The sequence below is a fragment of the Sphaerodactylus townsendi genome, linkage group LG02 (genome assembly GCF_021028975.2).
Source record: "Sphaerodactylus townsendi isolate TG3544 linkage group LG02, MPM_Stown_v2.3, whole genome shotgun sequence".
Lineage (NCBI taxonomy): Eukaryota > Metazoa > Chordata > Lepidosauria > Squamata > Sphaerodactylidae > Sphaerodactylus > Sphaerodactylus townsendi.
Window position 1 is genome coordinate 120,023,080 of NC_059426.1, and position 128,006 is coordinate 120,151,085.

General features: G+C 41.4%; 1 protein-coding gene across 3 annotated transcripts; it reads left to right on the forward strand.

Annotated features, from left to right (window-relative positions):
• Positions 1 to 2,249: 2,249 nt before the first annotated feature.
• On the forward strand, positions 2,250 to 120,331 carry SMOC1 (SPARC related modular calcium binding 1). 3 transcript variants are annotated; one of them, XM_048485792.1, is made up of 13 exons: positions 2,252 to 2,549; positions 28,389 to 28,560; positions 35,546 to 35,658; positions 42,602 to 42,701; positions 43,987 to 44,034; positions 66,163 to 66,252; positions 73,583 to 73,663; positions 89,199 to 89,391; positions 101,195 to 101,277; positions 102,961 to 103,066; positions 114,327 to 114,574; positions 116,893 to 116,943; positions 118,297 to 120,331. In XM_048485792.1, exons 1-13 carry the CDS (start codon positions 2,451 to 2,453, stop codon positions 118,311 to 118,313), a joined length of 1,401 nt encoding a protein of 466 aa, XP_048341749.1. In that variant the 5' UTR covers positions 2,252 to 2,450; the 3' UTR covers positions 118,314 to 120,331. The 3 variants fall into 3 exon arrangements, with proteins under 3 accessions (XP_048341750.1, XP_048341749.1, XP_048341752.1); XM_048485795.1 differs by having other exon boundaries at positions 2,253 to 2,549; positions 66,196 to 66,252; XM_048485793.1 differs by lacking the exons at positions 116,893 to 116,943; positions 118,297 to 120,331 and adding an exon at positions 115,134 to 115,273 and having other exon boundaries at positions 2,250 to 2,549.
• Positions 120,332 to 128,006: the final 7,675 nt, after the last annotated feature.

Sequence of the window (128,006 nt, forward strand, 5' to 3'; positions counted from 1 at the left end):
TATAAATGTTGTGATAACAGAAGTAGATTTTTTAAAGTAAGTCTTGAAAGTGGAGGAGTCCCTATAGACCTTGAATTGGTAACCCACAGCCTCTTGGTTTCCTGTCCCCATGACTTCCTTCTCCATGACTTCTACCTCCCTTTCCCTTGGGTTCCTGCATGTCATTCTAACCGCCTACTCTGCCTCTTTCCTTCAGCCCCCTTGTTACTTCTCCTGAGGGTTTCTATTCCGGGACTTCTTCCCAATCAGCTCTCTAGCCTTCAGCCTGCTTAGCTGTCTTGCCCTTCTCCCCACCTCACTGTTCCCAAGATGCTTTGTGAAATTTGAATCTCAGCTAAATGTACAAGTATTGTTTCTCACAGAAACTGGTCTGTATACCTTTTATTGCCGGCAGTATTATTCTGTGAGCAATTAGAAACTTATAATTATGGTTGTGTTTCTATTTGTTACATTTAATTTAGATAGGCATGCCATGATGACAGACAAGACGTATGTAGCTAGTTTGCCATGCAATAACAGAAAATCTGATTTTTTATTGAAACTCTAGGTTCTCCTTAGGGAGGTATGGGAGGGGAAGTAGGCACCACACTTTCTGTTGTGTCTCCACTTCAGACGTTACACAGCTGATGCAAGTCAGCCACTTGAATGAGTGTTCAATTACAAACAGCAATGACTTTCTCCCCACTACCCAGAAAACACATGCAGATTATGTGGCTCAGTAGTGAATCGGACCCTAAGTCTATCAAGGTCAGTACTGTCCTTTCTGTGTGGCAGTTGCTCTCCAAGGCCTCAGGTTGAGGCCTACCACTTGGTCCTTTTAACTCTAGATACCATGATTGAATGTGGACCCTTCTACAAGCCAAACAGATGCTCTGTCACCGCACCATGGCCCCTCCCCTGAGTCAATAATTCCACCAAAAGAAGTGTTGGTCTCCAATGAGCGTCAACACAAACTGAGTACAGAATGTGATCTTATGTATAAGCAGATTTCCCAGTCTATTCTTCCCTTCATCTCTAGGCCCGTTTTTCTCTTTTCTTTCTCTTTATTCTTTTCTATGCTCATGCTCCATTTCCTTTATGTATATCGATGGCTTACTTATTTGAGCCATCTGGATTCTTTCCTGAATTCTTTCCTTTCTCAAGGCGTATCTGATACTTGATTGGCACCTCCATACACCAGCATGCCTGCATCAGTGCACAATGGGAAAAAATACATGTGCTGAGAATCTTTCCATTAGTGTTTTTCCAGCTTGCACACTTCTCCCAGTCCATGTTTGCCACAGAGTTCTTGTCTGTAAGGTAGGTGATTTGTGGGCATTCTAGTTGATCATTTAGGAAAAAGAAACAGGATACTTTAGCAATATTTACCGTTTCCTCGAAAATAAGACATAGTAGAGGTTTTGCTGAAGTGCTAAATATAAGGCATCCCCTGAAAGTAAGACGTAGCAAAGGTTTTTTTGGAAGCATGCCCACCGAACAGAACAATAAGACATCCCCTGGAAAAATAAGACATCCCCTGAAAATAAGACAGCACATCTTTGGAAGCAAAAATTAATATAAGACACTGTCTTATTTTCGGGGAAACATGGTAGAAACCCCCCCCAATCAGTTACTGCCAATGCACATGCACTCAAGAAAGGATTAGTATCTTTTTTTTGCTACCCTGTTGGATCATTATAAAGAGGCAATGTAGTGTAGTGGTTAGGGTTAGCTTAGTATCTGGGAGATCCAGGTTTGATATCCAGCTCTGCCATGGACAGTGTCTTGGCCCAGCCAATCGCAGTCTCAGATTAACCCACCTCTCAGGGGTGTTGTGAGGCTAAAACAGAGGTGAGGAGAAGGATGTAAGTGCTCATCTGGGAGACAGGCAGAGTCTAAATGAAGTTAAAGAAATTATCCTAACTACGCTTCCTCTGAAGCGAGTGGCCGTGAATTCCGTGGGTCCCAGTTCCCAGCTTGGTGGGACATGCTCCCTCAGGATACCCTTCGATTGCCTTGACCATGGTAGTAAGCGTGTAAATGTTCTGAGCATCAGTTCCATTCAACTCAATTTGGATAAGTGAGGCAGCGGGTATTTGCTGTCATTCCCGAACGAAGCTCCGACTGTTTCCCGGTGTAGCGCTGGCTGCTCAGGGGGAGGAGGGCACACCAGGGCAAAAGGGGAAGCGAAAGCGGGAAATGTTTGGTTGGGCCCTTCACGGTAGCCCCGGCTGGCTCCGCCCCGCCCCGTCCCGCCCAGGGCCTTTATAACGGGGGATCCCGATGGCCGGGGCCGTGGCGGCGTTTAACCTGCTGCAGACAGAGGGGGCGGGCGGAGCGCTGCCAGCCGAAGACGGGCGCTCGCTCGGGGTGAGGGAACCCGCCCCTTGCTCAGCAGAAGCAGGAGCCGGCAGCCGGGGCGTCCCCTCTTCTGCCAGCCTCCTGCCTGCCCTTTTCGCCCCGCAGCCACGATGCCGGCCAGTCCGGGGGGCTCTGCGTCCTCTCGCCTGGTCTTGGCGCTGCTGGTTCTTCTGCCGCGGGTTCACAACCACCGGGCGAGCGGGCCCAGGGTGAGTGAGTGCAGCCCCCTGGCTGGGGGGACGCGGGGCTGGGAAGGAGAGCGGGCTGGAGGGGGTGCTTGAAAGCCTCCGTGGACCGCCCTGCCCGGAACTGAATCTCGCTGTCAAGGCGAAATAAAAGCTATTCCATCAGTGGCTTGGAAAGTCTGGCAACGAGCACGCGCGAGGGTTTGGGCTAACTTTTGTTTTTTGGGGTTTGCTGTTCAGCATCCTCCCCGCCCCACAGCCTGCGGTCCGGGTCTGGGCGCTGAGCGCTGAGCGAGGGCAACTCTGAGCTGTTTCGCCGCTCGAGCGAGAAGGAGCGGCTGCGGTTTTAATTGCGGTGTTTTGATCCCCGGGATCAAAAGTCGGGCTCAAAGATGCTGGCGGAGTGAAGCAATTAGCACGCGCCTGTTAATTTTACATCGGACTGCGGCTCCGCATTATTTGAGTAGATCTTTAGGACTTTCCCTTTTATGTTCCAAATGGGGATTAAATGAATCCGTTTGTTTTCAGAACACAAGCGTGACTTCGGATTTTTCCCTATAAAGGTTGAAAGTTCAGTGCCTTAAATTTTCATCCTCAAAATGTAAGAGATGGTTTAATAGGTTACCTTATTAGTATTTTGTAGTGGCTGTGGATGGTGAACCTTTAAAATTAAGATTCTGGGAGTAATCCCACTGAAAGGGTGAGGACTGGGTTCAGGGTAAATACGTGTAGGACTGAGTCGCTTGCAGGTCTGTTCCCCTGTAATATATACTTGCTTGGATTCAAGTGCAATAACAGAAAATGCAATTAATATGTAAATTTGCCTTACTAAATTAGCCTCGTGCCTATTTGACTTCAAGTCAAGACTGGCAAGTCTTCTTAGGTAAGAGTTTTTTTCTCTAAGAATAGGATGGTCAAATGTAATGTCCCAAGCCATCTTACTGAATGCTCTGACTGGAACACTGGAATGCTTATGTAATGGTCGAGAATTGCAGAGTCCAATCTGGAGACCAAGGTTTGTTTTTCTGCTCCTCCAAGTGAAGCCTGCTGAGTGACCTTAGGCTAATCACCGTTTTCTCAGAACTCTCTCAGTCCCACCTACCTCACTAGGCACCATGTATGTGTGAGAGTGAGAGAGAGAGAGTGTGTGTGTTTGGGGGGGGGGGGATGCTGAGAAAGCAATTATAAGCTGCTTTGAGACTCTTTAAAGGTAGAGGCAAGTGGGGTGTAAAAACCAACACTGCTTTTTCTGTTCATAAAAGGTTGACAAGGTCCAGCTTGATATGTAAAAATGCAGTAGATAAAGCTCCAGTGCATGTCAAATCCTTAGAAGTCAGGAATTCCATAAACAGCATAGACTGGGGGATTATTTGAGACTGTGCAAGGGGTGTCTTTCCAGAAACCTGCACTGCGTACTCAAGAGCAGTTGTTTTCAAGCTGTGCTTCAGGTAAGGTGGTGGCAGTCTATGGAGTGTTCCCATAAGCCCTGGTGGTGTGGTATCCAGGACTTTAATTATGAACATTTGAGCTGAAAAAGTCCAATGAATTCTGATGCCAGCTCCTATAAAATCCACAAGTTTGTCTATCAAACTAAATCCATGTAGACCATTTTTATATACTTGCATTTATGAGCCTCTCTAATTGCTCCCTGTACTGTATCTTTTTGGAGAATAAGAAGTACTTCAAACCCAACAAAAAGCAGCTGCTGATTTGACAGCTTTTTGCTGTACAAGTTTACAAAACTTTATGTTGAGGTACTAATCAAAGTTTCCTTTCCACACTGGCTTTTGGCAAATCCCCCACTCTTCCTTGAGGAAGATCTATGCCTTTTAAAACTCTAACTTGTTTCCCCTTTGGTGTAAAACTGAAGATTTAATGGATGTCTAACTCATAAATCCCACATCCTCCCCCTTCTCTAGTGATTTGTTTGAAAAGGATGGGTCTTTTATTTTCTGCCTAGTTTGTATCATGTTGAAACTCAAAGGGGGTTGTCCTATCTGATGCACTTCCTCTTAATCATTAAGCTCTGCCAATAAAACTGTCACTGGTAGAAAGATGCTATGCTTTATGCTACCATCCACATAACAAAACAGTATTTGAATAATTCATTGTGGTTTTAATGGTGGTTAAACCATATTTCTCATGGGTTTCACTGATTCTGTGACTAGATCTGTAATGAGAGAATTGAAACATATAGTTTGTTAAATTGTATATCCCTTTCAGGAATTGCGTCCAGAGGCGTTCCTCCCATTGGGCAAAGTGGGCAGTAGCCCAGGGCGCCACCTTGTGGGGGGCGCAAAAATTGCAGGTTCGTTGGTGGGTTTTTTGTATTTTCAATCTTTTTCCGTTTTTGGCCTGCAGAGGGCGCAGTTTTTAGGCTAGAGCAGCACCAACATTTCAAGGATTTTTCTGGAGACTCTCCTGATGATATCACCCAGGTTTGGTGAGTTTTGGTTTAGGAACTCTGAAAGGGAGTGCCCCCATTGTTTCAAATGGGAGCTAATAGGAGATGGGGGCTACACCTTTGAGGTCCATAACTTTGGACCTCCTGAACCAAACTTCACCAAACCTGGGTGGTATCATCAGTAGGGTCTCAAAAGATACTCTGAAATTTTGGTGCTGCTATCTTAATAATTGTACCCCTGACAGCAGACACTCCCTAAATTTCCCCAGATTTTCCTTTTAAATCCACCCCCTTCCTGCCAATGCTTGTTTTCTTTGGGAGAAGCAGTGGCGTAGGAGGTTAAGAGCTCGTGTATCTAATCTGGAGGAACCGGGTTTGATTCCCAGCTCTGCCGCCTGAGCTGTGGAGGCTTATCTGGGGAATTCAGATTAGCCTGTACACTCCCACACATGCCAGCTGGGTGACCTTGGGCTAGTCACAGCTTTTCGGAGCTCTCTCAGCCCCACCTACCTCACAGGGTGTTTGTTGTGAGTGGGGGAAGGGCAAGGAGCTTGTAAGCCCCTTTGAGTCTCCTGCAGGAGAGAAAGGGGAGATATAAATCCAAAATAACTCTTCTTTCTTTCTTTTATTCTCTCAATGCCTAATAAAGGTTGTTGTTATTATTATTATTAATAATAATACCAATATTAAATCCTCCCCCTTCGGCATGGATTTAAAGGGAGAATCTGAGGTCTCTAGTTTAAACATTGGAAGTGATGCTGTTTCAAGGTGGGGGATAATCTGCCCCAAAACAGCATCACTTTCAATGTTGTTTAAACTGGGGACCCCAGATTCTCCCTTTAAGGTGGATAAGGTGGATAAACCCTAGTTTAAACACCATTGAAAATGATGCTGTTTGGGGGTGGATTCCAGCATCACTTGTTTCAACTAGGGAGCCCAGATTCTCCTTTTAAGTCCACTTTAAAGGGGGAATCTGGGGTCCCCAGTTTAAATAACATTGAAAGTGATGCTGTTTCCCCCAATTGGGGGGATTGGATACAACACCATAAAATGTTTTCATAGCAGTAATAAAACCTTTTGAAAGCATTTTGAAAATGTTTACAAAAATATTTCTGCTGTGTTCAGATTTGTGAGTTGGGGCATTTTCTATAATGTGATGGTGACTTTGAAACGACCTGGTGGAAAACATCTTTGTTTGGTCACGGTGGGGGAGGGTGGCCGTCTATGGGGGGCATCAAACTGAGGTTTTGCCCAGGGCTCCAGTTTGCCTAGGTACACCACTGATTGTGTCCACTTTGTAAAGGAGTGGGAAGCATGCAACTGATTTGATCTTCCTGAAACAGAAAATGCAGAGTAGCAAAAGCTGTGCCATGCAACATGGAATCCTCAGAAGTGCATCTCTTTCATTTAGCTGAAGGACTTGCCCTTTGAACCAGATGAACATTTCATTCCTGGCTATTAAACTGTGATGGAAACTGTCCAGAGATTGGGCTGATGGAGGATGGTAGCTGAACCTATTCGGCTACTCAAATAATGGGACACTCCTCCTGATCTGAAGAAACCATAATTTACATTCTGTTGTGAATGTTTAAAAATGCTGTTTTGTTTTTCTTTATATGGTTCCGAGATTTCAAAACCAAGGTTTCAACAGGAGCAGGAGTCTAATCATTTCAGTGTTCATTTTTACCCTGGATTGCTTCTAGTAGGATTTATATAACGCCTTCTCAAACATTACTCAGCAAACACACATGGTTGAGAGTGCAGCACAAGGGTAGCCAGTACTCAGTGGTGAGATCCAAAAATTTTAATAACAGGTTCCGATGGTGGTGGGATTCAAACAGTGGCGCCACCGCACACACGCACCTCCAGTCACTATTGGGCAGGGAGGTTGCTTTAGTAACCACTTCTTGGCATTCAGAAAAAATTAGTAACCACTTCTAGAGAAGTGGTGAGAACTGGTTGGATCCCACCTCTGCCAGTACTGAAGAAGTCCATCCATGAGAGTGTAATGTTTTTGGTGTATTTACTGTGTGTTCTATAAGATGTTTGGGGTGAGGGGAGGTACAGTTTAAGGCATACTTTGTGTACTACAGTGTTCATCTTTTTGCATGAAACTTCACAAGTTTTCTTGTTAATAACATTAGTTCACTGGCTGAACTTCCTGACCCAGTGCCAGATCTATTACTTCCTCTTCTACAGTTCCAACAACCGTAATTTATTGGTAAAAGAAGGGGTGATTCCCTTTTGAACTCACATGAACCTTGAGGTACTTGAAATTCAGCAGTACTCAACCCTTTTTGCACATGTTGATGCCTGTTGTTTCTCAAGGAACGTCTGGAGCTCATTTCACCTGAGAACAGCACGGACCAGTTTACAAATGGACAAATGCTTTAGAATTGTCCACCTTATAACAATATATGCATTTAAAAAACCCCCACAGGATAGCAGTATTTGGTGCAAGCAATTACAAAGAAGGCAATTGTTTTGATCAACATGGAATGTGGGCTTAACTAGATAACGGTAAATGTATGCTGGTTAATTGGCTGGGCGATAGTGGAACATCTGGGCTTGCTGTCCCTTATCTGAAAGGTGAATAGTTCTCTGGGAGAAGAAAACAAGCATCCCTGGCTGTGTGTGTCAGTCAGGCAGGTACAATGAAAACACAATGTAATTAATCACACTTAATTCTTCCCCGGGCTTGGCTTACCTACTATATCAGATGGTTCATTTACATTTTCTTCCATGGTTTCCATCAGGCCATTTCTCTTGTTTGCATTTTCCCACAGTACAGCAAGGGCTTTTAAAGGTAATCTGAGCATAAGATGCAAGTTCAAGATAGACCACAGTGGGAGGGATAAGTGCGCTTGGCACAGTATCCATAGAGCTCTTTTGTACGCAGTGCTTATGGTGACAGTGGGCAGGAGAACAACAGCGTCTTTCCCTCTTGGCCCTTCATTGTGTCTGGCAAAATACTGTTTCCAGATATCGAAGTCCAGTGCTGCTAATAGTATCCGACTTAAATAAATGGAAACAGTTCTGGTCATAGTGCTAAGGACTGCGTAGCTACTCTTATTTGTTGACTTAGGGAATTTGTATGTAAGGCAGCTCAAAACTAAAATAATAAAACCAAGCAAGACATGAAATCACATGATAAAACAGCTGAACCAGTATAATAAATAAATAAAAGCAGGTCCATAAAAACATGCCAATTACAACAAGCCAAGACGATTAAAAGAACCTGGGCTGGGCATAAAAGCACATAAAGCAAACAGAGCAGTCTAAAATGATATTAATAAAACAAGCCCCAGGCGAAGAGTAGACTGTAAAACAGCTAAAAAGAATCCCTTAGTTACAATAAGCCTGAGTAGAATGGAATGTGTTGGCCTGGTGCCTAAAGGCAAGAAGGGGGGCCTCAAGGGGGGCATTCCAAGGGCAAAGTGCTACCACCAAAAAAGTCCTGCCTCTGCTTGTCAGCTGCTTTACCTGTGCAGTCTGAGGCACAGACAACAGGGCTTGAAAAAAGGCTCTTCACTGGCAGGCTGAAATAAGTTGGAAGGATTCTGAAAGACATTCCATCCAAATATCACATAGAGATGAAGGACTGCTGTGTAGGGCAAACACTCGTTGTAGCAGAGGGCACATATGCAATTCAGATGCAACCATGTGCAATTTACTCCAATACCTTACTCCAATATCTTGTGCTCCCTACAGAAATATAATATTTGTGTGTGTGTTTAATTGCTTCATGCCTTGCCTTTCTCTTCAAGCCGGTTACATCATTTTACGGGATAGGGATGTCTGACACCCAGTATCATCATGCCACGTTTCCACTCTGCCTGCTGAAAACCCCACCCCACATCCAACCTCTACCAGAGAAAACTCTGTCCAAGTTGCACAGTTCCAGGTTTTGTAGAAAGATCTGTCTTGTCTGCTCATGGTTTGGTTGAAATGAACAGCTTTTCAACTTAGTGCAAAAAAAAAAAGATGCAAGGCTGTTATTTTCTTCTTAGGATGGTGGTATGTTGTATTTTTTCATGTTTAGATAAAATAGAGTGGTATGTTGTATTTTTTCATGTTTAGATAAAATAGAGATATGCATGTATTAAAAATAATTATTGGTTTGCCATTTCAGTCTTTTTATTGAGGAAAAGAAAGATAAGTAGGGCCCTTTCCCCACTTACCCTTTTCTGAGGGCAATCCCCAGCGCAGCATCCCTGGGCGCTACCTGGCTATCGACTCATCACCAGCGCTCTATGCTGGGATTATCGTGCTTCCTTTGAAAGAGCCGCCAGGGAATGCCTCGCCATTGAGGGGCGCGACAGCAGCAGCGGGCTTTGCTGGCGCCGTCTGCCGTCCCCTCTCAGTGGGGAGTGCCGAGGGACCCCGCGCTACTCTCCTCGAGTAGCGCGGGGCTTAAGGTAAGTGGGGAAAGGGCCTAGGAAGGAGCTCAGGGTTCATTCAGAGAAAAAACGGGAGGACAAGGAACTGTAACGCAGACGTGTTGGAGTGGAGTGGGACTGTTCCCATAGACCACCTTGCTGTGCAGGAATGGTCGGGATGTTGGAAGCAGTCAGTGCTGATTGTGTGTGTGTGGGGAATGACAGGATTGTGACTGGGTCTGGACCTCAAGCTCAAATTGCCAGATTTAGACAGTTGTTAATTTTTGGTGCCTTATTTTGTTTTCCTTTGTTCCCTTGTTGCCTTATTATTCCTCAGGAGCTTGAGTTATTTCATAGGCTGAGCCGGGATGAAAACATCTACAACCGTGTTGAATTCAAGCTATAGAGATGCTTAATTCTGCCCCCACCCCCACCCCCAGCAGAAAAGTGCAACATTTGCCAATACATGCTATAACAGAACAAACGTTTTAAAATCTTGCTAGCTCTTTACCGGTGAGAAGCTTGGCGTATTCATTGGGATTACATTTGAATCTCTTGGAAGTGGTTGCATAAAGCAGTGTGGCTTTGGGGAATTGGTCTAGAGGGCTGTTGTGGTGAAGTCTGTTACAAACTCGTAGCTTCAGAACTGAATACTGTGTTTTGTATCTTATTTGGACATGAGAGCTCTGTGCAAATAACTGATAACAAAAGAGAGGAACAGCAGAGTCCTTGTTTCCCAGTTCTGTTGTTGGAATCTTCTGCTGCTTTATTATATCCTAACTCCTGACTTGGACTACACGATTGTTTCAAAGTTTAACATCTCAGCTGTTCAAAATCTTCCACCGTGGAATTCTCAGAACTTTAGTTCTCAGAGTTCTCAGAACTTTAGAAACTTTCCTTTAGAGCCTTGTGAAGGTTTTTTGGTTCTTTCTCCCCACATTAAGCTAGTTTAATGTCACATACCAAAATTTCTACGACTAGAGATACACAAACTAATATATAAGCACCAGTTTGCCTACATATACTTCTTGTGCTGCCATAAACAGCAGCAAATAAGTTTGTGCCTTGCAGGTATGACTTACTCTTACAACAAAACTACTGATTATTTATGATATGGGAGTGGGAGACTCCATGACTGGTGTTGGATTAGAAATACTGCAGATGATCTACTAAGAAGGTTCAGGGAAATTTTAAACATTTGGAAAGGCCAGCAGATGAATCAGGGAACATAAAACCTGTTTAATGCCTGGGACCACACTGTGTAGTATCCTGGAAGGACACTTGACTTACACTGTTATGAGCATCCTCCTTCTCCAAGCTGCGAGAAGTTCTGGGACTACAAATCAGATTTCAGTTTTCTTTAGATGAGAGTGCTAAAGACTTATGCTGTTTTTACAGGGTTTTTTGTTTGTTTCTAAAAGTGTAAGTTGAACCTGTTGGAAGCAGTAAATCCCAGTAATTGGCAAATCTTCCTTGAGTTGCTGCTTTCCCAAACATTTCACTGTCACACATCCCTTGTTTCAGTCAGTCTCTTTCTCACAAACACCATACTTCACATCTGGTTCAAATGGGTGTGCCAACTTATGCGGGGCCAACAATTCTGTGACCCTGGGAGAAATATCCCAACTGAACTGCTGCCAATCCAGGCACTACCCCCAAATCTCCGGGAATTTCCCCAGCTGAAATTGACAACCCTAGTTCAGAGCACTGGTTTCAACCCTCACCCTGTGGGTTCTGGGCATGTAAAGCCTTTTGACTCCCACTGTGGTAATATCAACCAGTCGTAACTAACAGTTTGCAACCAGTCACACCATTAGCTAAATCATGTTCTCCCAACTGCTGTAAAAATACATTAAATAAACACCTATGGCAAATTTATTGTGGCATAAATTTCCCTGGGTTTGAAAAATATGCAACAATAAATTTCACAGTCTTTAAGGCACTTTTGGGTTTTGCTGCAGGAATTAATATGGTTGTCTCTCTGGAAATTGTTACGTGAGTACAAGCCTAGTTTTCTTATTTTATTCTGTTGCTGTTAGTCCAGTAGCAAGGTTCGGGAAATTTTCTTCTCATTGAAATTGTGGGTTGCTGTAAAATATAGCAGCTACAAACACTACATACCACATCTGTCACATATTTCACTGTGGGCTCAGCTGTATCTCTCGGGCTGTATAGGAATGCTATTTATGATAATATAGAAGACTGTGACCATTTACACACTTGTAGTCTCCTTCACATTGAGCGTACGCTCCTTTCTGGTTAGATTCTCGGTTATGCACATGTTTTCCCATCTTTGGAACTGACTGCACTCTCAAAGCAGAAAATCCCCACAGTTTCTGAAAGCTGTTAAAAGTGCAACTTTTTTCTCTGGCCGTTTCCGCACGGCCAGTAGCGCGACGCTGATGACGCCGCAGAGAAATTGCGCACACGTGTGATCCTGGTAAAAAAAAAAAAAGCCGCTCACACAGACAGGCGGAAGCTGCGGGCGCCCGCAGCCCCGCAGAATGTGGACGGTTCGCGACGGAAGCGCTTCGCGGAAGCGGGCGTTCATGACGCTGGCGCCTGCGCAAGCATTACGCGAAGCCGTCGCAGGTCTCGGGACGCCATTTGTGGACGGTGCATAGCCCGGTGACATGGCTGTTCAAGCGACGAAAAGGGCCGAGGCCGACAAGGCCACATGGGGAAAAAAGAGTGGTTTTCAGCGTTTTCTGAATACACCGCTCAAGGCCGGTTTAGCTGCTTTCGCTGACGGGCGCTGACCGCGCGACTCGGCTGCGCTGCGGCGAACGCTTCTGATCGCCTGCTTTTTTCCGTTGCGACGACGTCATATTTTGCCCGTGCGGAAACGGCCTCTGTCTTTGTGGGGAAAGTGAGGAAGCTCTCTCTGTCTTAATCTCTCTTCAGGTTTTCTATTTCCCCTGCTCAGACAACAGCAGTTTCTCCCTCTTTTTGGGCCACCCTTTCTGAATCATCAAAAGGGCTTCTTCTTTTTTAAAAAAATCAGTGCTGAGGGTCTATTGCTGGAGTGATGGACCTTGTGTAAAATTGACATAATCTAGCGAAATAATGCTAGCCGAAAGATGGCAGGAAAAAAAGGTGGCAGGCAATATTCTCTGTAAGGGGAGCAACTGTGCATTCACCATTTAGGTGCTGCGCAGATAAAAACGTTGGTGCTCACACAGCTGCAACTTGTGTGGGGTGCATATTCTTCCGGGAAATCCCCCCCCCCATGAGAAGTTAGGGCAGCAAGCCTCCAGCAACAAGTGCAGCATACCAAGCCTCTCCCAGGGTGACAGGCCAGGAAGGTGGCTGGAGCAAAGAAGAGAGGGTGCATTTCACTGGGTGCTGCCAATCTGGCTGCGGGGAGATGCGTGACGCCTGGCACAGAGGCACTAGATGCAGCCTGGTGCTAGTGGGGGAAGGTGAGGCTCAGCATGGAGCAAGTGAGGTGAGGTGGGCTTGGGTGGTCCATCTACTCTTACTCGGGGAGGTGAGGAGGGTGAGAGCAGCACTGGTGAGTGGTGGTGGTGGTGGGGAGTTTTGGTTTTCCTCCATGTGGATGTAGGGGAAGGGCTGGGTGCACCTCTGCGGGGCTCTTCCTCTCCTTTTTATCTCTCTTATTCTTTCTCTCTTTCTCTCTTTCTCTCTTTCTCTCTTTCTCTCTTTTGCCAAGTGCTCCTGCAAGTCCCAATTGTTTATAATATGGCCCAGTTTAAGGTATCCTGTGGATTCTATGCCAAAAACATCTCCATTGTAAGTGTAGCTAATGAAAAAAATTCTTCACACTTTCCCCCCTTATATATCCTTGTTGTCAGAAAGACACTAGTATTAAGCTCTGGAAACTATTTGCCTAAAAAACCAACTACACTGTATTAGGACTCCACTTTCTCTTTGGCAATTCACTGGAAACCAGAGGATAGCCCAGACATTGGAACACAACAGCCGACACATCTGCCCTCCTGAAATGCTGTGTCAGAATCCTTTGATTCAAGACGTCGCCCGGAACAGACTACTAGCTGGTTCCAGCAGTCAGTTAAATTTTAGGACCTAGGAGTGGTTAGAGTTCGTTTCTCACTACCTCTAAGAATTTTATTGATATCTTTACCAGTTTTGGGACAAATTTAGGGGAATGGAACAATGTAACTATTTTTCTGCCTTCTTTGTGTCTGTCTGCTACTGGCTTGTGGTCCTTGCATCTTCGGTCCAGCGAGCTGAGAGGCTCCCCTGAGATTTCAGGGTGATCTTGGTGTGGGGAGTTGGTGGCAGAGGCCCCCAAGCAACAACCAGCTGAGGTTTTCTGAGCAGCTGGGTGAGCCTGAGTGACAACAAAGGTCTCCAGATGGTGGCATTTGAACTTGCGGCAGTGACAGCTGTGATGGCAGCCTGCTGGAAGTGAGAGTGCCAAGGCAGCATGTTTCCATCCAACACCAGAGGCTCCTAGATGGCAGTGGGGACCGGTGGCAGGGCCCCCTGCAAAATGCTCAAGGGACTCCTTTCAGCAGCTGAGGCTGGGCGTACCCCAGTAAGAACATTGGTGGCGGTGGTGGCAGCCCCCAGGTGGAGTGAGTGCCGGTGGGCAGGTGTCGAGAGAACTGGTGACCGTTGAGCCGGTCGTGGAGGAGGGGGGGAGTGAGATTCAGCAGAGTTCGGACATAGGAAGCAACCCCTGGCGAAGCAGTGACATTTATTTTCCAGACACTATGATCCACCTGGGTCAGAATCTGGTGGGCAGTGTTAACAACTGATGATCCTGACACAGAGAGTCGGCAATAACAACTATTGGAGGCCCTTCACTCCATTCTGGTGCCTCCTGAAGTTTGGGGTCACCTAAATTGACTGATTTTAGTTACTTCTCAGGTGTTGTTTATTCTATGTAATGGGGAGGTTAGTACTAAGATAGGTTAGTTAGATTGTATTGGTTTTCCTCCCGTTATGATGTTATGATGTTTAGTATTTTAAGGTAGTGAGTTGTCGTATTGCCTGTAGTTTCTTGAAGAGCTAGTGTTAGGTATAGACTGATTATGGGTTAGGCTTAGTTATTTCTAGGTTAGTCGCTAGGCTAGGTTTATTGCACTAACGCTGCTGTAAATTGTCTAGAGGGTTTTTGTCTTGGGTCATTATGTTTTTTGTAGTTCTGGGTACATAAAGGGGGAAGTCACCATCTGTTTATTCATGATGCTATTATTAGTGATTTTTTTGCTGTTTATGTTGTTGTTCACTGTCCTGAGCCCCACGGTGGAGGGTGAGATATAAATAAAATAATAAAATAAAATAAAAAATTGCCTTTTTCATTTATAACAATTTACCGAATAATATTTCTGCCTTTGTCACATTCCTGTGTCTGAGCATTGGGTATTCAAGCCTTGTCTTAAGCTATTATGAGGCTTCATAAAAATGTGAACAGAGGATATTTTTATATCAATATTTGAAATTTAATTAAAAAGTTTTCATGTCCCAAGAGTATGGTCATGTACATGGTGTCTGGGCATAACGATTAATGATATCTGTTTTTGATTCTAGAGTAGTCCCTTTAAAAAAAAACTATTTAAAAATGATGATCTTCAATAAATGATATGAATTATAGGGCAGTCCCCCTCCATAAAAAGAAAAATAGAAAAGGGGGAGCCTTCTGGTGGCGAGGAAGACTCGCACACATTTGCGGAGCAATCCTCCACCAGGAGCAAATCTCATTGACTTGGATCTAGATGGCCCAGGCTAGTGCAAGCCAGTTGGTGGAAGTCGAGGGGTTCTACGAAGAGGCAGGCAATGGCAAACCACCTCTGAACAACTCTTGCCCTGTAAATCAGCTGTGACTTGAGGGCACTTTCCTCCCCCCACTACCAAATCGGAAAATGTCCCTTTAAAGCTCAATTATTTCTATGTCTAATCCAGATGCATTCCATGTGCTAGTAACTTAATATAAAAGTTTTTTTTAATTGTGAATATGTGCTGGATAAGCTGCATGAAAGGTTGAATGCCATGAAGAAGCTGTGAATTGAGAATATTTTTCAAATCGTCAAAAGTTCTGCTTAGTAGATGGGAAGTGCCGCTCTGTGGTGGGGAAACATTAGATGGAACATTGGTAGCAGGAAACCTTCACAAATGGCTCCACAGAAAGAACAAGCAAGTGGCTGGTGGCAAAATATGGACCCTCAAATGGGGTGCCCCATTCTTTGCTAAGGAGATGGGGGCTACCCTTTTGAGGGTCCATAACTTTGGACCCCCTGAACCAAACTGCACCAAACCTGGGGGGGGGGGGGAGTTCTCATCAGGACAGTCTCCAGATGATATCCTGAAATTTTGGTGCCGATATGTCCAAAAATCCACCCTCTGCAGGAACATTCCAGAAATTTGCCCAAGAATCTTTGTTCTGCATTAAGTTTTCTGCATTGCTGTCAATGGGGGTTGCAGGCGGGGGGGGGGGGGGCACATTTCTGAAGGCATAGTCTCAAAACTTTCAGGATCTCATCAGGAGACTGCCCTAATGATACCCCCCAGGTTTGGTGCAGTTTGGTTCAGGGGGGCCAAAGTTATGGGCCCTCAAAACTGTAGCCCCATCTCCTATTAGCTCCCATTGGAAACAATGGGGGATGGGGGCACACCCTTTGGGAGTCCATAACCTTGGACTCTCTGAACCAAACCTCACCAAACTTGGGGGGTAGCATAAGGACATTCTCCTGATGATACGCTGAACATTTGGTGCCGCTAGCCTAAAAACTGCGCCCCCTTCAGGCCAAAAATGGAAAACCACTAAAAATACCCAAAAACGAACCCTGCATTTTGATGCCCCCCACAAGGTGGTGCCCTGGGCAGCTGCCCACCTTGCCCAATGGGCATTATGCCCCTGGGTCTTAGACCTATCGTCTGTGAGCAAAAGAGCCCTGCTCTAGGTTATTGCTAGACCATTTCTTATTGGCTTTGCAAAAGAAGCAAAGAATTTCATTTTGGGAGTGTATGCTATCATTTTGTCCTAGAATTCAATATGAGGGTCAAACCATACCAGGACGGATTAAAACATGCTGAACCCTGAATACTGTTTCAAGTATAAGAGCCCTATAGCATTACCCCAAAATGTGTGTTTTTAAACCAATTATATAAAACTTGAAATTTGGTATTTTTTTTGTAAATTAGAGGCTTCGCATAATATGAGGCCTTTTTTTAGCTTGTGTATAACTCTAGCTGAAACCACACATTCTTTGTGAGAATGTGCCTGCAAGGGAACAGGTTGCAGTGTTAGTCTCTTTTCCCTGAACCATTTTCCTCATTGAAATCAGAAAGTCCCTTTTCCAGCAGCTCTTGTCCCCAGTAAGGACATGAGGCAGTTATTCATGTATTCCTCCTGTTAATTTCAGCAAGACTTTAACAGTCTTGAAAATAATAGGCACAGTGCCCTACATGTTGTACTGAAATATCATCTCTGGCTTGTGCAATAGTACAAAACACAAGTGTGTTACTTTGTTGAGAATGTGCTCATATACATCACTCAATTTATTTAGATTTCTTTCCAGTCCTTTACAACAGTCTCAGGGCAGGTTACAATAAAAACCATAATAACGTCCTTTCAACACAATAATAAAATACCTATAAAATCCAATCCTAAAACCATAAAACATTATAAAAACTCCCACCCCAGCCACCCTTAAAAATGGGCAGAGTATACAGGACAACTCAAGGACCCCTCCCTCTATATTGGGGGGGCGGCGGCCGGGTGAGTGGGAATCAGCTAAATGCCCAGAAAAAGAACCTGGTCTTTGCCAGGTGCCGAAACTCCGGGAAAGTAGGAACTCTGGTATGAGGTCATTCCACAGTCCAGGGGCCACTGTTGAAAGGGCCCTCTGGGCTGCCCGCACCCCCCTCACCTCCAAAGGGGGTGGGATAGCCAGGACGGTCTCCCCCTGTGATTTCAGTGCAGGAATATATAAATGGGTGCGGTTTCTCAAGCATCCAGAAACAAAGCCATTTAGGGCTTTATAATTAGTACCAGCACTCTGAATTGGGTCCAGTAACGCATCAGAACGTGCAGACTCCTCAAAATTGGGGTGATGCGATCCTGTAAAAAGCACTTCAGCTTCCAAACCATCTTCAAAGGCAGTCCCACATATAGTACATTGCAATAATCCGAACTAGTGCTTACCAGAGCATGGATAACTGTGGCCAGGTCATCCTGGTGCTAGAAAAATCAGAGCTGGCTCACCAGTCAGAGATGTTGATGGGCCCTCCTAGTCATCATGGCCACCTGGGCTTCCAGAGACAGTGTCCCATCCAGGGTGATCCCATGATCCCACACCTGGTCCTTCTGGGATAGTACCACTCCTTACAACAACAGATGTCTTTCAATTCCCCGGACTCGGGCGCTTGGCACACAGAGCACCTCCATCTTACTGGGATTCAGTTTCAGTTTATTGACCCTCATCTAGTCCATGACTGCCACTAGGCCGCCATCCAGCACTCAGGCAGCCTAAGCTGATGCAGGTGGAACCAAGAGGAACAGCTGGGTTCATTTGCACATTGATGACAACCCATGCCATATCCTCTGATGATCTCCCCCAGCGTCTTCCTATAGATATTAAATAACATAGGAGACAGAACTGAGCCCTGAGGAATTTCACAAGAGAGCTCCCAGGGACCTAAGTGCCTGCCCCCCCTCCATCTCTACTTTCTGGAGTAGAGCACCTGCCATTAAAGTAGGTCAAGAACCATTGCATTACAGTGGACCCCAGACCCAACCCCTGCAACCATTATAGGAGATTACAGTGGTTGATAGTATTGAAGGCCAACAGGAACTACCTACCTTTGTCCCTTTCCCTTAGGAGGTCATCCACCAGGGCAACCAAGGCTGTCTCCGTCCCAAACTCCTGCCTGAACCCTGACTGACCTGGATCAAGAAAATCAGTTTCATCCAAATGTATTTACAGTTGCACCACCATCACCCACTCCAAGACCTTACCCTGAAAAGAGATATTGACTACAGGTCAATAGTTGTTAGGTCTCCTTGGTCCAGGGATGACTTCTTCAGGAGGGTGTGTACCACTGCCTCCTTCAAGGCACGAGGCACCTCCCCACTCCCTAAGGAGGCATTCAACCACCTCCTGGACCCATCCATGATGGGCAAGGATTAGCCACGATGGGCAAGGATCAAAGGGACAGGTGGTTGGCTGAAACCCTGCAAGCAACTTGTCCTCAGGTTGCAGCAATTAAAATTGATCCTATACAATCAGACCTGACGGTTCTCTGTATAGGGCCAGACACACATTGAGACAGCCCCATAGTTGTCATGGTGGCTATGAGGTCTTGCACCACTCCACACGAAGCATCCTTGGCATGGACTTTGAAGTCACCCAGGTCAATAAAGCAGGGAGCCTCCAACACCACCTCTGAGAGCCCTTCAGTCAGCACAGAAAGGGATGCTGTTGGGCAGTGGGATAAACAGTAAATCAACAGTCATCGATGATGAAGGTCTTATTCTGGGCTGACCTGGCATTCACCAACAGCACCCTCAGACTTGAGGGCTGGTCAACATGACTCCCTGAGAGCTGGGGGTGGGGAGAAATAGGAGTGATGGCTTTTAGACCCTTAATGCCCCTTCTTGGCACTCAGCTATATTGCCACTCACCATGATACTGCCTTTGGAATGGTATGATCCTATGCAATGATCCAAGATCATGCCCCCACACTCTTCCTAACCCTCTCCCCATGGCAAACAGCCACTCCCTACTCCCCCCCCCCCAAATCCCTGGGCCCCATTGCACCAGCCACTCACCACTTCCCTGGAGTGCAGAGTACCTGGCTCTCACTCAGATTTATGGGCCTCTTTGATGTTTTTGGGTAATGGGGCTGGAGATGTGACCCACTCAGGCCACTCTGTCAGGCCACTTGTGTTTTGCTTTTGTTAACATTATACGTAAACTACTGTTTACGTAGGTCTGTGGTTCATGAGCAGGAAGAGCGCGTGCATGTGTTTACAGTGCATGTCAAAGCAAAACATTCCCCTTGCAAGAGAGATCAAGAAATTTGTCTCTCCACCCAGTTCGGCTGTCCTCCCTGATCTAATTTCTGCACCCCTCAGGCTCATCCAGGAAAGCCCAACCCTGGGAAGTCAAGGTGAGGTCAAAGGCAATCCCCACGCCCCTATCCCTCCCCCCCAAATGCACCCTACCCCACTAAAACACAACAGCCCCAGCCTGCCCCTGCCCCCAAATAGCACCTGAAGGGACATCCCAATGAGTGGTGTGCTTTGGCTGCTGACTGAGGGCACTGCCTCAGCCCTTGTTCTGATTATGTGGCTGGTGCTTATTTTGTAGGGGGATGGCTACCCCCTTTTCCTTGAAGGCTTTTATAATGCCATGAGTAGACTGTGTGTAGAATTCTATTTGTTGCTGCCATAGCTTGTACCAATGTTTTCTGGAATCCTGCAGAAGTACTATATGTTCCATGAAATTAACTTTAAGTTTTGTGTAAGCAGTAGTTTACGTATAATGTTAACAAAAGCAAAACACAAGTGGCCTGACAGAACACACAAAATGAGCTTACCCATGTGCACTGCTGTGTGAATACCGAATTACATGCATAAAACAACAACTTTACAAACTTGTTCCGATTGTTTACACTTCAGAAAAAGCAAAAAGGTTTCTGTATACATCTTTCCCTGTCCCCACTCTACAGAGAATAGCATTGTTAGGTGCCCACCAAACTGAAGTGTGTGGAAAACAAACTCTTTTCCATGCTTAATCTTCCTAACAAATTTCTTGATCTCTCTTGCAAGGGGAATGTTTTGCTTTGACATGCACTGTAAACACATGCACGCGCTCTTCCTGCTCATGAACCACAGACCTAAACAAGAAAAACTGAAGGACAGCTGATGAGAGGCTTTTGGGTATAACAAGCAACAGATGAGTTTAGAAGCTAGGCTGGATTGCCTCACCGTCTGGTTTCAAGCAAAGCATTATGCATTTGACAGTTGATAATGAAAAGCACCTGACAAGGACCAAGTGGACCTTCATGAGGAGGTACCTTTTGGATAACACGTTTCTTCTCTGCTACCAAGTGTAAAAGGCCCTATTGACCTTTATAGGAGGAACAAAAGTGTACTGAAGTGTGTGTGTGTGGGCTGCATAATTAAAGGAGAAACCTACAATGACTCAGCACTGGCCAGGTAACTCAATTATTTGGAGACTTCAGTTATTCCACAAACTGATGCAAGGAAGCTATCTTCCCAAATCAAAAGGGGAGTGTAAACTGCTAATCTGCTTCTGAGCCCAATTCAGAGTTCTAATTGTCACCTTTTAAAGGCCTGTGCACAGTGGTGGAATTCAGCAGGTTGGCACCACTTTGGCAGAACCGGTTGTTAAAATGGTGCTTGTAAACAACCAATTGTAAAATTATTTGAATCCCACCACTGGAATAGGGACGTTGCTCACATTCTAGGCTACCTGTCAGCAGAGATCCTCTTCAGAGGTCTGCTTTCCTCCACTCTGTGAAGTGGGCTGGATAGCTAAGAGGGAGAGAGTCTTTGCGGTTAAGGCACTCTGGTTTCTGAATGTATTCTTTAGTACATATCTACTCAACTGGTAGAATAGAAACGTAGCACAGTGCTATGTGGGTGGGCAGAGGGGAAATAAATTTGTAGCATATTTCAAAATGGGACTCAACAAGTTATCTCTTGGTATGCATTACTTACAGTGCATGTTACAAATGTTTCTGTAGATCTTTCTTGAAAACTTGGGATATTTTTTACCTCCCTAATATGCCCTTCAATTTAAAAAGCTTTTTAAAAAGCTATTTATAAAACTGACCTTTAGAAAGCTGTTATTGAAAAAAAAAGTTTTCGGTGTAATGTTCTTTGGACCCCAGTATTTTCAGTTGTGATGCCATTTAAAACAAGTAATAGCTTTGGTAAAATTGCTGCTAGCTTATAATTATACATACATAGTACTTTTCCTCTTGCTAGTTTGGTTTTCCAGGCCTCCCAAATTATGTAGGTTAGATGGATAATATTTTCTCTCATTCAGTAGTTCAGTTTGTGTTGCTGTTCTAAAGTGAGTCCAAATCAACATCTGAGGAGCTTAGCAGTTTCTTCTAGCTGGGTCTATATACATATACAGCTGGGTCTATATACTATATACAGAGTACCGACTCTGGTACTTCTAGGGTTGCCAAATCTCCCACTGGGTTGGGAAACTTCCCACCTGCTATGTTTGTCTTATTGTTCTCCCTGTCCTATTCTTAACTATGAGTTTCCAGTACAGGAAACTTCATTGCTTCATGTTGTATAGCATTGCCAGGTATCTTGAGCCCTAAGGATAGGGAAGGAGATACATTTTTGTTCTTTCCCCTCCCCATTGTCAGAAACCACTCAAAAACTTCAGTGCCCACAAGCAGTCAAACTCAATTTCTGCCTGCTGTACAAAACAATAAATATTTCGTTGGTGGTCTCTCATGCAAAATTTAAAACATGTGCTGCACTGTTACCTTTGTGAGTTTGAGTAGGCCATGATTAGCGGGGGCGCAGCTCAGTGAACAAACTATGCAGCATTTCAAAGTATTTCCGTAACTGGTTGAGGACGTACGGATTCCTGTCTCAGGTTGTAGCATGGTTGGATCTTTTGCACTGTTGTCACACCACCCTTTGGCACCTTGAATTCAGGTGAGGTCTGCTATTTCTAAGCTGAGTCAATTACCTCACCAGGTTGTCAAATTTCACGGGCAGACCACACAGTTGCAGACAAAATAGGTTAGCTCTGAAACACAACATCTGCCACTGGGACGAGGAGAACCTTCAAGCACTTGGTGTACACACTCTTCATGCTGCATGACAGGAGAATTAGGAGAGGAAATCCCACATAGCATGGAGAAGATACTTCCAAAATTGATGAGCTGTACGCAGAATCTCAGTCCTTAATCAAAAGTCCTTTTTGCTCAACTTTAATGAATATGGGGTTTAAAAAGTGATACTTGCACAGCATGTGAAGAAGATGCAGAATAAATCTGACAAGTCTGGTCAGTGAGTGGTTTCCCATCCTGAAGAATTATTGAAGAAGGGGCTGCTGTCTGTTCTATTACTGTACCAATCCATTTTAAATAATGCCCTCCTAAACATTTCTGTTTTGCACCTTCTGGGAAATGATAGAAATTGGAGGGCTTTACTGATCTTCTCAGGCAAGTCATTCCATATGGTGGATGTCACAGCATAGCTGATGCCGAACCTTTTTGAGACCGAGTGCCCAAATTGCAACCCAAAACCCACTTATTTATCGCAAAGTGCCAACACAGCAATTTAACCCGAATACTGAGGTTTTAGTTTAGAAAAAATGGTTGGCTCAGAGGCGCATGTTACTGGGGAGTTAGCTTGTTGAAGCAACCATGCAACGCTTCAAATGGGTGGATCATGACCCTAGGAGGGTTTACTCAGCAGCAAGCCCCATTGCCAGCAACCAAGCTTACTTCCAGGTAAAGGATTGTGCCCAGGCTATCCTAGATGTGTGTGTGTGTGTGGGGGGGTGATTTTCCACCCTCCCATGATGAACTCTGTGCACGTGTGCCCACAGAAAGGGCTCTGAGTGCCACCTCTGGCACCGTGCCATAGTTTCACCATCACTGGCATAGAATGTATGGGCCATTGCCAGTCTTATCTGATGTCATTGGCAGAGTGGTGTGCACAGAAGTTTCTTGCTCAGATGAATAAAGCTCATGTGGCAGAGCATGGTAGGAGAGGTGGTTCTTTAGGTATTTAGGTCTAAGGTTATGAGGGGCTTTGTACATGATAGCCATAATCTTAGATTGAACCTGGTAACTAACCAGTAACCAATGGAGTGATTGCAGAATGTGTATTCTCTCTGAGTTTCACAGACCCCCCCCCCATTTGTCTTTCTCCATTTACAAACAAACAAAACAAAGCTACTATGCACAGAGTGCATTTTGCATGCTTCTGTTGTGTTGTATCATTTGGCTGTCAGGGTATATTTCACTCAAAATAGAGATGTCAAATTTTTATTTTACCCTTAACTGTAAGATAGTTGGTTTGTCTGTATAAGTAAATATACATGGTATTCCCTCTTCCATTTTATCCTTACAACAACTCTGTGCAGGGAGTTAGGCCAAGAGAATGTGACTGGCCAGGGCTGCCATTCCCCTGCTAGGTGCTTCCTTGCTGCCATTCAGCTGGCTGATTAGGAAAAAATGGTAGGAAATTGGGGAGTGTCAGTGCCCTAATGGGCTGAAAGCATGCTGCGGTGGGGCGGGGGGGGGGGGCGTTGCTGGGGACACTCAGGAATTTGAGCTAAACGTCATGGTTGAACACTAGAGTTTAGGCCAAATGCCAGAGTGTCCCTCAGAGGTGTTCTGTTGTCACTTCTGGATCCACAAGGAGTAACATCTGTGCAGCACTGGTGGCATCATTCTGTCACTGGCAAAGACCTTCACTAATGGTAAGTCTCCTGCTGGGTTGCCAGGCTCTTCTTGGCTACCCTATGACTGGCCAAAGATCACTTTGTGAGCTTCGAGATTTATTGGGATTTTGGTATCCCCAGTAATACCCCATAGTAGTTCTCATATTATATTCCTAACATAATGGCTGGAATGACATTAATTAATCCAAGTATGCATGTTTTTCTGCAGGGAACTTTGTGAGCAGTGATTACAGTTTAACCTAGGCTTGTACAGACTATTTAGCTATTATGTTGAGTGCAGATGGGAGCCTCCAATGATTGACCATAAAACACACTTTTTCTCTGTGGGGAGAGATCCTTCCCCTGCTAAACTCTGTAAGAGGTTCCAGCTGCTGATTAGTCTCAAGGAATCTGCTTTTTCTCACCAACATGAAAAGTCATTCCATCAGTGTTTGTTGTGTTTTGTCAGCAGCCGTGCTGAGGTGTGGAGAGACAAAGCAGATGCTCTTGAGTTGGTAAATTTAGATTTATTTCAACCTCTTTTATCTCTCCTTCATTCTTCCCAAGTCAGAGGCTGGAATTTAGCCCTGAAGGTGCTTATGAACATGCACCTGTATAAGTGCATATTTAAAACAAGGGATTTACATTTCTTGGACTGAGTTACCCTTGAAATACTTTACACCATCCAGGAATTGTGTACACATTTTTAAAATATGGACCAATATAAAATCCTGGACTAGGCTCATAATTTTCAGGTAACAAGTACTGTGCTGCCAGGATGGCAAAAATGAATGTGGGCTAATTCTTTGTTGTTGATGAGGGGATTCCCTGAAACCATCTAACTCCTTGTTCTACTTGTTTGCAGTTCTCCTTTGGCAGTACTGCCTTTTCTTAGCCCTTTTAAGTTGTTGCAGTTTGGGATGGTTAACCATGGGTTAGAGATTGCTCCATGCACAACTATTTATCAGATCTCCATTTTGTATGAACAAGGCAGTGCACTTTGGTACACACAAGGAGTATGAAATGCCAATTGAATGTATTGAGAGGACCACGCATAGCACTATGCCCTCTAACATATACCGGTAAATGGCCTGCAAAAACATTACCCACTTTTTGTTTTGCCTTGGTAGGACTGCTAACTCTTAAAATAAAACCCACTGGAGCTTGGGTGATGCTAGTCACATGAGGGTATGTCTTTTTGTGCATTTTTTCATTTATGATGACTTTATGTTTTATAATATACTTTAAACCCAATTTGATGGCGGCCTGGGGTGCCCTCAAACACAGAAAACATTCAAATATTCTAAAGGAGAAAGGAAGACATGTATGATGGTCTGCTGGAGATTCTTGAGAAGACTCTCCCTGTTTGTTCATTTAGCCACAAAAAGCATTCCTTGGAAGGCCTGATTGAGACTCCAGTAGGGTTGCCAGCTCTGGCTTGGGAAATATCTGGAGATTCTTGGGGCGGAAGGGCAGACTTTGGGGAGGAGAGGGAACTTATCAGGGATGTGATGCCAGAGGGTCCATTCTCAGAACTCTCAGAACTCTTTCAGCCCCAGTTAACTCACAAGGGGTCTGTTGTGGAAGAGGAAGGGAGAGGAGTTTGTAAGCTGCCTTGAGACTCCTTACAGGAGAGAAAGGCGGGGTATAAATCCAAACTACTCCTCCTCCTTCCTTTTACAAGATGACTTGAATCTATCTTCTGCAATGTACAAATGTTGCTGTTTCATTAGCTAGAGAGTGGTGGAAGGTAGTGTGAGTCGGATGGAAGGTGTTGGTGTTTTCAAATGGCTGGGGAGCCAGGATGGCTGTACCTCCAACTTTTTCTCTGTTTACAGGACATTGTGTCCTGAAGCTAATTCTGCAATTCAAGCAAGTTTGTAAAAAATGCTGTTTAGATCTATATCCGGCACCAATTTGTTGCCAGGTATTTTGAACCGTTTCACTTCTACGTTTCCTTTTATGTTTTTATGAGTTTCCTGGATTTATGTATATTAAAAAATAAATAAATGTCATGTACATTTTAGATTTCTACTTATAACTAGGCAAGCTTTTTTTTACAGCTGTGCTAGTCCAAAGGTATAGTTCCAAGTACTTTTTTTAATAGAACCAACTCAATGGCATGATAGTTCCTCTTCGTCACCATGGCTCATAGCCATTAATTAAGCTTATCACAAGCCTGCTGTGTGCAGGAGATCTCCCCAGCTCCCATTGCACATTGGCATGCTAGTGAGAGGGGAAAAAATGAAAAATTGCAGTCACGTGTTCCAGAATTCTTCTAGGTTATCCTTGGGAGTTGTCCAATAGGGCCCTGTCACTAGACTCAGACTGGTTGCTTCTGACTGGCAACTCTATCACTGATGACTTATCTTCCATGTCTCTATCTAACCCTTTGCTCTCTGTCTACTTTCTCTATCATGTTTCCTCTTTGTCAATGTTTTCTGAGCTGAAAACTCTGAAACTCAGAAAGGTACTCTTAAAGTCAGTGGTGGGATTCAAATAATTCAACAACCAGTTCCGGTGGTAGAATTCAAATACTTTAACAAGTGGTTGTTTACAAGCACCATTTTAACAACCGGTTCTGCCGAAGTGGTGCGAACCTGCTGAATCCTACCACTGCTTAAGGTATTCCCTTAATCATTTCCCCACTTCTGCACTTTTCCCATTTCTGTGATACACTTTTTGAGATACAGCAACCAGCACTGTACATAGTATTCCTAGCATGGGATGTTTAAAAAGCAACTGGAAAAAAAGATCAGAATTTTCTGAATACAATGCGCACAACCTTTAAAAAAAAACACAGTCCCTAAAAAAATATCTGAAACCTGGCAGATCTGTGGCATGTATGTGCTTATGGAAGCTGTAAACCCTCAGATCAAATGGGAGAGGGGGCAATTGTAACCTTATGGTCTAAGTTAGGGAAGTGTGGGCCTTGAATGTTTTTTCCCTTCTCTTGTTTGTGAAATCTGTTTCAAAGCCATTTTTCAGCATAAAGAATTTTTTTTATTGGAGCACCTTTTAACAAATCCTTGTTTTAACATGGAAAAAGCCTACCTAGTTTATTTTGTGAAGATAAGCTTCAGAAATATGTATTTCAGAATGTTAAAGACTAATCTAGCAGCTTTGTGATAAAAAACTGTGACAGATCAAGGTGATTATAATAATGAATTACGTTTGCTGTTACTGATTGTATGGTGGGAACATCATTTCCAAGCCTTATTATCTCAGTTTGTTCCCTGTGGACCATGAGGGTGGGGTGTGCATTTTTCCCCACTGGCATGTGCCATGCCATATACCTGCTCACACTTCATATGAATGCCATTCTTCTATACGCATGTTTCCATTATTGCTCTCTTTCACCTGGTGGGCTCCAAAAGACGTCATGTGGAAGCAGCGGTTGTATTTTCGGGATGCAGAAAGGAAGTGTTCTGCAATTGGATGCTGATGAGTGAGAAGGCTGTGAAGAGGTTCAGGGTAGGGTTGAAGGGCAGGGAGTTGGACTGTACCACTACTGCAGCACATTCCCGGGAACTCATCCCGCCACTTCAGAGCACGACACCAAGTACAGGGTGATCGGAGGCTGAGAGCAGTAAACTTGTCTCCACAGTAATAAATCTGATGTCCACATGCAAAACCTGACAAATGTTTAGTAGTCCAAGGTGATAGTGTGGTTTGTAATCTGTTTTGATAGTATTTGGCTGTAGTGGTGTTGTTAACGTGAGGGTGGATGGAGGAGTACTTTTCACAGCCTGTCTGTTAACTTCGGGGTGAGATTCAGCATACTTCTTTGTAGCCTGTTTGTGAACTTTGGGGTGACATGCAGCATATTTCCTCACAGCCTGTCTGTGGACTGATGGGTTTGTTTTCAAATAGGTTCACGTGCGTTGTGGAGGGCGGTGGTAGAGTGCAGTTGGTGAAGGACATGAAGCTGGTGGTGTTGAATTGTCACCCTTAGAATGTTCATCCAGCATGTCTATGGACTGAGCGGTTGGTTTGCCCTTAGAATGTTTGCACAGGTGGCCAGAGATGAGCAGTTAAAACAGTAAATGTGTAATAACTCAAGTGAAAGTGAATATTTTGGGAAATCCTTTCTTTAGTGAGCACCTGGAGTATGTAAGGAACAGGTGTGCCTGTGTGGCTTCAGTGGTTTTTGAGTTCTGTTGATGAGTCAGTCAGTGAGTCAGTGAGTGGAACTTCGCATTTATAGATATAGATTAATCTAGATCTGATGTTATCAAACTTTGTAAAACTTGACTGGATCAATTATCTATAAAACCGGCAAACTCAGTGCCACATATTGTTTCTAAAATCCTCATGTAAAATCTTGTAGTTCAATTTCAACATCCAAAATGTGAAATGTGGAATCTGGTGAGACTTTAAAAGAATGTTATTTTTGCTGCCATAAGACCCATTTAATATTGTTTGAATAAATGGTTCACCTCCTGTTGAAATTGGATCAAGTGCATTCAGAGAACGTTAGTTGGTGCTTACTGAGTTGGCCAGTAGTTGTGTGTGAGGACACCAGAATTGTTGCCTTCTAGGCTGAAAGGGCCATTGTACCATGCAAATGCAACATCATGAGAGTGGTATACAAATACAGCAAGCAAAGTGGTAAATAATGCCATTCTTTTAAATAAATACAGACATTTTTAACATAAAGCATTTTTTCTTCCTTTCTGTTCTCACCTATCTTTAGTTTTTAATAAGTGACCGTGACCGAGACCCTCAGTGTAACCTCCACTGCTCCAGATCCCAGACCAAGCCCCTCTGTGCCTCAGATGGCAGGACATATGAGTCAATGTGTGACTACCAGAGAGCAAAATGCAGGGACTCAAGTCTGAGTGTGGTTCATCGAGGCAGATGCAAAGGTAAGGAAACCATAGGTAGTTTCCCATGATATGGGGTGGAAGGGTTCAGCTTTGTTATTCCACAATAGGTTTGGGCATTAAACCAGGAAGAACCCCGGAAATATTGACTTCACTCAACTATTACTATTTAAATTCTTCAGTAAATAGATTCAGCAAGAGGTGTGTGCATATGTGTGTGAGAGTAGGGTCAGTCATTTGAGCAGTCAGGAAGATTTGAACAGTGGACCAGTCCTAAACTTTCATACAATGTTTTGTATTAGAACTACAGAAAGATCAATCAGTTTGACACTTAGGCTAATTAGTAAAACAGATTGGTTCACTCTCTTGTGCAACAATGGAATTATCTTTTAAAGGATTGTAATGAATAGTTGTAACTTTTAAAAATGTTAGCCAATGTTTCTGTCAACATAAATAAGCAGTTCTTCTCTTTGGCTTTTATCTGAGGCCATAATGCATGAACTACTTACCCCATGGCTGTCTGCTTTGCAGGGGGGTTTCCCCATGGTTTCTGTTGACACAGGGATTTTCCTGCTGCAAAGTATCCTTAGCCAACCTGATGCACTATTTTGTCCTCCCGTCACTTTCTTATTGTTTCCATGAAACCTCCATTTGGGCAGATTGCCTGCCACTTTTTTAAAAAAATCATCCTTGGTCTAGCATGATCCTTTGCTAGACCATGTCGATTTTATGTCAATTTCAGAGCCTGTTGCTTCAGTGATAGACTTTCAGCGTTAAAATTAAAAAAGAGAAAGCCCTTTTGATCATTGTGAAGTGGCCTGAAAAGCGGGAGGAATTGATGTGGTGTGGGCAGAGAAAGGCAAGGAAGAGTGAAAAAACTGGAAGAAAGGTTAACATATTCCAAACTCCTTCGCCTTCCCTGAGAAGGGAGAGAAAAAGTCACACTTTCAGAGCTTTCAGAAACCATGGGGATTCCTTTGCTTTGAAAGCAGGATGACGGCTGAAGAAGGGAAAATATGTGAGTAACAGAGAATCAAGCCCACGAGTTAAAGCCCTTAGAATGCCAGGGTCACTTTATGGTTCCAACATTTTTTAAAATAATAGAAATATGGCCTCCTCCCCCACCCCACCCATACAGTATTGTATTTTAAAATGTTTAACAAAAATGCAAGACATTAAGCCCGTATTAAAAACCAATCTAAAAACTTCATATCACTTATGCAGAGGAGTTACTGCATGGGAATATATAGAGAGTTACTGCATGGGAATATATATAGAGAGGAGATCCTTACCTGTATGAAGTAGATAGCCCCTCTTCCCCCAAAATAGACCACAGACCAAACTCTCATGTTTGGAGATTCCTGCAACTGTGTTAAGTGCCCAGAAACATGTTATGTTTCTAGCATCGTTAGCTTCTGAAGAGCCAGAAGTTAAGCAAGCTCATCTTAACAAAATGCACCACAATTAAATAAAACAGATAAACTACATATTAGTCAGTGACATTCTTGGCTTGATGGAATATTTAATGCTATAAATAGTAGTCTAATAAGCAGTCAGCAGATCACTGAGTCAACCCAAAAGGCTTTTAGTTGCAAAATACCCTAAGTTGCAAAATACCCTAAGTCTGCTAGTAAATAACATTTGTGATGCTGGGTTTCTAAAGAATGGAAAGGAATGCCTTCCTAAATAGTTTTTGTTGGGAGTTGGTCAGAATTTGCCTGAATGTCAGTGTGTCAATCTGGATGTTACTTGTACCTTTTTTCCTCCTGAAAAGCATCTTGGGGGTGGGGTGGGGGCTTAAGGGACCACCTACTGCTGTACCCCTGCCCACTTTCTGTTTTTCTATTCCAAACTTCTCAATAAATGGCTTCTGCCCTCCCATGGGGTTTAAAGTACATATTTTCCTTCTGTTAACTAATTTGAACTTTTTAGTATTCCATGCCTTGCCGCAGGCCATCTAGTGAACAGGTGAAATAGATCTCCTTGTTTAACTAAGCTATATATTATTATTCTGAATAAGACACTGACCATGGTGGTTTCTGTCCTGGTTCAGTGTTTCAACATGGTGGTCAGATGGCTGACAGGAAACTGAAGCTGAATTCAGATAAGATGGAGGCAGTGCTGACCATTGATTTAAATGGGATTGTTCTTCTGTCTGTCAGGGAATCTTGCTGGATATTAGTCATAGTTGTGAAAAAGTATTTTTAACTGGAAGCTGATTTTCTTTTTGCATACACCAAATAAATAAATACACCAATCTAACCATGCTGCCCCATGCTCCAGTAACACATGGCTAGATTTAATTAATGTGCTATATGTGGGACTGTTCTTGAAGACAATCTGGACACTGCAGGTAGTACAAAAAGCAACAGCCAATTTTTTATTAGGACCGTGTTATTTCTATTCTCAGGTCCCTTCATTGACTGCCGGTTAGTTTCTAGATTCTGATCGAGGGTTTGCTACTCACTTTTAATTTCTTCATGACCTGGGGCCCAAGTACCTAAAAGATCTGCTTTCTCTTCATATTTCTACATGACAGTTCCAATCTCCCCTGAATGTGTGATACAAGGTGGTTTTAGATTGGTTTTTAATATGCCTTTAATATGGTTTTAATATGTCTTTTAATGCATTCCATATTTTTTGTTCTAATGTTTGTTATTTTGTCTATTTGCATTGCTGCTACCAATCTTGAGTCCTGAGATGTGGTGGGTATGTAAATATTTTAAATGAATAGTTGTTCTTTTTGCATTGCAGTTTATGTAGGAATATAGTGCTTAAGACACTTCACTCTCATCTTAACTTGCTGACAGTGCAATCCTAAACCAAATTGAACCATTCTAAGCCCACTGATTTTAATGGACTTAGAAGGATGCAACTCTGCTTAGGATGACACTGTTAATTACCTGGGTGGCTCTGAGTAGTTTGATCTGAGAAGCTCTCAGAAACTAAGCAGGGTCAGTTTTGGTTAATACGTGAATGGAAGACTACAAAGGAATACCAAAGGTCGCTATGCAGAGGAAAGCAATAGAAAACCACCTCTGCTGTTGTCTTAAAAACCCTACTGGGTCACCATAAGTTGTCTGCAACTTGATGGCACTTTACACACACAGTCTATGAAAGACTAGATGAGAATCCTAAGACTCAGTATGTCAACGATTTTACCTAATATTTGTACTGGCACCTTTGATCTAGGACATGTATAAAGCAGTACAAATACAATTTGTACAGTTCAGACAGAAATGATGTTTATTAGTGAATGGAGACTTCTGTGTTTTCCTTGACATGTTCTTGCAAAGCAACAGGATCTACCCAACTGAGATATATGGTAATATATGATCTTAGGCCCTTCATGTTGACAGCTTAGAAGCTTCAGCCAATCCTAGCTTGGTGGGGTTCAGAAAGTGGCGGTAGCAGACTGTTAACTGCTCTCCCTGGCTTTTTGCCTGTGAGGTTCTGCAAAGGTCTGTCTTGTCTCCTGTGCTGTATAATATATGACTTGTGGAGGTTATTAGGAGACCTGTATTACAAAGTTTGATACATAATGTATCGCTGAAGGCTTTTGTGGCTGGATTTAACTGGTTGTTGTGGGTTTTCCGGGCTGTGTGGCCGTGGTCTGGTAGATCTTGTTCAGAACAAGATCTACCAGACTATGGCCACACAGCCTGGAAAACCCACAACAACCATTTGATGCACAACTTTATTAGTGCCTACTTCAAGATCTGACAAGAGAGACTACTGAGGCAGCAATGGTTGGGTGAGGGCAAACTCATATAAGTTTAATTCAGATAAGGAGTAGTTACTTTAAAGGATTCCGCTTATGTTGATAAAACTATGTCCCTTGCTGGAGAACTCTAATCTAGTCAAATGCAGATGCTCTAGTACAGGGGTAGGGAACCTGCGGCTCTCCAGATGTTCAGGAACTACAATTCCCATCAGCCTCTGTCAGCATGGCCAATTGGCCATGCTGGTAGGGGCTGATGGGAATTGTAGTTCCTGAACATCTGGAGAGCCGCAGGTTCCCTACCCCTGCTCTAGTAAATTCCAAACTATGCTGTTGTAATGTATTGAATGATAAACTACCTTTTAAAAAGCCTTCGACAATACCTTTTAAAAACTTCAGCTAATCCAAAATGGCGGTGCGGTTCTCGCGAGAGCACAATAACCAACCAGAAACTTGGGCTGGGGAGACATGATGACGATCTGATGTCATAACGTGAGCATGTTTTTGCGATGGGGGGGAAGGTCCTGGCCCAACACAGCACGACAACCAATCAGGAGAGACCTGCCAAACCGATCGCATGATAGTGGGGATTGTTACATTTCTTGAATCCGAGATAGGCCTAGATGTCTTCACTGGAAACATGCTGCGGTGGGGAGGTTGAAAGTTCGATGAAAAGGTGCAGTTTATTTTCAAACTTGGTTTTAGCTAGATTGAATTTCCCAGTAGAGATTCAGCCCCTAACAGAAACTATTGCTTGTAGGTTAACATCAGCACTCAAGGTCTTTCATTGGAATGACATAAAAAATGTTGTGATTATTGCAGTGGTACCTTCCATTTAGACTTCACAGAAAGGGAACATTGTACACGGATAAAAGATGAAGCTTTATGTGTGTGTAACCTCTGCTTGTGGGTTCTGTGAGGCAGAACTTGGAAGGAGTTTGCAACAACTACATTTTAAACAAAATGGTTTACTTTAACATATGACAATTATCAAACATTAACATTTAACTTAACACTCCAAGGTCAAGTTTCATTCCAAGTCCTTTTAATTACAGTCTGATCATGCCAAGTCCATTCTTCTTGCTGGTGGTTGGCTCATGAAGACTCCAGAGGCTTGGTGAACTGGATTCAAGATGATGAAGGTCCCCAAAAGAACTCTCACCATTTACATACATACACAAAAAACCTGAAACAATAAATTCTAGCATTTACAATATAGCAAAAACAAACAACTCCCTTCCCACTGGTTCCCAACAACATTGCAGTTACCTCAGGGGCGTAATGAGGCAGCCCTGGGCAAACTGTAGCCCTGGGCAAAACCTGAGTTGGATCCCCCCCCCAATGGGCAGCCACTCCACCACGACCAAATTTTTTTGCACCAGGACATTGGTGCCTGCAGGGGGTGCATTTTTAGACATATCAGCACCAAAATTTCAGCATATCATCAGGAGACTGTCCTTATGCTACTCCTCATGTTTGGTGAGGTTTGGTTCAAGGAGTCCAATGTTATGGACTCCCAAAGGGGGTGCCCCATCCCCCATTGTTTCCAATGGGAGCTAATAGGAGATGGGGGCTACAGTTTTGAGGGTCCATAACTTTGGCCTTCTTGAACCAAACTGCAATTCACAATTAAACCTTGGGGGTAAAAGCCACTTCATCTCCAAGTGGATGATACCCTGAAATTTTGGTGCCGATACATCAAAAAATGCACCCCCTGCAGGAACATCCTAGAAATTTGTCCAAGAATCTTTGTTCTGCATTGAGTTTTCTGCATTGCTGTCAATGGGGGTTGCAGGCTGTGGGGGGCACATTTCTGAAGGCACAGTCTCAAAACTTTGGTGCCGCTAGCCTAAAAACTGCGCCCCCTGCAGGCCAAAAATGGAAAACCACTAAAATACCCAAAAACGAACCCAGCATTTTGATGCCCCCCACAAGGTGATGCCCTGAGCAGCTGCCCACCTTGCCCAATGGGCATTACGCCAGTGAGTTACCTTAGACAAGGTGTTAAGGGCTTATAAAAATCAATCAAGGTCCCAACCTGGTAGCCTTGCTTCCTCCAACTTCATGAGCTTTGCAGCCTTCTGCTGCTTTCAGTCTCTACCCCTTTCTGGGTCACCCCATTCTGATCATAGGGGTTACATGTGCATCTGTAGAAGGCCAGCCACTGCAGAAAGTAACAACATACCCCTTTCTGTCCAGTAAATGAATTGAGAAAATACTGGACTTATTAAATGTCCAGGATTTTCTAATAAAAGATTCAATCAGCCACCTTGACTGAGTTTCAAACATGTGCTCTTTCTTCTTCTGCAACTTGATAAAGGAGCAACATCCCTGTTTGCTTGTTTACTACTGCAGACAGCAGGATTTGAAAAGAACCAAATCTGCCACTTTGCCACCAGTCACGACACCCCTAGAGAAACAAAACTGACTCAACTGGCAGGAAAAATGGGAGGGAAGTGTGATATTAGTAATTCTTAGCATGTCAGATGAGGTCTGGGTAGATCTTGGTTAGGACTGTCAACTGCCTGGAGGAAAATGGCTTAACAGGATTTTTTTTAAAATCATCATGCCATTTAAAGCTTCAATGGCTCATTTCTACACATAGACTGCTATTAAAAGGACCGTGCATTTTTAATCATATGTGTTGAGGGGGGGACAAATTTTTATCAAGTGTGTCTAGTATCTTCATTGAAACCATCTGGCAACCCTAAGCATCAGGTATGCTATTATATGATGGGAAAATATCCAGCATAGCAGTTATTCCAACTGTTCAGCAACACAATCGTGGATAATGTGAAATTTCTCATCCTTTTCTCTGCTGACTTGCTGAAAAATGTCACCTAGTTGTAGAAATATCAGCCCTTCTTAGCAAGGATTTGCAAACAGAGGGAAATTTTGGGCATTAATGTGAAATTAACAACATAAAATGTCATTTTAGCAGGATAGAATATTGAGCAGCCCTATATCACAAACAGTTTTTGGTCTGCTAGCAAAGGCCTATCTAGGGAAAATGTAGGCCAGTGCAAATCTGAGTTTTCTGCACCATCCCCCCCCCTTTATATGGGCAGCAGCACTCCCCCACCATGACCAAACAATTTTTTTGCACCAGTTTTTTTGCATCAGTCAGTGTACGGATCTGAGGGGAAGGAGTCACGCCCCCCATGTGATTAAATGGCTGCAACCCAGTGACATTTGACCCCATATTGTCTCCCTGGGCAGCCTTGTGATGGAATATGATAACCCTGTCTGATTTATTTTGTTGGCTACCCAGACTTAAATTGCAAGGACTATTATTTTTCTGCCTAGATACTGGTCAAAGCAAATGTCGACTAGAAAGAGCCCAAGCACTGGACCAAGCAAAGAAGCCCCAGGAAGCAGTCTTCATTCCAGAGTGCAGTGAGGATGGGTCATTTACCCAAGTAAGAGTTCTTCAATTTTTGCTTTATTTTTTCATAGGTATCTCTTGACAACATATATTAAATTGAGATCTTGGTCCTTTCTCACTTAAAGTATGCATTCTCCAGCAATGTGTATGTATTCTTCAGTAATACATGACATTTCCTTTTGTGCTCCAATGTCTTGTTTCCCAGTACAAGTTGAATTTTGAAGGGAATGGACAGATGAAGGTAAATGACTAATGAGAATTAAGTATTGAGAAATAAAATGATAATATATGCCACAGAAAAGGTGAGGGTATAATGGCATAGTTCCCATTTTATAGTAATATTTTGCTTTTATTGTTTTTACTGTTTTGATTATGATAGGTTTTTAATTATTATGTGCTTGAATTTTTGTAATTTTTTTCTGTTGTTCACCACCCTGAGCCCTTCAGGGGAGGGCAGTTTAAAAATCTAAATCTAAATAAATAACTTGTAGTGTTAATCAAAAGAGCAGGTACTTTGAAGAGTAAAGTGGGGGAGGTATCACTTTTCTAGGCACTGTGTGTGTTAAGAGCCATGAAGTTGCTTGTGACTTAAGGCAACCCTATGAAGTAATGACCTCCAAAACATCTTATCTTCAACAGTCTTGCTCAGACTGAAGACCATGGCTCCCTTTATAGTGTCAATCCGTCTCATGTTGGGTGTTCCTCTTTTCCTGCTGCCTTCAACTAATCTAGCATCCCTAACATTATTGTTTCTTCTAGTGATTCTTGTAGTTTGGTCACATTATGAAAATATGATAGCCTCAGTTTAGTCATTCTAGCTTCAAGAAGAGTTCAAGTTCTGGGTTGATTTGATCTAGGCAGTACAATAACATTAAAAGAGAGCATGTGAGGACTTGTGTTAGGAAATCCTTTTCTTCTTTCTTGCCCCTGCTTCCTTTCCTGTAGTTCCAGGCCTCAGCAAAATTGTTTTAGGCTTCCTAGACAAATCAGAATGGTAGTCAAGATCATGCAATACTCTGGCATTTTCACACTTTCTAGTTTTATTCAATCACATTTTCTTTTCTTTTTTTGTTTTCAGAAAGCTATACCTTAATTCTGAAAAATTTCAAATCCTTTCAGTTTTTAAAATCTGCACAGAGTAGGGCTCTGAAGGTTTATTAAATATATATTTATTAAGGAAAGACAGAAAAATGGGATAGAGGGTTTTTTTAAAAAAAATGACTGTGACATTCTAAGAACACATCCTATTCATTGTCTTTACTAAGTAAAATAGTAGTTCTGCATTTTCCATTAAACTCAAATCTGAAATGCACAAAAAGTACAATGTCTTATTTCTTAATCAACAATATGATGAAAAATATCTCTCTTTGTGCCAAGTCCTTCCTCTATATTTCCCCCAAAATATTTGGAGTTCAAAAATATTTCCTTTGTGCACAGATGCAAGCATAAAATTTGAGACTACCTAGGATATGGTAAGAGACAAAATAAACGGATGTTCTCTCATTCTGGTATGTAGAAATATATAGATATGCTGTAGAAATGAGGTCTCTAAACATCATAAATGACAATGTACTGGAATAGTTGGTCAGTGAGCCAGTGGGAGGGGAAGTGAGCTTGGACTTGGTTCTGAGCATCGCTTCATCACCTTGTGAGTGATGTCGAAATTGTCACACCAGTTGGGAACAGTGACCACAATGCTGTTAAGTTCAGGTCAGTGGAAAGGTACCATGAAAGTTCAAAACTGTAACTGTAATCCATACAGAAATATACCTTACAATTGTTTTTATCTAAAAATGAAATGCCCTAAGAAAAGGGAAGGGAAAAGAACCTAATTAATATAACCAGTATTGTTATATAACTAAAAATTTTGGGACAAATAATTAAATTTAATATCTTATAGACCTTATATTCTGTGTGGGCTGATGTTTCCCATTAACGCAAGCCATGAGTCTTTCACCACTGAAACTGACTCACCTGAATCTAGATAAAATATATACATAAGCTGAGTTACAGTTTAAATTTAAGATACCAAAGACCCTTTCCATAAAAGTAATTTTAAATAGCCAGTTAAAAAATACTTTGTATCTAATTACCAGTGTTTCCAGATGTGTGTAACATCAAGCAGTAATGGCAATAGCACTCTGCTTTGGTCAGCTATTATATGAAATAAAAGGATGACGCAATAACTCCCACTTGATGCATTTTACATAGAAAGGAAGAGGGAGACGGAGAGGAAAGAAAAGGGGAATAGATTTTTTATACTGCTAATCAAAAAGCCACAAGCTCAATCATACAAAGAACATCCAGTCTGCTGATTCATTCAGACCTTGAAATGCCAACATTTGTACATGGTGATTCCAAAACGCTTCTCTTTTTTATAAACATCCTCACAGTTGTGCAAGATCTTGTAAGTTCTCCACCTCCCAAAATTGTGGCTGTCTCTCAGTGTTTCCAGAGGTTAGATAGTGCTGGACATGTGGAGCATTCAGTCTCCTCAGCTTTATATAGTGTCATGCTCTGTAATTCTTATCTTGACAGGTCTGATAGTCTTTTCAACATACATCAAATTACAGGGACATTGAATAACATCAATTACTGAGGCATAGCTAGGCCAAACTGCGCCTGGGGCGAACTCTGTGTTTTTCACTCCCTATAGGCCCCACCACAACTACCGCCGCCCCCCATGCCCCCCCTCCCCACGCCAGGCTGAAAAAATCAGGCCTGTTCAGTTCAAGCTGAAAAAAGCCTTGGAGGGAAGTACACTACCCAGGAGACCTTGGGGCTCGCATGGTATCCTGGGTAGTGTAGTTCCTATCAGGGCCCTTTTCAGGCTGAACTAAGGTAAGGGTGTGTGTGGCACTGCGGGGGGGGGAGGTGTTGGGGGTGCCCCCCAGGCACTTGCCTGGTGCAATGGTCATCCCCCGCTCCCTTGTAGCTTTGCTACTGATTACCCCCCCCCCCACACACACAAATTGCAGTTGTTAAATGAGTTTATATAAAAGTCTTGGTATCCCTAGAACTCTGAAATGTTCTGTTTGTTTCTGCACATGCAAAGAAATTTTTTTGGTTCTATTTTCCCCCTCTCTGGCAGCCTTCTGCTCACTAACTGTCAGGGAGATATTTTTTTTTACTGTTTAGCTATAAAGAGAGGAGGATTTTTGCACCGTGAGATGTTAGACAAAAAGTGCCAATGTTTTATGACTGCCTGAACAGGTTTGTAGTTGGTATTATATGTAAGGGGAATTATCATTTGATCACTACTTTGGTCTTTGGGGTAAGTAGAATTGTTCTTGGTGTACAGTTGGCCCCTGAACCATATTTTAGAAGAGTAACCCCTTTCTGCAAGTTGATTCAGTTCCTCTTTAGTCTTAAAAGGTACATTTCTTCATGCAAATTAGGATAATAGTTGAATGGAAGCTGGAAGGGAAACACGAGAGAGTCAAATCCATAGAAGATGCTTGGAGGCTATTTAAAATAATTCTAATTGAAGCCCAGATAGAATGCATTCCCCAGGTCATGAAACATATTGCCGAGTCTAAAAGAATGCCTACATGGTTAACAATACCAAATAAATTATTTAAAAAATTAAGTTGTTTCTTTAAAAAAGTGGAAGGTCTGCCCCAGTGAATTGAACAGAAGGGACCACAGGCTCCGGCAAAAGAAATGTAAACCAATCATTAGGTGTGCAAAAAGAGAACTTGAGAAGCAGGTTGCTAGAAGCATCAAGATAAACAATAAACATTTCCTTAAATTTATCTAGAGTAGGAAACCACCTGCCCAGACCAGGCTAGCCTAATCCCATGAGATCTGAGAAGCTAAGTAGGGTTGACCCTGACAAGTATTTGGATGGGAAACCTCCAAAGAATATCAGGCGCATGATGTGGAGGTAAGCAATGGCAAATCACCTCTGAATGTCTCTTGCCTTGAAACCCCCACCAGGCATCACCATAAGTCAACTATGACTTGACAGCTGCCACCCACTCAAAAGAGAGGAAATTAGCCTGAGAAGCAGTTGGGTCTTGAATGACCAAAGAATAAAGTGATTGCTAAAGGAAAATGGGGAGATGGCAAAGAGTATTCCTGCATGGTAGGGAGTTGGACTTGATGACCCTTGTGGTATCTTCCAACTCTAGGATTCCAAATAATTTTTTTTTTGCTTCTCTGTTCTCTGTGAAAAGCATGGGGGATGTATCCATACTGTTTTCAGGAAGGGAGTCTGAAGAACTGAATAAATTGAGGTGACCAGAGATGACGTTCTAGACCTGTAAGGGAAACTAAAAGCCAGTAAGTTTCCAGGGTCTGATAACATACATCTGATAATTCTTAGGGAATTCAAATGCTGAGGCTTGGAGGATGCTTATATATGATTGGTATTGTGTTATGGGAAGCTGCAAAAAGTGTGCGGGGAGTGAAGCACAATTGCACCTTCCCCAGTTTTCTGCTAGCAGAGTGAACTCTGTATGTAAAGGGGGGTTATTTCATTCAGCCTTACTGTGCCATGGCATGGCGCACTTTGCTTTTGAGTGTTGCCCAACACCAAACAGAACAGAGTTACCTGGGGGTTGTGGGGAGTGAGAGAAGAACTGCTTGTATGAGTTTCTTTTCGTCACAGGAATTTGTATCTAGCCTCATGAATCCAGTTCTATATTGCTGTGTGCTTAAAAATTTTTCCCCCTCAAAGTTGTCTTACAAAACTTTTATTCAGCTATTTCATGTGTTGTAGAAAGGCAAATTAACCAAAGCAGCATGATCTATTATGCATAAAAATGCAATTTTGTTTCTGCATTCTAAAATATAATTTTAAAATATTTATGAAGCTCTGAATTTATATAGAGAGCTTCTAGTACCCTACAATCTATTGTACACAGTAACCTATTTTGAATCACACTTGGTTCTCTCTAGTCTGTGCCCATGTGACCCTTTTGCTTTTGCATGCAGTAGTCCTGCTGAGAATTTTCTAACCACAGCATCCCCCAGAGACTAAATGTGTTTTTTTTCTGCTTGTGGAAAATGTTTTCCTGAATGTCAAATGAATGTTTTTCTTCCCCTGTTCCCTTGCTGATGAAAGAAAACCGGGGAAGATGTTTGTTATTTCATTTCTTATCTGCCATTGGATATCATATCTTATGAAAATCTCTGCAGGAAGGGGGAAGAGAATCACTGTCCCTCTGGAACATGAGGGATTTTAAAGTTTTTATTTCTGACATTCTGGTTTAATGCAGTTCTAAGCAGATTCAGCTTGGCATTCGGCTTACCCCCCCCCCCCCCCCGAAATGGACTAATTATTGATTTCCTGTTAACCCCCATGCAGCGGTACACCTACAGGCTAAAATGAAGGTTGCTTACCAAATAATAACAAATAAGTATTTCTCATCCTTTCATCCTTGCAATGGAGAGTGTCCTCTTGAAGATTTCATCATTCACTACTACAAGGGATCATAGAAGTTTGTACTGGATGCTCACAGCCATAAACATCTTTTCATATGGCAACTCTTAGCTTGGTCCTTCATGCCACTGAACATGAGCCCTTGGGATAGGGCAATCTGTTTATTCAGGGACAAGCGATTGACTCTGGAAAGATAAAAAGTGAAGAAAGTGGGCTTCTGGAGAACTACAAGTAGGGGATCTGCAAAAACTTGTGAGGCAGGGGGAGCAATCTCATTTTCCTCGGTATTTGCTCCACTGCTATTTCTTTCTTTAACCTGGCAGCCTTCATAGCATCTTCCCTTTTCCTACTTCCTCTCCTCTCCTCTCCTCATCAACCAGCCAACCCAACTTTATCTGCTCCCCTGTCACCAGTTTTCTCTTCTTCTCTCTTTCCCGCCCTAGGTATCAGATACCTCTTCCTGATGTCCCTCTGGCATTTTCAAGTCTTCCAAATCTATGATACCTGCTTGGAGAAGGGGAGGAAAAATGGGGGAGGAGAAGGAAGGAGTTATTTCCTCACACTCTGATATGCCTTCAACATTTTGTTGCCAGCCCATGATTGGCAGCCAGTAGGAACTGGAGTTCTTGCAATATAAGAAATTTTGCAAAGCGTTGTTTGTAGTCTTTCCAGAAATAGCTCCTAGTATCTTTCCATTTTGTTTGCTTTCCATATCCTAAAATGATCTCAGTCCCAGTACAGATTGGAAAGCTCATCTTTAACAGCTGGAATTAATTTCCACATTTATCCCATATTTTAAGCAAAATGTTAGCTTTTGTACAATGGATTTTATTTCTTTGGTCTTAGTAAAATCAGCTAGCATTTTGTTCAGAAGGCACTGTTCTGTTCGCATTAGCCTTTCTGATCATGTTGCTAGCATAATAATGTATAATTTTGTATACCATATCTACGTTGTTAATCAGACTGATTTATATTTTATTTTATTAAGACAATAGATCTCACCTTCCAAAAGATCTCCCCCTCCCAAAGACAAATAGATGCGATTTTAAAATGCAATCAATCACAAACATTAAATCATACGCAATATTAAAATAATATTCTACCAGTTGATGTTTTGGAACTCATTTCAAAGGCATTCCTGCACAGAGAATGTTACAGTAGTCTTACCTAGATACATAAAAAATATACATTTTTTCCTGAATATCTTGTGGTTTCTCTCATTCATTTAAAGTTGTCCCTAATTTATGGTAATCCTAGATGGGTAGCTGTGTTCAGGGCTGACCTAACCATAGGGGCTAGAGATGGAGGCTCACAGCAGGCCTTACATCTAGCCTGTCTGCCTCAATTCCTCAACTGACCGCCTCAACTCCTTTTAAATATTCGTGAGACTACATGTCACAATAAAGCATTATATTTTAAAAATGTGAAGTTGAGGCATTTCTTTTCCTTTTCACTGAAATTGTGTGACTTTTTACTGAATGATCTACCCTGTTGCTGGCACAGAACTTTTTATATTCACTTTAGCACAGGTGTGAGTGGATACTGAGAAATGAATGATTTACTAGTATTCTTCCTCTTTCTCCCAAAACAGGTACAGTGTCACACGTACACTGGGTATTGCTGGTGCGTCACTCCAGATGGCAAACCCATCAGTGGTTCTTCAGTTCAAAACAAAACTCCTGTTTGTTCAGGTACTATGAGCTGAGAAAAAAATAATTTCTTATTTTGATACCGAAGTGACCAGATGAGAGAGCAAACTCCTTAATTTTTAATTCAAACACGTAGAATATTTTATGCAACCAAAGATTAGGCCCAAGCTCAGCCAACTGGCCCTTGATTTTCTGCGAATTCTAGTGTAGCAAGCTGGAACTGTAGCAGTTGTAGCATATAATTGCATAGCTTTTTGTCAGTAAAATGGAAGATATTTTTAAGAGCAAAGTAGCCTTTTGATCCTGTCAAATGAGCATATTCTCTGTAAAGAGAGTCTGTAATATATGTGTATGTGTGTGAGAGAGATACATATGATTAGGCATTTGTCCAACAGAAATATTTTAGGATAGAAGTGAATTAAATCAACATTGAATAAGACTTTAAAATCACATCTAAATTAGTTTTCTAGTTCTTGCCACAAACTGCCCCCTTTAGCTGCTGTAGGTATCTAGCTTTATTTGCTTCCCACATCCCATCAGTTTTGCATGTTCTGTTTGTCCTAAATGCTTAGTGCCATAGAATTCCACAGAAGAGTCTGAGAAATTAAAAATCAATTACTGGTATAAATGTCTTAAGAGCAGAAATGCAGGACTTGATATGACCAAAGGCCAGCTGCTTCCCTCCTTCCACCTCTGGAGTCATGTCACCTTACTCTGCTGGCATTTGTAGGATTCAGGAAGACACTTAGGGCCTTCTTGAATATAAAGAGCATAACTGTATTCAGAACAAATAGAATCAAAGAAAGGAGTCCTTCATAACAGTTTGCCAGTCCAAAGTAATAAATAAATCCTGGTATAAAACTGCCCCAAATACTGGTACCCTGAAACTTCAATAAAGCGTGAAGTAGACTTCTGACTTTACAGCATTTGGCTATGTCATACAAAGTGACCAGAGTCCTCCCACCTCCCTCTTTCCTTGTAGGTTGAAAATCCACTATTATGAAATACCTGATACTGCTTGCTAAATTTTTCCTGGAGACCACTTCTTTTCTTGTTTGTTTAGTTTTTCCTTGTTTTACAAGCTCCAATATCTTGTAATTTTCCAAAAAAAAGTCTGGCCTCGTACCAAAACAGCAAGTGAAGCAGCAATATATTTTGGGACCAATGGAGTGTATGTGGGAGAATCTGTCTAGTTGCTCTTTCAGAGCGTGGCATCTGAGGCAAATGTTCCATTTGCTTATACATTGAATTGGGCTTTTGGAGGTGGTAACTGAATGCTTCACCTGCATACTTTCTTAACATCTCTATTTGTTTTCTTCTCTTTAAGGTTCAGTAACTGACAAACCATTAGGACAGGGTAATTCTGGGAGAAAAGGTGAGTGGAGTTCTGTGCTCTAATGAAGTGGGGTTAGTAGGAGGGTTACCGGTAGTTTAGGGCCATACTTGAGCCATGCTGGTAATTCTTATAACAAAGCATGATTAAATTAAAAGGTTACCATTAAAAGGATACCATACTATTAAATTTGAGTCAAAAGTTCTCCTTTTATGAGGAACATGGCTACATCTCATAAGAAAGCAGACTCTTAGCAGAAGATTCTAAGGAGAGAGAGAGAGCCTGCATGGTGAGGACATCAGTCAGCTCTTCCAAGTATGGAATCTTCAAAGGTGCTTTCCCCCCTAACACCATTCCTTACTGATGTCAGTGACTCATCAAGTTGTAAGTATTTTGAATGTTTTGGTTGAATTCAACAGAGAGATGACCTGATCAAACCAAAGCATTATTGTAGCACACAACCTCAGATTTCTTCCATTTCCTACAAACTGTTCCTCTACAAAGTGGCAGAACAGTTGTGAATATTTTTGCAACAAGATCTGGCACTAGTTCAGTCTATCAGTCCCTTCATGCAAAGAATTTGAAGAAGCCGGAGAAATAGCTTGACAGCTATAATAGTTTAGTCAATGCTTGTGCTTGTAGATTAAAAAAAAAGTTTAGAATGATGTTTTATTTATTTTTGCTGTGGAACCCTATAGAAGAAGAAGATGATAATAATAATTATTAAAATTTATATGGCTCCCTTCCCCTCGTGAGCTCAGGTATGGTACAGTTATGTAAATTTAGAAACAAGAGCTAGATTGTTGAATTCAGGTCTATAGGAAATTTGACATTCTGCAATTTGTGGTATAAAAGCCTGTTTTTTAAGAGCCAAGGACCCAGAGGTAATACATTTCAGTAACAACTTCTCAACGTTATAGTAGCAATACAAAATATCCTATTAGTTTAACAAATTGAAATAGCGATTTTACTTGTATATATTTTTAATTATAAATGGGTTTATTTTTAATATTCATCCTCTGGAATTCTTAATTTGTATTTCTGAGGTATTGTGCATTAATGTTTTGTGTGTGCTTCCCACCTAAGTTGTCTTTTTGTTTGTATGGTATGTAGCTAATACATTTGAATAAATATTTCATTTGCAATATGTCTGTCCAATGATTCCATATTCCCAGACTTCTGAGGTTAGCAATACATAATAATTTAACAATGGTATCTTGGGAATCACACAGGTGATTGGCATGGGTTGGATACTCACAAGAAAATGAATCAAATGGAACACATCTTCAGCGGACGCTTTTTGAGGTAGTCTTCCCAGCACATCTTACATGCTTAAGGACAACATATTGTGAAGAGTGGCAGGGAAATGAAATCTGCTTCAGTTGTGCATAAACCCCATAGTGACAGCTGATGTAACTTCACCTCTGTATCTCTCCCTTCCACCCCACTCAAAATATGCTTGGCAAATTTATGGAACTGTAAGAAAGGGACTATTCACTAGATCTGCCACAAATTATTTGCCACATATATGAAACCAAGTACACAGCTCATTTTTTATCTGTGAAGTGAACTGAGTGCAGGGCCAACCTGTTTCCACCAGAAACTGGCTCTGCGGAGTGCTGTTTAACTTTTGGCAGTCATGGAGCTATCCCTCTCCTTGCTCAGAGTTTAAAACCAAATTGTGAAAACCTTGGTGATTTCCTCACTGGTGATTAATCCTGGGATAGTCACCTGAAATATCCAGGTTCCCTCAAGATCTCCTCACAACCGAACCATGGAACACAGATCAGCTCTCCCCCCACCCCCCTATATCACAGGATTTTCCTGGACCTGCTTGTATATGCACCTTTTTGAAAAAACACTCCAATGGGAGCTAATAGGAGATGGGGGCTACACATTTGAGGGTCCATAACTTTGGCCCCTATGAACCAAACCTGGGTGGTATCATCAGGAGGGTCTTCTAAAGGTACTCTGAAATTTTGCTTCTGCTAGCTTAACATTTGCACCCTTGACAGCAGGTAACCCCCCCCCCCCCCAAGGGGCAGGCCTAGATGTCTTCACTAGAAACATGTTGCAGCGAGGATGTTGGAACCTGGATGAAAAGGTGCCAATTCTTTTGAAACTTTTTTGTATCTAGATTAAACCCCAAAGTCTAATGCCAAAAGTCTGCACTAATGTTAGATTCTGGTATATGAAGCAATAGAGGGCTTGGAGCCAGAAAGTTTGCCTCACAGCAGGAATCATATACCAGCTTTGGAAGGGAGGACCATTGCACATAGACCAATTTCTTTGTTGCCCTTAGTCGAGGGGCTTTTAAGGCAAGTAGAAGAGAGACTGTTTATGACTTTCCGAGGAAAATGCAATGCTAGATTATAGAGTCATGGAGAGAAGCACATTTTACCGTGACATGCCTTTGAAGATGCCAGCCATAGATGTGGGGGAAATATTAGGAGCAAAAACTACCAGACCATGGCCACACAGCTCAGAAAACCCACAACAGCCATTAGATTATAACTCTTCTAATCCACCCAGTCCACTATTCCCTTTCCCCCCATATTATTCAATGGATCAATTTTCCCTTTCCTAAATTAAATACTGTATAGATCTCACTGCTGCAAAGATGCAGAATTTATCCATTTCAGAATGAATTCCAATATTAACCATTTGGCTTGTCTAAAACATATGGTTGGGCTGCCTTTTTAGCAATATTTTTTCAACTCGTACATCACCTTGAAAGTGAGAATAACACTTGAGGTTTATAGAACCTCTTGCTCATTCAGCTCCTGGATTAACCACTTACGACCTTTAATCCTTCTCATATGTGGTTGATGTAAAGCAGATCACCTCAGGTCTTTGTTGCCATGTGCTGAATGGTGAATTGACTGAAGCCTGACAATATTTTTATGTCTGTCTCCATCCTTGTGGCAATGCCCTTTTGTTGAACTTTCCCATTTGTTTGCCACGCTAGTGGTCTTGGAAGAAAATTGTCACACTGCATGTATGTATTTCCCTTCTTTTCATTATTCTTCATAAACAGTTTTGCCTCTGCAAAATCAAGGTAGTATATTCTTCTACTTGAAAATGAAAAGAATATAAGCAAGCAAGAGCTGAAGTTGCTCACCTTGGCTGTCCCCATTCCTTGCATAATAATGCATAAGATTCTGCTCCTTGTGCAATTTAGACTGGCCAAAAGAGAGATTATTCACCCCATTCAATAAACCCGCCTGATACTTGTTTGCCTTTGTTTTGGCAGTGCTTACCTGAAGTTTCTTGATTACTGTTTACTAAAACATTAATATATTAAAGCATTCAATATGATCAATTGAGATAGCAGTGATAAAAACAGCTGCTTTTGGCTTGAATGAGAGTTGCTCTGGACATATAAGCTTGTCTTGAATATGTAGTTCTTCTAATCCTGCCCTTCTACTGCCCCTTTTTTTCGGCTGTGAAATAATTCAATGTCCCATTGTCTCAATGTCACAACTCTCTCGAATGGATCTAAAACGTGTGTTCTGCTAACTATGGAGCCATTTCTGCACGGTCCAAATATCTTGGGTTGAGCAAGAAAAATACCCTGTTCTGTGCAAGAAGTTTGCACAGTTCTGATCCTCAAGCGGGTTTGCTCCACAATATTTCCCTCATCCCAGGGCATTCAGAAATCACCAAATTGGTGATTCTTTTCAGAAATCCTGGGGTAAGCCTGCTACCATGCAAACACCATGGGAGCAGAACCAGTTTATTTTCCCCACCCAGCTGCCTGATCTCCCCACCATTCTGCCCAACCCCTATCATCTCCCCCTCTGACATTCATTCAAGCTGCCACTCAAAAACAACAGTCAGTCAGAACATGGGACACCGGGCATGCTCAGATATGCTTGAAATGTAATTACAGAAGTCCTGGGCTTGTGCAAAAGAGTTTAGAGTATTTCCTCCCGGTCTTCACTGAACTCTTTCAAAAAACAGGCAGCCATGCAAAGGGAGAAACCAGGATAAAACAAACCCGTATTGTAAGTAACCGGTTGTAACCAGGTACGATTCTGCCATGTGGAAATGGCCTTCCACTGGTGCCAGGAACATTCAGTCTTGCTATGGCAGAGAAAGGCTCCTTGTGCCAGACCAGCAGAAGACTTCTTGCAAAGGTACCTACCGGAATAGATAATCAGATCCAGGACAGTGTGACTGTTTTTCCATTTTACATCTATCGTACCTCACATTTGACTTTGATTCTTTGTTGTCATTTTATTGTTTATATTGGTTCTGCTCTAGATATTTATATTTCTTAACTGTTCTCAGCTACTTGCCTCTGCTTTATCTGCATCACAGCTCCAGTGTTGTCAGATATTGAATTTGTAATCTTGACTGGATTTAGCATTTTAGATACATATTTCACCCTTTTCTGCCTCAATATTAAGTCTAATACAGTAAAATGTGACTATCAATATTTTCCCCTTAGGGAATCAAGAGAGGTTTATATGAATAGATTCAGTGTACAGTCTCTCACAAGGGACTTCCACATTCCTTGACAAAATGGCGTACTGGTTAAAGAGCAGGTGGATTCTAATCCAGAGAATCATTTTTGATTCCCTGCTCCTCCACATGAGTGGTGAACCAAATTTGTTTCCACACTTCTACATTCCTGCTGGGTGACCCTGGGCAAGTCATAGTTCTTCCAAACTCTCCCAACCCTCCTTTCATCACAAGGTGTCTGTTGTGGGGAGAGGAAGAGAATGGAATTTGTAAGCTCCTTTCAGTCAAGAGGTGGGGGGTTATAATTCCAAACTTTTCTTTGAATAAACCATAGATCTGGCACAAGATGTTCATAATGGGGTTTTTAAAGAGAGTGGGGAGAAATGGGTGTTTGCCTTTGGCACTAAACCATCCACTCTTAGATCAGTCAGAATCTAGCAATCCTTCTTTTTGTAGTTAGCAAATTCCAAAAGTTCCAGAGTCAGTGGAGAATCCTTCACCAAGGGAATGGTTTGTTAAACAGAGATGTGACCATTTCTTCATCAGTTGGACTTAAATGCCAGATCACTCACTTTTCTTGTTTTAAGCAAAGTTGCCAGCAATCCAGTTAAGAAGTTTATGCATTTGATAGAAATGTCCTCTCATTCATAAGAAGTCATGTCAGAATAAACCTATGTCTTTAAGATGCTGCTGAACTCTTTGTCCACAGTTGCTAGTATAACAGCCCAATCCAGAGGGCACAGCAGCCGGGAATGGCTCCTCCTTTCAGGCAGCACAAGGTTCAGCCAAAAAGAAAAAAACACCCTGGCCGCCTGAAAGCTCTCCATAAGGCTGAATGAAGTTGGGTGGCATAACTCTGAGCCCCAGGCTGCAGCTTTTCTGGCCCTAAAGGCCGGGCGGAAACTGACTACAGTCAGCTCCACCCATGAAACACCTCTGGCCCACACCCTGCTGTGGCACAGAAGTGCTTACATGGCATGGCATCCGCCTGTGCAAAAGAATTTGCCATACGGAACCATCCTACCGCCTGATGAGGTTAATCATTTGTATCTTTTTTAAATGAAACTTTTGTTGTGGTGGTGAATTGTAATAAGAAATCAACACTTATTTTTAAAAATATTACTGTGGTACTGATCTATTTTTTAAGGCTCTTAGATAAACACTAAAAAAGAATGATCTTTTTTTGCATTTTGTTGTATGGAGAAAACCAGCTTCATTGTAAAGAGAGGATCAAACCTCCCTCTGATCTGCCAGAAAAGAGTATACAGGGTTGAGATTTGAGTAAACAGGGGTGTGTGTGTTTTTGTGGGTTTTTCAAAAAAACATACCTTAAAATCTGATGACTTTGAAAAAAACATCAAACATTGTACAATTACTGGATTTATCGGTGAGCTAGAGGAACAGATTCTTTGGTTCAGGACCTGGTGACTGCCTGGGAAGGTCCGTGAGACTGGCATTTGTGTGAGTTTGAATAGCAGGGATGCTGATACAAAAGTGGTATCAGCATCAATGCATACATTGTACGGATGTGTGTTGGGAGAGGCAGCTGACTTAGCTGGATTGGACCATTCTTTCTGGAGGGTGTTATGTTATCTATAGCAGGCAATCACATTTAACAGAGAGTATACTAATCTTAATTTCACTTGAAAAACACAGTGATGATAGCTTGTTTCTTTACAGCTGTCTTCCAGAAATGATTATAAAACTGATATGTGATGACTTCTGAAGATATTTTCTGTCCTTTTGAATTCCTTTTTTTGTTTCCTTACTGGATTCCATAGTGACTATTTCCTTTATTTATAGTTTTTATTGTGGAGTTATTGGACTGATTAGATTGCACTTATACTTGTGACAACCAGATATATCTTCAGTGGGAAATGGTGAATTCCAAACAGTTTCCATCTACTAGAAACATCCCTGTCAAAAACGAACCTGCCCTTTCTGTTTCCCCTCACAAGCAACACAGACCTAATTGATGAAATGTGGCATTCTCTTCTCTGAGGACATGAAAAGGCATATTGTAAGCCCCAAAATTCAGTCTGGTTGTCAGCCAGAAATTAGGTCTCTAAAGACGCGGGGGCGGGCAGGGGGTGAAGAGAGAAAAGGGTTGACAAGGGAAAGTACACTTTGCAATGGTTTTGCTTAGGTTCACCACACATGGCTGGAGATGTAAAGGGGGTATTATGGCTCCTAAGCATGCAGGTGTCAGAAGGAAGGCAGTTTGTGTGTCCATGTGTCTGGGAGGAATTAGGTAAAAAAATTTGGACTATTTACTTAATCCTCTGGAACAGCCTTTTTTCTTTTCTGTTTTTCTTTTTGTGTTTAACAGACTGCTTTACAGGGGGCACGTGTGGTAATTAACACATGCAGCTGTAGGGCTTCGACCATATGGTTGAATTTCAAATGGCCATTGATCTGGGAAACTTTCTGCCCTCCCTTCCCCCACTCTCTGCAACCTAAGGCCTTGAAGATGTGAGCGAGATTTTATAGAGAGACTTTACTTCAGAGAGAGACTGTTGGGCTGAGACGAGAGTAGCTTAAAGGCATGGGGTGTCTCTAAGGTGCTCTTTAAGTGCATGTAAAATTCTGAAACTCAATTAAAATATGAGAACATGAGACTTTTAAAAAGAGAGGTATTAATTCAGAATCCTTTTTAAAAAGAGAGGTATTAATTCAGAATCCTGTTCTATTGCATGAAAAGGTTGTGCTTAAGTCTGCTTTTTCATTGCATTGCTATTTTCAGAAAGAAATGGGAAATATTTATTACCTCACTATAGATAGGTATGTTTAAACATTTCATTCAAATATGATCTGTATAATTTTCATCGTTTAGTTTTTGAATTGGATCTCTGTAGTGTCTAGTATACTTCACTAATATCAACCAGGTTTGGTACCAAAATCATTCTTCAGTTTATTGCTGAAAGAAAGAAACTAAACGGGAAGAATTTATTGGAAAGAAACTGCTTTGACCTCACAAAAATTCAGTCATATTATGAGTTTGTTTTCTGCATGGAAACTTTTTCATATTTCTTTAGACAAATTGGAAGTTGGCTCAGAATATATCGTTTGAGATAGTGAACTGTGAAAGAGATAAAGTTGCAACTGTATGCCTCGGTCTGAGAAGACAGCACAGTAGATATACGCCCGGCCTATTTCATTCAACGTCTGCCCGCCCATTTGTCGTTCAACGTTCATTCATTCATTCATTCATTCATTCGAACTGGTTCCATTCGTTCCATTCGTTTCCATTCTCATTCATTTCTACGAGAGAACTTATATGCTGCCTTCCTGGAGTCCTTCTCAAGGTGATTTACAAATAACTTCCTGCATAAATTTTAAAACTTATTTAAATTATCAATATAAAAACAAGCAAGCCATTAAAAACAACCTATAGGCATAAAAACTGCATAAAACAACTATTCAACGCCCTAAACATATCCACAAAACAGACTTCAGATCAATAGTTAATACATCCAAGATGAGAATGTTGCCTTAAATCTCATCATGTTACTTTCAATTGGAATAGTTCTAACAATCTATATATACAATTTGCTAAGGGGTTGGAATGTCTGATGACAGACCCCTAGCCAATGGGTGTGAAGTGCATCTCTCACATTCTAACCTCCACCCATATTCCTTCCCAAGACCTGGGGACTCGGGAAATGAGGTGCAGGGAGAAGAGGGCCTGATCCTCCATGTTGGACTCCATGTTGGACCTCCCTTCCCTGTTTCTGTAGGACTTGGGAACAAGGAGAAGGGGGGAAACAGCCTGATCCTCAATGCGGGCCTGTTTCCAAAGCTGTGCATGGTTTGGTGAAAAAGGTAAGTGAAACAGTCCTATCCTGCCTTCCCTCTCCCCCCCGCCCTCCCCAACTAGAGTTCATTTTATTTCATTTTAAAATGAACTTTACTGCTAGTCTGAAAATAATCATATTTTGGGAAGAATGACGTTGCTGGAAGAGTGTGCTCCCATAACATTGTAAAAGCAAGGCAGGATGCGCATCGCGAATGCGGTAGGGCGCTTTGAGAGCCGGCAAAGAAGGCTTAGCTGATTAGCGCTGAAAGAAATTCTGTTGTTGCGCTTTAATGGTGGCATGGGCAGTGTCCAGGAATTACAACAGTGTCCAGGAATTACAACAGTGTTGTATATGCTAGCTGAACAAAGTGGTATCCCTGCAGCAAAGGGATGATATACAGGGATGTGAACCACTGTCCAGAACAGTGAGTAAAAAATTAATTCTGTTTGTGCTCAGAATTGTTCATGAACCTGGGTGTGGTTCCATATACCTGCAATAATCATGTAATTCCGCCCCCCTAGACAATTAAACTAAAACCCACTGTTAGCATTTACATGTGTATTGTCATTATACATTTGTGAACTATTTTTATGCAGTAATTTGAAGGCCATGAATGGTTTGTGCATGTATAACACAGTAATTTTTTCATTAAAGTATCTTCTTTATCCAAATTTTGCAAGCTTTGTGCCTGTCAAGGCCAGAAAATCTCACAAATGAGGAAAACAAACTGGCATGCAGTTTTGTGTAACAGTTCTTCAGCAGTCTCTCACTTTAACAGTCTCAGGGCGTTTCCCCACTTCAAAAAAAAAAAAAGCTGAGGCAAACCGGTCTCGTTTGAATTGGTGTTTTTGAGCGTGAGGTTGTACTCCCCACCGCAGCTTCTGCCCCTCAAATGATCCTCGGGCAGCAGCCACCAGGATTCCCTACTTTGAAACTGTGGAATGCGCGTTGAGCTCAGGGGCTATCCTGATTGGCTGCTGCTGCTAGGCGGAACTTTTAAAAAACTTTTATCCACATCTATGCGAGCATGCGCACAACCATACCCAGAAACAGGGAAACAGGCGATTAAGGGCAACCTGCATGCCTTCGTGTTTTCATATCTATCCCACCTGAAGCATTCACATGAAACACTCTCCCATTACTAGCACTTCCTGCTGGGGTGAAAATACATAGCACTGGAACTGGTCCTTCTGTTAGACATTTTTCTCCATGCCACAGACTGCTTAGTTCTATGAAACACACACACACACGAAATCAACCCCGGGGCGGGCTCAAACCAGCAAGCTCTTACACACCAGAACAAACACTTAACAAACTGAGCCACAGCTCCCCTTCTAAATGAAGGTGGGGGAAAAGGCATGTCAAGGCAGAACTGACTAACACAGTGAAATGGGGAAATGAAGCTCTGTTTCCACGTCCTGTCATGTTTAATGCTGCCTCAGTAATTCATTTACTGCTGCCTCTTCATTCACAAATTCATTCATTCACCAGCCACCAGACGTTGCTTCGAATCGTGGATCTCAGCTCCACATTTTTTACAAAACAGTGAATGGAAGGTGTTTAAACTGTGCTGGGGACAGAAACTGTGGGGGTTAATGGTGGGTGTGTTTTGAAGTTTTAAACTGAATGACAGTGGGACCAGTTGCTTTCATGCTGCTTTCAGCCCAAACAGAAGAAACTTGTCCTGTTCAAAAATCAGCCCCAATTCCTTCATACACATGACTCATCCCCGGTGGGACTAGAACGAGCAAGTTTCACATTGCAGCACAAGCAGACTGAAGGCTGCATTAACTAGTTAAGCCACAGAAACTCTAATAGCAAATAGGGAAAAATACTAGGCTTTCAGTGAGTGCTCCCTTGCATTGCTATATAAATGACCCTACGTTGCAACGTGGGGTCAAATACACGTCAATCTCTGTTTCCCAAAATAAAAAAAGGTGCACACTTGCACACAACCCACTGCTTCCTTATTGGGCAAAAGGCTCCACGTTACTGCCAGGGGCGGAAAACTCAAACCCGCAGTCACCCCCCTGGGCTTCCCCACCGCCCTGCTCTCCCTGTGCATTTCCCCAAAAGGCTCTGTTCCAAACAGCGCCAAAAATGACGGCTTCGCTTCAGTGAGAACCTTGTGGCAATTGGGAGGCTGCTGCAGTTGTACGGCCATACCCCCTGTAGTGGGGAGTGCCGCTGGACCCCGCGTTACTTGGCGAGAGTAGTGCGCACCAAAAGGTAAGTGGGGAAACGACCTCACTGTGCTTGGAGTAGTGGGTTTCTGCAGAAGAATAGTTCAGGTCTTGGCTGAATCAGCGTGCCCAACATAGAGATGTTTGTTCTCTGCTTGTCAGTAAAAATGACATATCTTTCTACTACTCCTTGCTGAGGGGTGTTGTGTGTGTGTCATGTGCAAGATTTTCTTCCTGTATGGGTCTGCCTAGTTATTTAGGAATGGACACACACAATTGGTTTTTGCAGTAACCCTACCAATATCCTTTTTTGCCAACATACCATTAGCTGCAGCTAGGAGAGTACATTACAAGCTGAAAGATGAACATTTGATGGTCCTAATGAACACTCAAAGAATTGTGTGTGTTAGATGGTTGACTGAAATAAATGTCACTTTAAGACATCTGCAGCATGGTTATTAACTAGACTGGGTATACATCTGCTTGAGATTTCCAGCACTAATAATTCAGGGAAATTGGTAGATGTGTGGGACAAGTGACAGAAGCTAGGGAGATGATTTGTATGTTTAGTGTTTCTGTGTGTGTGCACCTATCCTTAGAAGTTTTCATAGAAGATTACATTTTGGATTTTTAGCCTCATAATTTTAAAAGGGAGATCAGTGTTTGGAAGAAATCTTACCATATAATTAAGCAGTGGGTTCTGGATGATGAACCAGAAGAAGTGAAGGCTGCTGGGAAATGTAGTCCTCAGCTATCCAGAAGGGTCCACATTCCAGCTCCTCCCTGAGGAGCAAGGACTACACTGCTCAGCAGCTCTTGCTATAGGAAACCATACTGCCCCGTCAGTAGACTTCTCCATCGTAGCAGTAAACCTTGAAAAGGGGGGAAAGTGCAGGAGGAAGCCATTCTTCCCTCCTTCCCGCCACGGTGTGCTTCTCCCTATCTGTTCTAGGTCCCCATGGTGAATTTTGAAGAACCTCCTGCCTGGGAACATGGGACAAAATCTGTCAAGCCGCAGCTGAACCAGAAGAACCCATTTGCAAAGTTAGGGGAGGGGGGGATTTGAGAAAGGAGAGGCTGTTTGCAAAGTTAGGGAAGTCTGTGTGTGTGTGTAGGGGGGAATTTAAGAAAGGACAGCCTGTATTCAAAATTAGGGAACCCTGTCTGTGTGTGAGTGTGTGTGGGGGGGGTGGAATTATTAGAAAGGAGAGCCCATTTGTAAAGTTAGGGGAGCCTGTGTTTGTGTGTGTGTGAGGGGGCAGAATCTGTAAGAAAGCTTTTAAAAATGAATAATTAGGCTGGGTTTCCTTAATCTGTGGTAAATTACCAAACCAAGCAGGGAGGAAAGGCAGGAGGGGTTGGCCCCCTTCGTGGGCGCCATTAACTCACCAACAGTTTTCTAGAGCCTGTTGTAGTTGTTCATGCAATGAGCTTTACTGCTAGTGCACATAGTGCAAAAAATTCTCCCAGATATCTTAGTACCATACCTAATATCTAAATGATGATTTGATACGATCTAAACCATTTAACTGAATAGAAGGTTTGCAACTGGATTGAAAAGTGCTCTGTATATGAATTGAACGGTCAAGGTTTCCAAAGCAATGTTTTTATAAGAGAAATCTAGCAGCTCTAGAGGGTCCTTTTTGACACATCCCTTTTAAAGAACTGCTACCAGGAAGAGGGAATGCTTTGTCTGTGGTCAGAATAAACGCATTGTACACCCGGACAATTAACTCTTCAATCGACTTGCCAACCTCTTTAAAGCTACTAGGCTTCTTCTCCGTCTATCTCAAGCTCTATTCAGATACCATTTTTGTTTTGTTTATTATTTTTTTAAAAAGTCCTTCACTGGAATAGCTGGAGCGGATCAACATTGTCCTCACATCGGCATTTATCTCCAGCCAGCAATGAATGTGTCAATCAGGAATCAAAAAGCCAAACAGAAGAGGCTTTGAATTGTGTCATTGGGGGTTGAAGTGACTTCCAGCTGTCTCTGCATTGGACAGCCTTTCTTGCATGCCAGAGAATTGCCCTGTCTGTTGGGGAAGCATGCTGGCTGCCTATGCTGGATCACAAATTCTTAAAGACATAAGGGATTCTCTGCCCCCCCCCCCCCCCCACACACACACAATTGATGCACCTGCAAGGGAGATATTGAGGGATGGAAAAAGGGAGAGGAACTAATGAGTTCCAGAAAGTTAATGGAAGTGACTATGTCAACTTGGGAGACTTTTCTCACGGCATATTGTTGTAATTAGCATGGGCAGCTTTTGTAAACTATAAATTACTGCTTTTTCCCAAAAGTGTGCAATGTTCTGTTTGGGGTTTGAATGTCAGGTACTTTGAATATTAGGGACTCTGGATCCTAGTAGAGCCTTTTTAATTATCTTTATCAAAACTGTTATGTCCTGGACTGAAATCAATGAGGTTTGATACCTGTATCATGAGTGGTAGTAATTCAGAAGTGTATCTATTTTAAGCAAAATCTTTTAAAAACCAGAATCCACTTTGTCTTTTTCTACTGTCTCATATAACTTTAATCTTGTGCAACTAGCAATCCTGTTTAGTTCAAGTAGGACTGTGTCTGTAATGATTTAAAAAACGTTTGAAGTAATTTGTATTTAATCATCATAGAGCCGGTGGGTGGAATTGTTTTCTTTGAGGAAGATGAAGAATGTATTTAATATTTTTAAAAATTCAGATTGGTTTTGCAGCTCATTTCCTTCCATTTTCTCTTTTTCACTCCCAAGCTGGTTTTCTGGGATATGCATTTAACAGAATAACGGGGCATTTAATATATGTTGTTGAAATTTTTATTTACTAGGTTCTAATATAGCAGTGATTTTTTTAATATTCAGTTTTTTACAAACATCATTGATCATAAATGTATAAGTGGAAATATTACTTATTTGTTTAAGAAGAAGAAGAAGAGGAGGAGGAGGAGTAGTAGTTTGGATTTATATCCCCCCTTTCTCTCCTGTAGGAGACTCAAAGGGGCTTACAATCTCCTTGCCCTTCCCCCCCTCACAACAAACACCCTGTGAGGTGGGTGGGGCTGAGAGAGCTCCGAAAAGCTGTGACTAGCCCTAGGTCACCCAGCTGGCTTGTGTGGGAGTGCACAGGCTCATCTGAATTCCCCAGATAAGACTCCACAACTCAAGCGGCACAGCTGGGAATCAAGCCCTGTTCCTCCAGATCAGAGTGCACCTGCTCTTAGCCACTGCTCTTAGCCACTACGCAACTGCTGCTAAATTGTGTCTTGTCTTCTTCTAAAGAGTTCAGGATATGTGGTCATTATTTATTGTGTTTATGTAGAATTTTTGTATGCTGCCTCTTCACGAAAACATATATCATAAAAACAGATCACTGACTGCTTAAAATAAGAGTTTCTAGATGAAAATAGTGTTAAAAACTCTACCCTTTAATTTAAAAGCCTGGGTGAACATAAATGTTTTGTTCTGGCATGTAAAAGAAAACTGTGTAGGTGCCAGCTGAGCCACAAAGGGAAGGGAATTCCACACGCAACATGCCATCACAGGAAAGGCCACCCACCCCACCTTTCACCCCCAGCTCTGAAGGTGGCATCGCAGGGCTTGTTTGAAACTGGAGTGGGGAGGGGTTTGTGTAATCATGTTAATGGGAATCAAAAACATCCCTGTTAGGTATCCAGTGGGGAATATTTATTATGATAAGAGTTTCATGTATACATATTGATTGTCTGTTATTTTTGTCCTAAGCTGTCTCTAAAGAGCTCAGTTTTATGTATTGTTTTCCTTTACCCTGTGAGATAGGTTAAGCTGAAAGAGAGTGATTGGCCCAAGGTCCCCCATCAAAATTCATGACAGTGGGGATTTGTAGTAGTAGTAGTAGTAGTAGTAGTAGTAGTAGTAGTAGTAGTAGTAGTAGTAGTTTATTTATGTGGTCTTTGACCAGAAAAGATAGCAAATAGGTAAAGCATAATTCATCAAAATTGCAATTCCTTAAAATACCAAGACTAGGAAATTTATAATGCCTGTAGGAAGAATAAAGGAAGGCAAAACCTTAAGCATACAATTAAGACTTTCAATTAGCCTGTAAAGTGAAATAAGTTGTATACACTACTGCACAATATTTAGCTGTTGAAACTGAAACCTGTGGGTTTTCATCAAGTAGTGGGGATTTGAAACTAGATGTTCCTACTCTGACACTCTCATCACTATGCCATTCTAAGATTATGTATTTATGTATTTATATATGTATAGTTTAATTCATAATATTTATCCTTCAAGGAGTTAAAGTGTGTCTCACCTCCCCCAAAGTGAATGTTGTGGCTGAGTGGGGGATTTGAACCAATAGCTTAAGTATTAAGCTATTTGAATCCAATAGCTTAAGTATTACCAGATGAATCTCCATATGTCCTATCGAATTCTTGGGCACTTGCGCAGATAACTGACTGTTGTAAGATTATACTGCTTTACATCTTTCTAATCAATTTATATGTATGGAGATCTAGTGCATATGATAAAGTCTATTATGATTGGGTAACATGAAAAATTGCCTCTTTTGTGGTCTGCAAACATTTTTAAAAAATACTTCATTAAAATTGTTTGAGAATTATTTGTACTGTCTCGTTAGCAATAAAATTTGTTCTGAAACAAACTGTAGAAATGTGTGTGTTGCATGTTCAATGAATTAAGTAAAGTGGAACAGTATCGAGTAAATGGGTGATAAAGTGAGATTGAACAGTTGTCTTAACTGTTCCTTGGCTTGAAGTAACAATTAAAATTCCTTATTCACAATCTAAGCAATTGAGAGATATGTCAGTGTGAAATATAGAATGAACACTTGACTGATGAAAGACTATCAAAGCAGCAGTAAAACATTCCTTTGTAGAAATCACTTCTTTTTTTTTAAAAAAAAAGTTTGCACTGGTTTCTGTTGTTCGTCTGAAAGATCTGAAGCTGTCAATCAATTGAAGATCTTTTATTTGATCAACTTTCTACAGGACAGTCAATTAACTGATTAGACCAGTAATTCTCACATTGTGTCCTGAAGCATGAAAGAGGGTGAAGGCATCTTGAAAAATTTAATCTGTCATCATCCTCTGTCCCTTTGAGTAGGAAGGCCCCACACAACATTGGTTCCTACCCAATATATTAACTGGCTCCCAGAATCTCCTTTTCTTCTTTTTCCAGACAGTCAAGGATCAGGAATGGGATGTCTTTTTGGCAGTGATGATCTCTGTAAGATTCCCACGTGTTAGCTCTTGCACAAGGCAACCTTAGTGAGTCTGTTCACCCTTCTGGATTTGACTGAAATATATTTCACAAGGTCACAAAAAATGCTTTTAAAAAAAGAACAGTCCCAAATGAAGCTGAAGGGCTCAATTAAATATGAGAACCTTATGTTTGAAGGAAGGAAAGAATAGAAACCTGCAGTGAAGAGAAAGAACCCTGCAGTGATTATTTCCAAAATAGTGAAATGTTGCTACCCGCTGCACTAGTGTACAGCTATAATGTCCATCTGTACAGCTGTAGAGGGGTTGGGAAATTCCTGAAGATTTTCTGGCAGCAGGTATAATGCCATAGAGCCTAGCCTCCAAAGCAGCCATTTCCTCCAGGGGGGGTCATATCTGTGTCTGGAAATCAGTTGTCATTCCAGGAGATATCTGGGCCTCACCTGGAGACTGGCCACTCTAACCTGTACCCGTCATGGGCATGAGTGACATAACTAGGGATGCCAGCCCAGGTGGATCCTGGGGATCCCTTGGAATTACTGCTCATCTCCAGACTACAGAGATCTGGAGAAAATGGCTGCTTTGGAGGGTGGACACTGTCCTGTTCTTGTCCTTCTGCTCTTAACCTGAAGGTTGCAGCCTTGAGCTGGCAGAATGATCAGTCAGGAGAGAGAGGAAGACCTGCCCTGTACTCAGAGCCCCCCTTCTTTGTTTATTTCTATTATGTTTTCTGTCTTGTGAGGGGTTTTGGGTCACCACTGGGTAGAAAAGTTATAACTAAATAAATAAATGCTGCAGAACAATATGGCTACAATCATTTCCAGTGTGACTGCAGTCCATGGCAGCAACTTGGTATAAATGGGCCATCCCCAGTGATTAGATTTAATGCTACTGACAGACAGTGATGCCATCAAGGGCGGTGTAGTGACTAGCTCCAAGCATACTGTTTGGTAAAATAACACCTCATTTTTACCACAGAGAAGGAAGGACTTGCTCAAATTGCATTGTTCTCAAACTGTTAGAACCTAATGAGGAATTTGTCCTTCCAGCTTTATCCCTTTCACAAACCGAGTTTATTTTCTTTTGCCACCAGTTGGCCATTCATAGAACTGAAGTCTGATGGACTGCATTCTGACTCCCTATGGACATATCAGAATCTCCTCTTTTAATTCAGCTGTGGAGATGGGGAAGAAATTCTGGAAATCTCACTTGTTAGAGATATTCTTAACTATTCTTGCACTTTGAAAAGCTTGAGCAAAGGCATAAGGAGTTTTTTTGTAGTTGCAAAGATTAAATAACTCTAATTTCAGACAAAAAATATCTTAAAGAATACAGTTGATACAATGTTAAATGCACAGTTAAAAAAGGTTACAGCATCTGAGCACAGAGAAAATCAAATAAGTTTAAACACATTTCCCTTTCTTTAGATCCGATTATCTCTGGGATGTTAAAGAGACAGGGCTCAATATTTTAATGGTTTCAGATGTAATGTTCTGTTTCTTTCAGATTACTTTCCCCTCCAACTGGGTGGTCACCTTTCTTTAAGTCACCTTTATGCCTCTTTATCTCAGAGTCCCCATAAAGTCTTCCCATATTTCTCTGTGTGTTACAAACTAAAATCTCTCTGAACCTTGTCTGCTTCCATCCAGAGCGGTGGTGTTCTACCCGCAAACTACCAAAACCCTTCCCAATGTAAATTCACCAGGAGGAGAAAAGGAAACGTAAGCTGTCCATGTCCTGTCTCTTGGGTTGCCTTCATTATCATACCAAATGGCCTTATTGCCCCAAACTCTGCAGCATGGAAATTAGAGAAATTAGGAAAGGCAGCGGATTGGCACTGCCTTTTGACCAGACTGCTTGTCAGTGAGCTTCACCTTGAGCATTCACACAGTGTAGACTCAACATTTGCAAATGAAAATAGACAATTCTTGCCCAGATACTTGGATGATGTGTCATTTCATCATAAGCTAAACCTTTCCCTCAACATCATACCTTTCTCTAGTTTTTCTTGTCCTGGTCTCCATGGCTAGTTTTGACACAAGGGCCAATGAAGAATTCCAAATATTCTATTTATCTAGTTGGATGTGAGTTCGAAGAATGTTCTTCTGTGAAGTGTGACCTTTAATCTTTCCTTCTCATCCTTCTCATCTCCTATTTTGCTGGCTATCAACTTGTTTTCCCCAAGTGAACTGTTACAGGAACAATAGGAATGCCTTCTAGGACCATGCTGTTGTGTTCTTTCATAGTTGCCCTAGTGTCTCTGTCCATCTTGCTTTGCAAAAAGCTGTTCCTTGGGGCATTATTCCCCTTGATATGTGAACCCTTGCCTGGGAGAAGTCATGAGGTTTCTGCTGGGGTTTTCTTTGCTTGGTGAGCTTTGAAAGGTCTCTGGGTGTTATGGTTGGAGTGGCCATACTTTCTTTTGTTAAAGGATGATAGTTGAACCCACATCTGCAGATTTTCCTGGAGTAGATAGTTACAGGACTGCTAATACTGGGATGCCACAGTCTTCTTATAGTGGAAGATGCTTTGTTTCTTTTGCTTAACCTCGTCTTGTGTTCTCTTTATAGATGGGGGCAGGTTGATATCAGGGAGGTGTGCAAGCATCACAGTGTTTTGTTTTGCTGATTCCATCAGGATTGTTCATTTGGATATATTCAGTTCAAATAAACACCTAAAAAATACCATATTGGCATTTTTCTGGATATATTCAGCTGTCCGGAAGGTGTCCAGGATTTTCTGGGATACTGGGAAATGGGTTCCAAAAATCCTAGAACTATTTGGGAGTACTGTGTGGTTTCTGGGCTGTATGGCCGTGTTCTAGCAGCATTCTCTCCTGATGTTTCGCCTGCATCTGTGGCTGGCATCTTCAGAGGATCTGATAGTTGGAAAGGAAAGCAAGTGGAGTATATATACCAAGCAAGTGGAGTATATATATCAATAGGTGAGGGCATCTGAATAGGAGTGGCCTGGCAAGTGAGTAACAATGAAGTGTAGCAGTAGCTAGAGGAGTATGCGGTAGACTCCTGCAGTAGCTAGAGAAGTATGCGGTAGACTCCTGCAATAGCTAGAGGAGTACTGGGTGGTAGCTGCAGTAGACCCACTAAGAAAATTCAACAAATGCTACATTCAGCAAAGGATAAGAGGGATCCTTTAGCTACTGCAGGAGCCTACCGCATACCATGTAGCTGTGGACAAGTCTACATAGGAACCACCAAACGCAGCACTCAGACATGAGTCAAAGAACATGAAAGGCACTGCAGACTATTTCAGCCAGAAAAATCAGCAATAGCAGAACACATAATAAACCAACCTGGACACAGAATATTATTTGAAAACACAGAAATTCTGGACCACTCTGACAACCACTATGTCAGACTGCACAGAGAAGCCATTGAAATCCACAAGTACATGGACAATTTCAACAGAAAGGAAGAAACCATGAAAATGAACAGAATTTGGCTGCCAGTTTTGAAAAACTCTAGAGTCAACAGTGACTAATCAGCTCCACACAGGCACAGGATGACTACAGATAATTAAAGGGAACAAAGGCCAGACTACTTCTATTCAGATGCCTCACCTATTGACCTTGCTATCTCTTTTGTTACTCACATGCTACACTTCATTGTTACTCACTTGCCAGGCCACTCCTATTCAGATGCCCTCACCTATTGACCTTTACTCACAGGTTTATATACTCCACTTGCTTTCCTTTCCAACTATCAGATTCTCTGAAGATGCCAGCCACAGATGCAGGCGAAACGTCAGGAGAGAATGCTGCTAGAACACGGCCATACAGCCCGGAAACCACACAGCACCCCAGTGATTCCGGCCGTGAAAGCCTTTGACAATATTCGGCAGTAGCTGGGAATATTAGGAGCCAGCATTTTAAGGCTACCAGGACTGTTTTTTTCTCCTTTAATTTTATTGTGTCTGTCTTCCCAGGGGCTGGTATTGCTTGCCATGTTGGTTTGGCTTTGATTCTATCCTTTGAAATTGGTTTTATTGGTTTTGCAACATTGTGTTCTTTGCTTGAACTGGTTTGTGTTGGGTTTGTGGTTTGCAGTGGAGTCACTGTTAGGACATTACCTTTGATTTTTGGGGTGTACATTTGGTCAGATTCTTTGATTTTACATTTGTTAGGTATTCAGCAATTCCTATTTGGTTTGGCTTGGAGGATTCTCTGGTTTGACTTTGACTTGGATTCTCAGGTTGTACATTTATTGTGTTAAGTTTGCTGCATTGCTCCACACTTCTGCTAGAATTCTTTAGTTATGCATTGATTTTTGGGCTTGTTGGTTCTTTATACTTTTAAATGTTTTTGGCCAGTTGCTACTTTGCTTGCTTCTGTATATTTGTCTATTAATTGCCCTGGAGAAAGCATGAAATTCCATCCCACATAAAAGCAATGCAGGATTGCTTGGGTGCCTTGTTCTGGTGCCAAGAGGTCCAATTAACTTGAAACATGGGGGTTATTTAATGGATGATCACCAACAGTTCTGCTGCAATTTTGATGCCATTTGCTCAAGAGCCCCTCCAGTCCTCTGGAAAGATTCCCCATAGGGAATAATGGAGCTGAATAATATTGAACCTCTGAAAAAATGCTAATTCCGAATGCCAAACTGGTATTTGGAACCTTGATAACTGGCAGTACCAATATTTTGTGATTCCCTGATATCTGGAGCCAAAAATACAGATTTTTGAGGTACACTTCCCCAGCTTTCATACATGATTGCTGGATGATGATCATGTCACTATGGACTCCAGTTCCATTGCTGTGTGCATCAATCTGCTTTCCTGTTTTTCCCCCTGAGAGGGTATATAGCATATTGACTAACTATGCCAGCACCAATCTTAACCTTAAGACTAAAATGTGAACAATAATTATTTAATAAATACCACAAATAATTAAAGCTTGCAGTCATATAAACAGTGATCCATCAGCACATTGACTTTTAAATAACTACATGATTCTTTATTCATCTCTTTCTTTTTTTGATTTCTTTTCTGTGATGTTTATGGCGAATTTTGGTTTTGGAATAGAACAAAGGTGCTAATTTTTTTGTAAATGAAATCAGTTTGGAGGATTAGCATATTGATAGTTACCAGTTTATGAAAATTGGACAGGATTTCTATTTATAAATGCTGTGTATCATTTATTATAATCCATTACGGTTTTGCGACTGAGATTTCTTTGTGTATATTTTGTGTCAGGATATGAGTACATAAAAATTGTGACAATGTTTTTAAAGCCATAGTGTATGTTAAACATCCACTCTTATATTAACACTTAAACCTCAAATTTTCAGCACTTGGCCCTTAAACATCAAAAGAAAAATTAGATCTTTAACATCATTATTCATATTTTTTTCATCAGCAAAAACAGTAACCTTACATCCAAGCATATACATATGGCATTGAATGCTCAAACTCTGGAGCAAACCCTAGATCCAATTGCTTGTGACACGGAACTCTCCATCCGGTGAACCAAACTTTATGGTCTAAGCATCTACGGAACAAAGGAGAAGATTTCATAAGAAAAGCATGAACCAATCCCACATCCTTCATCCTGTGATCAGATTTCAATACTGATTATTTTTCATTAGGTTTACATTGTTCTGGATTTTACTTGGTCCAAGCTGTAATGTTCCATTTTTTCTCTCTGGGAATGGAGATTTTCTAGATAAGGGAAGGCAATAAGAGTGGATTTCTCCCCCTGTTCACTCTTCTTTAAAACTATGTTGGTGTTAGATGTAGTCATTAAATGTTAGAAATAGTATATCACTGTGATTATTGTAGCTTAATGCCTCTGCAATGGAGAGTGATGCCAAATTCCTTGTGGGTAAGTTTCAAAAACAAATGTCTCCCAATGAAATCTAATAAGAAGACTTGAAAGGATTTTGTACTTTGCAACCACAATCTTATTCTAGTTCTCACAAACATTGGCTTGTCTCCATCAATTCCATTCTTTTGGACTTTCTGGCAGTAGATGAGGCTCATTGCACCAGCAGAAAGATCCCTGATCAGTGGAACAGAATGCAACCTATTTTATTTATGTGGTAACATTGTACTGAAGTACCCAATGATGTACTTTTTAGTGTCATTATGTGACTGGCTCTGTGTATATACCAAATGCAGAAAGAGCTCATTCCAAAAAATGTTTCAAAATGTGGATTGGGCCATAAGACTGGTTACTATATCTGAAAGACATGTAACAGTCACGGTTCAATGAATCAGGTTACGGTGTGTGAGATATGTCCAGCTTATTTTAAGAATGATAATTCCAGATCCATTCAATCTTTACTTCAGGAAAAGATGCCTGTTTGGGCAGGAGTTGAATGTGGGGATAGGAGACAACAAAGGTATCCTAATTCTAAAAAGCATTTTGATTTTTCTTTTTTCCTATATGTCTTTTATCTTCTGTCTCATGGACTTGGCCGGGCCATGTAAAACTCCCAATCATTCAACAGTACTGGAGAGTAGATAGTATTAACCTCAATAATGGTAGTTTCTTTTCGATTCTTTTTAACCCTTAATTCAGATGATGGTTCAAAGCCAACACCTACCATGGAGACCCAACCTGTTTTTGATGGAGAAGGTAAGTACCTCACAAGATTCTACAATGTTCAAATATTAGGATATTTTCATCTTTTAAAACACCTTACAAAATCTTTATTTAGGGTCAATTCAAGTGTTTTAAAGTATGAAACAGTTATAGCCTTCTGAGCCTACTGACCTCCGTGGTCTTTTAAAAGGTAAAATTTCTGCTTAGGAATGCACTTTTAAATAATTCTCTTTTTTCTTTTGCTTCTGGTCTCTTACTGGGTCTGAAAATATTCCTGTTATGAACTGGGTCCATTGTCATTTCTTAACATAATGACTGAATTTGATGACAACTGTTTCATTTATATAGCTAGTTGGTCATAAGATAACATATCTGCATATAAGAAAATAGAACAGCCAGGTTTAAGTTGGCAGATAGGCTAGGAATGGAGTGGACTCTGGAGCTTATGTTCTCCATTCATCATAGCCATCAAAAGATACAAGATGAATGTTTTAATTTCCTGTTCTGGCACCCTAAAATAATTCTCCGAGCATTTGAGGTGATTGACCAAGAGCAGGCTTGGAGATCCTCCCAGCTGCAGGTTAATTAATAAAACAGTCAGCCTGTAATGTGTTCAAGATGAGGGACTTGTTGGTATTAAGACTGGATGGCAGTGATATAAGACTGTGTCCAACTTCTAACTTTTGCACCCATTCCTTGGAAAGAAATAAACGTAGAGGTTTCATTTTGTAAGTATAGACTTTGCTGGCACTGTATCTTTTGGATTTTTTTTGCTTAATTACTGTAACTCGCACTATGCTGGCCTTCCCTTGAGACTGCTCTGGAAATGACAATTGGTCCAGAATGCAGCAGCATGAGTGCTCACTGGGATACCAGTGAGGGAACATATAACGCCTGTACTCTACTGCTTACACTGATTACTGGTTGAATTCTGGATCATTTTCAAGGTCTGGGACCATCACACCTTTGAGATCGCATTCCCCGGTATTGCCCATGGAGGACTTCATGGTCCTCCGATAGTAAACTCTTAGTGATCCCTGGCCCCAGGGACATACTGCTGCATTCACTAGAGCCAGAGCATCAAAGCATTTCACAGTTCCAAAAGACTTGCAAAATTGCAAAAAAAAAAAAGTCATAAGAACTACACTGAGCTCAGTTGGCCCCTGTGACTCTATTCCCCCGCCAGTGGCATGAATGTAAGTCTACATGGGTAAAATATTGCTATATAAACAGTTTTATGCTGGAATGTTTTCATTGTAATTATATAAATTATTGTGATTTTAATTATGTATGTTAGCCACCTTGAACTTGGCTTAGGCTGGGGAGGGTGGGCCATTAAGATGAATAAAACAACAGCAACAACAACCACAATGATATTGTGCCTATAATGATTGATCTTTTGATTGTTCCCAATTAGTTATATTTTCTTAGGATTTATGCTTAATTAGTAAACATCTGTTCTCTTAACAATCTTGAATATGAATTGACTCACCCATGCAAACAAGATTCAACCAGGTACTGAGGGGGCAGAACTGGTTGAGCAAAGCAAAAGAATAAGAGGAGGAATGAGGGGAAACTTGCCCTGACACCTTCATCTCCCTCACACACAATACTCCTGGTGTCCAAGAGAGGTGTGTGGGGGTGGGATACAAAAAAGAGTAGGAATTCTTTATGTGGTAACAGATTCTACCCCAAAAATGGGTTCTAGGACAGAAAGGTTGTGGGAAAAGATTTTAACTGCTGGGGGTGAGGAGGGTTAAAAGAGCACAAACCAGACTCTCTTGGTCAGCTTCAGCATGGGAAGGGAGGGGTGCTTTGTGGGTACATACTGTCCAAAGCGGGGGAGAGGTTATATTGTAAATAAATACATGCATGGTACAGAGGCAAAACCAGCATTGCGTGCAGATGGTGTAGACCCTTCCCCGGCAAATAAACACACCAAACCAGAGCTTGGAAATAGATTGGGCCGCAGCCCAATTTATTAATTAGCAAACATAAACACTTAAGAAGCTGGGCAGACAAACGGATCACAACATCATGCCGTCCCCAATCCCTATTGGGGCATTAGGCAGGAATCCGGGAGCCATCGGGGTGGATACCCCTTGGTGTCAACCCTTCCTGCTGGGGGTAGCGGGCACCAGCTAAGCCTACCGGCTTGCTTACCGGCCTGCCCCACCTCCCGGCCCTTCGTTAAGGGCACCAGCCATGGAGAAGACTGGCCGCCCAGCTCGGCTTCTTCCCACAGATGTTGCGATTCCGTTGCCAACCCGCCGGGCTGCGACAAAATACAGTTATACAGTAAACCATTACAACAAGTCAACTATTAACAATTGCAGTTAGGGAGGGTGGGTGGGTCACGTTGCTCTTGAGCCTCGGCTAGCCAAGAAGGCCGAGGCTCAGGGCGTGGCGCTTATATGCGCCTTTGCTGCTCCCGCCTTTTTCAGCTTGGGCCAATCGTTGCAGCTCCCTGCAACTGTGCCCTATAAGCTGAATGCCCCCCTTCTCTTTGCCTCGTGTTGCTCACCTCTTCCGCAATGGCTGCCACCGGTGACTCGATGGCTGCTATTTGCAACAAAGACAGCTGTGAATCACCATGGGCTGCAGTTGCTGGTCAGGGTGGGTAGGCAGAGCTGAGCTGGCTGCTACTGCCCAAGTAAGGGCGGAAGCAGAGCCCTGGCCATCTTAGGTCTGGGCAGGCATCACGGGAAGTGGGAGAGCTGGCCCGAGCCTTTAAAGGACCAAGCCCTCCTTTGTGCCGGCCAACGATTTGCCCGCCCACCTCTCCCTATCTTTACAAGTTTTGTTAATGCATGTTATCTTGTTATAGCCATCGGTCATAGCCAAGTAACCATTCTTGAATTTTTTAAAATTTTCAGTTGAATTTAATTATTTGTAACATGCAATGAGAGCTTAATATTACTTCAGCCTGATATTTTAGGAAGATGAATTGGTCCAAAATCATTTGACTGAATGTCTGAGCATGACTAACTTAATGGAATTAAAAATGAGCCTTTTGGGGAATTACTTCTTAGAGGTTCCTGCTTTTCCTCATTGTTAGCATTTGGTCACAAATCCATTGTACAATTTAGGTACATGGGGTCAATAGAAAAACAGTGATGACTCACATTGGGTGTGTAGGCAGTTTATAGCAGCTATGATTTCCTCTTTTAATTAATCAGAGAGAAACTTTGTTCACTAAGATCAGACCCCCTATTTTAGAAGGTAGGTTGGTAAACTCAGTTCATGCCATTCCACTTCTGAGTATTGTTTTCAAAACTAGCCCCTTCCCTTTTCAGATAAACGATTGTTTCCCAATCTTTTTGATATGGTGTCCTACAAGTTCAGACTTACTCGGTATGATGAATCATTGATTTATTATTGCATTAATTTTAGTCTTTAGGTTTTTGACAGTCATAATTTCCATGCATTTTAATTTCAGGTTTTGTTGTTTTATTACAATTAGTTAAGTTATCCAAACAAAAAATTACTTAACACACTGTACGCTGGCGTACAATAAGCGAAGATTATTATTAAGATAGAGAACCGGATTGTATGATGAAACTTGTAATAATGGCTTAAGTTAATGATATCTAATGTATTGACCTCACACCTTTGTACAATTGGAATATCTTTACATATGTATCTTTACATATTCTGATTCTGGTTTTAATGACTGACCGAAAGGCCATAATAATAAATTCTATTCTATTCTATTCTATTCTATTCTATTCTATTCTATTCTATTCTATTCTATTCTATTCTATTCTACTTAATACACCAATTAATCTGGATTTGAAATATTTATTGCATTTATATAAGCTATTCACATATTTGTTAGTTAGAATATAAGAATCCAACTGATTGCAGGTTATAGCTTCATGAGCTATAAAAATTATAGACACAGCAATTATAGACACTAATTGCTGAACCTTGAAAGCTAATTGTTGAACCTTGAAAGCTACCAAATCTATTTATTGCTTGGCTATTTACCATTTAATTTTTTTAAAAATGCCAAGAATTAATGCATTTGTGTCACATTTCTGTCAGAATGCACAATCCTATGCATGTCTACTCAGAAGTACGTGTCTATATTCAACAGAGCTAACTCATGGTGAGCATAGGATTGCTTTGTAAGAAAGCCCCTTTGAATTTAATGGGATTTACTTCAGAGAAAACACCAAAATGTGTGGGGTATTTTGGCTTCATACAGAGCTAGGGCCCCAACTAGTGCCAGTCTACTTCCTTTGCTGTAATGACTGGGAAAACAAAATATGGAAAATAAGTTGGGGCTTGCAATGAAATGGAGTTCTAGCTTCATGTGTAACATCTGCTAAAGGCTTATGCTCCTCCTGGAGAGGCACCAAGTAGAACCCCATATCCCCCAGTTTGCCTCAGCTTTTCCTTTGCCAAAGATTGAAGAGGTGGGGCCCGAAGGTGGATATAAATTGTACTTTCCCCAGTAGAGAGATGATCCTGATGTTTGTGGGCTACCAAAGCATAATCTTCTCTCCACTATTGGCCATGATCCCCTCTGCCCTGGCAAGCACCTTCATGTACACACAGCCTGAAAGCTGATGCTGCACTAAACAGGGCTGGAACAAGCAGCAAAAAACTGAGCATTTGAAGCAGGCTGGAGCAGCAGCTCCGAAACCTTTCCTGGGGTAAGTCATTCCTTCGATCATTTGTTGCAAGTGGAACAGCAGGTGCAGCTCACCAGTGGCCTCCCCCCTCAAAAAAAAAATCTTAGTGACTGTTGAGAAACAACTAGATGGCATTGCCATCAGAGGAAAATTGGGGTGGGGGAGGAGTGTGGCTGAAGAAAGGAAAATATGTGGGGAATGATGGAGCTCGTTGCTGCTGCTGTGCTGCAGAAGAAAGTACACGTGCTGTTTTCTGGGGCACAACTGCAGTTTCAGTCTAGCTCACCACAGACAACTAGTTGGCTTGCTGTGCCTTACCTAGTCTGCCTCAGAGAGTCAGTGTGAGTATAACTGGGCACCAGGCAAGGAGGAAAAGGAAACATCCACCATAACCCTACAAGAGCCTGTGATTCTCTTCTGTAGGCTTCGCAACCCACTTGTGGGTCTGACCCACAGGCTGGGAAACAGTGAGGCAAGCCACCCTCCTAACTTGTAATCTGCTGCTGCTGAGGAAGACCAGATTTGTTTGTGTACAAGTATAAATTCTTGCCCTCAGTCACTTTGGGCCACTCCCCACTTACCTCTTTTGATTGCAACCCCGCAGTGACTCCGCGTAGGAAAGCCTCCGTGGCTTTTGACCACGAAGACATTTGTTTCCCACACTGTTCAGGCTCCCTGGCTTAGGCGAGAGGGGCGCCGAGGGAGAAGCGCTCCCTACAATTCGCCTTCCCACCGCAAGAGACGTGTGGTTTTTAGAAGCCTCCGCCACCCCCCAGATTGAAGGGGTCTGCCTGGACCACTGGGGCGCACCTCCCGCCGGTCTGTTTCTGTGCAAGTCTCTTTCGTTGCTTTCTTGCGGCTTCACCATGAACTGGTCAACAACCCCAGCATGCAGCTTCCAAAGCCTGGTAGGGCAAGAGCGCTGTGGGGGAGGGGAGAGGGCTGGGGTGGGTGGGCGCTGAGGAGACCCTCTTTCGTCGATGAAGGGCGCGCCGTGGGAGGAATGGGGCAGATCACTTGAAATTGACCAGGGCTGCGGTGGTGACACAATGCACGACATGCACAGGGGGGCCAAGTGCTCAAAAATAAACTAAAACAACCTGAAATGACTCTCTTAAAAAAAATCTTAATCCTGAGCTGGTGATTTGGACTTGGAAGACACCAGTCCTGTCATCCACTCGGCCGCGATTTCAGACCTTCCGTTGCCTCGGTCGGTTCACATTCCCACCAACGTTGAGGCGAAAGGGTCCATGCGGGAATAAAGCCCCCTTTTTCCTGGGAAGCTACAGCCCCCCCCCCCGTGTCTCTGCGAGACCCCGGAAGGAAGGCCCAGTTTTCCGAGGCTGGGTCCTGTGCTTTCTTCTTCCGTGGACGTGGCCGGGGCCTGCTCGGGGAGGTTTGGCGAGACACGTTCGGAGGCGGCGGCGGCAGAGCGCCTGGGCCAGCAGCAGCAGCAGCCCCTTCAGCTCCAGCAGCGCCCAGAATTTGCCGCTCTCCCACCTCCTTGCCGCGGGGTTTTTGAAAATGTTGCTGTTTCTTGAGGACCTAATTTGGTGCGCGGCAAGGAAGTGGGAGAGCGGCAAATTCCGGGCAGCTGCGCAGTGAGCGCCAGTGATATGGGGAACGTCCGGGATCCCCGCTTCTTTTACAGAGGTGACCCCGCGGCTTATGGTGAGTGGGGAGTGGCCCTTTATCTCTTTGGTGTGCACTGTGTATTTATATTTCATTCCCTCAAGTTCAGGAATGCTTGAATTCAGGATATTACCCATTTTTTCTCTTGTTTTGAAGCATTTGCTAATATATTTTGATTTTTTGATGCTGGCTAATCTCACATTAATCTCAATTTTGTACTTTTTAGGCCAAGAGGGGTAGTTTTTGTTCTTTCCATTGACTGCCCCACCTACCTCACAGGGTGTTTGTTGTGAGGGGGGAAGGGCAAGGAGATTGTAAGCCCCTTTGAGTCTCCTGCAGGAGAGAAGGGGGGAATATAAATCCAAACTCCTCCTTTTCCTCCTCCTCCTCCTCCTCCTCCTCCTCCTCCTCCTCCTCTTCTTCTCCTCTTCTTCTCCTCTTCTTCTCCTCTTCTCCTTCTCCGTCTCCTTCTCTTCTTGTTCTTGTTCTTCTTGTTCTTCTTCTTCTTCTTCTTCTTCTGAGCCTATTTTTCATTCTTTTATAAAATTTAAAATAATAATGCCTTTTGTTTTTGTTCTTTGGCAAATCTACTGGTTGCAGTCATTTATCACCCCTATTAATTTTCTTTCATTTCTCACTGATTTGGAATCTTGCTTCTCAGAATTCATGTGTCTTTCTACCTATCTTCATTTTGAGAGAACTGATGTCTGTATTTATCAGTAGTCTGATTCTTGGATGAAATGTTGTTCCCTGCCTCATCAATTCCTTCTGCTGGCCATATCCTCAATCTATTTCTCATGCATTCCCTTCTGGGCTTTCATTATTTTAAAAGGCATGGGATCAACTAAAATCAACATATGGGTTGATAGTCCATTGTAGACCTAGGACATGTGAACAACAACAAAGATAATACAGTGAAAAAGTAAGGATAAAATCAAGAAGCAAATATATAAAACTAAAAAAGGAACCATGAAGAAAACTGGTAATTTAAGAAATTGGGTGGAATTATGAGGAACTCTTTTTTTTAAATGAAAGCTATTGCTCTGTTTAATAAAATAAAATAATCCCACGTGTCTATCTTTTTCTTTCAGAGATCACAGCTCCCACACTTTGGATTAAACATTTGGTCATCAAAGATTCCAAACTAAACAGTTCCAGTATGAAAAATTCAGGTAATGTTTGATTTTTGTGAAGGAGAATAAGTTTAGGCAGGCAGAGTAATTTTAACTTTCCCCACAGTAAACTTTATACCTCTTAATTGCAATTATTGTTCTGTTCGCAAATCATTGCAGAGTCTGTCGTGACATCTGGGAAAACTCCCACAACTAATGGGACTTTTATAGTGCAATCCAGTTGAGGGGGGGGAATGCTATGACAGTTGGAGGTGGTGCAGTGAAGGCAATGCCGCACTGCCTCCAAAAGGACTTTGGGTAACAAGAAGGGAAGGGAAACGAAAAATCCTCCTGCCACTCAAATTGCCCCATAGGCCTAGCAGGTGTATGCCACACTTTTATGTGGCATAGGTCTGCAGGTCCAGGGGTTGGAGTGCCAGTGGAAGCTGACTAACATCGGCTCCATCCCTGGAATCACCATCACACCCCGCCATGTTGCCATCCGAGTTGATGCCAGTTCTGCTCTGTGGCAGCCCCAGCTTCTGGGTTTTGCCTCTCGAGAGCTGAGGGATGGTTGGCCATTGCTGCCTTTGGACCCTTGTGCTGGCAGAGGAGGCAAATGCATTGCGCAGCCTTCCACAACTCCCTATGAGCATTCTCCCCTCATCTATATTGGGCTGCCCTTGCTTTTTTCTTTCTATAGACTTTTCTACTGTTCTTGATGGTCTGTGTGAATTTATGGTCAAATTGACTGTGTATATGGAAATTCCTTTCAGATAAACACCAAAGGGTAGTCAGGGCATATGTGATAGACAGTTTACTTGTTTTAATATATGCTGAACGAGTAGCATACTCTGTAAACCTCATTCATAGTCAGAAAAGGCCACCTTGAAACTTTCACAAATCTTTCTTTTGTTTTTATCTCACATTTTCATCAAGGACCTTGGGAAGCTATGTATGATTGCCTCCCAGTTTATTCACACAGCTGTCTTGTGAGATGTACTTACCAGAGGTGTGTTAAACTTAGAATTAGTGCTGGTGCAAGATCACCTAATACTCTTCATGACTGAGTGGAGATTTAAACATGGGTCTTGCTCCAACATTTCTAGCACCACTATGCCCCATTGGCTGTCCTTGTGCCACTTCTCATCAGTCTCTGCTACTGTAGTAATCCTTGCACCTGAGACTAGAAGCAAACTCAATATTCAAAGTTGTGAATTAATGTGTAAAAAGCTGAGAAAGAAAGTCACCAGAAACCACAAGAATTTGGGATTGATTATGGGCATTTTGAACATAGCTGATCCCACAATCCCTATACGATTATAAAGACCACTATGGTGACTAGTCCAGTAACTTTTACCAGTCTAATAGCTCTAAGTAAGAAGGAAGCTTTTAATCTGGTGATGGTAATTTGCTCTGGCCTTTTCATTATGGTGGGGAAGCTCCTTGAGTACCTTGTGGGGGGTGGGGCTGCACCTAGAGCTGGATGAAATTAATCAGCATCATTTTAGGTCATTACTGCACATCCTTCACCTGCCTGCCCTGTGTTGTAGCAATGGCCATTGATTAGTAGAACCCTAGCTCCACTTGGTGATACTTCTTAACAGTTTGCAGGAAGAATGACATTCCCCTCCTGACTAACATTAGAATGTGTCATTGGTCTCCGAGAACACTCCTAAAAGGGCCATTGACCAGGTTTTCAGATTCCAGGGGCATCTGGGAAATTTAATCTAGTGTTCTTTCTCTTCATGTTGATGTGTTTGGGGCTGTGTAGGGATGGGTGGAGGAAGGGGAAAGTTAGGATGGGGTATGAGTCTGAAATTGTGTGCATCGAGGAATGCTGCTGTAAGTTTCGTTGTGCATGCACAATGACAATAAAATGCTTATGCTTATGCTTATAGGGTCTGTCAGGCTAATGTGGAAGTTGTGAGGCAATCCAGGTACTCCTGGTGCCTTCCTGCTCCCTCTAGTTTCTTAAACCCTACATGATACTGTGGTTTCTACTGATGCCACTCATTATAAGGTCAGTGTAAAGGCAGTGCCTCAAAAAGTTGATATTTTCCAGGAAAATTAATCTATTAGAAAAGGCACAGTGCAGTACAGAGTGATGGTTCCTTCATTGCAAAGCTTGAGCTTTGCCCAGATCTCTTCATAGTACCTTATTTGATTTTGGCCAAAGAGAGATTACAACCCTGTATTCAACCTACCCTGGCAACCTTTAAGAAAACCACAGGATGATGTAATGAGTGGATAAATGGAAATATAAACAGCTCTGAGAAAGCTAGCAGTAGCAAATACGTCGCAGTAACTGGTGGTTTGTGCATGACGTTATTTAAAAGGAGTAATTTATTAAGGTTAGCAGATGAAGACAGGTTTGCGTCTTTAAAAACAACAACAAATCAACCTTGATGTTTATTTCTAAAAGCTGTCTCTTGGGTGTATGCCAGTTCCATGCCACTTTACTATTTTGAGCGGTGGGGGTTGCCTCTAGAAATCTTCTGAATAACTTTGCTTCCTGCTTTGTAGTATAAAACTTTCAACAGGCAAGAGAGGGGGTTTATCCTGCTTTTAAAAATTACACCAAGAGCCCAAACTGTAAAGAAACACACAGAGATGTGCGTGCCTATGTTGTTGGGGTCCTGTTGTCTGAGGAGAAAGGTTCTCTAAGATTTATCATTCCGTGGTCCTTCATAAATATCCAGCCAACAATCCTACCCCAGACTTATAGATCTAGTTAATTTTTCCCACCTATGTCATTGTATGAAATGAGAGTTTGTAACATGATGCCACCATCTTCCCATGTTTAGTGAATGAGCCTTAATCATGCTTTGGTAATTGAGATTGAAGGCGACAATGGCTGAATTACAAGTGGCCTAGCAAACAGCATGAGAGGATGGACAAAGACCATTATGGGACAACTGACAAGCTGTTGGGAAATATGGGGAAGCTACAAATCTTGAGGTGAATTAAGAATCAAAAGGCTACAAGAAACTGATATTGAAAAGCTGATGGAAGAACCTACCCTTTAAGGGTTAGAAATCCAGGAAGTTATTATGTACATGTGGAAGTAGTCGAAAAGCCATGTTCCTGCTACATGTTACATTTTTGCCCCCAAATACATCTTTGATGGCTGTGGTGGGTTTTCTGGGCTGTGTGGCTGTGGTCTGGTGGATCTTGTTCCTAACATTTCACCTGCATCTGTGGCTGGCATCTTCAGAGGTGTATCACAGAGGGAAGTCTGTTACACACTATGTCAAGTGAGAAGGGAGTGTTTAGTGGGGTATATATTGTCCATGGATGGGGAACCAGGATGGGGAACCAATCACTATGTGTTTGGGTGGAACTTGCTATGCAAAGATGTGATTGATAGTATTGTATTGCAGGTGGGGGTTTTCAGTCCAGGGAGTGATTCACATTTGTATGCCTTGCAGCAGCAGCAGTATTGGTGAATGCAAATCCTGTGTTTGGGTGGAGTCCATTGTTCATGAACTTAGCATCCCCTTGGGGTTTGCTTTCAGTATTTTTAAAGTACTGGTAGCCAAGCTTTGTTAATTCTCAGAGTCTCTTCTTTCCTGTTGAAGTTGTCTTGGTGTTTGTGAATTTCAATGGCCTCACTGTGCATCTTTGATTCAGTTTAATTGGGAGCTATTTTGGGAGGTTAACACCAAGAACTGGGATGAATTGATGAACTTTGTGTGCTCTTATTCTTTCTGTCAGTGGCTACCACCATTCTTTTAATGAACACTGGATTTAGTATGAACAACATTGTGGTCTCCCCGGGAGTAAAGGCCTGAGTTTCTGGGATTAGGATCCTGAAGTTAAGAGGAAGGCAAGTGGCTGTCATGCTGCCTTAAGGAGCTTTTGTCCAAGCTCAAACTTTCTAATGGCCATATGAAAGTTTACCAAGTAGATGGATTTTTCACTGTTTCCTGGACAATGGCATTTCTCCCTTCCAACGAATTCCTTCAGGAGAGCTGTCCCAGCCAATCACCATTGGAGACAAGCCCCACAGAAGGAAGTCTAGAATGTTTCTTTTTGGCTTAAGCAAAGTGGTTGCAGTGAGAAGTCCTCCAGGTTCATGTGCCACACTGGTCCGTTCTGCACAGTGCAACAAAGACATCTGTGGGACATCTTAAAAAGAGGTGACTTCCTTTTTACTCTGCACACCCAAAATAAGATGTCCTGGGAATGTCTTTAAAAAAGCCCCCTCTCATGTTTGTTCCGGATAGCATAGGCATTAGAGGAGAAAAGAGGCTGACTGTTAAGCTCTCTGGTCAGTTTCCTCATCAGCTTCTGCCCAACATATTGTGTGCTGCTGAAGGGATTCTCCCTGCCTCCATTTGCTGAAGGTTGCCCCAGGACATTTGCTATGCAGGCTGTGATCCAGGACACCTTTTCAGCCCAAAGAATACATAGTTGTACTCAGCTCATCCTGCCAATTCTGGCAATATGTAGTTTTTTAATTTTTTTTAATTGTGTGAAGATTTGCAAAGAAATGTGGACACAAAATATGAGAATTTTAGCCTCTCAGAGAACTGGTCTACTGCCCATTGAGAAGCATTGGGCAGTCCTGCCCTCCATGAACCATTTTAGTCTTTTCTTATGGCACAGAAAAATTAAGATAGTCTGCAGAGGGAAGGGTGGGGGTTCTGCAAAAAAAAAGCTTGTTTATTTTGTGAAAGAACAGACCACAAGAAAGAATAGCAGCATGGTAATTTTTTTCAGCAGAATTTTCAGCAGAAAGGTAATTTTTTATTGTCAGTCACTGTAAACATTACATTTTTTTTTTAAAAAAACCCAGATACAGACAGGATTTTATTTTTTAAAATTCCAGCAGTCAGTTCCTAAACTAGAGAGAAAAGTTTGTTCTGTGCAAATTATCCTTAAAAATAGTTGCACCAGGCCCTTGCAATGCTTCTCCCAATTAGGAGAAAATTCCAGAAACCCCCCCCCCCACCCAACCCCATGGATTTGAATATTGAACCTGCACTGTCCTTCCTAACAATCAGAAATATGAGGTCAAGGTGTCCCCCAAGTCCCATATGCAAAATTATAGCTATTTGTTTCTCAAATAATCACCTAATAGACACAGTGGTGTATATCCAACCATCTGAAAACTTTGTGGATCAGGACTCGTTTGCTTCCCCCTCCTGCTGCAGCCCATTGAGTTCCCTAAACTTTTGTTCCAAATGGACTGCAGACCTTCAGGTACAATAAAGGAGGCAAAGTGAGGGGTTGCAGTAGAGGGGGCAATTGCCACTTCCTTCTTCCACAAATAGATATACTGTTCTATCATTTGCAAAATTAATGGTTAGATACATGCCGAATATTCGGGACATTTTTCGCTCACTGGAATAACAATAGTTTTGTTCAGATGAATTGAAGTAGCAACAGAATACAGATAGTTTTTGCAGTCTTGTATGAATTTGGCTTGATGAAAAAGAATCTTGCATTGTAAAAGAACAGATTAAATGACATGACATGATTAAAATATGGAAGCTTTGTGTGAAAAAATTCCAATTCCCAGGGGGTGGAAATGCTACTAGAATACATCATGCTCACTTGCGTAAGCATGAGTTAGAAGCAGTTTTTTTTCAGTGCTGGAAGATTTTGGATGTCAATGTGAAATTTTCATTGGAAGCGATGGACCATCAGAATTCAATCCATTCTTGTAAAGCTTCTGTAGCAAATCTAACTGAGAATTAGAATAGCTGTGGTATGTCATTGGTGAGTCTAAACTTCAAGTTGATTCATTTGAAGGGAGATATGTCTGAAGAGAGGGAGTGAAGGGAAGAGCTGAGAACCTAAGCCCTTGCAGACAGCTGGCAAACAAAATAATGAATAACATGCCACTGGGGACCAGTTAATCTAACCTTATGAAAAGGTGCAAAGTATACAACTGGGAAAAATAACACCATATAATAATCAGTGTGCAATCATAGGCGGTAAAACCATATGCAGCTAGACAAATAAATGAGGTTCACCCCTGCTGCCATGTGATAAATCATTCCCAAAGAATTCAGTCTCTCTCCTTCCTGCAAAGAAAAAACAAATGACTGCAGGCACAAAGTCATAACTGCAATCCCCACAGCTGCTATTAAGTCACATGGGAGCAGGAGGGGAAAAAAAGAGAGACCGAGACAGCAGCAAGGTGGCAGGGGAACAAGGTGTCATGAAAAGTTAGGGTGAAATGTCAAAGCACTTAAATGGAACCTTGTGGACAATCACTGGGGCTTGGGGGAAAAAATGATATGACCAGTGTGGCTAGTATAGTGAGCAGTTGCTGCAGATCAAGGTGTTACATTTCAAACCAGTTTAGGCTTACTATCTTCTAACTTGGAAAATCCTATTTTTCCATATTCCAGATGTGAGCAGATAAACTGTAAATATTCATGTGCACATTTCACATGATCCAAAGTATTTATTGTACTCTGAAACACCTCTGAAACTGAGCACTGGCTGATTCCAAATGAACTAAGTTCTATAATTAAGCAACAACTAGATTCATGAATGGGATCCAGGCGGGCAATTGCTGTGCTTGTCTCACTCTATCTGTTTATATGGGGAGTACAACTGAAGGCTTCATAAATCACATGCGCACACCCGGTGCAACGTGCACCCCCTGGCCCCCTTGTAGCTTTGCCTCTGGATCTTAAGCCAAAAGGCCGAGAAGCCTTGTTGCTACCTATGAATTCAGGTGCCAGGGTGAATCCACAGACCAGGATTTGAAACTGGGATTAAGCTGAAGTCTAGCATCCCAGTCAGGGCTGCTGAGAGCCATGAAGGACCTTGGACAAAGATTCCACTTGGGCCCGCACATGACCTTTATCCAATCAAATATCATGACAAAACAAATCACTTGGCTGGTGGTTAGCATGCATCTATGAAAGAATCCACATGTCCATCTGTGTGTCCATTTGTGGCAGGCATAGCTTATCAAAAAAATAGAAATCTCAAAATTTGCCACCAGTTTGCCACCAGTTCCACAGCCAAACTGAAAGGAATTTAAATAGCCTGGCCCAGGATGTCTCCAGACCCGTCCCACTCCCACCTCCCCATAATATTCATAGTGGAAGCTAAGCTAAATTCAAATTTTTGTTCCTCATTTATTACCACTAAGGCAAATTGACATTCTACTGTCATGTATGTAAAGGAGGGACATTACTTTCTACTACTTTGATAGATTACGGGGAAATATTAACTCTCCCCTTCTGCTTATAATATTAACAAAGGTTTGCTGCTGTGCATCCCAGGTTGCCAACCAGGATGGATGAAAAGAAGTTTAGACAAAGGCTGAAAAATAGGGGCAGGGGAAGAATTAGAAGTGTGGGTAGAGGAATGGCAGAACATGAAAAGAAGAGAGCACAATGAAGGAGGAGAAAAGTGGGGAAGGGAGAGAAATTAAGAAAAAGGCAACAAAAGCTTTTCCAGTTTTGCTACCACACACTAACAGCACTGTCCCTTTGCAAGATCTGAGTGGAACTTAAGGAGGTTTTATATGACCGAGGCATTGTAAGGTTTTGCCCTAGCAGAATTGGGCTTGATTGTCACATTGTATTACATTTTTAAGAAGAAACAACTTTGTGTGGAATATTTGGGTGCCAATCTAAGCAACCCTTCAACAATTGATCTCAGTATTAAAAAATCTTTATAACTGCTGTTTGTAGTCTGGAAGCTTGACACTACATTAATGTATTAATTTTGTACCCTGTCGAAGGCCATTTGGCTGAAATACATCTGTTTGTTAGTATCCGAAAAGTATCCTTTTAGACACTTCTGGGTACTGTAAGTGTTATTTTGTATGTACCGCATATACTCGCGTATAAGTCGACCCGCATATAAGTCGAGGCACCTAATTTTACCACAAAAAACTGGGAAAACTTATTGACTCGCGTATAAGTCGAGGGTGGGAAATGCAGCAGCTGTGGTAAATTTCAAAAATAAAAATAGATGCCAATAAAATTACAGCAATTGAGGCATCAGTAGGTTAAATGTTTTTGAATATTTATTTCAAAGAAAAACAATAAACTGACTCTGTAAGTGGAAAAGAGGGTCAACAAGAACAATATGGTATCAACAATAACTTTAAAAGTACAAAACCTTAAGCCTTCAACCAGCAACGGCAAGCTAAAACACTAAAGAGGTTTAAAAATCCTCCAAAACTGGATTCCTCATCATCATCATGTATATGCCCAAATGTAACCCAACTTAGATTTTTAAAAGAGGGATATTATCAGAAATGGAAAGGAAAAAAATCTACTATTAGCTTCCATTGAATAAAGCAATGGGGGATGGGGCATCCCCTTTGTGGGTCCAATAACTTTGGATCCCCTGACCCTAAACTTCTACCAGAAGCCTGGCTGGTATCATAAAGAGACTCTCCTGATGAGACCAGCCAGGTTTGGTGAAGTTTGGTTCAGAGGGTCCAAAGTTATGGACCCTCAAAAGGGTAGCCCCATCTACTAATAGCTCCCATTGAAAACAATGGGGAATGGGGGCACCTCATTTGGGGGTCCATAACTTTGGACCCCCTGAACCAAACATTACCAAACTTGGCTGGTATTATCAGGAGAGTCTTCTGAGGGTACCCTGAAATTTTGGTGCCCCTAGCATAACATCTGCGCCCCCTGCTGGCCGGCAAAGTAAAAACACACACAAACATTTAATGTCCCGCATATAAGTCGAGGGGAGCTTTTTCAGCATTAAAAATGTGCTGAAAAATTCGACCTATACATGAGTATATACGGTATGTGGTTTTGACATTTAGTAGTTGTACATAGTGGCCTTTAAACATTTTCTTGGCCATCTTAGTATTTAATTTTGGAACTAAAAGGAAATCATAAACTGCTGGAGATAATGACCTTGTCACAAGGATGCATCTTGTAAATGACTGTAGCTTGTTCTTACTGGTCTTCTCTTGCTCCAATGTTGGCTTGGCTGATGGGTTTAGCAGGATATGAGAAGCAAGGGTTTCCTTCCATCTCATAGTAAGCTTTGCAGAAGGCCTGACCAGTGAAGTTTGGGGCTGATAATGCTCAAGGTGTCTAGTGAGATATGGGGGCAAATGTCCGTCACAGCAAGATTTCTTTTATCTGGAGGCCCACTTTCACTTTTTATTCTGTCTGCGGCAAGCAAGACCACTTCTAGCATGACTTTTAATTTGCTTCACTGCCACAGTGGGCAGATTTGCCAGTGAGCACAGCTTTACGCAAGACATGTTCGCTCAGCCCACAGTCAACCTTTCCACTCCCCTGCGCTGCCACCCATGCTTTCCTCCTCATCCTCCTTGCCCATACACTTCCATGATGCCAGCTCCTTCCTGCTTCCCTAACTGCTCAAATTGATATATATCAATATATCGATATAATAATAACTGAGAGTTGACTTTTGGAAGCAATTGTATAATCAGGGGCTCTTTTTGTGTATCTTGTATACCTTTCATTTTATGTAGAGCAGAACTCAAGTAGGTTCTCTCCAAAAGGAATTTTTGAAAATACTGGACTTATTTGAGGTTCCATGTTATCTACTTTAACTCAGATAATTTTTGAACACTGAAAATTGCTCTATGGTTTGGTTTACGTTCAAGTGCAGATATAATATGGTGGACTCCTGAATAGGGTTACAACATTCAGAGTGTGCAATTTAACTTAGGATTGTATTGTTAGGACAGCAGAGTGAAATGCACCAGGTGATAAAGGAAATCTGGGAAATCTGGAAAAGGTGGGAAAGAATAACATACACCCTGGGAAAGTTTTGCCCTCTGTACAAAACTGCTCTGAGCTGTAAAATTGGGAGAAAAATTTTCTTCTCTGGAGTCTAAGGCAAAACATTTGAACTTTGAAAGTTGAAATTTGGAATACAGGAGAGTTTTTAAACAGTACTTTTTCATTATTTGTCTTCAAAAGAGCAGAATCCTTCAAGGGTTCCAGTTCCACCCTAGATGGCTCTGCCATAAGAAGTACCAGTGTTGTTGTATAAGAGAAATCAGGACAAAGTCTGATGCAGGCATTTCCCCTGATGTTTGCTCAGCTGGTGTTGCTCTCCTAATATAAAGAGGGACTGTGGCTCTTCCCTCACCTGCTGCTTTCAAGCTTTGAAAATGCTTGTTTCCCACACTGATTCAGTAGGCCTGTCATTTCTTTGAGGGCATGAATGGTTTTTTTGTTTGGCAGAGACAAAGCATTGTTTATATTTGTGTAGAAAACCTTTCTATGCTGAGCATTTGACCTGGGATACAACTCTCCATTTTTAAATGTTTCAGCTTTACCAATTTTGTACCTCATATGTGGTTTTCAGGGATAACACAAAATATTTTACTTCCTGAATAGTAAAATCCAAATAGAGCACCTCATTGTGGTAAAAATACAATGACAGTAAACTTATATAAATACAGAAGAAGAGCCCTGCTAAATCAGTGGTATATCTAGTCCAGCATCCAGCATCCTGTTACACACAGTGGCATAGAGGCCAGGGTGTTCCCCTGATGTTGCCTCCTGGCACTGGTAGTCAGAGGTGTACTGCCTCCTGGCACTGGTAGTCAGAGGTGACTGTGGAGGTTCCTTTTAGTCATCATAGCTGGTAGCCACTGACAGACCTGTCCTCAATTAATCTTTCTAACCCCCTTTTAAAACTGTTTGTACCTATGACCAACACTATATCCTCTGCCAGCAAATTCCACATTTTAATCATTTGTTGTCTAAAGAAGTGTTTCCTATAGTACAATCCCAATAGTACTCCCAAATCTGACACCTGCACCCTCTCTAATGATAACAGTTATACCATTTACTAACAGCAAAGTAACAGTATTATTTTAACTGGATCTAGAAGTTAAGAACATGTGGCTTCCATCAAAACATATAAGTTGAAGCACCTAATTTTACCACAAAAAACTGGGAAAACTTATTGACTCGCGTATAAGTCGAGGGTGGGAAATGCAGCAGCTACTGTTAAATTTCAAAAATAAAGATACCAATAAAATTACATTAATTGAGGCATCAGTAGGTTAAATGTTTTTGAATATTTATTTCAAAGAAAAACTGTAAGTGGAAAAGAGGGTCAATAAAAACAATATGGTCTCAACAATAACTTTAAAAGTACAAAAACCTTAGCTCAACCACCAACCAAGCTAAAACACAAGAGTTAAAATCCTTCAAAACTGGATTTTTGGTTAGGGGAGGAATGTTTATGTTAGCAGTACCAACATTTCAGAGTATCTTTAGGAGACCGTCCTGATGATACCACCCAGGTTTGGTGAAGTTTGGTTCAGAGGGTCCAAAGTTATGGACCCTCAAAATGTAGCCCCATCTACTATTAGCTTCCATTGGAAACAATGGGGGGTGGGAGCTGGCCTGTAGGGAGGCAGGAGGGGCAGGGTGCCCTGTTGCTGCGGTGCCCATCTGAGCCGCCTCCGAGCCTTGTCCCTGAGAGCCTGGGGAGGGAAGGAGGCAGCTTGATGGGCACCACATACCGCCCACGGGCACAGGGGGTCAAATGACCCCTGGGTCACCACAAGGAGGAGGGGGTTAGAGGCAATTTTGTGCCCCTCCTGCCAGTGCATTTGAAACCCCCCCCCCATTCCCATGGGCAGTACACCCCTGCTGACAATATTTGATTCTACTTTGTTTCTTACTTTTATATTCCAGTTCCCTATGATTATCAACATATCTTGTTTATGATTATGATCTATTACTTCCTGGTTGCTTGCATAAAAGTTTTCGGGTTTTTTCTCTTCAGCATCTGTAGTTGGGGAATAAACATGAATGATGATTATGTTAATAGGTTTACCATGAGATATAACTGGTATTATTTTGTCAGATTTTGCATTGTAGCCCCCTGATTTCTTATGCTACATCTTGTGTCACTGCAAGACTCCAGTTCATCTGTGTTCATAATTTTCATAAGCATCTTCTGTGATGCTTGAACACAGTTGTTTCCTGGATCTTCTTCCCGTTTGAATAGTTGTTCCTCAGACAACTGAGAACTGTACGGTGAACATGAGTACAATATGATTCTATTTTTGGCTATTTGATTATGTCACTCTGAATGTAGTGACATTCAGAGCAGCTCAAGAGAAATTTCCTAAAAGCATGCTTTTTTTTGCAACTGCTCCAATGTTTTTTAAAAGGCATCTTTCTTTCAGTGTAGTCCTAACTGAAACACTTATTGGGGTTATTACTCCAATAATTCAGTCACAATGATTTGTAGTTTAGGAAATCATTTTGGTGTTGGGCTCAGAATGCAACTGAAATGCTTTTTATTCCAGTAATAAAAAGCTCAAGCAAACCCAGACACCATAATTTTTCTTTGGGGTTACCCTGAACCTGGCCCTTTCCATCTGTTTATGCCAAGCAGAATTGGGCTGTCTTTTGAACAGAACGGTTGAGTGCCTTTCCCCATCAGTCACTAAAGAACCTGTAGGGAACAGAATTTGGAGGCTTCATGAGTTTAAGAGAGTAGGTTAGTACAGTCCAAGAGTAGGTTAGGTTAGTAGGTTAGTACAGCAGCTCTGACTGAAGGGTGATTTCTCCTAGCTCACAGTAGAAACTCCAGTCACCCAAAGGCTTGCTTCTTCATCAGCAGCCAACTGGTGCTATTGTTGGCCTGCTATCAGGTCATAGCAAAAATAAAATAATTTGATCTGCCTTTTTCAAGATGGCCGCTGCTTTGCTATGGTGAACAAGTTGTCATTCACCTCCGTCTTTCATCTGCCCAGTTTGTGTTCCTAGTTCAAGCACACTAATTTTATTAATTATTATTAATTTTCATGTATGTAGGAGGGTTTGTTTTTTCACTGTGTCTCTTCTATATCCAAAACTTCCTTTTTTCTAAACAGCTGCTGTTTCCTTTAAAAAAAAAAAGAATACTAGGCCTTTATTTGATAACTAAAAAAGAAATCTTCCATTTGCTGTGTGTTTGACAGATGAGGGCACACATCAATTGAATAATCCTTGCCAAGGAACACACCACTGTCCTATACTAGTACATATATAATGTTACTTGTTTTTTTAGTTCAGTTCTTTAAAGATAATTGGAGGGTTCAGTAATTTCTGGAATCATTTTCAATAGCATTTAGCAGAGGCAATGCCTGTATGGCCGCTTCTGTACGGACATGCTGGGGTGTGTGTCGGCGTATATGACGCCAACACCCGCCCGGGACCGTTCGCACGGTAAAGGCAGGGAAGTAGGCCGTCGCCCGATCAACGTATGTTCCTTGCGACCTTCCAGCGCATCGCACAGGCCAGGGGACACGCCCCCCTGCCCTGCGCGAGAGCTTTGGAGTCGCAGGGCAGGGGGGCGTGTCCCCAGGCCCGGGCGACGCACCAGAAGGTCGCAGAGAAGATACGTTGATCGGGAAAGGGGGGAATGGCGCCTTCCAGCCGCTGCCATTTGCACGGTAGTGGCTGGAAGCCGCTGTTTTAAAAAAACCTTGCTCAGGAAGCGAGGTGGGAAAATGGTGGCTTCGCGCCCTGGGGGGGGAGCGAGGGCGACATGGCTGCGATGCAGCTGTGCCCCCCATGCGAACAGCTCCCTGGGGACAGCGTTTTTGCCATCCCTAGGGCGCTGTAAATGGCCCGTGCGGAAAGGGCCTAAGTAAGGACATTGCTGCATGTTACACTGACCTCCTCTTTGGTAGATGACCCAAAGACATTGTGTCAGATGTGTGATGGGAGTTTTGAGCCTCCATTTTCAGCTTGTGAATGTGCTGCTTAGGTAAAAGAGGCTTCAACCTTGTCTGCTGCCATCTTTATGTCTTCAGAGCACCCTGTGGAGCTGCTGTTGGTTCTGTTCAAAAAATATCCAGACTTTGTATGTACCATGAAGCAAAGCTCTTTAAGAGACTTAAAAAAAGATTTGTCACTGAAAGGAGTTCAAACCATGGTGCTGGAGTATCAAAAGTATAAATATTTTTTAGGGAAACTGGAGGATGTGTAGCTCGCAAAACTAGTAGCCACAGATCTGTCTGCACCAATATACAGTTGGTTCATAGACAACCACAAGTATTTCAAGTTTTTCTCAGGTATTTTCTTGGTCAGAATTGAGAGAGCATGGCCATGATATGAGAATGCTATTTCCCCCCCTTGTTGAAAACACACTTGGCTCACTTTAATTCCAAGGCAGTCTGTGATTCTTGATGCCTAGTTGTAGAAAAGAATGGGCATTCCTTTTTATGCCCCAAAATACAACAACTTGGATTTTTGTAATTCTAAAATGCAGATCACCCAAACAGCAAATCAGGTAGTAACCTGTGTCAAACTACAGGTGGGATATCACTTGATTGCATGCTTCCTCATACAAAAATGTTACAGAAGCTTTGTAGAATTAGACGTAGATATTCTTGGAATGCCTTTCTTTTCCATTAGAGCATTTTTGTTTTCTTCATCCTCATTTTGCTTGTTTCATCAAATGGAAAAATAGAGCAGATCATAGGAGGGATTATTTGGCTGTCTTTCCTTATGTCTGAGCAAATGAATTACTCTCCTCACCTTGACAGCAAAGGTATAAATAGCTGTCAGGCAGTGTGCTTGAGTAATTTGACAGCTTGTGATGTAACTGATTTGTGAGTATGCCCATAGGCCTCCTAATGAATGGCTCCTGTGTCTGGGCACAGTGCACAAACAGTCACCATTTTTTTAAAAAAAAGTTGTGAAACCTGTCAAGAAGGTGAAGTCAGCTGAGGCCTCAGTTTTCCAGATTCTTCTGATTCTTATGATTACCTCCCGTCTCTTCAGTCCCAGTCGAGTTCCTGTATAGTTACACAATTTTGCACACATGGCTTTTAAAGCTCTTTAAACATCACCTGTGTAGATTTCTCTGCTGCAATTTAAGCAAAACTAAGCCCCAAGAAGGGCTGAAATGTGTAGGGTATTGTTTCAGACACTGCATTTGGTAACCCTTTTCTGCATCAGTATAGCACCTGTGTGTCAAAAAAGGTTCTGGGTCCCATTCAAGGATCCGTTCATACAAAGCATCAGTCAAGACTGTTGAATTTTGTTGTTACCAAAGGCAAGCTAATTCATTCTGGAATATGCTCCAGTTTTCCCCTGTGACTGTGCAATGCTGGGAAGGATCAGTAATGGTGGAAAAGCTGAAGTAAACTTGTCTTCCATTAGTGATCTTCTCACTGAGGACTCACTGATGATCTTCAAAGGAACTCCAGGGTGTATGTGTTCAGGATATCAGACTAGTATTTGGGAGCCTCAGGCAGCAATCCTGAGCAGATCTATTCAGAAGTAAGCCTCATTATTCAGTGGGGCTTAATCCCCAAAAGGATTGCAGCCTCAGCTACAGTTCACTGAGTGACCTGCATGTCTGTTTCTTTCCCTAACCTTTCTCACAGAGTTGTTGTGGGCATAAAACACAGCCGGTGAAGACTAAGGCTCCTTTCGCACAGGCAGAATAATGCACTTTCGGTCCACTTGCAAAATCCATTTGGAAACAATTGTGAAAGTGGATTGAAAGTGCATTATTCTGCATGTGCGGAAGGAGCCTCAGTTTGTAAGACTCACTTCATTCTTCTCTTTCTGAATTGCCAATAAGTAGGACAAGAACCTGCCCATATGTCATGGCTGATAATCTACCTTCTTTTCTTTTCCAGAGAAAATTAATTCTTGTGATCAAGAGAGGCAAAGTGCCTTGGAAGAGGCCAGACAGAACCCACGTGAAGGGATTGTCATACCTGAATGTGCTCCTGGAGGGTTGTACAAGCCAGTGCAATGCCATCAGTCCACAGGATATTGCTGGTGTGTTCTGGTAGATACAGGTCGTCCCTTACCTGGCACATCCACAAGGTAAGAAAAACTTTCTTTGATTTGCCCAAGTATGAAGTGAAAAAGAGGTTGTTTAAAAGTTCAGAACTGCTATATGTACCTGCTCTGTTCTCCCAGTCTAGTTTCAGAGTATCTTCCTGTTAGTGAACAGTATAAGTGCAGAGACAATATACTGTCATTTTTCCCAGAGAGGAGAAATAGACATTGTTGGGGTTTTTTTAATCCCTATGTTATATATTAAATGCAAATAGCATTAAGTTCTAAATTTGCCTGTGTCTAAACACTGATGGTATTACACAGTTTAAAGAACTCAATATGTACTTTCTGCCCAATTTAAGTTCTAATATAATTGGCTTAATACTAATTGTTTAAGCCTGGGCAGCTGACCGTTTTTAAGTATGAACATTTTAAGGAATTATACATATGAACTCTTCCCTTAGTTCTTAAGTGAATGATTGTACTTGGCAAAACATCTCTGAGTTTCCTTCTGTCTCTTGACTTAGGGTGGGATATCTTGTTCCATCTGCTGTGGCTATGATTTTAAAGAGAGGCTGGTGTGGGTGGGGAAAGGAACGTAGACTGATGTTAAATCATTTCCCCTTGCTTTACAAACATCATGACTCCCAAGTTGTTTTAGTTGTGCTGGTGGAAAGCAATTTTTTCAAATAATAGTTTTTATTGAAAGTTTATATTATTGCATCCATACACAACATAGTTTAGAAAATGTAATTAAAGAAATAGAAGAAAAGAAAAAAAACAAAAATAAAATAGTGAATATTTAACAATAATAATCGATTAAAATATACACGTTGGAAGGTTAGAGTGTGTAAATACACCCTATCCATCTGCAACATTCTACCTCTTGTCATATGTCAAACTAGTGAGTTATAATGAATATTATATCATCCTATTTGTTAGCTTAACAATACAGAAACAGGTAAAGCAGTGAAAAGGTTGAGAGACGTAATATTCCAACAGGAGATTCTTTTGTAAATTTAACAAGTACATCTTTTCTTTGATTTGTTACATTTATCGGTTAAGATATTCTAAATACGATTTCCAAACCATTTCAAATTTTTCTGGTATTTCTTAGTCTTTAAGTCAGTCTATTGAGTTCCATCGCTTCATGTAATTTATCTTCCCACTGAGATAAAGTCAGTCTTTCTTTCTTTTTCCAGTACTTCGCAATTTGGATTCTAGCTGTTGTTGTCACGTAAAGGAACAAGTTTTCATTTTGTTTAATTAGTTTGTTTTCTATCAGCCTCAACAAGAGAACCTCTGGTTTTAATGGGATCTTTGTTTTCAATATCTGGTTCATTACATCCACAATTTTCTCCCAAAAGAACTTTATCTTAGCACTCGTCCACCACATGTGGATAAATGTACCCCTATCTTTTCTGCATTTCCAACAACTGTAATCTGATTTTTTATCTATTTTTGCTAACCGAACTGATGTTAGGTACCATCTATTGAATAGTTTAACAAAATTTTCCTTTAAATTCATCAATAATGCAAATCTACTGTTCTTTTTCTAAATATTAATTACTCCATTCTTTTAATGTGATTTTTTTGCTATATCTTCTGCCCATTTGATCATCCCTTTCTTGACCACTTCTTGTTCTGTTCTTAGTTTCAAAAGTAATTATATATTTTGCTAATCAATTTTTTATTATTTTTTATTATTTCATCAAATTAATTTAATTTACTTTGGAAGTCAAATTGTTTTAGATTTTTTTTTAAGACTTCTTTCAATTGTTGGTGGGTAAACCATTGGCACTGGTTACCATTGTTTAATATTTCTTCTCTACTTTTAAGTTCGTATCCTTCTGGTGAATTCTTTAAAATTTCTGCATATGTATGCCAATTCCATTTTGAATTACATTCATTTATTTATTTATTTTTTTAATAGTTTTATTATATAACATACATTACATAGAATAAGAAACAATAGGAAACAATATACAGTTGTTAGTGAAATAAACATAGTTGTGTATCCTTGACCAATTCACCAACATACCTACATTGCTCTGTTTACTTTAATATTAATAAAATTAAAATTAACTCTTCCTAAGGTTTCCCTTTCAGAAATACACTAGTTTTATATCTGGCTTCCCCATCGAGTTGTTGGATCTGGAAAATTAAAAAAAGAAAACATCATATATCAAACAAGCATCAATCTACAAATCTATAATACTCCTCTAATAGTTTATCTTCTATTATCTCATAATATACATTTATGTTCAAGTTTTTATCTACATATATACATTAATTTTCTGTTAACATAATATTACTAAAAATTGAATTTTTACTTCCCTTTTCTCAAAAATAATAAATATACTTCTCCAAGTAGTCTGGAATTTATTCCATTGTGTATGTATTTTAACAATAACCGAAAATTTATCCAGTTCCATATACTCAGACAATGTCATCAACCAGTCTTCAATTGTCAATAATTGTATACTTTTCCAGTTTTTAGCAATTTTGATTCTAGCTGCAGTGGTCATATAGCAGAAGAGTTCTAAATACTGTTTAGGGATTTTTTTCAATCCTATCCCTAAAAGATATAATTCCGGGGTAAACTCCATTGATATGTCAAGTATCTGGGTTACCTTACTGTGTATCCCTTTCCAAAAATCTTTTATCTGGGGACATGTCCACCACATGTGCAGCATTGTCCCCTTTTCCTTATGACAACGCCAGCATTTTAGATTAGCGTCCTTAGTTATATATGCCATATTATATATAGTTATATATGCCATATTACATTCATTTATTTTTAATGCCTCTGCCCTGGACTGCCAATTGGGAATATGAGTATACAAAATTCACTTATATTTTGTCCAGATTTTCATTAAGGGATTTCTTATTTTGTAATCTTAAAATATTTTTCTATTTTTGCCTTCGTCATTGGCCAAAGGTAATCGTGCCAACCCTTGGGTAAATCATAACCTTCAAGGAGGAGTAATTTGCGGTTTTAAAGTGAAATCCACTCAAGTACTTAAGTCAAAATATTTGTTTCATAGTATAGCTGAATATCAGATACTCTTAGCCCTCTTTCTTTTTCATCGATCATGTTTATATATCCTATTCTCACCCTTTTTCCTTTCAAAATGTATTTGGTAAGTATTTTTTTCCAATTCTCTGGTACATTTTGAAAGAGGTACATTAATTTTGGCATAATATTTTGTTTAATAATGGCAATCCTTCCCAGGAATGATAACTGTATTTTTTTCAATTTTTCCATATTATAGTTAATTTTGTTTCATATTTTATTATAATTATTTTCAAATAAAGTGTAATTTTTCTCTCCTACAATGATCCCTAGATATTTAATTTTCTTCTCCACTTGAAATCCTTAAATCTCTTGCAATTTTTCTTTTTCTTTCTGTAATAATTTTTGTTAATATTTTAGTTTTTCCTTCATTAATTTTGAGGCCTGACACTTTGCCAAATTCCATTAATTTGTTCTTCATTTCACTGATGTTCAATGGGTCTTCTACAAAGAGCACAATATCATCAGGAAATGTTTTGTATCTGTAACTGAAATTTTTAATTTTGATGTCATTCCAAAGATTGTCTTTTAATTTTAATTTTAATTCAAGTTTTAATTTTAATTTGAGATTTTTCAGTTCTTTTGTTAGCTTTGTCTCTTTAGCTCTATTTTTCTTTTGACTACTCTTTCTTGTTCATAAAATACCACTCTTATATAAGGTATCCCATATGATATTCTCATCTTGAATTGAACCATTATTGAACTAAGTTCCCTTAGATTTGCTCCTGTTTAACCCATCAATTCTTTATTTTGAAAATCCAAGTTTTAATCATATAATGTTTAGGTTTATTTATCCTTCTTATTATATTCCAACAGATAGGATTATGATCTGATATATATCTTGGTAGGGAAGATATTTTCTGTGTTTGGGAAGTAAGTTGGCTTGAAGCCCATATCATGTCTATTCTTGTGTGGCTGAAGAGTACTGCATAAAATCTTTTAAGTTGTTATGGTTCTCTGGCCATACTTTCTTTGGTTTCAATGCCTCCATTAAATCAAAAAAAGTTTTTGGCAATGTTCAACCTTTTACAGTTGCCATCCCTTTCCTGTCCAGTTGTTGACAGTTCCATTGAAGTCTCCCAAGATGATTATATTTTCATTCATGTATTGTGTTGTTAGATTTAACAATTCTTTATAAAATTTGGCTTTCTTTTCATTTGGTGCGTAAATTACTAATGTTCTAACATCATTTACTGATATTTCCACTCCTATTTACCTTCCACCTTTATCTTCAATAACCTGTTTTGGGTTTAATTTTCTTTGACATATAAAGCTACTTCTCTCTTTTTCTTATCAATGGAGGAGTGGAAAAGCTGTCCTAGTCTGTCCTATTTCAAAAGTTTATAATTTTTATTTCTTACATGGGTTTCCTGGATACATATTAGATCTAAATTTAACTATTCCAAATATTTAATTGTTTTTCTTCTCTTGTTGGGGCTGTTTAGACCATTTACATTCATAGAAAGTAACTTATACATATTTATTAAATTGAAACATTTTAATGCAATGATTCAGTGAGAAAAAAATCTAAACCTTATATATACATCAGACATAACATCAAGTGGTGGGGGCAGGGGGTGGGTGAGAAAACAAATAAATATAATTATGACAAGCCTATTACAAATAATATAGTTTTTCTTTTATTATATAAATGTTTGTTGAATAGAACAGAAAAATAAGTATCAGCATTAGAGAAAGAATATCTAAAATAGAATGAGAATAGGAAGAAAGAGAAGAGAAGAATAAGGATAGATGAAAGTCCATTGAAAACTAAGAAGTTAAAGAAGCAAATACAGCACACACACACACACAAGAAATTGTGTTAAGAAAAATTCAGTAGAATAGAGTAAAGAATGAAATGTAAAATCCTAGTATCCTAGTATAGAATATTAAATATTAAATATTTCTTATGAAATTAGTCTACCCAAAATAACTTACATTGGGCCCTCCATTATCTCTTCTTAATGCTGGCGATATCTTGAAGGAAATCCTGTGCTTGCATGACTGTATCAATTGTTATTCTTTTGCTGTTCCATATAAAGTTTACTCTTTTTATTAAGCCCCATCTGAAAATATTTTTTGTTCTCAACCAGTTGATCAATGGTGAGTAGTCCTTCCGTTTTCTAAGAAGATGGTATGGGATTTCCTTTAGTACTATCACCTCTTGTTCATTGATCTTAAGTCTTTTTTTGTGTGTGTTTCATTAGTATTTCATCTCTTTTTTTTCCTGGTAAAAGCTACTATTATGTCTCTTGGAGTTCCTTTGTCATTTGTGTGTCTCATATTGGGCCTTTGTATCCTATCAGTATCATAGTCTATTTGTTCTTCGCTTATCCCCAAGAATTCTGCTAGAACACTATCCATCTTCCCTTTGAAGTCTTTTTCCCCCTCGTCTTTGTAGCCTCTTATTCGTCTGATGTTCTCTTTTTGTCTTAACTCCAACAGGGCCATCTGGTCGGCTACTTGTTCCCTTTGGTTCTTCATTATTTCTACTTTACTGTCAGTTACTGTTGCACTGTTGTTGACATGAATCAATTCCTGTTTAATGTCGTTTATAGATCCTTCCAGCTTTTTTACATGGCTTAGGTCTTTTTTTATTTCCTGCATTTTTCTTTCCATAAGTTTGAATCTGGAATATTTTATTCAGCCTATCTGTCGTTTCTTCTTGTCAAGCTATTGACTTCCCAATCAGCAGTTCCAGTTTGTTGTTAGAGTCTCCAGACCTTTCAGGGTTTTTACTGTTGCCTCCATTCTTGGATCTTGTCACCATCATTTCTTTCCACAGTCAGCTGATTTCATTACAGTCACCATAATTTTAGAGCTTTGCTTTTTGTAACTGGACCACTCCATCCTCATCTTCTGTTTATTGCTAGTTCCAGAAGCAAGTGTCACTTTCCTCCAGGTCAAATCTCGTTGTTTTCCTTCCATTGTTGTCTCTTCTAAATTAGCTCATTTGTTATTGTATCTCCTTCCGCTCTTCAAAGAACTCACAACGCTCCATGTAGCCCTCGTATGTAACAGTAAAGGTTCTGCTTATCTCTTGGAGAGTTCTTGCTTCTTGTGGCTCGCATATATTGGGGCTTCAACTTCCGGTTGCCCCTTTTATTCTTTGTTTCCAACAACACGGCTGCAGCTTCAGTTCACTGTCACAGTATCAATATCTTTTTTCTTCTGGTGTATGTATTATTCTTTATTTCTTGATAAGCGTAACTTCCTTTTCATCTTTCCGGTTCCCTTCCTTCTTGTGCAGAAGGTTAGTGGCTTTGCACAGCTATTTTTGGATTCGCTCCACTGGGCCAAAAATGGTGCTTTCCCCTGCCTCTGGTCTCCCCAAGAGAATGCCAGCTAGGCTAGGCGCCCTTGGAAGAAATGAGACAAGGGTATGTGATGGATTAGTTCTGCCTTTGAGCTTCCCCACTTGGGCTTCATCTGGGGAGAGTTTTGGGGTTTGCATTGGTCCCAAAAATAAATTTTAATCTTCCCAGCTGACCACATCTCGATTCGATGTGGCAGCTGTCTCGGAGTCTCACTGGAGGTGTAGAAATCAAAATTTTGTTGGGAAAATGAAGAAAACTTAAAGGGTTACATAAATACTCTATTTCTCTCCATATTGCTGCTCTTAAGATTTTCTTAGTTAATTGCTTAATTTAGCCCTATACAGCTGAGCAAAGAAATTCTGATTTACTTGTGTTTTTGAGAGAATTTGGAGAATTGTGGGGAACCCTAGAGGTCTTACAGAATGTCACAATCTGCCAATACATTGCTCAGTTCCAAACTGGACATATCCTTTTTAACATGTCACATGTGGGTTCCTGGACCTGATCCACTTCTCTGGAGCTAAATGGCTACTACAGGAAGTGTCATTTTAAAAGTCTATTTGGCTCAGGACCTCATAAGAACATAAGAACATAAGAACAAGCCAGCTGGATCAGACCAAAGTCCATCTAGTCCAGCTCTCTGCTACTCGCAGTGGCCCACCAGGTGCCTTTGGGAGCTCACATGTAGGATGTGAACGCAATGGCCTTCTGCGGCTGTTGCTCCCGATCACCTGGTCTGTTAAGGCATTTGCAATCTCAGATCAAAGAGGATCAAGATTGGTAGCCATAAATCGACTTCTCCTCCATAAATCTGTCCAAGCCCCTTTTAAAGCTATCCAGATTAGTGGCCATGACCACCTCCTGTGGCAGCATATTCCAAACACCAATCACACGTTGCGTGAAGAAGTGTTTCCTTTTATTAGTCCTAATTCTTCCCCCCAGCATTTTCAATGAATGCCCCCTGGTTCTAGTATTGTGAGAAAGAGATAAAAATTTCTCTCTGTCAACATTTTCTACCCCATGCATAATTTTGTAGACTTCAATCATATCCCCCCTTAGCCGCCTCCTCTCCAAACTAAAGAGTCCCAAGCGCTGCAGCCTCTCCTCATAGGGAAGGTGCTCCAGTCCCTCAATCATCCTTGTTGCCCTTCTCTGCACTTTTTCTATCTCCTCAATATCCTTTTTGAGATGCGGCGACCAGAACTGGACACAATTACTCCAAGTGCGGTCGCACCACTGCTTTATATAAGGGCATGACAATCTTTGCAGTTTTATTCTCAATTCCTTTTCTAATGATCCCCAGCATAGAGTTTGCCTTTTTCACAGCTGCCATGCATTGAGTTGACATTCCCATGGAACTATCAACTAAGACGCCTAAATCCCTTTCCTGGTCTGTGACTGATAGCACTGATCCCTGTAGCGTGTATGTGAAGTTTGGATTTTTTGCCCCTATGTGCATCACTTTACATTTTGCTACATTGAACTGCATTTGCCATTTCTGAGCCCACTCACCTAATTTATCAAGGTCCGCTTGGAGCTCTTCGCAATCCTTTGTGGTTCTCACCACCCTACATAATTTGGTATCATCTGCAAACTTGGCCACCACGCTACTTACCCCTACTTCCAGGTTATTTATGAATAGGTTAAAGAGCACTGGTCCCAAAACGGATCCTTGGGGGACACCACTCCCGACATCTCTCCATTGTGAGAACTTCCCATTTACACCCATTCTTTGTTTCCTGTTTCTCAACCAGTTTTTAATCCATAGGAGGACTTCCCCTCTTATTCCTTCATTGCTGAGTTTTCTCAACAGTCTCTGGTGAGGAACTTTGTCAAAAGCCCTTTGGAAATCCAAGTAGACAATGTCCACCGGTTCACCCCTGTCCACATGCCTGTTTACACCCTCAAAGAACTCTAGTAAGTTTGTAAGACAGGATTTGCCTCTGCAAAAGCCATGCTGACTCTTTCTCAGCAGGTCTTGCTTTTCTACATGTTTTATAATTTTATCTTTAATGATAGATTCTACTAATTTACCAGGCACAGATGTCAAACTGACTGGCCTGTAATTTCCCGGGTCCCCCCTAGATCCTTTCTTAAAGATTGGTGTGACATTGGCCATCTCCAGTCTTCAGGGATGGAGCCTGATTTCAGGGATAAGTTGCATATTAAAGTGAGAAGATCAGCAATTTCATGCTTGAGCTCTTTAAGAACTCTTGGGTGAATGCAATCTGGGCCAGGGGATTTGGTAACATTTAGTTTATCAATGGCTGCCAGAACTTCTTCCTTGTCTACCACTATCTTCGCTAGTTCCTCGGATTCGCCTCCTAAGAAGCTTGGTTCAGGTGCAGGAATGTTCCTCACCTCCTCTTGGGTGAAGACAGATGCAAAGAATTCATTCAGCTTCTCTGCAATCTCCCTGCCATCTTTTAGCACACCCTTTGTTCCTTTGTCATCTAACGGGCCTACTGCTTCCCTTGCTGGCTTCCTGCTTTTGATGTACTTGAAGAACTGTTTGTTGCTGGTCTTGATGTTCAAGGCCATGCGTTCCTCATAATCCTTTTTTTGCCTCCCTTACAGCTAACTTGCTTCTCTTTTGCCACCATTTGTGTTCCCTCTCATATTCTTCATCAGCCAAACTGGACTTCCATTTTCTAAAAGACATTTTCTTTTTTCTGATAATTTCCTCAACCTCTCTTGTTAACCATGGTGGCTTTCTTTTGGACTGGGTGCTGCCTTTTCTAACCTGTGGAACACATTCCAGCTGAGCTTTTATTACTGTGTTTTTAAATAACCTCCAAGCATCCTGGACAGTTTTGACTCTCTTTGATTTTCCTTTCAGCTTCCTGAGCACTATCCCCTCATCTTTGAGAAATTTCCCTTTCTGAAGGCTGAATGTAACTACCTTAGTAGTTGCCACTTGTTCACATGCTGAGATACTGAATCTGACAGCATTGTGGTCGCTGTTCCCTATCGGCTCAACAACACTGACTTCCTGCACCTGGACCTGGGTCCCATAGAATTAGATCTAGGATCACCTCTCCCTGGTTGGTTCCACAACCATCTGCTCCTAAGCCACAGTCATTTAGCATATCCAGGAATGCTCTCTCCTTACTATGACCTGAACATGCATTTTTCCAGTTTATATGGGGATAGTTAAAGTCACCCATTACCACTACATTTTTGTTTTTGTTGGCCTCTCTAATTTCTTTTTCCATCTCAGAATCCTCTTGTGCACTTTGGTCAGGGGGACGATAATATATTCCTAATATTAAACTGTCCTTCACACCTGGTATTGATATCCACAGTGATTCTGTAGGGGAACCAGCTCCCCTTGCATTGTCTATTTTATGTGATACTATGCTCTCTTTGATGTAAAGGGCAACTCCACCCCCAATGCGCCCTGTCCTATCCTTCCTATAGAGCCTGTAGCCTGGTATAACAGCATCCCACTGCTTCTCCTCATTCCACCATGTCTCTGTAATGCCCACTATATCAAAGTCCTCCTTCAAAACTCTGTACTCTAGCTCCCCCATTTTAGGTCGAATGCTTCTACTATTAGCATAGAGACACCTGTATACCCTGTCTCTGTCCTTAACCTGGGATTTATGTGCTTTACCCTCAAGTCTTTTGTAGACACTATCCCTTGTCACATGCACATTGCTATGATCCTCGCTTGTATGTGGTTGATTTAGAAAAACCTCTCTCTCTGTCTGCATCCCCATAGATACTGTATTCCAAACCGAAGTCACCTCAGCTCCTGTCGGCTTTCCCCCAGTGATCAGTTTAAAAGCTGTTCTGCCACCTTTTTAATGTTGAGCGCCAGCAGCCTGGTTCCTCTTTGGTTAAGATGAAGCCCGTCCCGTTTGTACAGGCCTACCTTGTCCCAAAAGGTTCCCCAGTTCCTGACAAATCTGAAACCCTCTGCCTTACACCACCTTCTCATCCACGCATTGAGACCCTGTATCTCCGCTTGCCTAGCTCGCCCTGCGCGTGGAACGGGTAGCATTTCTGAGAATGCCACCTTGGAGGTCCTGGACTTCAACCTGTTTCCTAGCAGCCTAAATTTAGCATCCAGAACCTCCCGGCTACATTTCCCAATGTTGTTGGTGCCAATGTGGACCACAACTGCTGACTCCACCCCAGCACTGTTTAAAAGCCTATCTAGACGAAGCGTGACATCCGCAACCTTCGCACCAGGCAGGCAAGTCACCATGCGGTCATCACGCCTCTCACAAACCCAACTCTCTACATTTCTAATGATCGAATCACCCACTACAAGGAGCCCCCCACCTCCCCAAGGGGTATCCTCAGTGCGAGAGGATAGCTGATCACCAGTTAAGGAAGGGATCCCATCTAAGGGAGCATCTTCCCCCACCTCAGACTGGAACCCTCCATCCCCAAGGCCTTCATTCTCCATGACATCTAAAGAGATGTCACCTTGGGAGTGGGACCCGGATGTTAGGTCCCTGAAAGCCTCGTCTGTCACCCTCTCTGCCTCTTTCAGCTTCTCCAGGTCTGCCACCTTGGCTTCAAGAGAACGTACACGTTCCTTGAGTGCCAGGAGCTCATTGCAGTGAGGGCACACCCATGACTTCTGTCCTTGTGGCAGATAGTCATACATGTGACACTCAGTGCAAAACACTGGAAAGCCCCCATCCCCCTGCTGGCTTTCTGCCTTCATATCTGATTTGTTTAGATATTTAAATATTAAGCTTTTAGTCACTGCCCCCCTGGAGCTATCTGCACGTACTATCTGTCAAATATGTCCTTATTAATTTAAAAAACAAAAAAATTAAATTAAAATTGTGGGCGCCGTTAGATTCAGCAGCCTTACAAGGAGAAAAAGAGATAACCCCTGTTAAAATACACTGTTTTAAAAGCTGTGGCTTTGAGAAAAGCCCTCCAAAATGAACACCAGCAGGTCACTCTGCTCTTCCTGGCCAAGTCTCTTCTGCTGCTACTCAGTGCAAGGGAGTGAAGGGATTTTGCCTTCCCTCCCATGTGCCAAAACATTGCGGGGGGGGGGGGGGGGGGGGAGATTTGCTCAAGTTCAGAGCTACATGTACAGTACTGTATGCCTGTATTACTCCAAAATGGGCATATAACTCCACTCAGGGCCATTTTGGATCAAGAAATTGCATGGGGGAAAGGCATGATGATTTTCCCTACAGCTGCTGTACTGCTGTGGATGAACTTTGCGCTTCCAGGTTTCATTCTTCTGCTTTTCCTACCCTAGCATTCCTATGTTCAATTCTTCTGCCCCATTTTGGGATACCTGTTCTAGCTTTGTATAGGTGGACTTAAACATGGACAGAAAAAATGCTACATGCAGGTGATAGGAATCTTAACACAGGAATAGATTCCAGGTGAATGTATACTTAAATGCAGAGGAAGAATGTAAGGGTCCTTGAACTTCATGTCTTAAGAATATATTGCTTACCTCTTCATTTTCTAGATATGAGACCCCTGTATGTGAAAGTGATGCCAGATCAAAGAGTTCAGAAATTGATGACCCATTCAAGGATAGAGAACTTCCAGGTCAGAATGAAGAAGAATCCTATTCTTCTTACTGGGACAATCTGTCTTGCTTCTCCCAAGATCGAAAGCTAAGATTAATAGGGGTGGGATGATGGTTGGGAGGTCACTAGGGACAATTAACCTGTGGATTTCAGGGTTTGTGCTCTAGCTTGGTTTAATATCTGTGCTCATGTTTGTGTTCTTATCACTATATTCCTCAACAATCCCAGAAAATATCTGTGAAGAGATCACTTTCCCCATCTCAATTTAAGTCTAAAATCAATAAACAATTTATCTGGACAGTGGAAAGCATTGTTTTATTGTTGACTGATTTGTCACCTGGCTCCCCTTGTTTCCACTATACCTTCCATTCATTCAAGAAATCTTGTATATACTCTTGTACTATGGAAAAATGTGGAAGATACAAATATGGCTGATAAATTATTCAAATATTCAATCCAGCCATGACTACTAGTTTCTAATGCTAGCTTACCCATTACTTATGTCCAATTGAAGGTAATCTAATATGTCCACTGAAAATGATCTGGTAATTACATGAAGTATCAGATATAAGAAAAGTCTCATCTTCCAGTATCTTTAGCATAGAAATAGCAGAGCTCAAACCACCATCACAGTCCATCTTACTTCATTGTAGACCTGGAATCCTATCCACTGGATCAGAAGGCTCCTTATCAGATTGAGTCAGTGATAATAAGCTATTATCTAAACACTGAACAGCTGCCAGCTGAGAAGTAAAAAAAATTATCCTTCTTATTTTGCTTACAAGTAAACTTGATATGACCCTAAAAGGCTTGCTCTTTTTTGGCCCATTGAATTAGAAAGTGCTTGAAAATGAAATAGCTGACTATTTCCTGTTTCCCTCCTCTTGTCATCCCTCATATTTTCACATTTCCCTGCTTCTTCTTCTCCTTCCCACCCACCCACCAACCTACTTTTTATCTGCCCCTATCTTTGGCTATATTGAGATTTATTTACTTCATTTATATCCCACCTTTTTCCAAAATGGTGACCCAAAGCAGCTTACATAATTTTCCTCTCCTGAGAACATATGACTGGGCTAAAGTCACTTAGTAAAATTCAATTGAAGAGGGTAGATTGGAATCTGGATCACCCATATCCTAGTCTGAAACTATAACTACTACACCATACTGTCTTTCTGGGGAGTTGCTGTTGATGAATATAAAGCCAGTTCTGGGAGGGCCATTCTATTCGGGTGGTTGTTGGCAAGCCTGAGTCCTCCTTCAAGGGGTCCTCCCTCCCTTTTACTGACAGAAACCAAGGCTTGAAAGCTGGTAATATTATTGTGGTTCCTAACAATGTCCACTGAGGGCATTTGTTTCTTAAAGCCATAGGTGCTGCTTCTATAATTTTGGACAGTTTTAATACCCACCCCCTATATTTTTTTAATAGTTCAGATTTTTCTGCAAACCTTATCTAAGGTTTGTAAAAAGTTGTGTCTTTTCATATCTCCAGTTTCCGCATTTAAGTATCCACAAATTTGACAATGTTGAAAATTAAATACATTTATGATACACTACCTGCAAATGTGCAGTTAAAAACAGCCATTCAAACTGACAACCAAAGTGTGTTCACTCACACTATCGTGCAGATTTGACCTTAGAGAAAGCAGGTGTCTATTTTTTTTGTCATGTTTCCAAACTAACCTTTTGTTCCTTTTTGTAGGCTGTCCAGAAGGGAAGAAAGTAGAATTTATTACCAGTTTACTGGATGCTCTGACCACAGACATGGTACAGGCCATTAACTCAGCAGCACCTGCTGGAGGTGGGAGGTGAGTCTGAAAGATGTTCAAGCCAAACTGAAATGAGACCAAGTTGTGTTAGATCTTGTTTTCTGAACTGTAGACCTTTCTCATTCTGTAGACCTTTCTCTTTCTCAAACTGTAGGTTTTTTTGCTCCAGACTCTACCATAACAAACTCCAAGGACCTGGAAAGAATAACCCTCTATTCGTAAAATGAGAAATTAACTTATTACCTTAATCATTGCCCTTCAAAGGCCTGATAGAAATGTCTGGTACTTGAGGACTAATAATTAAGCTGCTGATTTCTGTTTTTCATCTTTAGTCTTCTGTGCAGTTCCACAATAAGACTGCGTATGAACTAACCTGTAACAGAAAAATCTTCTAGCTTAGAAGTCCATAAGGGGCACCTAAGAATCCATTAGAACCGTTGCATTTACCTTTAATTGCTGTTCATCAAGTGTCTTCTGTGCAGGCACACATTCCCTCCCACCTGCCCCACTGTGAACTAAGTATATTTTTTGCTTATGATGGTTCAGGTGGAATTGAGGAAAAGGGGACACATTTCTACTGGATCATGTTTAGGTGGGTCACAACTGCTTTGTTTAGGTGGGTCACAACTGCTTTGGCAGAGGCTCAGGGCTCCTAGGCTTGAAGAAGATCTTTATGTGGCAATTCTGCTCATGCACAGTCGCAATGAGTGCCTAAACAGAAGGTAATCAATGACTAGCAGTTTCAGGCAAGTTTAATCCTCTTCTCTGTCTCTAATTATTCTGAAAACAGCAGCAGAGATACCCTTATTTCATGAGGGAGGATTCTTTTCTCTATTCCTAGATTGGTTGGAATCCATGGGCAAGTTGTATGAATTTCATGTCACTTAATAGTTGAGGTTTTCTTGCCCAAGCTCTCTCTGATGCACTCTGGCCTAGTTCCCACAATTATGTACATAACATGATTTATTGTCATTTGGTGATGACTCATAACTGAATGTCTGAAGTGACTCCACTAAGGAAATATGAAACTATATCTGTGCTGTTTTGATCTGTGATAATTTTATTCACACAGGCGAGACACCTCGGAAGCTATTGTTGTTGAGGGTTGCATGTGTCTGTGTGAACTATCTATAACAATGCAAACCTAAGTAGAGTTATACTCTTCTTTTTTTTACAAAAAGTTTTATTATTACATTATTGCAGTAAACATTACATATTAGACATTCTAATAATAAACATTCAAACACAAACAAATCACATATCACATATCACATTGCACATTATACATTACACCCTACTAATTCGACAATGAATCACAGTGGACATTCAAAATTACCCCCTCTTAAAATATACCCTATCCCCCTTATCATCTATACCAGGGGTAGGGAACCTGCGGCTCTCCAATTGGCCATGCTGGTAGGGGCTGATGGGAATTGTAGTTCCTGAACATCTGGAGAGCCGCAGGTTCCCTACCACTGATCTATACCTTCTCTCCACCCTTACCAATTCTAAAGCTATACTCTTCTAAGCCCATTGGATGTAACTTTGTTTAGGATTGTACTGTGATGGTGAAATCCTATAAATACTCTCCTGCCAATAAGTGTCATTGAATAGACCTGGATTCTGAGTAGACCTTGCATGGGGAATGGGTAGATGTTGGGTGGGAATGGATAACACAGTCATCAGTTTCCCATGAGAAATATTTCTGAGCATGATATCCCAATTATATTTAGTTCAGTTCCCCAATGCCCCAGCTGTAAACACAGTGCCTGGAAATCAGTTCCATTGAATACAGTAAGAGCTACTTGCAAGTTATATGCTTAGAATCAGGTATCACCTACGCTATCACCAAGGGAATATGAGTATCTTCATTCATAAGGGGGGGAGGGTTATGAATTAATACTCAATTTTTTCATTTCTCCCTCTTTAATAACAAATTCCTAATGTGATTATTGGCAATTTCCTTGTTACGAATGCTTCTGCAAAAACTTCTGGAGAATGTCTAATGACATTCCCAGGCTTCTGCTGGAAACTGACTGCTTCTGTGGGGGCTGTGGATTGGATCCTATCGAAAAGGTCCATACAATTTGGGAGGAGTAATTTCATCCATATTCCCCCTTCCTACAACCATCCTCTGATTCCCAGCTCATGCTGCTTTGCCCCAGAAGTCGCATTTCAGGGGACACTTCAGGCAGAAGCGTGAAGGAGGGAAGCTGCATTTCTGGTTTTTTTCTAGATTTTGAAAAAAATGTATTATGCCATTACACAACAAATACACAGTATTTGCCTTTTTGAATTATTCCTATTTTTTATATTTTGTTAATATATAACCATATATTAGCAAAATATAAAAAATAGGAATAATTCAAAAAGGCAAATACTAAGCAAAACTAATTGATGAAAGAAAATATAATATAAAATGTTAATATGCTTTGTTTTGCAATTTTAACATTATGTTTTTGCATCTTTTTCACCTATATGTGCATTATTTACAAATTCACATTTTCATAAGTTCCTAGTACTAGAATAAATATGAAGAGTTATTGGTTGACAAATGGATGTAAATCCCTAACAGAACTATAGTATGGTAGCACAACAACATGGTCACATGAAAGCAATCATTCACATTTTTGTAGTGAAAGTGCTTGTTCACTATAGCTATTTTGTCTTTTATACCAGAGTTCATGGAGCAGGGGACAAGAACTGGGCGATATTATAAAGTGGTAATATCAATAAATAATTATCAGTTTACTAGAGATGTTTACTAGAAATGTATCAGTTTAGTAGGTCAGTTTACTATCTAGAGTCTAGCTTTAAGTTTGCTAAATGCAAGTTTTGCTGCATATGAATGATACAAACCTCACATGTGCCGCAGTGCTTAGACTAGAGTATCCAATACTCTACTTCCATCCATCTGTATATATAAAATATACAGTCATTTAAAATATACAGTCATTTAAAACACAAGATGACAATAAATCTGAGCCTGTGCAGAAAAAACTGCCCAGCTCAAACATAACTTTTAATCAGAGCTGACCGAGTACAGGCTAAACCAAGGGGGATAACGTGGAAGACAATGCGTCTGATAAAAGGGCCAGCAGATGACATCAGGGAGTGGCATCAACCAAAAGCCTGGCAGGACATCTCTATCTTGCAGGCCCAGCGGAATTGCTTAAGATCCTGCAGGGCTCTGATGTCAGCTGACAGAGAGTTCCACTAGGTAGGAATCAGATCAAAAAAATCCATGGCTCTGATCAAGGCCAACTGCACATCCCTGGGGCCAGGGACCATCAAAAGGTTTTTATCGGAGGACCTCAGCATCCTCTGTGGGCAATATGGGGTTATGCCATTCTGCAGATACTATAGTCACCAACCAGTCAGGGCCCTAAAGGTTATAACCAAACCTTGAACCTGATTTAGAATTCCACTGGCAATCAGTGCAGCTGCCAAAGCACAAGTGTTATATGCTCTCTCGATGATGTACTGGAGAGGAATCTAGCAGCTGTGTTCTGGCCCAGTATCATTTTTCAAGTCAGTCTCAAGGGCAGGCCTCCATGCAGCAAGTTGCAATAGTCTAGCCTGGAGGTGTCTGTCGCTTGGATCATTGTGGCTAAATCAGGGCGGGATAAGCAGGGGGGCAGTTACCTAACCTGCTGAAGATGGTAAAAGGTGATCCTCACCATGTTAGTGACTTGGGTCTCCATAGGGAGGGAAGACTCCAAAGTCACACCCAGGCAATGCAGCTAGATGTAATGCTTCATCAACAAATCTCAGCAGCTGAAACCCCTCCACGAGATCGCCCTGACCCAGTCAGAGGTCCTCAGTCTTCGATGGATTAAGTCTCAATCTGCTCTTTTCCAACCAACCAGCCACGGCCTCCAGACACTATTCCAAGGCATCTGGGGCAGCAGCCAACTGACTCTCTATCAACAGAACAAGCTGACATAAGCATATTGGCGACATCTTAGCCCAAAACTGTGCCAGGGCTGCATGTACATGATAAACAAAATTAGAGCAAGGATAGCCCCTTGCAGCACCCCACAAACAAGTTGATGCCTCCAGGGTGTTCCCCCACACATGTCCTCTGATGTATCCAGTCCTGGAGAAACAAGACCAACCATTTCAAGGCTGTACCCCGGATCCCAGCATTAGTGAGGCAGTGGGCCAAAAGGTTGTAGTGGACTGTGTCAAATGCTGAGGTGAGATCTAATAACACGAGCAGAGCTGACCCACCCTTGTCTAGCTGCATTCGAAGCTCATCTGTCTCTGTCCCATGGCCATGACAAAAGCCAGAATGAAAGGGATCCAAAATCCAAAAACTTCTGTGGAGAGGCAGCATAATTTTTTTTCTAAATAACTAAGTAATAATGCCAGACTTGTCTTTTAAAATGTAAGTCTGGTCCAATCATAAGGTGGGTGAAGAATCCAATTTTAAACAGGTGCTGAGCCTTGCCAATGCCTAATAGTTTTCTCTCTTCTGCAGCTCTTGGACACTTTCCTTCTAGTTGGGCTCACTTCCATTATTGGGACCTGGCTGAAAGAAAAGTGATGTTGGGGTCAACTTCAAGCAAGGATGGACTAGCAATTATGAGTACCTGAAGGCCTTAGAAGTGCTGAGCCTAAGCCATTCAACCCCTGTGCAGAGCAAGGAAGTTAGCTCTTGGCCTGCCCAAGCTCCATCTGATGGAGGAGGGGCTCCCAGGCTGCCTGAGCTTCTCGTAGCCTTCGGGAGTAGACACTGGCTGGTTGATAGGCAAATGGCCTATCCCATTTTTTCCCCTGCCTTTTGTTTGCAGGGACGGGAAGTGGAGACAATGCAGGCAAACTGCCTTCCCTCTGCCCTTGGGAGTGTTGGGATCAGGGTGTGGTGTAGTCTTGCCCACAAGGCCCCAAGGAAGAGACGAGACGTGGAGATTCCATCTGGTGGAGAGCGCCAGCGGCAGGAAGCGTGAGATTCCGTGATCCTGGCAACTCTGCCGTGTGCTAGGCTCTGCCTCCTTTTATTAGGGTTTACAAGAGGGGGGGCAATGAGGGCGGACCAGGAGGCAGGAGAGCGGGAGAGCGGGAGATCATCATGTGATGCATGATCTCATCGGACTGCTACGTGCAGGAGGAAGCATCGGCGTCTGGGTCTAATCCTCACCTGAGGGCAAGAGCCCTTTTGTCCCTTCGTCTGGGACACCTGGTGACCGTGAGTCAGGCATTCATGACCGGTGACTCACGGGGGAACGGGGGTTGGGGGAGCGTGTGCGCCCAGAAGGCCGTAGCCGGCACCGGCATGCCAGGCGCTCCTTCTACGGTTCTGCTGGGTTCGCGGGCTCACCCCTACAGTGTGGCTCTTTTCCTGCAATCCCCCCCCTCCTTGAGTCCATCATTTGCTGCAGGAATCTATCAAAGGCTTCAGTACCAAAGGTGCAAACATGTCCTGTCCCCATGCCCCCCTTTTTTCTTAAAAATGGATACCCAACCCCTGCTTTATACTCTGTTAAGGCAGACATGCATTTAAAAAACTAGGGCTGCCTCTGTCAGGTTAGTTTGGCCTTTAGTCTAATGATCAGTCCAGTTCTTTGGGTAATGTATCAATTCTGCCCTATTTATCTGGTACATGTTTATCCTACCCTTTCTTCTAGGAGTTCAGGGCAGCCTACATATTTATCCTCTCTTTTATGCATAGTTCTATGAGGTGGTGAGGATAAAAGAAAGAGTGGCTGGATCAGGGTCACTCAGCTTCCAGGACAGAGCGGGGATGCCCTTTAGATCGGTATATAAGTTATTCCAAAATTAGACCAGGATTTATCCAAGGCCATCACATTGTGTAGCAGATGAAACACAGAATCCATAGCTCCCAGGTCAGCACTTTTAATAGCCCACACCCCAGATCCCCCTGTGGTCAGCACACATATAGTGCTATCACAGCAAAAGGGAGATAACAGCTTGGCTCCTGCCAAGTTCTTCATGAAATGATGACTGAAGGTAAACAGTGATCTGAGAAGTGGCGAGCGGGAGAGGGATGATGCTGTCCCTAGTGGGTATGAATTAATGATTGGCTCCTTCCTGTGAGTTATTTCTCAGTTCTGATGTGGTCAAGAGAAGGACGCTCCAGTGACTACGAATGATGATTTTAGATGTATTGTGTGCTTTTTTAAAAGCGTGTGGTGGTTTTCCTGGTGCTCTTTCTCTTTCAGAATACATTTATTACACTTTTTCTGCAAGAGTTGCAATCCTGAGGGTCTTTCATGTGGCTGGTATTAGTGAGAGGTGGTGTCATGTAGGCAAATAGTTACCTAGAAAGTGGCTGACTTGGTGTTCTCTTCCTTTCTCCCTTTTCCTGATGGATTTGGCTGAGATTGAAGCAACTGTAAGAATGTGTTTTTTCCCCTATAAAATGCTGACTTATATCCATACTAGAACAAAAAGTTGTTAAAACAAACTCTTCCTGAATCATCTGTACCTAAAGCTGGGTTATGAAAATAAATTAAACATTAACTACACTTCCAATTAATGTCATGTTGTTTATTAGCATGAATTTTGTAATGTTTTACTTAGTAGAACTATGTTGTACAGTTATTATTATTATTTATTTGATTTTTACCCTTCCTTGTGTTTGGAGACACTGTGTGTTTTCTATCTGCTCTTTGGAACAATTGGTATTCCCAACCCTAAACAATTCAGAAGTATTTAGTTATTCAGAAAATGTTATACACAGTTAAATTTCTAGTGAGACTTAATCTGTTTTCAGGTGTAAGTAACTCTTCTGGCATTCTTATCCCAGGGACCCAGGAGAGCACACTACATACAATCATCTTGATACATACAATTACCATCTTGTCTGCAGCGACAACACACATTTTTGCATCTTCAGCATGGTGAATTCAGTTTCCAGATAGTACAAACTGCATTTGTTCTAGGCACTCCAAAAAACAAATCAAAAACAATTTTTTGGTGAATAAACATAGTGTTTAATGCTGAAAACAGTAACAAACAATAACACTAGGATCAGCTTCAGAGCCAGTGGACCAATGTCGTACCAGAAAGCTGTCCAAAGAGTCTGTTTTCTGACACCTCTTTAAGATTTGTCTGAAATGGGGCAAGACATTGGCATTAAACAAGTTGCAGACATGGCCTGCAACAGCTTTGTCCGTGTGCTTTTTCTCCACAAACCCCTGCACCTTACTGCAAATCGATGAAAACCGAGACAAATTTTTCACTGAAAAAATTGATGAAAACCGAAACCGATGAAAACTGAAGACAATTAAAACCGAGGTTCCACTGTATCATTAACAGTATTGACAGATCATTAACAGTGTCAGAATTGTTTGAAATAAAATAACATTCTTGGTAAAACATTCATTTTAATCACTCAAATTCTGCCCAAGAGTGATAACTGCAGTTTATTCCACCTTGAAAGATCATTTTTTAATTTCATTCCATGTTTTGACATACTTATTTTGAAGTAACTTGGTATTCTTATCTGACAAGAGGGGTCCTAGGTATTTCACCTTTCTTTTGATCTTGAATCCTGTTTTACTCATCCTGTTTGTTCATATTTTTAGTTAAGACCTTTGTTTTCTATTTATTAATTTAAAACCCTTCTAAAGCACCAAACTTTATCAGTTTAAACATTAAATGCTAGCTGCTCTTACAGGATTTTCCAACATCACTATCAGATAATCAGCAAATGCTGATTTTTTATTTTATTTTTAACCTCTTCAGTCCTTTCATCACATCTTATCTCTCTATGGCCCCTTCCGCACACGCAAAATAATGTGTTTTCAAACCACTTTCACAACTGCTTGCAAGTGGATTTTGCTATTCCGCACAGCTTCAAAGAGCATTGAAAGCAGTTTGAAAGTGCATTATTCTGCATGTGCGGAATGAGCCTATATTATACTTCCAAAAACAAATTTAACAAGAGAGCAGAGAGTGAAACTTGTTGTCTTGTTCCCTTTTGTATCTCACATGATTTGGTTAAGTCTCCATTAACAATTATTTGTGCAGTTTGCCATGTATATATTGATTTCACCAATTTTACAAAATTCTCACCCAAGTCCATATTTTCCAGTATAAGTTCAGTTTGTCAAATGCTTTCTCTCCATCCAAAAAGATCAAACCAGCTTGTTTTTAATTTTGTTTTTCACAGTATTCCAATATGTCTAGTAGATTTCTAACATTGCCTCTCAATTGTCTTTTAGACAGGAAACCCCATTGATCTTTGTGAATAATTTCCTGAAACACCATTTTAATTTACCTGATAAAATTGTTGTAAAAATCTTATAGTCGTTATTCAATAACAATATTGGTCTGTAGTTCTTTGTCAAAGAAACATATTGATTTTCTTAAGGAATTAACGTTGTGTTGGTTTCTTTCCACATCTCAGGCATCCTGCGTCCCTGTAAAATAGAGTTCATGTCCTTTGCAAAGGATATAAAAACTTGTCTTCAAAACATTTGTAGTATAAATCTGAAAGTCTATCCTTTCCTGGTTTAATTTTATTATAACCTCTACCAATTCTCTTATTGTTACCATACCATTCAGAATACATCTCTGCTAATATGTAATTTTAGGCAGATTATATTTTCTGAGATATTCTTATATTTTTACTATTGAGATTCCTTGTTCTTTATATAGGTTTGCATAGATTTTTTTTTAAAAAAAATTGTATTGACATGTTGTCTGTTAAAGTACTCTCCCAATTCTTGTAGTTTTAAAATCATTCTCTTTTTCTGTTCTTTTCTTAATCTATATGCCAACCGCTTTCCTGGCTGATTAGCAAATTTAAAATTCTTTTGCTTTTCATATTTCAAGTTTGTTTTTATCTCTATCCCTGTTAACATAGAAACTTGTAGCACTTTAGTCTGTTGTACAGTACTTTTATCTCTTGGTTTCCTTTTCAGTTCTGCTTTTCTTTTAATTTCTCTAACACTTTCTGCATTTTGTCTTGTCTTTCTGGGTTTTTTGTGGACAGTTATGTTGTATCAAATTTCCCCTCATAAAAGCTTTACTTGCATCCCACCCCACTCTTATATCACTACTCTTGTTCAAATGGAGTGCAAAAAATCTCTCAGTTTTCTTCTTACAATCTTGAATTACCACATCTTTTTGTAACACAGTTTCATTCAGTTTCCATCTAAACAAATTTGGTTTCTTTTTTGCATTCTAAGCTCACTGGGTTGTGATCTGAAAAAGTATTTAGTAAGACCTTTGTCTTACTGACCTTAGAGGCCAAGTCTTTTGAAACCCAAATTATATTAGTTCTTGAAAAGGAATTACATCTTTCCAAATAACAAGTATATTCTCTTGCATTCTCGTTCTTGTGTCTCCATACATCCACCCAACCCAAATTCTCCACCATATTTTTGGTAGTTTGCCGTGTGTATTTTTAATATTTTCTTCCAGAAGTTCTATTCATTTGTGGTAATATCACACCATTCACGTCCCTCATCACACACCAACTTTCATATGCATATTTTGTTAATTTCTCTGAAAGGTATTTAAAAAATATGTTTTATCTTCATTTGGTACATAAACTGCCAACATCATAGTTTTGACTCCCATCAAAGTAATTTCCACCCCCACAAATCTACTTTGTTCATCATTTAATATCAATTTAGGTACAAATTCAGGGTTAACATATAACACCCCTTTTTTCTTAATAGGACTTTCTGAAATGAACTCTTTACCCAAAGATTTTTGAATCAAATATTTTACATTCTTTCTCCTGATATGTGTTTCTTGTAGACAAATTACATCCCGTTTTAATTTCCTTAAATAATGCAAAAAAATATTCTCTTACATGGAGCATTAGTTCCATTTATATTCCATGTCAAACATTTAAAACGTATTTTGTAATCCAAATGTTAGTCTTCTTTTAAGGCTAGTCCCACAGAGTCCATTTCCCCCCTCGCTGTTGTCTTCCGGGTCTTCCTTGATCTGCACCCTCTGGAGCATCTGGAACCTCTGAATCCAAGTCTTCCCCACATCTTTCATCTTTGGAACTGTATTGAATCTAAATTTACCTTGTTCAAAATTAAATTATACACCTTCCAGCTTTTCCCAACAAAATCTAATCTTCTTTTTTAATTTCTTTGTTAGAAAGAGGCAATCCTTTCTCTTACTCAATATTCTGATTGGTATTTCTTTCAAAACTATTATGTGCACTTCATCAATTTTCAGCTTTGTATCAAAATGTTGTTGCAAAATTGTCTAAATTAAAGAAGCATGGGAAAACAAATTCCACTCCATAGTTCATTTTAAAAAGCCATTAAGAAGAACAGGAAAAAAGATTAATATGAAAACTCTTAAGTAAAAAGAAAATCTACATCCATCAGTCCGAATAGTTTATGATCTTGTCTTGAGTTTTATATCTCATTAAATTCCAAATGTAGCTCTTAGAGAAAAGCCATAAACTCACCAGCAAGGTTTCTCTCCTCAGATGTAGATGAAATTCTTCTTAGTCATTTTGATTGATGATCTAGTCTTAGTTGAGGAATGGGGGAGTGAATTATATCCCATGCAACAGTGAGCAAAGATGTCCGTCCTGCCACCAGTCCTGACTTCTAAGCGAGAGACAGAAATTTCTGTTTCTATCTCACTTTCAACTTCTCAGCAGTTCTGGTTGACCCATGATTCATGCTTGTGTGGGCATGAGTTTATCTAGACCATGGGGTATTTGTAGGGGTATTGCACTAGCAAATATGCACAGGGTTTGGTTTAGTCCATACAAAACCTGAGGTCCTATCTCAGTGAGTCAACCCTTCTAGGTTTTCAAATGTGCAAGTAGTATCCCATGAGTATCTGGTTGATGGAGTGTAAAGCCATTTATTTGGACATTGTTCTACTCCCGTTGCACTTTGCTTGGAAACTTTTAAAAATAAAATATTATACCATGGTGCACATTTCCACCTATTTAGCAGTATTCTCTCAAGGCATCTTTTCTCCCACCTTTCTCTGCACTTTGCAGTTCTGCAGGACTCAAGATCTCCTCCTCACCTTATAACAAACCTTTCAACCACCCCATCATGTTTACTGGTGTCACCTAATGTAGGCTCACCCATCTGCTTAGGTTGAATCTGCTTGGGTGTGCATATGGTGGTCTTTAAGAGCAGACATTATAAGTGCTTCCAGCTAACTGTGGAAGAAACTGCCTGAAGCTGTTCAAAGTGATTCCAAAAGAATATTTCCGCCCCTGAGCAGGCACCTGGTGTTGCTGGCCTTAAAGAAGCCTTCAAACATGTGTCAAGTGTGTATCATTGCTCAGCAATGTTCTGCAGTCCCATGAGGGTCTTTGTTGTGTTTCAAGGTTTTCAGAGCCTGATCCTAGCCACACATTGGAGGAGCGGGTGGTGCATTGGTACTTCAGTCAGCTGGATAACAATAGCAGCACTGACATCAGCAAAAGGGAGATGAAGCCATTCAAGCGCTATGTAAAGAAGAAAGCTAGCCCTAAGAAATGCGCACGACGCTTCACAGACTATTGTGACCTCAACAAGGACAAGTCTATTTCACTACAGGAACTGAAGGGTTGCTTGGGTGTTGGCAAAGAAGGAGGTAGGTACTGAATCTCACTCTTTCAATGGTATGGAAAACTCTTCATATGTAAATATATACATGAACATATGAAGTTGAAGTTGGCTTATTCTGAGTTAGACCATTGACCCATCTGGCTCAGTGCTTGCTCTCACACTGTAAGGTTTCAGCCAAAAAGTGTCTATCCTGTCAGCTCTTACCTGAGGCTGAATTTGGCAGTGAATAGAACTTGGTGCCTTCTGCATGTAAGACAGGTACTCTGCTACTGAGCCATGGCTCTGCCAACCCTTCTAGTTTAAGCTACAGCTTTAATGACCCTCTTGGAAAGTTATTTGTTCTGCTTTTTTTGGTGAGTCTTCTGTTTGCTGGCTGTGGGTCTAGATGGCCTTTTTGATATCTTCTGACTGTATGACACTTTCCCAAGTGACCTTTAAGTCAAGTCTTGCACTTACTGTTTCTGCATGAATATATATATATATGTTAGACTAGAGACAGAAAACACTATTTTAAGTGACCTTAACATGGCTTATGGAAAGCATTGCTGCACATTATATACTTACACACTGTTTTTGTCCCATAGTTGCTTCAGATGGAAAAAATCCAAAACCCTTTCAAATCTTTTTACTGAAAGCAAGAGCAGAATGAGTATCCACACCATGGGAAGTGAAACTATTCATAGTGCCTTCAAAAGATGTTGTCTGCCTCCAACATTAATACAAATACCTGTTCAGTGAAAAAATGGATGTTCCACTTCCAGTCCTGAATTAAGAACATTCATGGAATCATAGAGTTGAAAGGGGCTATACAGGCCATTTAGCCAACCCTTCTCAATTCATGATCGGCCTAGAGCATCCCTGCCATTTGCCCCAGGCATCATTCCACCCCTCCCCCCACGCCACTGTTGTGAGTCCTATCTTCTGCTACCAATTGGGGATGGGACCTGGGAATGGCAGGGATTGGGGAGGAGATGGGAAGTAAGGAATATTCAAGAAGGTAAGGAAGACAGCAAACTCAGGATAATTATTAAGCATTGGGGGCTATGCAGACTATGTTGCAATTAGTAACACACCCTGATTCAAACACTGACCTCTAATCTTGGAACAGCCATCATACTGGAGAAGGAAGAAGGAGATCTTTCTCCAGCTGTGGAATTCTCTGGGTTGTTTCAGCTAGAGCAGATTTAGTGTTTGGTAAAGAGATGTAAGAGGTGGGCTTATATTTGATCCATAGTACATGACCTGTTTCAAAAAATTCAGATCCTAATCCTATACAGTTAGGCACACCTAAGGTTTTTGATTTCAGTGGGCTTAAGTGTGCCTTGCTGTGCATATTATTGGGCTATTAAAATGTTAGCCAAGTTACTTCAAGCCAATCAGGAGCACTGATAGTTAGCAACCAGTTTTCACTGTTTAGCTAAGTTTCTTGTTTGCCAACATCATGCCCAGAATTATATACACCCAGAAGCAGTCTCCCTTTTTCCTTCCTGCTGAGATAAATGTAGAAAATGGGTTTTAACAATCCAGTCAGTTGGCCCCTCAAGAAGTCCTAATTTATGAAGGAGAAAAATTGGAAAACTCCTTTAAGACAAATACAAGCAGACATTCCTAGTGTCCTTTGCTGTAAATACAGAATCGCCAACTTTCTTATAAGGGAAATTCAGTGATGCTACATAGCAAAATACAGCATTTACTAAACAGTGGCTAGTCTGACCCTCAGAGCTCACAGAGAAGGCCAAAAGTGAGAATTTTCTTTTCGAGATTCCTAATCCATTAATAGGTTTTGGGACAGCGAGGAAGTTTAGATATGCCATTTAGGCTATTTTGTGAACAGGTGTGATTTAATGGATTCATTGTATTCAGGATTCCTAAGGAAACACAGGCTTCAATCTTATGCAGACTTCCTCAGGAATGTGAACTTGGTGCGGGTTATTTCTGGGTAAATATGCATAGGATTAGGGTATAGTTGGTGTTGTATTATATGGAAGTTCTAAGTACAGACCCACCAATTCTAGGCAAACAGCTCTCTTACAAGTTGACACTGCATTCTGCACATTTTCGGAAAGATGGATTATTTGAGAGCCCAGGAGACCACAGGGATATATTTGGAAGGTTTAGCTCCATCTGGTGGGCACTTTGAGATGTCAGACTGCAAAATATGACCAACCAAAGCCCTTTTCAGAGTTCAAGGGAATATAAACTCAGAGCTCCTACAAAGAAGTAATCAGGAGTAACTAATTCTGTTGTCATAACTGTCAGACCAATCTCACTGCTTTCTTAAATCTGCAGCTTTCATCATATTTGGAATTAAGTGAATGTAAGAGTACTCCTTGTTTTTTACAGGCAGCATTGGAACTTTTCCCCATGGAAAAAGACCAGGTGTTAATCCTTTCAGTAAGTAGTTTCTGGAACCCATCTCTCCCCCCATTTTTCTCGACAGTTATATCATGAGGCAAGTACACTTCACAGCTCTCCAAGTAGCTACCCTAACATCACAGCTAATGAGATTGGCTATCCTGGAGTTCATTTAATAAAAAAGAGATACACATTGTGCTGTCTTGCGGAGCCTCATCCGTTGACCATAACTGCAGAGGAGGTCCACATTGCAAGAAGCAGTCCTCAAGAAAGTGGAGGGCTTTATTGCTGGGAAAGGCTTCATTGAGGTCAACTCAAGTGATGTGGAACATTGTGCAAGCTTGTGAGTTCTATAGAACTCTTCATGAGGCAGATGTTGCACAAATTTAAAACATGAAGGAGGAAAAAAACAAAATTTCTGGCAGTGGTGGGAGATGGCCCTGCCCTTTTGGAGGTTCATAAAATTGAACCCTCAGAAGCAAAGGTCACTAAACCTGGGTGGTGTCATCAAGAGAGTCTCCTGAAAGTTTGGTGCCTCTTCCTTGAAAAATGTGCACCCTGCTTGCATACCCAGAAATTCCCCATTGGCTGCAATGGAGCCAGGACAGTTCAGAGCAGAGACTTAACAGCAATAAACTATTATGTCTCTGATGTAATTAATAATTAAAGTAAATCATTTTTTTAAAAAAATAAGTGTTTTCCTCAAGGGTACCCTGAGATATGAAGAGCAAGGTCAAGGGTTGGGAAACACTGTGTTAGATTATGGCACTTGCATTCTGGGAAAAAGAAGCAAATAATGGAGGGTCACTTCATTTGGAAAAAAAGTGTCTAGCAAAGTCCAAATGTGACCCCAAAGCCATGAGACAGAATCAGTTCCTTTTGCTAGCTAAGAGCAATTAGAATCACTTGATATTCTTTGTTTTAACAAGGGCTGAGCTAAATTTATGATAGTTCACAAAATATATCAAATGGAAGTTAAATTCAATCATTTGTATAAGCACTCTTTCTCTAAGTCATTCCCATCCTGATGACAATCTCTCTGTTTTGATCAGCTGTACTGGGACATTCGAAATCCAGAAAAAGAGACAAAAGCATGTTATTGAGGCCAACTCATACTTCAGGGTACATATTTGCATCCAATAATTCATAATTAAGTTTAGCTCAGTCGTTCATAAACAAGATTAGTTCCTAATCAAGATTAGTTCAGTGGCTGTAGTTTTTGTGAGGCTAACCTTATGGGAATATTAGGACCAGGAATAACTAATTGTTTGAATTAGGGAGCTCACTTGTACTCATTTAAACCAAATATGATTTTCATTAAAGTTTCCACCTCTTCTTTCTCCCCTCCTTGAAACTGTTGATGGTGTTCTTCCTACCTTTCCACAATTGTAGTAGGACGTCTTGTCTAAGAGATGATGGGAAACCATGACACAAACAAATGGATGCGCCAGCGCAAGGACAGGACACGCTGCCACCGGAAAAGACTTGTGTGGGACTGGCAACATCCAATGTAGCAAGAGTGGCCTCAACAATATTTGCACTTTTTTTTCATAATAATTGAAGCGGGGTGGAGGTTGGTTTCTTTTAATGCCATAATTTACTACCTTGGAGAAGAAATTTTTTAAAAGGCCAACGTTACATCTTGGGAAGTAAACTGAACAGCTACTGATCATTAAAATGTTTGGGATTGCTCGGACTCAACGAAAGAGATGTTTAATATACTGTATATAAATTTATGTAAATTGTACAGTGGTCTTGTGCTGACCTGTGTGTGACTGCTTTGTCTCTTATGTGGTGCAAAGGATGCTATTATTCAGAAACGCGTTGATTTCTCAATCAACTTTTCTTTCACAGCCAGCATCTTTATAAGTTCAGAAGCTGTGGTGGTTCACAAGCATTCCTGCTCCCACTACAAATGAAGACATTTTGCCTGCTTTACTGAACATCTGATAACATGGTTTGATTACTGTAATGCACACCAGATTGGCCTGCCCTTGAATACAATTCATAAATAGCAGCAGGCTGATTATTGTCAGGGTTAGCCAATGGGAGCTTAATTTGGCCATCTTAAAAAAAATTACATTGACTGCCATTTTGTTTCCTAATCCAATTCAATGTCCTTTAAAGCCCTTCACAGCTGGAACCCACATGTCTCAAGGACCATCTCCTCGCGTATGTTCCCCTACACCAACTACAGTCTTCAGACTGCCACTTGCTGGCTGTTCCTCCACTTCAGGTAGCTTGTCTGTCATCAGCCAGAACCATTCCTCATTGCAGCTGCCATTCTGTGGAATGGATTTCCAGACAAGACTAGGAAAGGGCTGTCATTAGAAATCAAGAGGCTCAGCAAGACCATTTTATTTACCAGGGATTTGAGTAAGTTATAAACTGCAGACATCTTTTTTTTTTGGGGGGGGGGGGGATTGGAAACTTTATTATATTGATTTTCAGTTGTAACATTTTAACAATCTTTTGTAAGCCACCTTGAGCCACAAGAAAAGGCAGGATATAAATATTTTAATCAATAAAGCATACAGAATTTAGCCTCCTGCTGGCACCACTGCAATCAGCCATGAATCCTTCTTACTGCATTGCAAATTGTTAAAAGGTAAGAGAGCAAATTTAGATGTGAGGTGACTGTACCATAAAGATAGGTTTCTGACCATGCTGTAGGTATATATAACAAATGCAGTCTCTGGCCTGTGTGGTACAATGGCTAGAGAGAGCAAGTGTATATAGAAGGAGAATAAGAGTTTGGATTTAAACCCTCCTTTCTCTCCTGTAAGGAGACTCAAAGAGCTTGCAAACTCCTTTCCCTTTCTCTCCCCACAATAGACACCTTGTGAGGTAGGTGGCGCTGAGAGAGTTCTCAGAGAACTGTGACTGGCCCACAGTCAACCTGCAGGCTTCGTATGTTGGAGCGGGAAAACAAATCTGCTTAACCAGATAAGATTCCACCACTCATAGTGGAGGAGTGGGGGATCAAACCCGGTTCTCCAGATTAGAGTCCACCTGCTCTTAACCACTACACCTGAGCATTAAATTTAGGCTGAGGACAGATCTCTCCCTGGGCAGTCCTGGGCAGTCTTTCAGCCTAACCTGTCTCACAGGATTATTGCAAAGATGAATGGGATAACACCATTTGCATCACCATCAGCTTGAAGAGCAGCATGCAAGTGTTATTAATAAGTAATGGAATGAATACTATATAGCCCTCATCTGCTAGCAGTAGGCATGTTTTAGTGGAGTCTATAACCTGTCATCAAAATACACTATGTCATAGTTACTTTATGGTTTTAATTTACTCCTTCACCTGAGTGGCAGAGGCTTATCTGGTGAACCAGATGTGTTCCCACACTCCTACATTCCTGCTGGGTGACTTTGGGCTAGTCACAGTTCTTTGGAACTTTCTCAGCCCCACCTACAAGGTGTCTGTTGTGGGGAGAGTAAGGAAAAGGAGCTTGTAAGTCACTTTGAGTCTCTTTACAGGAGAGAAAGATGGGGTATAAATCCAAACTACTACTCCTCTTCTTCTTCTCCTCCTCTTCCTCCTCCTCCTTTTTAATTCAGGATTCCTTTATAGAGGCCCCATCATTCTTAGCTGATATCTGGGGACTGAGCAGCACTACTAGCAATGGCTCTTGCTGATGGAAAATATCAGTAAGCAAACAGGACTAGGCCTACATCCAGATTACCACAGAGAGTGTTCCTGTCACCAAGTATAATGTGAGCCATACAATTCTCAGCAATGGGGGAGAGCAGCAGGCATGAGATGGCAGTTTTATACAATGGGGAGTAATTAAAGGTATTTGGAGATCTAAATCACTTTATGATATTGTTCCCAGTAGTGCGGAATGAGGAAGCGTGGAGAAAGTACATGATAGAAGAGGTGTCATTTGTCGTTTTTACAAATTACAAATTATAATTTTACTCCACTCTTCTTTCTGGGGAAATGTCCCAGCCATGAGGCAGCCAGTCACACTGCTGCTGCATCTCACTATATGTGGATTCACATGGGGGATGGGCCCTGAATGGATGGCTTTTCATGTGTGGTAAGAGACAGGATCCACTGGCATCCTTTCTCCGGCACTTAAGAAGCAAAAAAGTGAAGGGAAGGAGAATTGGTTCTTTGAAGATGAAGCAGGAGTTGACAGGGCAGTTTTGAAGAGATGTCTTTCTAGTTCACATGTGAATCCAAAGCCTTTTTTAAAAGCATCTGCCTGTTGAACTGAGATCTGTGAGATGAGGGTGGATGGAAAGCATGAAGAACCAAAGTCAAGGACCTCAGTACCATAGTCTAGCCTGTACACTTTCTGATAGCCTTTGTTTTGCAAATTTGGTCACCATTCCACATGCTTGCTAGGGGCTATATTGCGAGCTGAAATGCTTTGAACCACTTTGAAATTGTAAGAGCATCGTTTGCTTGAACAAGCTGCACCTTTTGCCATGATGATGGTTTTATAGGGCAGCTTCTTGTGCAGGGTTAGTTATCCATTTGATCCAATCAGTTGCAAATTACTAGATTCAAAAGATCCAACTATCTTGGCTGAATCCTATTTACCATTTATATGGCAGCTTGAAGTATTCAAAGTGCTCTACCTATATTATCTCCCAACAACCATGTAAAGCAGGTCAATATTATTTCCCCCGTATTGCAAAGGAAAGACCCTGAGAGACGGCAGCCATCCTAAAGCCATCTCGACTGACTTCATTATGGGGCCAAAATTCAAAATAGTACAAAATTCGTAATTCAGTCATTTGGTCTCTATGTCCCATCAGTTTACACACTCACACATAGTAATCATTAGATGGTGGGAAATTTGTGTAGAGGGGCATAATGCTTTTTGGTCATTTGCTTCTGACTACGTTGCTCATGTGTTTTCCCCTTAAACTTTGCAGCTTTGTGAGGTGTGTTCAGCCACATTCAGCTATGGTTGTGTAGGGGCTGAATGACTGGATTAGTTCATCTTCACATATGCTCATCAAAAACTGATGGAAGATCATGAATTGCTTTATTTCATTACTCTTCTATACCAACAGTCCTCCTATTTGATTAGGTTTAATAGCAAAAGAATCAATATCACAGTAATACTTTAGAGCCTAACATAAATCTTAACTGAACCTCTCAAAATTTTGCTGCGATAAAGCAGTACAATATCACTTGTCTAAGACAGTACATCATTGTGTGGCAGCTACATTCTGTAGCAGCAACTCAAAGACATCCCTTCATGGCAATAGCAGCCTTTGCTCTACAACTCAGTACCTGTGTACTTTGGCTCCCTCCGTATTCTGAAGATGCAAAGCTGGGTTGTAAAAATAAATGATTTTTTGTATTCTGTATGGGGTGAGGTGGGGAGCTTCTAAAAAAGTAGAAGTTTTGAACTGATCCCAAGACCTTGTTTGGATGTTTGTTTTGAATGTGTACCAAATTTTCTCACTAGTACATTGTAAAATATATTTTTGTGTCAAGGAACAGCAGCCCCCGCCGCTGGTTTCTGATGCCTATTCTATACAGTGTATGTGGTATTGCCAAGCATTTCACTCTCTGGATTCTATCTCCTTTTTATATCCAGGATTTATTGTATATGTATTCTTGTTTTGTTTTTCTTAAGAGTATGATGTAAGAAGTATATGTTGTCCATCTGACCCTGTTGTAGGAATGAAGAACAACTTTGTAAGGAACTTTGTGAAGGATTCTCTTCATTCATGTACTGGCGTTCTCCTTATAACATTTCCTTTGAACACTGCAAGGGTTCCCCTGCCATTTATGAGCTCCTTTGCTTTGAAAAATTTCCTGCTCTGCTAAAGTGCTGTGGATTAACAATCTCTGAAACAAGTTTCTAGAATGCAGCCTGGATGCATCTGACCAATAGGCACACTGCCCAAACATTCTGTCTGTACCAAAGACAAAATCAACATCTTTCAGGATAACAGCAAAAGAGGAAGAGCGGAAGAATTGGGATTTATACCCTGCTTCCCTCTACTTTTAAAGAGTCTTAAAGAGCTCCTCTTCCCACAATAGACCCCTTGTGAGGTAAATGGGGTTGAGTGAGTTCTGAAAAAACTGCGACTAGCCTAAGGTCACCCAGTAGGCTTCATGCAGAAGAGTGGGGAAACAAAGCTGGTCTACGAACCATGACATGAACACTGTAATGTATATTCCTAGCTACTATCTGCTATTTTCTGGCTGTTTAAGGTGTTAAGATGCAAGCCCCAAGAACTGACTTGCTGAGTTCACATCTGAAAAAAGTGAATATTTCTGCATACCAACATATTTGAAAATTGTGTGAGTCAGTTATAATTTGGACACCAGACAATTATATAAACCATGTTAACCAACAGTCAGTAACAGACAGTTACAGCAGTTGGTTAACATTATAAATTAAATGCTCTAGAGAATCAAAATACAGCTGAGCAAGTTCCACAAAAGATGCCAATTTGTTTCATATAAGGGAGGAAACTTCGTCTAGATTAGAACATAGTAAATGTATGAGGCTTTACCGGTGAGATTCTATAGCTCTGGATAACTAGACCTTCAAATAATAGAATCTGGCTGTGTGATGTCTATTAAGATGTGTGCTGTCATTAGCAATTGCATAAAAAACAAGTAGCATTTAACATACCCTGTTTCCCCGAATATAAGACATCCCCGGAAAATAAGACGTAGTAGAGGTTTTGCTGAAGTGTGAAATATAAGGCATCCCCCAAAAGTAAGTCGTAGCAAAGTTTTTGTTTGGAAGCATGCCTGACCAACAGAACACAGAAAAATAAGACATTCCCTGAAAATAAGACATAGCGCATCTTTGGGAGCAAAAATTAATGGGAAACACAGGTAGTAGTGCAGAAGTTCATGTTGTAAATGAGCATTACCTGTAGGTGGCGCTGCTGTTTGCTAAACTGCCTAACTTCATAATTTGTAGTTTATTTAGACACTGCTGTTCTAAAACTGTGTGTTGTAAACAGAGGCGTATGGGGCCCAAATTGTGCCCAGAGGCAAAACCTCCTCTGGGCCCCCCCCCCAGTGCAACGTGGTGCCCTGCTTCCACCCATTCATACACACACACACACACTTACTTGAGGGGGCAGGAGATTCTCTTGTGCCGGGGCTGATGCCTGGGCAGGGAAGAGAAGCTGGCTGTGCAGTGGCCAGCTGCTCTTCTCTGCTCAGCAGCACCCATGGCGCGCACAAGGGACTGGAAGCCCTGGTGGCTAGCTCAGCTTTGCGCCTCCAGTTGGAGGTGAGAAGCTGAGCTGGCTGCTGGAGCTGCTGGGGCTCCCAGTCTTTCCCTCTGCAGCTGGGGAAGGCAGGACTGGGTGCTCCGGTGGCCAGCTCAGATTTGCGCCTCCAACTGGAGGCAAGGAGCTGAGCAGGGCGCCGGGTGCTGCGGTCTGCAGCCAGCTCCTAGGGACTGGGAGCTGGCTGAAGGCTGCGCACCTGGCTCAGCTCCTCGCCTCTGGCCAAAGGCGCAAACTGTTTGGTCACGTGGGGGGCATTTGGTCCCCCCCCACATGACCAAAAGGGGTGTGCCCAGGGACATGGGTTACCCCTAGAGTTACCCCATGTCCCTAGGGCCGTATACCATTGGTTGTAAATCTACAAATGATTTGTTGTAAATCTACAAATCTACAACTGGTCAAATGTAACCAATTGGGAATTGCAGCTTTGTAGAGTGTTAGAGAGAGTCAAAAACATAAAGTATGGTTCCACTTCAGCTTGTAAGTCCTGCGATGACACACACTGTATTCAGATCTAGAAACTAGGGATTCAAGATAATAATTGAAGATTCAGTATGTGTAAAGCAAAATGCATCTTTTTCTGTTACTCAATGCTGTTGGTTGCTAGACTTGCATCACGCTCCACAGTGGAAATTCTAAACACAGATTGGACCCCTGTTCCTCCCCACGAAACTGGATCGAAAGTGTGCTAAGAGAAAAAGTTGTACTTACAAGCAGGTTCTGCCGGGAAATGGGATAAGGGGGAGAACGAGCGCCAGAAACAGGATGAATCCCTGTTTGTCGCTCAAGCAGCGGGGAGTTCTTGCTGAAACCTTGATATTTTGCATATCACACGATTAATTGACCGTGGGGAATCGACCTGTGTGTTCCTGCATGGCATGGGGTTGGACTTGATGGCCCTTGTGATCTCTTCCAACTCTATGATTTCCAAACTCATTGAATCAATGCATTTATAAGGATTTAACCCTCAAGTCCAAACCAGCATAGCAAATCACTCAGGCAGTTGTGATGGAACTGTGCAAAAGTTAAAATATAGAGCGATGTGTTCAAAATTGTGTTCAACATGCCTCTCAATGCTCAATCCTGTCTGATTTGAGCAGGGACGAATTATAACAGATCTTAGTTAATCCAATGGTCTGTTTTATGCCACACCTCCCAGGCTATTCCCTGCCACTGACCCCACCATACTCCCCACTAATTATTTTCTTGCCACCCGATTCCAGATCCTAGAATGGACCAGGCAAGAAATGACTGGCAGGGTCATCCTGTGGGCCGGTATGGTTGCTGAAGTCTGAATGTTGTTCAGCTGCCACTGTGCAAGGAGAGGAGGAATCAGGCACGCTAATTGGAGTGTGAGAAGGAAGTGGAGGGTAACTGGAAACATTAAGGCTCCTGGCATCACTCATCTTCTGTGCTATCCCGCAACACCTTAGCTGGAAAGCTTACAGCAAGAATGTCATGATGCCAGAGCCATCACCCAGCAAGGAAAAAGGAGGTGCATAATTACCCACATGCTGAGTCCACCATGCAGTTTTCTTTTCCCATCCACCAGACTCCTCCTTCCTTCAGCACATTCCTAGTTTGAAAGAAGAAGTGAGAAAGAAGTGCTCACCCACTCAGCGAAAGAAAGAGAGAGAGAAGTCTGAGGCAGAAGGTAGCCAAGGAAGTGAAGGCAAAGGTTGAGAGGAAGGGAAGGAGGAGTCTAGTGAAGTGCAGTGAGCCTGCTTGACTTTTTTCTGCATGAACAAAACTTTTCTGTTCACACTGAGTGAGGGAGTAAGGTGTACATGTAACTCAGCAGATCTCTGACTACATAAATATCTATGGGAGACTTGGGGGGAAATTGAAAATCAATAAAATGACAACATTCTTGTGGCTTGCTAAAGAAATGTGAAATTACTTTAACAGGATAACAACATTCATGGTAACAAACACTTAATAAGAACACAACAACTTTACAACTACAAGTAATACTTAATCATAGTGGCTATGAATATAGCACAACAGAGATGGACAGGATCTTCAGGAAAGGCACTCAGTACAATGACAAATACCAACAGAGTCTAGTAATTTAAAAAGCGTGGGGGAGAGTCCAAAATATTAATTAGAAGTGCAGGGCTGCTTTCCCCCCATCTGCTGGTTGTGGCGGCTACAGCTGCTGCAGGTCTTTCTCCAGCATGATCAATTCCCTCAGTGAACCTCTGGACCTTCCCTCTCCTGCTGCAGGCTGGATTGACTGAGGGGGGTGGGACTCTTGCAGTAACATATGAGCAAATATGCTCATGCTCAGTTAGTCCTCTGTGTATTCTCACAGCCTCTCTGAAACATTCATTCAACAAAGTTGACCCTTCTCAACAAATTCTGGAACGGTGTCATGGCTCATTCTGATTAAAATAAGCACTGCTTCTATGGAAAGCTATAGTAGAAAGAGAAAAATGGGAAAAACTAAAAATGGAGGTGATGAAAAGAATAATTCTTGTCCACTGTCTAATGAGTATTTTGACTGAAAAATTTAATAACATCCATGCTTTAAAACAACAATGTAATACATTAGTCCCAACACTAATGGGAATAAATGCTTCATGTTCTGAATTTCTGGCTATTGTGCAGCTGTTAAAGTAGTACAAGCTTTAGAAACCATAGTAGTGCATATGCAGAAAGTGCCAGCTCACGATGGAGCCAAGAATTTGGCTGTAACGCTAGCCAAAACACTGTCTTTTTTTCTAACCCTGCAAAAGCAAGGCTACTGCTTACACCATCTTCTGCTGGATGCAAACTTCCATAGCCATAAACATATTGCCTCATTGCAAGCTTGCTGCCTTTGGCACCAGGTGTAAAAAAGAGAGTTATAATTAAAATGTTTTTTATCTACCTGGCAATTTAATCTATCAGTAGTGAAAAGTGGCTCCCAGCAGGGGAGTTTTTCTACTGCAGTGCTGGGCCTGGGCAGGAGGAAAAAAGGCTTTAATGGTTTTTTTTTTTGCTATTATAGTCACAGTAACTATCATTTTCTAATTAAATTAACTCTTGTAACCTTTTTGTACACTGGGAGAAAGTGCACAGTTATTTCAGGTGAAGAACAAAAATGAATAAATGTTTCTAGGTAGAATTCTACCCAAGAAGAATTATGAAGACTTGCTGCATGGGACAAGTGTCCTACAGCTAAACTGCCTGGAAACCCCTGCTTGTTCCTGTTTGAATTTCAGCTTTTTGGTTGATGCAGCACTTAAGGTTATGCAACTACACTTGGGATTTTGCTGCATTGTTTTGAGTGAGGCTTGATTGCTCAGCTTTTCTAGCTTAAGGAATACTGGAGAAGTGAGGCCTATCTAATGTTTGCACATTTATTCAGCCTGCCAAGGGGCTATGTTATCAGTTTCCATGTGTTTTGCATGCCCCAGAATTCTTCATATCCTTGGAGCAAACTCTTCTTTCAGGAAAAAGTCAACTACTCTGGTATTTAGGACATTTTTGTCATCTCCCCAGGAACTTAACTGAGGTGATTTACAAAGTAAAAATATTAAAACATTAAAAAATATTAACTGAAATATAAGATTAAAAAGCCAACATAAAAACACAGACCACATACTGTGTAAAATAAAAGTTTCCAGATTAAAAGAAACAGTGTAGGCACCAGGAAAGCCTAAATAGGCAGGGCATTATACAAATGAGGTGCCATGCAATGAACCTCCTACACTTTCTTAACTTCTTCAGGCAGGGAAACCACTCACTGACCTAGCTTGTCAGATTTTTCCACCTTTTCTTTTCAGGGACTGAGGTGCTTCAGAAATATGGTGTGGTATGATATAATGAAAGCACTTTCCCTCAGCCTTGTATCTGACCGAGAAGGCGAAGGATACCCATTG

Coding starts and splice junctions, on each gene's coding strand:
- SMOC1 (XM_048485792.1), top strand. CDS start 2,451: ATGCCGGCCAGTCCGGGGGGCTCTGCGTCCTCTCGCCTGGTCTTGGCG. Junction 103,067..114,326: donor GCACCTGCTGGAGGTGGGAG/GTGAGTCTGAAA, acceptor TTGTGTTTCAAG/GTTTTCAGAGCCTGATCCTA. Junction 114,575..116,892: donor GGGTGTTGGCAAAGAAGGAG/GTAGGTACTGAA, acceptor TGTTTTTTACAG/GCAGCATTGGAACTTTTCCC.